A 121,896-nucleotide genomic window follows, 5' to 3' on the forward strand; every position below is an offset into this window, starting at 1 on the left:
GTGTCATTATTACAAAACAAAACAAAGTTTTTAAGTTAAATGTATCACGACTACTAAGTTTCTAAAACTTGAATTTAAATAGGTCACTGTTACTAGGACACAACAAAACAAAGTTTCTGAATTTAAACTATTACGAAGTTCTAAAATTTGAACGGAACAAAGTTTCTAATTTAAATTTTAGCATTGATAGTCTGAATTAGAGTATCTATTTAGCCCATAGGGAATTACTGATATCTCTCCATCCCACTTGGAGGGAGTAAGAAAAGCGCCATGTCCAACATAAATGAATAAATATCTAATGAATAAATAAGTAAAATTAAAATACAACAAGTATGATCTTCTTTTGGGAGGATGATGCAATAAAATGCGCTTCCTCTGGAAGGAATCATGAAAAATCCAAAGATCAAAGGTTGAAAGCACAACTGGAGAGGACAACCGAGGCTAAGTTAGCCTTTGAAAATTTGAAACGAAATTGGCAAAAGTCATCCAAAACAGCCAACACTAGTCTATGAGAAGCCATTTTTCTTATATGTCTCCAATAAAAACCATAAGATTTCAGAACTAATAAATCAGAGTAGGTATGTTGTGACTCGGACAGAATGTTTGCAGGTTGTGCATCTTTTGACACGTCCAGATGTGAATACAGAAGTGTACTACATCGGGTCCTGCGGATGTCATTTCACGTGAGTTTGAAGGAGAACCACATGAGCGTGTGTCAGAAGCTGTGAGATACATTAAACTGAGACCTGACTTAGGAGCAACTCCACTTGTTCAGGCTGATGTCACTTATGTTGTGTATGGATCATGTTGTGAGATCATTTGGGTGATCATGAGGTTTTGCAGTTGTGAAACAGGAAGGTGGAAACTTTGTGACGGTGAAAGCTGAGAAGTGTGAACGGCCATGTTCGGCACAGTTGGCTGAACTGAAGGCACTAACGGAAGCATGTTGACTGGTGGAAGGTAAGGTTACGAATGTATACACAGATTCTGCATAGACTCATGATATTTTCTCTTCGTTTGGAGCAGTGGTGAAGCAGAGAGGGTTCAGGAGGTCAGACGGAAGTCCAGTGCAACATGAGGTCCAAATGAAGGAGCGGATTGCAGTCATGAAAATTGAAAATTGGCAGTGATACAGTGTCAAATAATCGTAGAGGTAACAAAATGGTTAGTAAAGGTAATATCGCGGCTGATGAAGCAGCGAAAGTAGCATCAAAGTGCCAGCTTGCTGTTTTGGCACCAATGGTGTTACTGGAGCCAGAGGTCGCGCCATCACAAGGATATTGGTCATACATATTGGATAAATAGTCGTAAAATTTTTTTGGTAAGAGAATTGATTCATCTGTTTGTCATTCCATCAGAGATTAGCTCAAATAATGGTTAAGTGTTTGTTTATAAAAGTGCAAGAGGCATTCTGCAGCAGCTGCGAATCAAGCAGCGCTGTGGGGCCGTTTATCATCCACAGAGTCAAGGGATGGTTGAGAGAATCAATGGAACCTGGAAAGTGAAATTGAATTGAATCTGTGCTTCAACTAAACTAACTAGATGCTTTGCCGCTTGCACTAATGAGCTTTCGTATGCAGACTCATAGAGTCATGCACTAACACCGCATAAAATGCTAACGGGTCGACCCATGCCGGCACCTCAGTTCCCACTTGAGCAGGTGCGAACAGAGTGGACAGCTTACATGAGGCAACTAACTGCAGTCCACAGAACAATCTATCTACAGGAGGAGTTCAGATACTTGAGTCTCAAACAGCTGGTTGAGAGGCCAGTGGTGCCGGGCGACCAGGTGCACATCAAAGTGTTCCGGAGGAAGAGGCACGAGCCAAGACGGAAAGGACCGTACACAATGGTGCGAGCAACGTCGACAGCAGTTCAAATGGAAGGTAGCAACACATGGTACCATTTGAATCACTGCACTAAGGTTCGGACTAAAGACACAGACGGAGTTGAGTCCGAGGGAAAGGATGAACAAAAGGAAGAGGTTAAGATTTCTGACACTGTGAGCATCCAGGTGTGGGTGTTGGCCGACAGCATGGGCTCAGGAGAACGAAGCCTGGAGATGTTGGACGGGATCCCGCAGACAGGAGAGGCTGGAAGGGTCCCGTGATGAAGCCACCCCGCAGGGAAGTAGCCAGCCTGGGTCAGATGAGTATGATGCAACAATACACACCCACTCAGACCATGCCACGCCACAAACTTTGCCAGCAATACACACGAGAGCTAGTCGTGAAGAGGTATCTGCTAAGCTTGAATTTAAGGTCATGGAATAAACGATTTGAGGAGGGGTGGATCATGGGTCCGGTGGAGGAGACGACCAAAGCACCGCCTCTGGACGCCACGAAAAAGGGGCAATCTGGTAAGATCATGTCAGATCGGGTCAGAAGGAGTTGTTCACAATGGTTGTAAGAATAGAAAGATTTTTCGGGAAAGACTAGGGGGACTTGATACCATTAGCACTACAGGACAGAATAATCATGTTAATCCAAGAACAGATGGAGTGTACATGCACAGGTGGAGTCGGGAAAACAGTGTAACTGTGGAAGAGGGGTTAAGGCAGCACATGATATGTGGTATAGATGGGCATGGTACACTACGAGGGAACTGACAGCGACGGAGGGTCTCATATGCGCAGACGCTCCAGGAGCATTGCCTGTTGTTGTTCCAGAGCCACTTACCTTCAGGGACTGTGCAGTGGTCCAGCAACAGGAATGCAGGAAAGGTAGGTTCACATCGGAAGAGGATAAACGGTTATTGTTTCCTATGTGTGGTATTAAGTGCAGATTGATGTTTGGGCCAAATAAATTACATAGTTATTTTCAAAATAAGGGAGGGCCACAAATTGGAGTCTTCTTGTGCGGAATTTAATCTGAGAACATCACAGGATGGGCCTCCCACGGATTATAGAGTAGATTACGATGGTGAGTTTGGATGCTTTTGGAACTCGCGTAGGTAGTACTAATGTTAAATGAAAACAAGATTTATTGGGATTTATTTATTTGGATCAAAATGTGGAAATATAGAAATGATCATTTTAACTCTATATCTTTTTGGGGATCAGACACACCCAGTAGCTGAGAGTTACTGGATGTGTGGAGATCATGTTTTGTTAAATGTGCTACCCAACAGGTGGATAGGTCTTTGGGCACTGGTGAGGAGGAACACATCAGTTGTGGTAGTGTATGACAAGGTAAACGAGATGCGAGGTTTGGTTGTGGAAAAAGGGAGAGTTAAAAGATCTAGTGATGGCTACATCAGGGATAAGCACGTTTACTTGGATGCTATATTACAGCCGAGAGGGATTCCTATGAGCTCAAAGCACGCAGGGAGATTGCGGCTGGATTTGAGGCTGGTTTGCAGGGAATCAGATTTAACAAAATGGGGAATGGACTAATTACATATAATACAACCAACAGGGAATTCTTAGCTACACGAGTGAAGGGATTGCAGGCTTTGGAGAACAACTACATGAGACGAGTATGATGGCTTGGTAGAACAGACAAGTTTTAGAATGTATATTTGAAGGGAAAATGGTGTGTGCCAGATGGTTGGGGAAAATGTTGTACATTTATACCCGGGAACACTGCAGCTGATAGAACGTTTACAACGGCCGTGAAGGAGTTCAGAGAACGGAGAGAGGAGCTGGCGTGTGATGCTGGTGGAGGTGAACGGTGGTGGACTGGTCTGTTTGGGATTTTGGGAGAAGGGGGAGCGATGACAGTTAAGGCGGGAATAGCAATATTGTTGATAGTGAGAATGGTTTCCCTATTGGTGTGTTGCATTATACCCATTCTGAGAAGGTGTTTGCTGCAAGTGATGTTCAAACAAACAGGGGAAGGAATCAGGAGGCAGATGACCATGCGAGACCAGGTCTGAGAACCAATGCATGGGAAGAGCGGGTCAACGAATGAAGGTTATCAACGGACGGTTCACAAGTTTCTTTCTTCGAGGGTGGAACCAAGTTTAGTCTGACAGGGAGAAGAGATGCTGAAGATCTCTTTGATTGGGAGTGACGTACTGGCGACCTCTCCTCCCAGAGTTAGCTTAGCAGTTCCAGACCCAGCCGGACGGATGTTCGGCCAGAAGCAGATGACACCAGAGCACAGGAGATGGGACGGGACTGGAGGAGCTGCATTACATTGCATTTTATTACTATTGTTGTGTGATAATCCATAATTTTATGTATTGTACTTGATACAAAACGGTGATTAACTGATTTGAAGGTGGTGTATTCAGTCTATGTGTATTATCAATCAAAACTGATCACTGATATGTCCATTGCCAATTGTGTCAGTCAACTGTTCGGAGTGCGACCTTGGTAAAGTGGTCGGTCGCCAGTGGGGGGGGCCGTAGGTGAATTTTCCCAAGATAAGAACATGAGTTACGAAAGTAGCAGCCGGTGGGTTTTTCGCTCCTATGCACTAAGAAGAGTGGACAAGTGTGATGGCAATGTTAAAACTTGTAGTGTTGTTGAAATCAATATCGTGTAATTTAAGTTAATCATTTAATATGATTCGAGTAGACACATATATATATTCCTTTTCATGTATTCAAAATGGTCCCGTTGATTGATATTGTAGAATTATTAGAATAATTTAGTGTTGATTATGTTAATTAATTCTTAATTAACTATGTGGGATGATTTTCTTTCATTTTAGATTATTTCTTTATTAAATCACTGATAAGTGATTTCAGGGGGGACTATGTGGGAGAAGGATGTCATGACATGTTCATGACTTCTGGCCTAGTTACATCCTGTGCCTTGCGGACTGGTTCAGAATATTGTTGATAGTTAGAATGAGCGTGTTTATGATAAACTGCGAAAGCTAGGCGCCTCCAGAGAGGGCCACGTACACTTGTTATGATAAAACGGTATAAAAGGGGTGTCACAAGATGAAGACGGTGGACATTTTGTACACTCTGTACGCACATTTGCTGTGACGGTTTGTTCAATAAACTCCCCAATGGACGGCTGACCAACGCGGGATTCGACTCTAATTTCTCCACAACAGTACTTACAAACAACAAGCAAAATGTTTGCTTTATTCCTTCATCAGTTTTTTTAACCATGTGGCTTAGTTGGTCAAAGTGCCTGTCTTGTAAACAGGAGATCCTGGGTTCAAATCCCAGCAGTGCCTGTGGGCTTTCAGAGCTAGCTAAACATCAAAATTAACGTACAAACCATGAAATAGTCAGAGTTAGAGTAAAAGCTGAGGGCACGACGTCATTTCCTTGAAATATGTAGCAGAAAATAATACGCAAAAGCATAAAAAAGCCTTGTAAAAACACAGTGAATGACTTGGCGTGTAATAAGTACACTGCTTCATGAGATCTGGCTGTAACTGGTGAAAGTGACTTCCTCATGAACACCAGGGTCTGAGTTGAAAACCCAACAATATCTGCAAGATATGATGAAGTTTTGAACCAATTGGAGGCACTTCTACTCATGGCTTTAACTATCCTGCTTCCCTCTTCTGAAGAGTGCAGACGTGTCTCTGCTTCCTCCTGCTGCTTATCGCTTTGTTTGCTTTTAAATCATTTTACTTCTTTCCACAAGTCTGGGATATAATTTTATTGTTTTCTTTTAAGTGAACCCAGACTTTTTTAATCAATTTTATTCTTTTTAGAATTTATCTGATGATTCAGAGACTACAGTCCTTTCAACATGCCCTCTGAAAGCTGTCGGATATATCAACAAGAAATTTGTGCGCTACAAGAAAGGATTTTTGCCTTAGAAACTGAAATTGGACTTCATGAAACACTCCCAATGGAATCCAGTGGTAAGAAGTAGTGATGGGAAGTTCGGCTCTTTTCTGAGAGCCGGCTCTTTCGACTCCCCGACGGCTCTTTATTCAGGATCTTTTGTAGCCTATATTTTACCTAAACTTTGCAAAAAGTCATGGTTTGTGTGTTGGTGAAACTTTACAGTGGCAAAATAAGTACAAGTAATAAAACATTCACACTTTAATCTGTGTTCCAATTATAAATCCAAGGCAACTCTAAACAAATGGGTCATCAGTAGAGCAGGCATTGAAATTAGCTAATCAACAACCACTGTGTTCAGACAAATATTTAATAATTGCAAAACTAACATCAAGCCTGATAACATAATATTGTAATGGACTGAATATGTTTTTAATGTAATCTCTGCTCTGTCGGGTTGATGAGCTGTCAGTCGGTTGCTCCAGCAACGGGTGTGCTGTGGTGTAGAGCCGACAGAGAGTAAACAGATACGAGGGCTTTTGAGTTGTTGTTCCAGGGTGGCCGCGGGTCCTTAAAAAGTCTTAAAAAGTCGTAAATCAATTTTCCTGAAAATAAGACCTTAAAAAGTATTAAATTGTCTTAAATTCAGATTGCATGGGTCTTAAATATTCAGTGTTTCCCACATAGACTAATTTGGGGCGGTGCGCCACAGATTAAACACCGGCCGACACATATTGCGTTTCGTTATTATTATTTTTTTTTAACGCTATTTAAAGAAATACTCGTATTCGTTAAGCTGCATTTCCTTTCCCTGCTCTCCCTCCGTCTCTCTGTCAGTCACGCATCTCTCTCACATAGCCTACACACACACACACACACACACACACACACACACACACACACACACACACACACAGCCCCTCCCCTTCATTTAGAAATGGTATTAAAAGGTCATAAAAATTCTTAAATTTAACTTGTTTATACCTGTATACACCCTGTGTTCACTTGTTCTGTGTTATTTTACCTTTGTAATTTCTTAAAGTTTAATGAATGACTAAATTGGGCTAATTACCTTTTTTGTTTATGAGTATATGTCTGGACATTCACAATAAACATTGGTTATCAAATGGGGCAAAATATTTCATTAAGTATTTTTTTAACTATAGCTCCTACTGTGACAATTATGTAACATTAGGCAAGGTATCTTTATTTATATAGCGCATTTCATACCACAGGCAACTCAATGTGCTTTACATAAAGACAAGGCATTTAAAAGAACAGCATCAAGCAGCATAACAACAAGCAATTTAAAGAGAAAAAAAAATAGAATAAAAATAAAGCAATCAAAGAAGAGGGGAAAAAGAAAAATATAAACTCAACCATAAGCACACGGAAAGAGAAATGTTTTTAACCTGGATTTAAAAGTGCTACAGTTGGGGCTGATTTCAGTTCTGCTGGTAGTTTGTTCCAGTTGTGTGCAGTATAACAGCTAAAAGCTGCTTCACCATGTCTAGTTTGAACTCTGGGCTCCACTATCTGACCTGAGTCAGCAGATCTCAGAGCTCTGCTGGGTTTATACTCTACCAGCATGTCATTCATGTATTCTGGACCTAAACCATTCCGTGATTTGTAGACGAGCAGCAGAACTTTAAAATCTATTCTGTATCTGACCGGGAGCCGATGTAAAGACTTGAGAACTGGGGTGATGTGATGTGATCTCTTTGTTCTGGTTAAAACTCGGGCTGCAGCGTTCTGAATGAGCTGCAGCTGTTTGAGACTCTTTTGGGGGAGTCCAGTCAGAAGACTGTTACAGTAGTCGAGTCTGTTGGAGATGAAAGCATGAATCAGCTTCTCCTGATCTATTTGGGACATGAAACCCTCAATTCTGGATATGTTCTTAAGTTGATAAAAGGCTGTTTTGGTGACTGATTTGATATGATTGTTGATCATATCATTAAATAAATTGTCCTATGTAAATGTAAATTGATAAAAAAAAATTGTGTTCAAGGCAAGATTCCAGAGAGCACCAGAGTTTGAGAGGCGCTTTACTGGCTTTTCTTCCATCAAACCTGTTGCTAATTTGCGTTTATTGTTTAGTGGAAATATTTATGTTGATTAGACTTTCTCCAAAATGACAACCTTTTTTCAACCTGGATAGCTCCACTGTTGAAAATGAGGAGCTTACATTCACAAATGACATTGAAATCAAATTAAATTCAACATCTGGTATGAGGTTACAGCTCTGGAACCTGTTGAAGGAAAAATATTCCAACTTCAGAAGATGTGCTTTTAACTTAACAGTTCTTTTTGGATCCTCCTATTAGGCTGCATGAAAAAAATAATACTGCATAATACTTAATTCAATTAGTGAAACATTTTTTCACTTAAAAATATTGAGTTGATTTGAAAGCTTTCAAATCTGTTAAAACAAAACATGAGTAATGGGTTGTTCAGGAGGTTGACCTGAAGCAGGTACCAGGTGGCCAAAAGGGCTGCATCATCAGTAGCTGCTCAAGCTAAAATTCAGGGATGGGAAGAATTTGTCATCTGTTCCCATTTCTTTGGTTGCATCTATAAAATAACAGTTTGACATGCATGAAATGGCATTTCTGCAGAAAACAGGTGATTCCCTGAGATGCATCTGGACCTTCAGCTGTTCAATGAAGCCTCATCAGAAATGGTCTCCATGGAAGGGTGGCTGTCAAGAAGCCGTTCTTAAGGAGGGGAAACGGAGAGAAAAGGCTGAGCTGAGCCAAATGACACAAGAAGTGGACTGAAAATCAGTGGCAACAGGTCTGATGGAGGGATGAATCCTCCCCAGAGCCCGGGGAGGGTTTAAATAAATGAATAAATCCAACAACTCTAATGGATTCTGTTCATTACATCAGATTTTACAGATCAAACATCTATTTTGTTCTACATTTGGATGCAAGAAGACGAGCCAGGTGTTGGAATATATTCAGTTAAGTCGTGAGCTGTACAACCACACAGTGGACTGTGCACAAAAGCATTCACTATCCTGTCTGGAACATGAACAAACATGTCTGATTAATACTGGGCATAATGCAACATCAAATGTTCTATCTATATGTGAGAATCGGATGTCTTACCTGGTCGTCCCTACAGCAAGGACACTGCCTGTGGGGACTACTTGCATATAGTCGACATATACAGACATAATTAAAAGAAAAACGTCTGTGGACTTGTTTCCACACTTTAAGTCACTCACATTGTTAACCTGCAGGTTGCAGTTTAAATATGAACATGATAAAGTCTGGTCTTTGTTGGATTTTATGAAAGTAATTATGAGGACAGATGATGTGAACTACTGTAACAAATGTTAGTTTTCAGAATGAAAACAACCTGGGGATATAAATATTCTCATTTTCATAAATAAATATGAAGTTCAGGTGTGACAGTCAACATTTTACAGTAAAAAAAGACTTTCTCAGAAACTTAGACCCATATTAAAAAAGAGCATTATTCAAAAAGACGCATTTTCCCTTTTAAATGAGTTAAAAATGTAACTTTAACTTCAGTGTATTTTCAGTACAGTTCCACCTCACTGATGGCTGGTAAAGCCTCCACAGTACAAAGAACAGAAAACAGTCGCCTACAGACTATAAAGTGCTCAAATGTCACATTTCCCATGTTGGAAGTTTGCTGTGTCACAGGGAGTCTGTGGGAGTCTTTGGTTGTTCTCACAAGGCAACAAGTTTTCAGGAGGAATGATGGAAATCCACAGAAATCATCAAGACAAATTTGAGAAACAGTTACAGATATGAACAAAATGATGGCACAAGGTGCTTTAAACATTTAACCTCCGTTATGTCCTGTTTAATCAGGTTCATCTGAAATAAATCTAAGATCTGCTCAATATCACTTAATAAAAGAGCAGCTCTGCATCATGTTGTCTCACGTTTCTACATCTCAGCTCAGATATTAATCTGAGCTTTAAACATCTCAGAGTGCGCAGAAGGCAGTTAGCGTGACTTTAGGAAGAATACACCCTCTGCTATGTTCCAAACACATCCATGCTTCTAGATCCTCTGGATGAGAGAGCTGCAGAGCTCCTTATTCCTGCCAAGGAGTCAACATTATGTTAGAGTTATTTCCAGAACTCAGCAGGTTAACTTACTAAGACTCCAGTCTTATGTCACGCTGAGCTCACTTTTTTCCCCTTGAAACCCAACTAGCAGCTCCCACTAGTGAAGTGGACAAGTGATGCGTTGGACCCCAATTTCATGACTGTGACGTCTTTGTGACGTATTAGAACCGAGGTTATAACCTGGAGTCCTTCAGACCAAATCTCTGTCACTCCCCTCACACTCCCCAGCCAGAGATTAGGGGCCCACAGTGATCTGCAGGACTTTGGTCCAGATGTTTAACACCGTATCTGACCAAGCGTAGTTCACCTTCTTTAAAATATCCCATGTTCATTCCTCACATGTTGCAACAAACCTTTTTAAATGTCAGAAGTGTTCATTTTCAGAGCTGAATTGAATGCAGCACGATCTGACTGGGTCCCAGGTGAGGTTTATGAGTGTAATTAGAGCAGGTAGAGCACCAATATAAAGTCAGCTGCAGCCTCAGATGAGTTACAGCACAAAGCTTCTCTCAACACCACTCGTTCCTTAACATGGCATCACATCTTCCCATGTTGGTTTTCATCCTACACAAGACTTAAATATCTCCTCTGCTTTTGTTTTCCTTTTTCTACCACATGTGGAAGATGCATTCCCTCGAGTGCAAAGCTACATGATCATTTTGCAAAATATCTTTTAACTCATTCGATTCAGATCACTTGCTATTAAACTAGCAATAGTTGGGACAATCAAACTTTCAAAGTACTCTCTGATACGGCCCTCTAGAAAAGGTCTCCAAACAGTTCTAGCAGAGTCCCAGTGAATGTGTAGCGTTGACACGTTATTGATTAATATTTACCTCGAAAATAGCAGGGGCACCACCTACCTACAATCTTGATTTACGTTACAGTCAGGTAGGAAACTGTTACAATCTTAGATCCTGGTATATTAAATTATTAATTAATTAATAATCAATCTCATTCTGAGTCGTGCGTCCTATTTGGAGTGGTAATCGGCTTTAGTAACTGTCTGTGACGCTCTTAAATGGGTTAATACAAACATTTATTCAACATTGCACAGGTATATAGGTGTATAAACAATTGATAAAGAGACAGAAATTAGAATTATTGGGGACACTCAAAGGGGATAATAGGGAAGAAAGGAGCAGGCCATTAACAGGGTTACCTATCAAAAATGTGACTAAATCTGGTTCATAACACGGATATTGTGCCAACAGTCTTCTGCCCGCGGAGGTCTGTTCATTCGTCGCTTCCAGAGAAAGTTTTCACTTTATCCACGGTTTCAAAAGATCTCAAACCAGCACCTTACTTTGTCGTAGCAGCGTAAGGGATTCCGTGGTTCTTTCCTTCTGATGAGTTGGTGTCGAAGCGGTGTTCCCGTGGTAACCAGCGGGATGACGTAGAATCAACTTCTCCTTTATTCTTCGTCCTTGGATGAAGAGTGGCGGCTTGGCTGGGCTGTATGGGTTGGCACACACTCGCGTGTGTTGGACCAGACTTTTATATAAAAGAGAAGGGGAAGTCTAAAAAAATTGGGAATTAATAGTTACGGAGAAAAACAAGACAAAGGCTGAGATAAGAGGGCTGAGAGCAAGAGAAGAGATAAGCAAGCAGGGCAAGAGGTAAGACAAGCAGGGCAAGAGCCAGGATTTCCTGCGCGCCTCTCTTTTAAGCTGGAGATCACATGTCAGCTTTCGTCCAATCAGAGTTCAGCTGGCTTTTGACCCAAGGGAAAAAGGGGGGTTGACCACGCTGAATTCATGAGACAAAAAGGGGGGATTTCTGCTCCTTTCTTATACCGTATTTAACCCATATGACAGTGATTTTAGACAATATAATGTTCTTAACAGACAATAATGTTGCATACAAGCAGGCATAAACATCCATATGAGCATTGACAGTTATCAGCATACAATACTTCATATTTATCATGATAGAAATGGTATGACAACTTTGGTTGCTGTTAATTTAGAATGATCTGCAGCTGTTTGGGTAATACCTGTGGAATTAAACACTATTAGGTTATGCATTGCACATAATGAGAACATTAAACATCCGTAGTTGAAATTGTCCATGGTTGTTTAGGCTGACATAGTGAAAAGTGTCCGTTATCCATGTCCTTTGGGGGGCACTGTGGCTCCACGAGAGGGATTCCTTTTAAATCCAATTTTCATAACTTGGTAATTAATGAAGGTACAAGAATGGCGAATGTTTCAAAATGATCTGTAGATTTGTCCAGTAATGATTTTCACACTTTCAGTCTACGGAAAGTGAGGTTTATAGTGGAATTTTCACTCTCTGAAAATAGGGAAGTGTGGCATTCCTTCGGGTTGGTCCAGCAGGAGAGTTGAGCCTACATCTGCTCCCTTATCAGGAGGTGTCCTACATAATTTATTATTCGTAGCTGGTCTGGGGGAGAGAAGACTCGGAAACAAAGAACCCCATTTGGTTGGTCTCACATCTGGCTCCGTTATCTCCTTTGAGCTGATCCGTTGAGAGGGTCGTAAAGAGGGTACGTTTCTTGATGTCAAGAAAGGTTGGATCTTTATGTAAACATCTCCGTGCTCTGTCTTTCCTGAGAGCACGCTACATATCCCCCACTTGATTTGGAGGTGTCCTGGGGAGATCTCGGAATCACGGAGGAGTAATCCCAGTGGTCTCAGGTTCAGAGGTTGAGGTCTTCTCTGAGGTGGTTGTTGGCTTTTCCTATCTTGCAGTAATATTTTACTGTAAGACTTATGGAATTAGAAAAAACATATAAAAAGATATAACGAATTTAACTACGCTTTCTTAAGGGACTATAGTCGTAGCCTGAAACTAATGTCTAACCTATCTTCTAGCTAATTCTTTATAAAAGGGTAAATGGACTAAGTAACAAAGAAAAATCAAAAAGGGGCAGAGGTGACAGAAAAGTTGGCTTAGAGTTATACTTCATTCGCTAGTTCGTGGACTGCGGGGGAATATATGACTCGGGGTTCTTCCAATTCTGTCTCCTCATCAAAAGTCACTAGATCGGTGGTGTTTTTGTCCTGATCTGGCTTCTTACGTTTGTTACGTCTCGTGGTCCATTTGAGTAGGTTAATTTGGCCCTGGAGGGCGTTAGCGCGTCGAGAATATAGGTACGCGATTCCGAAGGTGAGGAGGTAGCCTAGGGCAACCATAGTCGCGGTTACTGTGTCGGGGCCTGACCATGAGTAGGATATAGTTGGTCGGGGAGGTTTGTTGCTGGAGGTTATTTCTTTCAGCACGTTCTCTATGGGACTGACGTCAATGGTTTTAAAACCTTCAAATTGGAGTTGAGTGACCGTGTCTGCCTCAAGCTCCAGGGATTGCTTTGAGTAGAAATCGGAGATTTCTATTTCCCCGTCGTATTGGTCAGGATTAAGGTGGTAAAGGGCCAGGTCTCCTATGTGAAGGATTGCGCCTTCAGGAACTGTGACCCACAATGTGCGGTTTGGTAGTTCCATTTTGGTAGACGTGTCGTGTTGATCGTAACTAATAGTGGCGGTCTTCGCTGGAGTGTTAACCAACCAGCGACTTCCCACAGTTTCTGCTTGGGTGTTAGTTACTTGGTATTTTGGTGTGAGAGTTGTTTGGCACTGGGAGTCTTCGGTGAGAAGTTTAAGTCCACAGAGGCCCCCAGTGTCGTCTCTAACGAATGGTTTGCTGGGGCAGAGATAATGAATGTCTCTGGTAAGGGTGCACATTTTTAAATTGGGCGCGAGGTAGAGATCTGGAGAACTATCGTGGTACGCTACCACTGTTGGTGTGTGCACTTTAACGTGGGTTTCACCTTTCCAGATTCCTACGTTGATGACGTCTTTTAGTCGGTAGATGTTGTCGAGGGTAACTATGGGAAGATTAATGAGGAAGGCTATTTCGCGGCCTTCGGGATTTACGTGAATGGGGACTGCGCTGCCTAGTGTATAAGCTAGATGTGCTTGCAAGGGGTTAACAATTTCTCTAGTGGCCGTGGACAGAATGTCCTGTACTACGGCTAGCGACACTAGGTACGGAGGGATTTTTCCCATAGCTAGAATATCAACGGAGGAGCTAACATCTCTTATCAGATCAGACATGAGCATAGTTACCAGCTGTGTGTGAGCATAATCAACCTTTAAAACTCCCAGCAGTGTGTCTTCTGCTGCGACTGTCTTCATCAGGGTTTCACTATGGGAGTTCAAAACCAAGACCGTGCCTTCCACAGTTTTGGTCACCGTGCTGAGCTGTCCTCTCTGCAAGTCTAGTTGCTGTTGGATGCCCGGGATTTCACCCTGCAACTCACCCATATGACGCTTTATCGCGGCAATGTTTACGGCATTCACGGCTGACGCCCCCAAACTGAATAGGGAGCCGACGGCGGATGCGGCTGCCAGTAGTCCCCCAATGAAGCGTTTCTCCCTTCTGTTCGCCCCACTCAGTTCTGATTGAGTGATGGTGAACTTCTGGAGTTGTTGCAACATATGGGTGATGTCTACCTCCGCATGAGTGATGACTTCTCTCTTCCACCGAGCGCCGGCCCACGAAGTCAGTTTGGCGGAGCTAGGCACGTTCCTCGTGCACAGCACACTAGGACTGAACCGGACATACACCTTCTGGGTGTGTAGCCGGCAGTTGGTGATCAGGAGTCCGGGTTGTTCCATTAGAACAATTCCGGAGTCTGGTCCGGGTTCAACGATCTCAGTCCAAGTGGGAATAGTTGCCAGTCCCATCGTCGCAAGTATGAGCCAGAGTGTCATCATCCTGGTGAAAAACAGTGATGGATATTAGGGCTTATTTCAAATTGATACACTTTTGGTTGGACGGAGGTTAGAGTTGGCTAGTTCACCCCCACTTGCAGTTAGTGTGTTAGTAGCTTTTATTAGACAGGCAGTCGGATCGGGAAGACGGACTTTAGTTGGAACTATTCTGGTTTTGCCTATTTTGATTTTAGTTCTTTGCTAATAATATTGTTTAGGAGGGAGCTCTGTGTTCTTTTCTTTTATCGTTTTGTTAAGGCTTTTGCTCCCCCCCTTGTGGATCTCGGTTTTATGGGTTTGCTGAGACCTGATTGTCCTCAGCGGGTCCCCTAAAGCTTTTATGTGGTCTAATTTGGTTTCTGTGGACCCATTTGGACTTGGCTTCTTTCTGTCCTTGGCTGATTTTTATCTGATACACCACTGGTGACAGTTTTTCGGTGATCAGGTGGGGTCCTGTCCATCGAGGAAGGAACTTTTTGGCCAGCTTTCCAACCTTGTGACTCGTCTGTTCACCGGTTTTGGTGAAGTTGTAGTACCAGACCTTGTCCCCCACTTGGAGTTCCTCCTGTGAGGCTTTTTGGTCATAATAGCTCTTTCTTCCCTCGACCGATTTTTCCAGGTGTTTCTGAGCGAATGCAAAGGTTACCTGTAGGTGTCTGCTGAGGTCCTTCATGTACTGGTGAGTGGTGTACGCTGTTGCTACACTGGCTTCACCTGGTTGGTAGAGCAGATGCAGTGGCATTGTCATCTGTCTGCCTGTCATCATTTCAAACGGGGAGATTCCCGTTGCTTCGTGTGGTGTTGCTCTGATGGCCATTAAGACCAACGGCAATTTTACATCCCAATCTCGTTGGTTGGATGCAACGTACTTCTTAAGTATGTTCACCACAGTTCGGTTGGCTCGCTCTACTTGACCTGAGGCTCGCGGGTGATAACTGATGTGAAAGTTTGCTTTCACACCCAGAGCTTGCCACAACTGTTGCATGACTTCTGCCGTGAAGTGTGTTCCTCTGTCTGAGTTGACACGACTCGGAAGGCCGAATCTTGAGAACACATGGTTCATGAGCAGGTAGGCGGTAGTTTCAGCTGTATCGTTTGCAGCTGGTAGGCATTCTACCCATTTGGTGAATGCACATGTAACCGTGAGGAAGTATTTGTTGCCTCTGGTTGATTTGGTGAGAGGTCCCACCCAGTCAATTTGGAGGTCTGACCATGGGAATGAGATGCCTCTCCTCTGCAACGGAGCCCGGTGTATCGGGTTTGTCGGCTGAAACTGGCAACACACAAGGCATCCTTTGATGTAGTCGGCTACATCTTTTCTCATTTTTGGCCAGTATGCCACTTGTTTTAACGCGCTGTATGTTGCTTTGACACCTTTGTGTCCAGCCGCGGGAAGGTCGTGTGCGTGCACGAGCATCACCCCCCTTTGGTTTCGAGGGACCACGAACGCAGGTGAAGAGAGTGCGTCGGAAACATGAACTAAGACACCTTTGACCAACCGCAGGGCTGATCGAGTGGCAAAGAGTTTCTTTAAATCAGGGATGTTATTGAGGTCAGACTCAGAGGGTGTGTTTGAGTCGTCAGACACGAACAACACCATTTTATTGATGGCAGGGTCGAGCGATTGAAGGGTGACCAGGTCAGTGTCGGTGAACGCTGGTTCCACTGACACTGATCCATCGTTAGATGTCTGGGCGGGAGGGTTCGTTTTGGAACGCGTCACCACACAGACCTGTGGTTCGGAGGAGTCCGCGGTGGCTGCGGTTAGCCACGAGGGATCCAGTGACCAGGGGATGCCATGCATCGCTCCCTGTTTTGCCAAGGAATCAGTTAGATCGTTCAGTTCTTTGTCTTGCCCCGGTACACGTGAGAGGCCTCTGACCTTTTTCCAGTAGATCTGCATGTCGTTGGACTCAATGGCGTGGTTACATGCCAGGAACAATTCTTTATTTTTCACAGGTTTTCTGCTGGAAGTCAGGAAACCATTGCGTTTCCACGTGGCAAGGTGGCAAGAGAAACTGAGACGAGCGTGGTTAGAATCAGTACAAATCAATAAGTCTTTCACACCTTTTTCTGCAGCGAGTTGTACCGTGATCAGGACACCTGCCACTTCTGCGTATTGGGACGACTGTGAACCAAGCTGGAAGCTTTGAGGTTCATAGGGGTTGTTCTGGAGCCAAACGACGCCTGCACCTGCTCGTGTAACCGTGTCATGATGAAAAGAGCACCCATCTACATACGCAGTAGTCATGTTTTTACACACGTTTTCATCGTAGTAGTGGTGGTGGGGGTTGGTTACAGGTGAGGGTTTATCTGTAATTGCACAGAGTGGAGGTGTATCTGCAGTGCAGTTCTGACATGCAGCAAGATCGGTGCCGAGAGGGCTCTTTTTGTTCTGCGCGTAGCGGACTTCTAAGTCGAAACTTTGCAGAGCCATTAGCCATGAGGCCACACGGGCATTTGTTACAACTCCATCCCTTATACGTTGGCTGTTAAGGAACGTGGTAGGTTGGTGTTGTGTTTCTACAATGACCTTTTGGCCTCCAAGGTAGTTGGAGAAATGTTTAACTGCCCAAACTGTGGCAAGCAGAGCTTTTTCACAGTCAGAATATTTCAGCTCGGGTATAGCTAGCGTTTTACTGGCGTACGCCACTACTCTCTTATCCTGGTCGTATTTCTGATACAGACCAGCGCTTAAACAGTGAGTTGAGAAGCCCACTTTGAGGTGGAATGGTTTGTCGCAGTTAGGGTAGTTTAAACATGGTGCTGTGCACAGTTTTTCTTTTAAGGTGGACATGGCCTTTTGTTGTGGCTCAGCCCAGATAAAAGGTGTGTCCTTTTTAAGTAGTTCAGTTAGAGGTTTTGCTATGTCGGCATAGCTCTCAATGAACTGTCGAGAGTAGTTGCAGACTCCTAAGAAGCTGCGGAGCTCAGAGACGTTTGAGGGAACTTTGATGTTACTGATGCCCTGGATGCGGTTAACTTGTGGCTCGACACCACTTGGTCCTACTAGGAGACCGACGTAGTCTACTTTGGTTTTGCACCACTGACATTTTGAGAGTGATATTTTTGCACCCGCAGTGGTGAGTTGACCCAGGACATGGTCGATTTCCTGAATGTGTGCATCCAGGTTGGGGCTACGGAGAAGGATGTCATCGACGTAGATGAGGTTACCTCGTTCGCCGGCATCAGGACATGCTTTGTTCAGAAATATGTTGAATTCAGCAGGTGAGTTGGCGTAGCCAAAAGGACACCTGGTGAATGTATATTGACGGTTAGCGAACGTGAATGCCAACTTGTGTTGGTCCTCAGCGTGTACTGGAATGGTCCAGAAACCCGACGCCACGTCTAGAGTGGAGAAGTATTTGGCATTTTTAACGCGAGGAAGTTCTTGTTCAAGCTGAGTCATTGGCCATCTCGAGAGAGGGACCTGTTGGTTGAGTTTTCGATAGTCGATCGTGAGTCTCCATTTTCCATTGGGTTTCACGACCGGCCAGAGCGGTGCCGAGTAAGTGCTGTTACAAGGCCGAATGATCCCGTTTTTCAACAGGTCGTCTATTATTTCTTGTATAGGCTCCTGTGATGCTAGAGGAATCTTATACTGACGCACAAAAGTTGGCGGTGCGTCGGGTGGAGTAGGAATGCGCATTGAGTGGATTGTGGTTAACCCACAATCCGAAGAATCAAGTGAGAAAAAGTCCTGATATTTGAGAAGGGTTTGGCGTAGCTTGTCGCGTTCCTCGTCATTAACGAGAGCGTTAGCTTGCGTTACCACTGCTTCGATTCGATCAGCAACATTAGGGGATGGCCCTGTTGTTACTTTTTCCTGTGCGTCGGGAGAGTCTGGGGTTGATGTAACCGCCAAGACGTCAACCGTGTGAAGTGTCATTTGTTCATCATGACTAAGATCAATGCGACTGACTGAGTTCTGGTCGAGAGTCACGACCGAAAAGAGTGCGATCGCCCTTGAAGGCTTTGTGTAGACAACGTGGGTTGTCTGATGTTTTGGGAAGAGTGGAGTTGGGATTTGTCCCAGTATTGGGATGCCCAGCTCAAAGTCATGGAAGTCAGTACTGATAAGCCAGCCCAGTGGCGTGCCTTTTGGGATCAGTATGGCTTCCTCGCCGATGTTGTTGATCAGCAAGAATGTGGTCCTAGAATTTAGGCCCAAAAGAGGAGTTGCTTCCAGGGACAGTCCAAGTTCGAAGAACAGTGGCGAAGGTTGAAACAGAGCTTGTGAGTGGTTAAGGCTCTGGCCTGGTTGCATGCATATCCGGAGAGGGACATTCGCCGTGCGTGCTGGTATTGTGGCATGTTGGAAGTTAGCTACTTGGCATACCTCTGGAATTGTCTGTCCTGACTTCAGGTTGTCTGCGTCAGGCAGATAAGAAGAATCACGCACGGTTGTTAGTGACCACAGAATGTTATTTACTGTGTCAATTTGGACTCCTAGTCTCACCAGTATATCGCCTCCTACGTACACTGAGTGTGGAAGGTCGGGAATAACCAGAAAAGTGTGAATCAACATTCTGTTATTCCACTTTAATGTGAGAGCACAAACACCCATGGCAGTGAGTGTTGTGGTTGGTGTAGGATCTAATGGGAAACGGAAGGTCTTCTTCACCATCCGGAGATTGGCGTTTTCTCGTGCCAGTGACTCATATAGATCTTTACTGATTGCGGATTTATCAGCCCATAAAGCTATAATCACATCATCTATCTGCGACTTTTGCAGTTCAAGACCTCCGAGCACCTGTGGACAGTACTCGTCTTGCGTGGCTGACGGTTGTAATGCACACAGGAAATTGTCTCGCTGTGTCGCGAGCTGCGTCACCAGGTTGTCAGGGTCGGCCTGAGCGGCTGGACTGCTGTGGACAACCTCATCGTGTGTTACGGTTTCGGACGGCTCGAGTGAAGTTATCTGTTGGACAGAGTTATGCTTTTCACTTTCAAGGACATAGCAGCTAAAATCTTCATTGTACGGAAAAGTAATCGTCAGAGGTTCTCGCACTTGTGCCCACACTTTCAATCGTTTGAAATCGAGTAAAGGCTCGAAACGGTTCAGAAGATCTTTTCCGACAAGCAAAGGAATGGACTCAAGCGATGACACATACACGGGATGAATCAGAGTCATTGGTCCGATTGACAGTTGTATCAGAGATACTGCTGACAGCGTAGTGTTATTAGAGGCGTACGGGCGCACCTCCAGAGAGCAAGGTTGGAGTTTTAACTCTTTATTGCCGTGGTTTGCTGCCTTACGAAGTCTGTTAAAAAGAGATAGAGACATTAAAGTTATATCCGCGGCGGTGTCGAGGAGAGCTTCATGTCTCAGCACATCTTCCAAGGTTAGTGACATGTAAAACTTGCGTGCGACTCCCTTTTCAGAGAGGTTGCACAGAAATTGGTGTACAGGTGGTTCAACTTGTATCAGAGAGGCATCCTGGTCAGAGGAGATCTCTTTTTGATCCAGCTGTACAACCAAGACTGCGCTAGGTGGGAGAGGATCTTTTGCCTCTTCTTCTGTGCTGTTCACAGGAGTTTGTGACTCTGTTTGAGCCTGTTGTGGGTCCAGCTCAGATTCTGGAGTTGGCTCGGCTACTCGTTCTGGCTGTGAAAGGGAATCAGCTGGCAGGGCCAGGTTCTGTGTCACAGTGGTTATAGACAGAAGATCAGACTTTTTGTTAATTTTCTTTTCTTTCATTTCTTGCAACAAACGTTTAATATTGTCTATCTCATCCTGGCTGAGACCAAAGGCTTCTTTTTCCTTTTCAGATCTCATGCCTGGAGAGTCTTTGTTGCTCCTTTTGTGTGAATCATTCGATTCCTGTTGGGATAATTTGGACCATTCCGTGCGTGGATGTCTGTCCCGAGGCCTATTTTTATAGTCACCCTGATTCTCCCGAGCTGGGTATTTGGGAAACCGGTTTGGGGAGAACTTTCCTCTGTGAGGGTTAAAAGGAGGTTCGTTGTGTTCTGCACGTGAGTAAGATCGCTCTTTACTGGGCCAGTGAGGTTTCGAGTAGCCGTCTTTCGGATGAGACGGTTGAGTCTGTGATGTCTTGTGACTCTCACTAGACCGCTGTGGTCGGGTGTCGTGACCAGGTGCCTTACCCCTTTGGGCTCCTTCGAGCTCCATAGGTGGGTGTTCGGCGTTCAGCGTCAGAACAGTGTTATGCTCTGGCTGTTTAGCTTGTCTGTGTTTCTGGAAACCTAAAGTGGCCCACTCACGGAGCTGCACAATTGTGGCTGTTCGCGGATTAGCCATGACCCCCAAGTGGTGACTAGTAACGGGATGGAGATTTTGGATGAAGAGCGTTTTGAAATTTATATCTTCCTCCATTCCCTTGTCGTTGCGTGAGCCAAAATAAGCTTTGAGGAGACGGTAATAGTACTGCTGAGGCAGCTCACTACGTCCCTGTTTAACCATCATGGCGGTACTTAGACCGGACTGAGACAGCTCATCTGAAAATTCCCTCTCCATCGTTTGACAGAGAAGTGCATAATCGTTTTGGATGGAATCAAGCTGACGTTCGATGAATCTACTTACTTCACGGCTGGACGTGATTTTAATCAAGTAGATTTTGTCCGTAATGGATGCGTTTGGAAATCGACGCAAATAGAAGTCAATATCATTTAAGTAAGCTCGGGTGTCGTGCGGCCCCCCAGGAGTGGGTTCGAACCTTGGCACGTTGCGAGCGATTTTGTCTAATTCTCGGTCAGAAGGTCCCAACGGTGTGTGGTTTCCCAGAGCAAGGACCGACTGATCCAGTCTGGTTGGTTCTGGGGACTCACCGTGGGCTCTGAAAGGATTTGGGGTAGCTGGCCCTGTTGGGGGAAAGAACGACTCCCCCTGGGCTCCCTTATAGCTAAAACGGCCTTCCTTTTCTGGTTGAGAGGGATCATGCATTTTCAGTTTGCGTTCAGCCTCCAAGGACTGACGTAAATCTCTTTTGGCATTTATCAACTCTGCAGTTAGGCGTTCGTTTTGCTGATACGCTTCATTGATTTTGTCTTTAGCTTCGCCGAGGTGTTCCTGCAAAAGCTGTATCTGTTTTTGTTTAGCACTGAGATGCGTCTCATAGGATGCGACTTCAGTGTTCAAATCCTGCACTGTCTGCAGGGCATCGTGGAGAGGTTGTTGCGAGTCCTTATGGGCTTTATTAACCTCTTCCAGTTTAGTTTGGTTAGCCAGCAACTCTTGTTGGCACTGCTGGAGCGATTCCCCAAGCTCCCCGTTTATCCCTTTTAGTTGATTCATATCTCTGTCTGATTGTTCAACCTGGGTTGTTAATTTCTTTATTTGGTCAGCAGCTTGGCTTGCTGTCCTTTCAGAGACTTCTAATTTATGTTGGAGGAATTTCTTTTCCTCCTGTAATTGCGTTATCGTTTGCGACCGAGTTTTGAGTTTTTCAGCGGCTTGCTCCACCACCTTATGTGCATGTTTGAATCGTGCGGAGAAGACGACAGCTAAGCTCCCCAATAACTTTGTTAAAGTTTTGTCTTTGGGCGTCTTCGCTTCCACTCCTGCAATAAGTTCTGACACTATTGCCCCGAGCTCGTTGGGGTCAGTGCCTGTTATTTTGTTGACATAACCTGGAATTAGCTCTTCAGTCAAATCCATCAGGGTGTTTTCCATTGCTTCGAATGGATCGTCCTGACTGGACGTGTCAGAAGTCATGTTGATTTGTCGAGAAAAGTTTTGTTAATCTATTTGTTTAGGCGTAACCGTGGTAAGCAGTTAGGCAAGTTATAGACTAAGTTTAGCGTGTCTGGAAGAAGGGAAGGAAAGTAAGAGAAAGAAAAAGAAAAAAAAAAAAGAAATATTCAAAAAAAAAAAAAAAATCTTTAAATTTAAAATTAATAAAATATAAAAAAATTTAAAAATAAAAAAAAATTAATTAATGATCAAAAAAATTAAAGTTTATCGCTTAAAATTATTTAATTCCAAATTGCTTTTGAAATTAAACTTAAAACAAAATTAAATAACAACAAGATGGAAATAATCAAACAAAAGAAAATTCAGAAAGAAGTATTCCTTAATAAAATTTATCTTACTTGATTAAGCCAAATTATTGATAAGTTCTTTCCTTCTTCCAAGTGTCGTTCCTTTTCTAATGATGTTAATTTTGGGGTTGCTGATTGGGGTGTCACAATTTAGGAGTTGTGGATATACTCCACCGTTTTAGGTTGACTCTCTTTTAACCTTAAAAATCAGTTACTGTTGAGTTTTCTGATTTTAAATTTCCTATTTATTTAAGAATCGTTTTTCTCTTAAACCCTTAAACAAGTTATGCAAACAGTTATTGTTAGTACAGGAATTAGTTGTGAACCACGTGATTGCTTTTCAATTCAATCACTTCACCACAATTTACAATGGCGCTGGTCAGATTTGTTAGTCAAACACCATTTCCCAGAATTCCTTCACTTTGTTGTAATTAACCAAGTTACCAGCAGATGACGCTAAGGCTCGTTCTTGTGTTATGTGCAGCGGACTTCCAGGGGAAGAGTGAGAAAGTGCTGACGTCAGATGTTGACAACTTTGGCACCTCCCACTCAGGAAGACTCGTTAGCGTGTGGCTTTCTTTGTCACAGCAATTTAGCTTAGTAGAATCAAAACCAAGCTTTTAGACATCACATTCATGTCACAAGCAAAAAGAAACACGGCGGTTTCTAACACAGCTTTTGCAGAAAAGACAGCAGCAGTTGCGAGACACGGCGGTCTCCCTCTTTTTCCACCTTAACTTTTAAGGGGGCTTCTAAGCACGTCAGCGCTTCTACTGACGTGCTGACTCAAATGGGCTTGTGAGCGTTTCTACGATCACCAAGTTAAAACAGGCTTCAACTCTTCAAAATTGACTATAACTACCCTCTCTTCGGGAAGTGATAATACACACGCCGTATAGACGTTACTTTCACCGGCCACGGGAGGTTTCGCCGTAGGCCTGTCAAATCTCCTGACTGTTTGTAAACAAACCAGCCGCAAAAACTTAGGTAGCTACTTCTAGTTTCTGCACGGAGTCCTGAGTTCAGCAGACAACACCGGAATTTCGCGGATAAATTATCTCTGTTTCTCAGAGCGGTTAGATCAAATGATGGATACTCGCACCATTAATCCCCACTTGGCCATATATTATTGAGCGTTTTTTTAACACGCTCTTGCATGCAAAATTACTTCAGGAGGAAGCAGCCCAGGCAGCGCTGGTGTGTTCCGTTTCTGTGTTTTTGTAATTCTTTCTTACTACAAAAACCATTCAAACAACAAGTTTATGCGTCCATAAAGTTCGTTATTTGGCTCTATATCTTTGCTTTCGTTAACTCTTAACTGCAGGAAACAAACAGTTTGTAGAACAATGCTCACACACACAGGCAGTTTTGCTAAGCGCGGCTACTTCACAAATAGCCTCGCACGGACGGCACCAAAAATATGTAGCGTTGACACGTTATTGATTAATATTTACCTCGAAAATAGCAGGGGCACCACCTACCTACAATCTTGATTTACGTTACAGTCAGGTAGGAAACTGTTACAATCTTAGATCCTGGTATATTAAATTATTAATTAATTAATAATCAATCTCATTCTGAGTCGTGCGTCCTATTTGGAGTGGTAATCGGCTTTAGTAACTGTCTGTGACGCTCTTAAATGGGTTAATACAAACATTTATTCAACATTGCACAGGTATATAGGTGTATAAACAATTGATAAAGAGACAGAAATTAGAATTATTGGGGACACTCAAAGAGGATAATAGGGAAGAAAGCAGCAGGCCATTAACAGGGTTACCTATCAAAAATGTGACTAAATCTGGTTCATAACACGGATATTGTGCCAACAGTCTTCTGCCCGCGGAGGTCTGTTCATTCGTCGCTTCCAGAGAAAGTTTTCACTTTATCCACGGTTTCAAAAGATCTCAAACCAGCACCTTACTTTGTCGTAGCAGCGTAAGGGATTCCGTGGTTCTTTCCTTCTGATGAGTTGGTGTCGAAGCGGTGTTCCCGTGGTAACCAGCGGGATGACGTAGAATCAACTTCTCCTTTATTCTTCGTCCTTGGATGAAGAGTGGCGGCTTGGCTGGGCTGTATGGGTTGGCACACACTCGCGTGTGTTGGACCAGACTTTTATATAAAAGAGAAGGGGAAGTCTAAAAAAATTGGGAATTAATAGTTACGGAGAAAAACAAGACAAAGGCTGAGATAAGAGGGCTGAGAGCAAGAGAAGAGATAAGCAAGCAGGGCAAGAGGTAAGACAAGCAGGGCAAGAGCCAGGATTTCCTGCGCGCCTCTCTTTTAAGCTGGAGATCACATGTCAGCTTTCGTCCAATCAGAGTTCAGCTGGCTTTTGACCCAAGGGAAAAAGGGGGGTTGACCACGCTGAATTCATGAGACAAAAAGGGGGGATTTCTGCTCCTTTCTTATACCGTATTTAACCCATATGACAGTGATTTTAGACAATATAATGTTCTTAACAGACAATAATGTTGCATACAAGCAGGCATAAACATCCATATGAGCATTGACAGTTATCAGCATACAATACTTCATATTTATCATGATAGAAATGGTATGACAACTTTGGTTGCTGTTAATTTAGAATGATCTGCAGCTGTTTGGGTAATACCTGTGGAATTAAACACTATTAGGTTATGCATTGCACATAATGAGAACATTAAACATCCGTAGTTGAAATTGTCCATGGTTGTTTAGGCTGACATAGTGAAAAGTGTCCGTTATCCATGTCCTTTGGGGGGCACTGTGGCTCCACGAGAGGGATTCCTTTTAAATCCAATTTTCATAACTTGGTAATTAATGAAGGTACAAGAATGGCGAATGTTTCAAAATGATCTGTAGATTTGTCCAGTAATGATTTTCACACTTTCAGTCTACGGAAAGTGAGGTTTATAGTGGAATTTTCACTCTCTGAAAATAGGGAAGTGTGGCATTCCTTCGGGTTGGTCCAGCAGGAGAGTTGAGCCTACATCTGCTCCCTTATCAGGAGGTGTCCTACATAATTTATTATTCGTAGCTGGTCTGGGGGAGAGAAGACTCGGAAACAAAGAACCCCATTTGGTTGGTCTCACATCTGGCTCCGTTATCTCCTTTGAGCTGATCCGTTGAGAGGGTCGTAAAGAGGGTACGTTTCTTGATGTCAAGAAAGGTTGGATCTTTATGTAAACATCTCCGTGCTCTGTCTTTCCTGAGAGCACGCTACAAATGGAAGTGTGGAAATTATGAGACCTTTTGCTAAGTGATGGACTGGAGATATACTGCACAGAATTAAGTATTTTTATTAAGGCTTAATGGTGTTTCCTAAAGGGGGCTCTGTTAAACCTGGCAACGCAGCTCGCTTAAACCACCGTCACACTTGACCGCAGTGCACGCTAGCTCCATTAGCGAGATGCAGGCACAATGGGTCGGTTTTTAATTAAAAAAGGACTAAACCATGCTCATCTTGAATGTCTCACTATGATTACAACAAACTACAAATACAACATGAAGAAAGTCAAGGACATGCATGCCAGCTTCCAGTATTGAGTATTAAGGATTCCAGTATTCAGGTAAATGCGGTCTTAATTGAAAATATATTGGCTGTGTTGTTTCTTTTTTTGTGGGATGTTTTATATGTAGAAATGCATATTTGCAAAAGGGGACTTAGTATGTTGTCATAAAAGTGGCTCTTCCCTTGATTTCGCTCTGCCAATGTGGCTCTTGTGGAAAAAAAATAGTATCACTGGGCTAAAGGCTTCCACTACCCTAAACTGGATTCATTGAGTAAAGTAAATGGATGGTAAGATAGTTCCAGTGAGGAACCTTGGAGTTATTTTTGACCAGAATTTATCATTCAATGCACATAAAACAGGTTTCTAGGACTAATATAACTGACCTGTTCATTAGATGGAAATGAATCCCTGCATACTCCTAAAAATCACTTTATTTTGAGGCTTTTTCTTCAAATTAAAACCCCACTTTCATAATTACTTGGGACTCTTTGTAAAATGCAAATAAAACCAGAAAGATATGATCTTAGAACTGTTAAAAAGTTATATCTAATTAGAAATAGTGCAAGTTCGGTGCCATCTGTTGGTTTCCTTAGCGAGGAAATAGTTTTTGAATTGCTCTGTATGAATGAATTGGATTATAATTACAATGAATTGAACTCCAATTGGCCTGAATTGGACTTTATTATTGAAGTGCCCTGAGATGACATTTCTTGTAATTGTAATAGTTTATTTTGGCAACATTTTAAACAAACTGACATTATTCTGTCTTGGGAAACACTGCTGGTGGAAAACATGATACTGGCTGCTGAAAAACTGGCAGAAGTGGACCTTCCAACGTGACAGTGACAGGAAGTAATCAGCTGAAGTCGTCCAGAGATTAACAGAGAACACAAATCAACATTCTGGAATCCGGACTTCACTTCCATCCAGAATCTGTGGTTGGAACCACAGACCAGAAGAGACAGAACAGAAGCCTTCACAAAGCTGTGATGTCTTGGGCACTGTAGTGACATCACAAGCGATGTCATCTCTGATCTTGTTTGACATCACAAAGTTTCTACAGGCCAGACATTTTCACTGCTTTTTCACAGCTGGTCAGGAGTTTATCTGAAGAAACACGTCCAGTTTTTGAAGCAGATTTGAAAGTCACAGCAAACGGTTTTCACATCGCCTAAAAAACACTTAATTACTATCTTAAATAATCATTTTAACAAGCACTTAGAAACAACGCTTACTTACTATCTTAAAAAAATGTGATTTTAAGTACTCATAAACAACAAGCAAAATGAGTCAAACCAAGAAATCATCTCCTCCACTTCAGTGGTGTGACATGGCAGACGACGATTTGCCCGAGGGTTTCTACACGCGTCCCATTACTTTTGGCAGTAAGGAAAGTTATGAGGAACCCAGCAACTGTTGGAAAAAGAACAACCCCAGGTCTCTGCTGCAGCTGGGACTCCTCACTCAGAGGATGTCCAGCTCCTGCAGGATCATCTCCAGGCCTCCGTAGTTCCTCCAGTCAAGTGGAAGTTTCCAGTTTCACAAACCGAGGGGATTCCCTCTAACGCCTCTGCTGCCGACCGAGATTATGGATCAGAGAAATGACAGAACTCTTACCGACAGAAGAATGACAAGGTCAGCTATTTATAGCATGGGATGGATATTCTGAGGACAAAGCTGCTGAAGAAACATTTCTTTCTGACAGGAGAAAAAGACAGGGCCTTCAGAGCTAGCTATGACTTAGTGTGAGAATCTGTTGTTAGCAGAGTTCTATTGAGTGCTTTGCATTGTTGGTCTTCATCAAATGATGGGACTTTCAGTGAGCATCATTGTTATTATGAGTCTGTTCTTTGGTCAGACTTCATAAAAATGTTTTTTAGAAGTCACAGTTAGTTTTAGGAGAGTCTCTGGAGCACATTTCCTGAAATTGATCCAGCTCCATGTCTTTATTCCTTCATCAGTTTTACATACCATGTGGCGCTGTGGCTTAGTTGGTCAAAGTGCCTGTCTAGTAAACAGGAGATCCTGGGTTCAAATCCCAGCAGTGCCTTTGGGCCTTCAGAGCTAGCTATGACTTAGCATATAAATCACCTTTCTATTAGATCCTTTTCACTGGTCCACTTAAAGCTTCAGTCGGCAAGTTTTAAAAATTACAAGTCTAAAGTCAGAAAATTTGAACTGACACAACTTTCAGGTCCCTCCCCAACCTCTAACAAGCTCCGAATCGCCCCCCAAACCCCTCCCCCTCTGTGGACGAGGTTGTGCACGTGAGTTCACACCAGTGTGAGCGCACACAAGCTGGGGCAGACTCACGCTCAGCAGCGTGTGCACAAGCTGTGATTGACAGGTAGGATTCCTCCACCCTAACTTGATTGGTTAAAAACAGCCGGGAGCGCTCGGTTTTTGCAAGCATGATTACAGGCTTCAGAGGGAGCTACAGATTTCGTTATTTTTCCTAAACAGCCTATTTAATATTCTACTTCCAGAATCCCATGACAGTTCAAGCTAATATGACAAAAAAAAAAGTTGCTGACCGCCGCTTTAAAGCTGTCGTCGGCAACTTTCTTTAGAATATTAAATAGGCTGTTTAGGAAAAATCCCGAATTCTGTAGCTCCCTCTGAAGCCTATAATCATGCTTGCAAAAATTGAGCGCTCCCGGCTGTTTTTAACCAACGTTAGGTTTATTATTTATCTATTATGTGAGCAGAACAGTCACCAACCACGTCTTCCATGCTGAGCGTGAGTCTACCCCCAGCTTGTGTGCGCGCACACTGGTGTGAACTCACGTTCATAACCTTGTCCACAGAGGGGGAGAGACCTGAAAGTTGTATCAGTTCGAATTTTCCGACTTTAGACTCGGAATTTTGAAAACCTGCCGACGGCAGCTTTAATGAAAGTGCGTACAAATAGCACACACCTTTTAAAGTTTCATTTATTCCTATTTTATACTTTCAGAGTGTAATTTTCCTCCGTTCACATAACACGTCAAATGGTTAGGTTACAGTACGGTGGAGGTTCTCCTCCTGTCACACTACATCACATCAAAATGAACGTACAAACCGTGAAATAGTCAGAGTTAGAGTAAAAGCTGAGGGCAGGACGTCATTTCCTTGAAATATGTAGCGGAAAATAATACGCAAAAGCATAAAAAAGCCTTGTAAAAACACAGTAAATGAGTTGCCGTGTAATAAGTACACCGCTTCATGAGATCTGGCTGTAACTGGTGAAAGTGACTTCCACATGAACACCAGGGTCTGAGTTGAAAACCCAACAATATCTGCAAAATATGATGAAGTTTTGAACCAATTGGAGGCACTTCTACTCGTGGCTTTAACTATTCTTGAGGTACAGAATCACAAAAAACAATTCCTGAGGTGGCTCCAGTTCCTGCTCTTTATTCTTTTATCAGTTTCATCAACCATGTGGTGCTGTGGCTTAGTTGGTCAAAGTGCCTGTCTAGTAAACAGGAGATGCTGGGTTCAAATCCCAGCAGTGCCTGTGGGCTTTCAGAGCTAGCTATGACTTAGCATGAGAAACTGGTTGATTGCAGGGTTCTATTGAATGCTTTGCATTGTTGGTCTTCATCAAATGATGGACCTTTAAATGAGCATCATGGATATTATGAGTCTGTTCTTCGGTCAGACTTGATAAAAAAAATTTTTGAAGTCACAGTTAGTTTTGGGAGAGTCTCAGGACCTTGTTTCCTGAAATGGATCCAGTTCCTGCTCTTTATTCTTTCATCAGTTTTATGAACCATGTGGCGCTGTGGCTTAGTTGGTCAAAGTGCCTGTCTAGTGTAAAAATTGGCTTTTTTCTTAGACGTTATGAATGAAATAGTCTCAGTACTTTTCCATGATGACCTAAAGTGATCCAGGAGTAGGGAGACAAAACAATTGGGAAAGCAAGGGCAGATTCACATGTACACATTGTTTTGGGCTGATCCAGAGAATATGACGAAGCATATTGGACCTACTCATGTCCAATCATACTCGGTCGAGTGTGAGTCCAACCTATGAGGCTATAAATACAAATGATAACCGGAAGTCGAGGTGCAGTCTGACGGACTTCCTGCGGGATATGATATGCTTTGACGTACTGGTGACCTCTCCTTCCAAGATTAGTTCCGGATCAGAATGCTGAACAGACGTTCAGCCAAGAGGAGAACCGAGCACCAAGCAGTGACAGGATTGGACCAGAAGAGACTACACGACATCATAAAAAATTGTATTTGTTCATCTGTTGTTTTTCATGTATTAATTAAGCTGATTAATCATTTTGTGGGTATAAATCAACCAATCATTAGTATGATCCTTGCCAGTGGGGTGACTCGGCTGTTTGGAGCGGGACCTTAGACTTTGAAAGGTAATGAGTTGGTCGGTCGCCAAGTGGAACTGGGGCCATAGGAGAATTTTTCCTGGTTCAACCATCGGGTTCTCGCTCCTATTTGCTGCAAACGGTGGACGAGCCTGCTGGTAATGTAATTGCCTCATGCAATGTTTGAGTGTCAGTAGGTTAGAAATTGTATGATAATTTTTGATAAATCAGTGTTGTGTGTTGTGATGGTACTTATGGGGGAGCAAGGCCTTGTGAACCACATAGAGTCTTAGGCCATTATGAACAAAGAGTCCACACAGAGGATGGGTTCGGGGCCACATACACACAATACATATAGCAAAATATTATTTTCTACGTATAATCTATTAAGAAATGTGCTCATTTGAGGAGTTATTATCAGTTGAGTGAGGAAGGTTTTAAACTTACTAGAAAAGAGTCTCTATTTCTAGAATCTTGATCAATACTCCTGATATAGAAGGTTTTTTGCTAACGCATTAGAATTGTTTTCTACTATTTCCATATGCCTGTGCAATGAAGACTTGCTTGCTGCTGTAATTGCTACAGCGGCACCAACATGGAGATGAATGAATATTGTAGTGGTTTGGAGCCGGCATATTGGGAAAGGTATTTGGCGTTAGTTGAGAAATACATTGGGCGTGACCCATACTTAATGAAAATGTCCGAATTTTCGCAACACCGGAACGATTTGCCGAATATAGAGGCTGTGGACATAACGAGCTACCTGGTTCTCCAGACTTCTTACTACACCAAGCAACAGATGAAGACCCACAAAAGTTTGGAGGCATGCAACTATTACCACAGCGGATGGATCAGCAAACTCGGAGTAAAACGTCTACAGAATGATTGTGTTTTGGTGTTCGCCAGGGTAAGTTTGTTTTCTGTGTTGTTTACGGTGCATTATCCCAATGGAAAATGCAGTGTGTAGTGCAGGGCTGGGCAGTAAAGCAGAACTTAACATGTTGAATGCCGAGCTGTGAATGTTGGCACTCAAATAACAATCAAAAATGTTTATGTTTTAATAAAATGCCGAGATCCAAACATCCAAATGCTGACAATGGCCCTCATTTATCAAACATGCGTAAGACGAAAAACATGCGTAGGTCGTGTTTACGTTCTTTTCTGCTGAAAGGTTGGCATTTATCAAATACATCGTGAGCGTGGGAAAGATGAAATCGCCACGACAGGTCTGAGGCAGTGTACGCACTTTTCCATTTTGACTTGCGGTGACTGCAATAGCATACATAAACAGCAGCGTCACTAGTGCATGCCTCATGAGTCACAACAAATCCCTAGGTTAAAATTACAGACTTATCACTTCAAAGAAGGCCCATGTTTTATTTCTTTATTACTTCAACATTAATATAAACATAAACGCAAATTAAATAAATGAAAAAATTAAACAAGTACAACTCCGTAATTGGAAGAGTGATGGCTCATTATTCAACCGCCTATTTAAGAGGTGATTCTAGCGGCGCGGTAATGGCGAAACGATGGCAGATCTGGCTTTGTTAGAGGACCTGAACGCGCGCATCAGGCGCGAGAGAGTGTTCCGGGACTGGCAGGATTTCTTTCGGGAAAATGATGAGTGGCTTATGAGCCAAACAGGAGACGCAATTTAACACTGCGCATAGTACGCTTGCCACTGTGGAGAGGTGTATAGGGCTCCTAAAGGGCAGGTGAATCTGTCTCTCGGCTGCGGGGGGAACCCTTCTATATACGCCCGAAAAGGTATGCAATATTATTATTGCATGCAGAGTGCCATTTCCAGAAATACATCCAGAGCCCCGTACCCAGAGATCCCACCAGCCTGCACAGCCAAGAGCGCTCAGGAGGAGAGAGGAACTTATTCAGCGATTCTGACTTTTGGTAAGCATTCTGTTATTCAAGGAAAAAAGACGTAGCTCCGATCAGGCCAGCCACCCTCTCCTCCAAGGCACTGGAGAGCTGCGACCTTCTTTGGTGGCAAATTTCATATCGGACCACTTCTTCCTGATCTTATTGGAGAAAAAGTAAAACATTGTTCAATTCTAGATTTCATTTAATCTGGAGCTTATCACATTTTATTGACCATCACAGTAGGGGAAAATACATAACTCGTCCGGTCTGCGATTTACATCGCCGTCCCAGCTGTCAACAGCGTTGGCAGCGTTTCTTTGCCGCCTTTCGTCTATCCATGTCGCAAATTCTAGAGGTGCGGCCTATTGTAGAAGGCGTGGTTAGGATCATTAGGATGGATTTCAGCCGCCGGATTTATCAACAGCCGCTCGGTCTTACGATGGGATTGGTGTGGTACGCATGTTCTGTAAATCTCACTTGAGCCTCTGCGTACGACGAGTTCTCCGCTCATATCAACGATGCTTTCTACGACGGCTTGATAAATGAGGGCCAATGTGTCCTTGTTAGCCTAATGCACAAGGCAGAGAGAGAGAGAGAGAGAGAGAGTGATTATGTTGTAAAGAACTTGGGAGCTAATGTGCCCTGTTAGCACTTAAGCAGAATTTCTTAGCAGACACGAGCATTTGCAGATTCAGCCCCTCCAGTCTGTAAACGTAGGTTAGCTATCCACTTTTTGCGGCGTTGTTTTATTAGTTTTTTCCATTTCTCACCTCTATGGGCGATAACCTTAGGTACTCGATAGTAACCCTTTCCCTTCTCTCGGTTAGACCGATTGCTACATCCAAAAACGGCACAAAACTGAGGTATTTTGGGCAAAAAAGTGGCAGACAAAACACAGTGTTTTCAGTGGGATCCAGCTTCAGTTGCCCACCACTTAGGTTCGCGCGCTTAGAAAATACAGAAGTGAAGTCAAGTGAAACCCTCCTATAAACACTTCATTTTCACTTGAATTACTCCGGTCCATTCTTGAACTTCCAATTAAAGAACCGAATCTAACAATAGATAAAAAATGTATTTACAAGGAATTTCTATTTAATTTCTACCTAATTTGAGCATTTACATGGCTTTGGAGTGAAAGAGTGCGACACTCTGGGACAGACCACATCCACTGGGTAAATGTGAAGCCTCATTTTTGGGGGCAAATCACTCTCAGATCACCTCAAAGGAGTCACTCCTGATTCTTGTGCTCAAAAGTGCTTCTCTTTGGGGTTGTCTTGGTAGTGAAAATGTACAAGATCTGAACCTTTGAGACAAACAGGATTACTTCCAGGGATGACATGTACTTTTCCAAGTCAAATAGAAGACCAATATTGTGGTCACGATTAGATTGACACTTATTTTCTATCAGAAGCGAGACTTTGTCATGATAAGTGCCCTAATAGAAACACTGAGCTGTTCCTCATTATAGTAAGTGCTTCTTGTTGGGGTAGTTTCATGACCTGCAGATCTTCCTCGTGTGAGCTGAACGGCAAGCTCACCGTTATCCACTTTTTTTTGAGAACATGGTGGAAAGTCCTGTTAAGTTTGGGTGAGATTCTGAACAGACTCCTTCAGCGATTGAAGACATTTCCTGGACTGTCTTCCAAATAATAAGAAATGATCTCAAATAGTCGTGTGGATACCTCAGTAGGACATGCACTTCAACTTTATGCACATTCTTTGGCAAAAATGGTGGAAAGTCCTTTGAAGTTGGGGTGTGATTCTTAACTGACTGCTTCAATTATTGGACAAGTTTCCAGGACTGTCAACCAAATAGTAGGAAACTCTTGAAAATTCATGTAGATTCCTCAGTAGGACATGCACTTCAACTTTATGCACATTCTTTGGCGAAAATGGTGGAAAGTGCTTTTAAGTTGGGGTGGGATTCTTGCCTCACTGTATGATGAATCCAGACTCTTAAATCTTTCCACAGTGTGGGGAGCCAATTTACAATCCACCCACTTTTTCTGTCTCTTACACTTGATACCAGACTATACATTTGGTTTTGTCTTGTTTTGAAGTACGTGTGATGGAAGGCCAACTGGAGGCTTCCTTTGTCAAACAAGTTTCATGGAGCAAACCTGCAGAAAGCTGATTGATCACTCATCAACACCTAACTGCCCTCATGTCTGCATTCATTCCAAAACGATTCTTCTTTGAATGGTTGTTTAATGGCCCAATGTCTGGACCATAGAAACCTTGTGGAAAAGGAAGGTGGAGTTTGTTGGAACCACAAACACTGAGCATATAAACTGGGCAACTCTGTTCAACACACTCACCCAGTTGGAAACGCAATGTGGAGGACACAAGAAAGCATCAACTGGAGCGAGGAGAAATTCATGTAAGAAAAAAATCTGATTCATTGTCTGTGCTGACTTGTGTTTGAGTTCAGGAAGTGCTTCTGGTTGGGGCGATTGTACACGACAAATGCTATTGACTGTAACTGAAGCTAGCAGATGAGTGTATCACATGGAGACCACCTCAAACAGACACACTGATGGTTCTTGATTTCATAAGTGCTTCTCTTTTGGGGTTGTTTCGCTTGTGAGATTTTCTTCAATAAGACATGACTGTTCTTTCCTGAATTTGTCCCCAACATTACCTTAACACAGGCACTGACTACATTTCTTTAAAAAGTAAGTGCTACTTGTTGGGGTAATCTTGGAGACGGCTCTCATTCAAAGATCCTCCTACAAAATATGAACTATAGATAAAAATGTATTTGCAAGGAATTTCTATTTAATTTCTACCTATTTTGAGCATTTACATGGCTTTGAAGTGAAAGAGTGCGACACTCTGGAACAGACCACATCCACTGCGTAAATGTGAAGCCTCATTTTTGGGGGCAAATCACTCTCAGATCACCTCAAAGGAGTCACTCCTGATTCTTGTGCTCAAAAGTGCTTCTCTTTGGGGTTGTCTTGGTAGTGAAAATGTACAAGATCTGAACCTTTGAAACAAATAGGGATTACTTCCAGGGATGACATGTGATTTTCCAAGTCAAATAGAAGATCAATATTGTGGTCACGATTAGAATGACACTTATTTTCTATCAGAAGTGAGACTTTGTCATGATAAGTGCCCTAATAGAAACACCGAGCTGTTCCTCATTATAGTAAGTGCTTCTTGTTGGGGTAGTTTCATGACCTGCAGATCTTCCTCGTGTGAGCTGAACGGCAAGCTCACCGTTATCCACTTTTTTTTGAGAACATGGTGGAAAGTCTTGTTAAGTTTGGGTGTGATTCTGAACAGACTCCTTCAGCGATTGAAGACATTTCCTGGACTGTCTTCCAAAGAATAAGAAATGATCTGAAATAGTCGTGTGGATACTTCAGTAGGACATGCACTTCAACTTTATGCACATTCTTTGGCGAAAATGGTGGAAAGTGCTTTGAAGTTGGGGTGTGATTCTTAACTGACTGCTTCAATTATTGGACAAGTTTCCAGGACTGTCAACCAAATAGTAGGAAACTCTTGAAAATTAATGTGGATTCCTCAGTAGGACATGCACTTCAACTTTATGCACATTCTTTGGAGAAAATGGTGGAAAGTGCATGAGGTTGGGGTGGGATTCTTGCCTCACTGTATGATGAATCCAGACTCTTAAATCTTTCCACAGTGTGGGGAGCCAATTTACAATCCACCCACTTTTTCTGTCTCTTACACTTGATTCCAGACTGTACGTTTGGTTTTGTCTTGTTTTGAAGTACGTGTGATGGAACTCCAACTGGAAGCTTCCTTTGTCAAACAAGTTTCATGGAGCAAACCTGCAGAAAGCTGATTGATCACTCATCAACACCTAACTGCCCTCATGTCTGCATTCATTCCAAAACGATTCTTCTTTGAATGGTTGTTTAATGGCCCATTGCCTGGACCATAGAAAACTTGTGGAAAAGGAAGGTGGAGTTTGTTGGAACCACAAACACTGAGCATATAAACTGAGCAACTCTGTTAAACACACTCACCCAGTTGGAAACGCAACGTGGAGGACACAAGAAAGCATCAACTGGAGCGAGGAGAAATTCATGTAAGAAAAAAATCTGATTCATTGTCTGTGCTGACTTGTGTTTGAGTTCAGGAAGTGCTTCTGGTTGGGGCGATTGTACACGACAAATGCTATTGACTGTAACTGAAGCTAGCAGATGAGTGTATCACATGGAGACCACCTCAAACAGACACACTGATGGTTCTTGATTTCATAAGTGCTTCTCTTTTGGGGTTGTTTCGCTTGTGAGATTTTCTTCAATAAGACATGACTGTTCTTTCCTGAATTTGTCCCCAACATTACCTTAACACAGGCACTGACTACATTTCTTCAAAAAGTAAGTGCTACTTGTTGGGGTAATCTTGCAGACGGCTCTCATTTAAAGATCCTACTACAAAATATGAACTATAGCTAAAAATGTATTTGCAAGGAATTTCTATTTAATTTCTACCTAATTTGAGCATTTACATGGCTTTGAAGTGAAAGAGTGCGACACTCTGGGACAGACCATATCCACTGCGTAAATGTGAAGCCTCATTTTTGTGGGCAAATCACTCTCAGATCACCTCAAAGGAGTCACTCCTGATTCTTGTGCTCAAAAGTGCTTCTCTTTGGGGTTGTCTTGGTAGTGAAAATGTACAAGATCTGAACCTTTGAAACAAACTGGATTACTTCTAGGGATGACATGTGATTTTCCAAGTCAAGTAGAAGATCAATATTGTGGCCACGATTAGAATGACACTTATTTTCTATCAGAAGCGAGACTTTGTCATGATAAGTGCCCTAATAGAAACACTGAGCTGTTCCTCATTATAGTAAGTGCTTCTTGTTGGGGTAGTTTCATGACCTGCAGATCTTCCTCGTGTGAGCTGAACGGCAAGCTCCCCGTTATCCACTTTTTTTTGAGAACGTGGTGGATAGTCGTGTTAAGTTTGGGTGTGATTCTGAACTGACTCCTTCGGCGATTGAAGACATTTCCTGGACTGTCTTCCAAAGAATAAGAAATGATCTCAAATAGTGGTGTGGATACCTCAGTAGGACATGCACTTCAACTTTATGCACATTCTTTGGCGAAAATGGTGGAAAGTGCTTTGAAGTTGGGGTGTGATTCTTAACTGACTGCTTCAGCGATTGAAGAAATTTCCTGGACTGTCTTCTTAATAGTAGGAAACTCTTGAAGATTCATGTGGATTCCTCAGTAGGACATGCACTTCAACTTTATGCACATTCTTTGGAGAAAATGGTGGAAAGTGCATGAGGTTGGGGTGGGATTCTTGCCTCACTGTATGATGAATCCAGACTCTTAAATCTTTCCACAGTGTGGGGAGCCAATTTACAATCCACCCACTTTTTCTGTCTCTTACACTTGATTCCAGACTGTACGTTTGGTTTTGTCTTGTTTTGAAGTACGTGTGATGGAACTCCAACTGGAAGCTTCCTTTGTCAAACAAGTTTCATGGAGCAAACCTGCAGAAAGCTGATTGATCCCTCATCAACACCTAACTGCCCTCATGTCTGCATTCATTCCAAAACGATTCTTCTTTGAATGGCTGTTTAATGGCCCATTGCCTGGACCATAGAAAACTTGTGGAAAAGGAAGGTGGAGTTAGTTGGAACCACAAACACTGAGCATATAAACTGGGCAACTCTGTTCAACACACTCACCCAGTGGGAAACGCAACGTGGAGGACACAAGAAAGCATCAACTGGAGCGAGGAGAAATTCATGTCAGAAAAAAATCTGATTCATTGTCTGTGCTGACTTGTGTTTGAGTTCAGGAAGTGCTTCTGGTTGGGGCGATTGTACACGACAAATGCTATTGACTGTAACTGAAGCTAGCAGATGAGTGTATCACATGGAGACCACCTCAAACAGACACACTGATGGTTCTTGATTTCATAAGTGCTTCTCTTTTGGGGTTGTTTCGCTTGTGAGATTTTCTTCAATAAGACATGACTGTTCTTTCCTGAAATTGTCCCCAACATTACCTTAACACAGGCACTGACTACATTTCTTCAAAAAGTAAGTGCTACTTGTTGGGGTAATCTTGCAGACGGCTCTCATTCAAAGATCCTACTACAAAATATGAACTATAGCTAAAAATGTATTTGCAAGGAATTTCTATTTAATTTCTACCTAATTTGAGCATTTACATGGCTTTGAAGTGAAAGAGTGCGACACTCTGGGACAGACCACATCCACTGCGTAAATGTGAAGCCTCATTTTTGTGGGCAAATCACTCTCAGATCACCTCAAAGGAGTCACTCCTGATTCTTGTGCTCAAAAGTGCTTCTCTTTGGGGTTGTCTTGGTAGTGAAAATGTACAAGATCTGAACCTTTGAAACAAACTGGATTACTTCTAGGGATGACATGTGATTTTCCAAGTCAAGTAGAAGATCAATATTGTGGCCACGATTAGAATGACACTTATTTTCTATCAGAAGCGAGACTTTGTCATGATAAGTGCCCTAATAGAAACACTGAGCTGTTCCTCATTATAGTAAGTGCTTCTTGTTGGGGTAGTTTCATGACCTGCAGATCTTCCTCGTGTGAGCTGAACGGCAAGCTCACCGTTATCCACTTTTTTTTGAGAACATGGTGGAAAGTCCTGTTAAGTTTGGGTGTGATTCTGAACTGACTCCTTCGGCGATTGAAGACATTTCCTGGACTGTCTTCCAAAGAATAAGAAATGATCTCAAATAGTGGTGTGGATACCTCAGTAGGACATGCACTTCAACTTTATGCACATTCTTTGGCGAAAATGGTGGAAAGTGCTTTGAAGTTGGGGTGTGATTCTTAACTGACTGCTTCAGCGATTGAAGAAATTTCCTGGACTGTCTTCTTAATAGTAGGAAACTCTTGAAGATTCATGTGGATTCCTCAGTAGGACATGCACTTCAACTTTATGCACATTCTTTGGAGAAAATGGTGGAAAGTGCATGAGGTTGGGGTGGGATTCTTGCCTCACTGTATGATGAATCCAGACTCTTAAATCTTTCCACAGTGTGGGGAGCCAATTTACAATCCACCCACTTTTTCTGTCTCTTACACTTGATTCCAGACTGTACGTTTGGTTTTGTCTTGTTTTGAAGTACGTGTGATGGAACTCCAACTGGAAGCTTCCTTTGTCAAACAAGTTTCATGGAGCAAACCTGCAGAAAGCTGATTGATCACTCATCAACACCTAACTGCCCTCATGTCTGCATTCATTCCAAAACGATTCTTCTTTGAATGGCTGTTTAATGGCCCATTGCCTGGACCATAGAAAACTTGTGGAAAAGGAAGGTGGAGTTAGTTGGAACCACAAACACTGAGCATATAAACTGGGCAACTCTGTTCAACACACTCACCCAGTGGGAAACGCAACGTGGAGGACACAAGAAAGCATCAACTGGAGCGAGGAGAAATTCATGTAAGAAAAAAATCTGATTCATTGTCTGTGCTGACTTGTGTTTGAGTTCAGGAAGTGCTTCTGGTTGGGGCGATTGTACACGACAAATGCTATTGACTGTAACTGAAGCTAGCAGATGAGTGTATCACATGGAGACCACCTCAAACAGACACACTGATGGTTCTTGATTTCATAAGTTCTTCTCTTTTGGGGTTGTTTCGCTTGTGAGATTTTCTTCAATAAGACATGACTGTTCTTTCCTGAATTTGTCCCCAACATTACCTTAACACAGGCACTGACTACATTTCTTCAAAAAGTAAGTGCTACTTGTTGGGGTAATCTTGCAGACGGCTCTCATTCAAAGATCCTACTACAAAATATGAACTATAGCTAAAAATGTATTTGCAAGGAATTTCTATCTAATTTGAGCATTTACATGGCTTTGGAGTGAAAGAGTGCGACACTCTGGGACAGACCACATCCACTGCGTAAATGTGAAGCCTCATTTTTGAGGGCAAATCACTCTCAGATCACCTCAAAGGAGTCACTCCTGATTCTTGTGCTCAAAAGTGCTTCTTTTTGGGGTTGTCTTGGTAGTGAAAATGTACAAGATCTGAACCTTTGAAACAAACTGTGTATTACATCTAGGGATGACATGTGATTTTCCAAGTCAAATAGAAGATCAATATTGTGGTCACGATTAGAATGACACTTATTTTCTATCAGAAGCGAGACTTTGTCATGATAAGTGCCCTAATAGAAACACTGAGCTGTTCCTCATTATAGTAAGTGCTTCTTGTTGGGGTAGTTTCATGACCTGCAGATCTTCCTCGTGTGAGCTGAACGGCAAGCTCACCGTTATCCACTTTTTTTTGAGAACATGGTGGAAAGTCCTGTTAAGTTTGGGTGAGATTCTGAACAGACTCCTTCGGCGATTGAAGACATTTCCTGGACTGTCTTCCAAAGAATAAGAAATGATCTGAAATAGTCGTGTGGATACTTCAGTAGGACATGCACTTCAACTTTATGCACATTCTTTGGCGAAAATGGTGGAAAGTGCTTTGAAGTTGGGGTGTGATTCTTAACTGACTGCTTCAATTATTGGACAAGTTTCCAGGACTGTCAACCAAATAGTAGGAAACTCTTGAAAATTCATGTGGATTCCTCAGTAGGACATGCACTTCAACTTTATGCACATTCTTTGGAGAAAATGGTGGAAAGTGCATGAGGTTGGGGTGGGATTCTTGCCTCACTGTATGATGAATCCAGACTCTTAAATCTTTCCACAGTGTGGGGAGCCAATTTACAATCCTCCCACTTTTTCTGTCTCTTACACTTGATACCAGACTATACATTTGGTTTTGTCTTGTTTAAAGTACGTGTGATGGAAGGCCAACTGGAGGCTTCCTTTGTCAAACAAGTTTCATGGAGCAAACAAGGAAATTTGTCCTCACTGAAGCCGCTTTCATATCCATGTGGAGGAGATGGAGTGGTGAAAACTATCTGCCTCATCCCCTCCCCCGGCAGCTGTTGGTACCAGTACATCAGGAAGTAAGCAGCGCCCTTAGTGTGGCTTCATCGTGGCAGACTGACCCTCGTTCTTCCACAGCAGAAGAGTCTGGCTCACATCACTCCCGTCAGTTAGACCTGCAGGAGTCAAAGTCACATTGTGTTACAGAAGCTCCAACAACTCTTCTGTGTGCAAATGAAAAAGAACAAGATGAAATTCTGATTATGAATTAAAAGAGAAGAGAACTTCTTCTCCTTTCAGTCCTCAGCATCATCTTGTGCATAAAGTACCTGCAATACAGAGCAGAGCTGCAGAGAGTTTGATCAGAGCAGCTGGGATCATTATTGTGTTGGGAGAAGACTGAACTTGGAGACCACAGTCACTGTCAGTGTGTGTGATGGCAGCTCTGACATCACAGCACAGATATGAAGACTTGCATATGGGAGTGTCACATGACTGTGAGACATTGTCAGCTTGTACTTGAGCGCCCCCTACAGGAGAGCAGATAAATACAGATGGGAACAGGGTGCAGAGGTTTTTGTTCAGTGTTCACATGTGTTTGGATCACTGTGTTGACTCACAGCACAGAAATACCAGCCTTTATCTTCTGGCTGCAGATTCTTTACTGTGAATGTTCCTCTCTCAGCTTCAGTCTTGGTGGCTGAGAATTTGTCTTTGCTGAATTCTCCAAAGTCGTGATCTGTTTTACCTGTAGCTGTGAACACGATAAGTTTCATAGTTTCTCCAGGCAGCTGTCTGTACCAGTGCATCTGGTGATAGCCTCCACCCTTTGTGTGGTTACAGTGTATTGTTGCATTTTCACCCTGCTGCTCCCACAGTATGGGAGTCTGGTAGACATCACTTCCATCAACATGACCTGTGAGTACAACAGAGAAAGTTACCACAAATGAGCATTTTACCAGTTAACGGTTTCAGCGGTGCAGACACCATCTAACTGCTGAAATGAATCTGCTGATAACATACTACTTTACCTTTGATCCAGTGAGCAAGCACCAATAAGCTGAGGAGCCGATGTCTGATAGAGGTCATGCTGTAAAACTCAGGCTCTCAGTTACAGTATCTCACTGTGTAGTCCCAGATATGAAGAGATGCAGGGAGGTGTGTCACTGCAAGGTGTGACCTTCTCTGATCCTGTGAACCAACAGGAGGCCACGTTTGTTATGTGGGAGGAGCTTAACTGAAGTGAACACAGCTGTGAAACCAGGAAGATTACACTGTGTGAAGTATGAATCAGCTGATGGAGAAGTTCCACCATGTGATCCGTTCTGATATTGACGTGCACACTTGTAACACTTTGAAATATTGGAATGAACATTTTTCTGTCCTTCACAAATATTCAAACACGTTAAACGGAGGCGGGTTTGTGTGTGGTCGGTACAGGAGTTCGTCAGTGTCTTTGGACATGTTGACGGAGCTGATGGTGCTTTAAAGACAGAGGCAGATGTACTATCTGATATACTACAGATATAGATATACTATTTGGGGTTTGTCACAGAACGTCTGAGCTTTTTGTCTATTTTGTTTGTTTCACTGTCTGCACATTCACCAGTTTTCTTCACCGTGAAGTTAAGTTTGTGAATGACTCACCGTTGGTGTAGAAGACATCTTAATTCACAATGAAACAATCGCTACCTGTGAGGAAATGATAAATAAGAAACATGATGATCCTGTAGAAGTCTGACATGAGTGCAGTCACTCTGACGTCAGCAATGAAACACAGGAGTGAAATCATGACAGGGTTTCTCCTTTTAACTGAACTGAGAGGGATTTTATGAGCCAACCGATGTGATGTCAAGAGAGGAGTGGCTTCCTGTGGCTGTAAAGCAGACTGATGGCTCCCATTGTTGCTGCAGTTATCCATCATTTACCTGCATTCTTAAACTTTTGCTTTTTCAGAAAACATGAAAAAGGCTCATTACACTTTTTTAAAACCCAAAGTGCTGCCTTGTGTAGTGAGATCTTCAGCAGGTGTCCCAGAGCAGTTTTTTTCATTTTCATTCAAAACCACTGAAGTTGATAAGTCGTGTTCAGTTTTTGTAGAGTTCAGAGGGGATTTGTGTCATTGTGCATCTCGTGCAGCACAGATGATTTGTTTAAAAGCCTTGAAAAAAAAAACTTATAAAACTATGTTTCACAGAGTTTTGCAGATGTTGATACAGTCAGAAAAGTCTCAGCATCTATACTTGTGTTAAGGCTCAAATGAGATGAGTGAGGTTTAAAGAGGAATGAAGAGGATGCAGAAACACCATCACTGTAACTGATGAAGTGGAAGGAGGGAGTGGCTTCACATATTCTTGCTGCTGTAGATCGCCTTCCTGGATGTATAAATCGTGCTAAAGTGAGACACCAAGTTAAAGTGTACAGAAACAGAGTTACTGAAGTGTGCTGCGAATGCATCAAACTGAAAGGCAACCACATAGCAGCTGCTTTGGGAGCCTGCAGAAAAAAACTTGTGTGCAGTTTTTGTAGAGTTCAGAGGGGATTTGTGTCATTGTGCTTCTGGTGCTGCACAGTAGTAAACTGCACTGTAATTCACTCCTGCATCTGGGATGTGCACAGATCCATTCTTTGCTGCGTCTCCACCCAAATCTCCAGCGAGACTGAAACCATCTTTATATTTGTCTTCCATTGTGACAGCTTTGTAGTTCAAATATCCAATGAGTTTCATTGCTGTGTCTCCAGGTGACTGCTGGTAGCAGAGCATCACTCTGTAGTCACTTTTACTGTGGCTGCAGAAAATCTGCATTTTGGCACCAGGATTTCTGATGAGATCAGAGGGAGACTGACGGACCTCAAGACCCAGACTAACAGCTGGAAACAGAAAGACAATAGAACATTTTAGATAATGAGAAATGGTAAATGTCATGAATTTAGTGATTTCAGACAAATTATTGTAATGTACTTTAACCGGGCCGACAGTTGTCCATTACTGCAGTGATACATTTCTGTGGCTTATCTGTCATCAATGCCCACCCAAAAGAATGATTCTTTTTTTATTGACATTCAGAAACAAACATTCACATCCGGTACATGTGCATACATCTTACATCTCTTGTCTGTCCTAAATGCCAAAGTGATATTTTTATTTTATGTCTAAACAATGACAAAAAAAAAAGAATCAAACAACAACAAAAACACACAAGAATGTGTACAAAGTGGGGAGTGATCCTTTTTATATGGCATAGTTATTGATTTGTAAAAATAAAATCAGGCCTATGGGGCGTGACATAGTTGACCCAGTTTTCCCAGTATGAGGTGAATTTCTCCAGTTTAAAATGAACAAATGCTGTTATTCTCTCCATTTTATATATGTCCTTTGTGATATCCATCCAGATGTTTACAGTTGGGCTCTCTTGTGATAGCCATTTCCTGGTGATATTCTTTTTGCAAGCCATTAGCAGGATATTTATGAGGTGCTTATCTCTTTTCAGCCATCCCTCAGGTGTGTGTCCGAAAAACATGGTCTTAATGTCGAGGGGTATTTCACATTTGAAGATGTCCTGTAGGGCGTTGTGTATCTTTTTCCAATAGTCCTTCATGACCGGGCAGTCCCAGAAAATGTGATAATGGTTTGCATTTTGATTTCCACAGTTCCTCCAGCAGACTGAGGAGTTATTGTCATAGTGAGATTTCTGGGAGGGTGTAATAAAGCACCTAATCAGGCTTTTCCAGCCAAACTCCCTCCACTTCTGTGAGCTGGTACACATCCATTGATACCTCCATATTGTTGTCCATTCTTCTTCAGGTATAATTATTCCTCCTTCCTTCTCCCATTTTGTTTTAATATATGAAGTTGAATGTGATTTCAAATTCGACAGACTCTTATGTAAGCAGAAAACAGTTCTATCAATAGTTTCTGAATTATAGGCTTTTGTAAACAGTTCAATCAAACATGTGCCAGTCTTTGTTACATTTTTCATCTTCGTATCAACGTAGTGCCGCAGCTGCAGATATCCATAGAAGTCTTGTTTTTCTACTAAATGTGTCCTTTTAAGCGTTTCAAAACTGAGCATTTTTCCATCTTTCATTACCCTGCATAAGGCTGTTATACCCTTAGCTATCCAACCTTTGAATCTAGAGTCCAACTTATTAGGTGTAAACTCTGTCATAGGCGCACCATTTAAGAACTGTAATATCACTCTCGAGTTTATGTTCCTTTATGATAGACCCAAAAGAATTTTAAGACCCAAAGAGACAATTTACAGCATCGAGCAGTTGGTTGTACTCACGTTATGTCATCATCACTGAAGGGCATCATCTTCATTCAACACTGAGAGATGCAATGGCTGTCTGCAAGCTGTATATCAACAGTGTTGAAGTTAGTTAAAGGCTTTCACAAACTACTGAAACAGGTGATACTCTGCACCGGTCTGGTAAGGATCCGACTGCCACGGGTTCCGTATTCTGTACATTAAGGGGGGTTCTGTGTGATGTCACAGGGGGCTCAGCGAATAAATTAGAACATTCTGGGGTTCTAATTCTGCACTAAGAGAAAGGGTCATGGAGTAAAGAGGTTTTTAAATCAAAGCAAACATTTCTGTCCAGGCTTCTCATGTGGGAAGCTGAAAATCTGCTATACTTGTACACACTCGTTCAGGTTCATAGTTCACACCAGTGAGCAGCTAACAACTACGTGAAAACAGCGTTATATAGTGGCCATCCCCCTCTATATTCTCACCATTATCTGTTGGACAACCCATAATAAAAGTGGTGGTTCTTTTGATTCCAGGGATTCATTTGATGTTGATCCAAAACCTTCTAAGTACATCATTCGGGCAGAGACCTTGAAACTGTTGATGAACTTGCTTCGAGACAACAGCTGAAACATCCAGTTTGAAACGTTCTACGTCTTCAAGGTTTGCATCTAAATGTTTGATGTTCAACCACGTTGTCAACATTCAATACGGACGACTGGAATGTTTATTTAAAAAGGGAAACTGGGCCGCGAGAGGCCACCCAGCCTTGTGCAACAAAGTTGTTAAATACTGATCTCTTAAATCAGTACCGGTCCGCGAGACATTCCAAACCGGGAAAATAAAAAAAAGTTTTAAAATTAAATTTTTTTTTTTCTTTAAATTTAAAAAAAGATATGGAAATCGGGAATTCTTTCATTTCACTCGCTCCTACACTCGATTCTATACTTGGAAATTGCATAGATTGCATTATAGGAGGCCGATTGTGCACGTTTATTTTTTTCAATGATGACTGTCTGTCATCATATCCTAATTATCCTAATTTGTAAATGCGTCTGCTAAATGTAATATAAAAGAAGTGAATGCATGTAGAAATACCCCCACCCTCAGTGTCTGTTGAACGTAAAGTACAAAAAAAGTAGCTCATTTCGACTGTTTGCTTCTCTTCTTTGTACAGATCAGGTGGAGTCTGGCTGACTGTCACTGAGAGAGGAACCTGTGGCTTTTAAGATTAAGATTAAGAGTCTCATGCTCTACCGACTGAGCTAGCCGGGCTAATCACATGTTATAAAACATGCCTTCCAATAAAAAAGATGAGATAAAACAAGCCTAAGTCAACTTTCAGAGATTTAGAATGACATCAGAACACATTCCTCCTTTTCAACCTCTACCTACTCCACTCGACTGGATCCCACTCAGCTGTTAGGGTTTTCCATGAGGTAATACCTCCTGGCACCAGGTGGTACATTTTTAGCACCTACTCGGTCGGGGTCAAGTTGACTTGAGCCGAAAATGTGACATCTACAGACTGCAGGCCACTGATTGGCCAGGGAGTGATGTCACTGGATGAGTCATGAAAGCCACTCCTTAACAATAACCGGCAACAGCAACAGTTGGATTTGATGTATTCTGTGATCGTCAACGAGGTGGATTGCTAGACGCAAAGACATAGACCAAGCAGCAGGTAAACCTTTGCCTCCATGTCCTAAATTGTTGTGTTATGTTTGTGTCACATAAGACTGACATCACAGGACTTTTGGACCTCCTTGCTATAACGACCCCACCCACATTGAGGTGGTTGTGAGTAAGTACTGGTGGAAAAGAGCTTAATGTTGCAGGAGAACTGCCTCATCGCACATCAGAATTAATAATAATAATAATACATTTTATTTATAGGCACCTTTCATAGGCACTCAAGGGGGGTATTCCTAGAAAGTAGCTAAAGAAAGCCAGGCTGTAGCCGGAAAGCGTCGCTTTAACTGACACCATCTTCCAATTAAGCCTCAAGTCGTTCCATGAAGCCAGCTCAGCTGCATCTCAGTGAGGCTAATCCAAGCGAGGCTTACATAGCCTGGCTAAGTGCGAGTGTACGAGGAACGTAAGAAGCCCTGACGAGTGGATGGTGGAAAAACAGAGATGGCAGAAAAGGAGAGCAAGACAAGAGCTTTTATTTTTTCGGCAGCTGAACAAATAATGCTCATGGAGCTGCATGAGGATTTTAAAAGTTCATCACCAGAAATGGTAATTCAGCTTTGATCAATAAAGCGAAGAAACGGCATGGCAAACAACTGCAGACAGACTAAATAAGTTATGAAAGTTTCATACCATTGTCAATTGTTAGACATTTATTTTACTGTCCTCATGTATTTATGCTCTCCTCTTTGTGTTATAATGTGTTTACATAAAGCATGCTGAATTGTCTCTGTATGAGATGTACAGCACACATATACTGGCCCTGCTCACTTTATTAATAACCCAATAATCGACATGCATCATCATACTTTGTGACCATATTATCCTGTGTGTGTGACCCAGATATTAATTTTTCACTTTTACATCTCAACAGGAGCAATCTTAGCAGCCAAAAGCGTACCTGGCAGCAAGTGAAGGTAAAGTACAGGAAAATATTTCAGAGTGGTAAGTAGCCTTTGAAGAAATGTGTTTGTCCAATAAAGAGAGCACCAAACTAGATACAAGAAACTGAAAATAAAAAAGATCAAGCTAGAGATTATGAAACTGGAGAGGGACGTGTATAAATTCAGATAAAGGAGAATTTCATGTTGTGAACTGTATTTAATTGTGGTTTCTCTCCACAGCTTGAGAAACATGTAATAATAATTAAACAATTCAACACAACTTGAACTCAAACTTGTCATTATTGTACGGTTCATGCAACGTGTTAGAAATGTGTTTTTTACATTTATATTCACAGTGGGGTGCCATGACCTAAACGTGTGGAAAGTTATAAATCATCTCTGTCCATTTAGCCTTCTTACACTTGCTCTGACTTAAACTGCTACTGTGTCAATGCTAAATTATGAAAATAAGTTCTAACTCATAGGTCCCAACAATAAGGATCAAAGGAAATATGTGTCCCTGTACAGGTCCCTCACTGTGTCAGGAGAAACTGAGTCCTTTCAGGCACTAGAACCTGCAGGGACTCAACGAAGAAAAGACTTCAGCCTGAAAAGTTGTCCACAAGACAAAATGTACAAAATATGAAGTATACTATTAATTTAAGATGGCTCTGTCAGAAGTCAGCCATGGTGCCTGAGAACTTTAAGCAATGAACCTGTATTTAATTTCGCCAAAGGTAATTTCTATCTGTGCCCTTGTTTTAGCACGTGCATGTGCATGTGCATGCTTCTTTCTGAACACAACACCCAGTGTGGACACATCATGGCTGGGACAGCAGCAGCAGCCACAGACACGTCCAAACTTTCTGTATTCAGCAGATGTGGAATATAGCTGATGGAATATAGCTGATGGATCACTTTTTAAAGAAAGTCCACCAAAACTTTGGACACTTTCTGAGTCTCCACAAAAGAAGAAGATATGTTGTTGAAAAGTCAGTTTGTCATTTTATCGAGGTCTCTCTGCTCTTTGTGTAACTTAGATATTCTACATCTGAAATGATTCTTTATAAAGTATTTCATTCAAATAAAACGATAACCTCTGATCTGAAGACAGCTGATTTAGTGCCGGTCCCATGATCACATCATTTACAGGATTAAAAACATGTTAGATTTGTACAAAAGAGCCTCAGATTACCAACACTGATTATTTTAGATCTAAAGGAATGAATGATCACTTTTCTTTGTGCGACACGTTTCCATCAAAGTGTGAGACGATATGAATGAATGAATGAATGAATTAATGAATGAATGAATGAATGAATGAATGAATGAATGAGTTCAGAGATGGTTCAAACAGCTCTTCAACATGTTGAACTCATCAGTTACAGAGGAGACGGAGAGTTCATTTAAGGGCTGTAAATCATCTTTAATGGTGCCACATGTGTCCAGTTTGTCTTTGTTACCATAACTGGACAAACACTGATGATCAGGACTGAATAAATGTTACTGATCCATGTTCAGTTCAGCTCTAATGTAACTCATATCTGCTGGAACTGGGACGGAAGGGGACTTTTTTGCCCTCTTGTGGTGTAAAGATAAACTGCATGATGTCAGTTTCATGATGCAGAAACTCCGTGAAGAAAATAAATGTGGAAATATAAAGACTTTTCTCATCTTCTTGTTGAAGCTCCAACCTCCATCATATCATAAAGATCTCATCCATCCTTTCCCTGTTCCTGTATGGCGTGATCTTTGTGCCACCAGGTTGAGCGCGCAGTGACACTGATTTGAGGGCACAGATCTATCTGAAGGAACAATAATTTTAAGCGTGTGCGTATGAATCTCACACACGCTCGCTCATAGGTGCTCGGACACGCGCTCAACTCTGACAAACTGCTCGCTCAAACGGCTCACTCTGCTCGCGCTCGGCTCTATCTCTCTGCTCGCTCGCGGCTCTGTCTCTGCGCTCGCAACTCTGTTAGTTGTATGTAAATGAATGTAAATCACAGACTGGTAGTTCTCACAGACTGGTATTTGTGTGATGGATACTAAAAAAATAAGGAGGAAGAATTGTAGTAATCATGTTAAAACTGGTGTAGTTGGGTGCTAGCTAGTTAGCCTACTGATTACTGTTGTAGGGTGTCACAAATATTTTAGAGAAAGAAACCTAACATCAACTTTTTTTATTTGTTTCTCTTTATATTCTTTCATGTATTTTTAATGTTTCTTCCACTCCCTGCTGCAATGCTTTTATTTTATGTAAAGAATTGTTTTGTACATGAAATGTGCTACAAATAAATTTGATTTGATCAAAATCTAAAACGGTAGAAAAATAAAACTACACCAGCTTAGGAAATTATTATTAAATGTTTGAAGTATTGAAGTGGTTGTTTTTACCTAGTAAGTTATGAACTATAGCAGCTGACCCACAGTGGGTTTTTTAAACTTTAAACTGATCAATTGTGTTATTGGTTTAATCTGTAATGGTTACTGGTTTGACAAAAAAATATAACATCTAGTTTAATTCCTTTAGGGTGATGGTAGAAGTTCAATTGAGTCTGCAGACTCTGCACTGATTGGCTGGTGGTGTGGCTCATTTACATACAACTAAAAGAGTTGCGAGCGCAGAGACAGAGCCGCGAGCGAGCAGAGAGATAGAGCCGAGCGCGAGCAGAGTGAGCCTTTCTAGCGAGCAGTTTGTCAGAGTTGAGCGCGTGTCCGAGCACCTATGAGCGAGCGTGTGTGAGATTCATACGCACACGCTTAAAATTATTGTTCCTTCAGATAGATCTGTGCCCTCAAATCAGTGTCACTGCGCGCTCAACCTGGTGGCACAAAGATCACGCCATACAAGGACAGCTTATTTGGATTCAAATGTTTATCTGATGGAGAGAGGTGGGATTTGATCTGGAACGACGCTTTATTTTGGAGGTATTTATTCAGCAAGTGCGAATCTGTCAATATGTGTCAAACTTTACCGAACCCTGTTGCTGTTGTTCTACCGCTGCCTCCATCTTTTAGTGTCAGCGTTAAAGCAATACAATGTAACTTCTCAAAAAGCCCATTATGGAGCTCCCCCTACAGGCTTGGAGGTAATGTACGGTTACACTGTCGTAAATACAACACCCTTTCACTTTCACTTTTCACGTTTGTTGACGAACCGGCGAGGAGTCAGAAGGTGCAAGCTATGTCGACCGAGAAGGTAAGAGTAATCAAATGTACTCGGGAGCGTGAGAGGGGTCTATTTGTTTTTGCGGTAGGTGTGCCAGAAAGCAAGTCGAAGTACTTCCGCTCAGCTCCCGGGCCGCTCCAGCAAAGTTACATAGCGCAGTTATTCCAACTCAGACCCCCGAAGGGCATAGGAGACAGGCCAATCGTAATATTAAAACTCATTCTAGCCGAACAATTTTTTTCAAGCTGCTATTTTAAGGTAGAAATGTTACATAGTATTGCTTTAATGTGTGGCTTTGATGTTTTAACTAACATGTTAAACACCAGAGTCACACAGAGAAAACAGACCAACAGCTGCGGTGTCCAGGGAGCCTAAATGAGGAATGAGGGCTTTTCTCTGAGAGCGAAGGTGTCAGTACAGCAGAGGAAACATCCCAAATGTAGCGGACACTTGAGTTTCAATATGTTGTCTTTTTAGGCGTGTTGAATCAGTTTTTTGGGGTTCACTCCTCAGCTGCTGGACTCCTATCTGCTCCTCCAAACGGCTGATAACTTTCTACTGTATACACTTAAAAACATGGAGCCTCTTGTGTTTGTTGTTGTGGACAACTTTCCTGTTAGCTGAAACATTTCAGAGTTCTCCTCAGACTGTATTCAGTGGGCATAAAGGTGTCTTTAACAGAGGGAACGAGGATTTATCTCTGTGCTTCACCCCGGCAGAAGCAGCCAGCGAGGGGGCGGGGCTTGTTCCAAACGCTCAGCTGCTCTCCCATTGGTTATTACTTATGACGTCAGAGACGGACAAAGTTCCTACTGGCTCCTGAAGCCGGTGTAGCGGAAGTGGTTCTGGAGGCAGCAGCGACACTTGTAATGTTCACAGCTTCTGTTTGACACCTCAGAGTTTATAAAACTCATACAACACTATCAGAACACATGGTCACCATGGGAACCTTTATAAGTTCAGGCTTTCTAAAGTAACGGGACACACACACACATCAGTCCAATCCAGATGTTTTTCTCATCTTTTCATAGTTTCCTGTTTTGCCTTCATAACTCAGATGGAATCAGTCAGTGAAAAACACAGCAGGCTGTGAGAGAAAGTAAAGGTGTTCACCAGACCAACCAAGCCTGAACCTGAGGGATGTATCACTGAAATTACTGAGCACATCATCAGACAGGAGAAGAAGAAGCCCATTTTCACTGATATCAGCATCAGATAGCAGATCTGGAGGTGCTTTTCTTTCTACAGCTGGCCTTCACTCCTCTGTGTCTTCTCTCCAACCATCTTTGTCCCAACCATTGCATCTGTGGTGTTCAGCACATCTGCAGCATCAGGCCCGCTGGCTCCGTTCTGCTCGTCTTCTGCAGACGGTGCTTTTTCATGGCAGGAAACCATCCAGTGAGTCAGGATTCTGCAGGAACCACTGGAAGACTTTCACTTCCTCCTTTAGTTGAACGCTTCTGTGTTCATCAAACTGACACCATGCAGTTCCTCTATTCGCCACCAGAGACATCTCCATCAATGCAGAGTCCCGCTCAGTATTACTGACAGTACTTCACAGCCACTGAGAGGACACATTTAAATCAGTAACATACAAAGAAATGATTTCTATATTTGAGCCAGGCTTCCACCTCCATATAAGACACACACTGTGTCCTCATACAACAAGCAGCTCTCCTGTCTGAGCTTCACATCTTTACAGTTAGCATCAGCACACACAGCATGTTGATGAAGATTCTCACTCATCCAGGTCATAGTAATCCTAAGAGCTCACATCCTCTGGCCTAAAAGGCCTCTAGCAAAGAGCCAGATAAGACCAGAGCCACCCACTCTCCAGATAAAGTGCCTTATGAGCTGCTGAAGTTCTTCAGGTAAATAAGTTTATATTAGTTTCTCTTTTGGTCAGAGGCTCTGGTGCTCTGGAGTTACACCAAGTGTTTCTGAATGTTAGCTGCAACACCTTTAAAACCTGTTTTATCTCCATGCAAACAACAGATAATCCTAACTGTCCTGTAGTTCGTAATGTGTCAGATCTCCATTTATTCCATCTCTTTCGCTGCAGTTTTAAAACTTCATTACATTTGTTTTGGTGTTGAACCACCAAACCAGCTCAGAAGACACAGAATTTAATGGCTATCAGGTTGAGTGGAGGATGTAAATGAACAAGTGGTTCACTTCAAGGCAAGTAAGAACATTCATCTTCAAAATCAACAGATATCAGCTTGCTGCACTTTTGCATGAAAGGATAACAAATCCAAGCCTGCAATTGTTATTAAGTTTTAAACAAGAGGCACAAGCCTGAAGCGTTGGAACAGACAATTATAGCAGATAATAAAACACTTGTGATCTGTGGTGATTTCAACATGGACCTCTTAAAGGTACATACTCCTAAACAAACTTGTGATTTCTTGGCTGCGTTATACGGTAGAGGCTTGTATCCACTGATCACAAAGCCGAGCAGAGGAGCCACAGATAGTGCAACATTAACTGACAACATTTTTACACATTCCTTGGACACTGGTATAAATAGTGGTTTGGTAATAAGTGATGTAATTGATCATTTAGCTGTATTTGCAACATTTAATGATCAACTACAGAGGAAGAAAACAGAAAAGCGTAGATATGAAAGGGTAAGGACTGTTAAAGCAATTAATGCTTCAGAAATGAGCTTTAAAACAAGAGTGGAATGAGTTTCATACAGATGAAGTAAACACTGCAGACAATTCATTCTTCAGCTGTTATTTATCTCTCTGTGATAAACACTGTCCAACAGTTTTATGTTCACATAAGCATAGTTATGCTGAGAAACCTCGGATAACAAAGGCATTAAAAAATGCATGTAAGAAGAAAAATAAACTTTATGGAGACTTCATCAAAACTAGAACAGAGGTTGCTGAAAAACGCTAAGATGTACAAAAACAGGCTGACCAACATGTTGAGGCAAGCAAAGAAGCAACATTATGATAAAATGTTACAAATAAATCAAAATAATATGAAGCGCACATGGAACATCCTAAATAATGTAATGGTGAATAAGCCTTGATCACCAGATCAACCTAAGTGTTTCATAAAGGACAATAAGGTGTTTGGCAGTCTGACTGAAGCGGCTGATGAATGGAACTCAGTACAGCGGCTCGTGAATCCTCTGGTGCACGTTGAGCATCGTCATGCTCTTGAATTCCTTCCCGCAGTCGTCACATTTCATGAGGTCCCTCATTTCCACGAGGTTCTCCTGGTGCTCCTTCAGGGCGGACGCGTACTGGACGCGTAAAGTGATGTCCTGAAGAAAGAGGAAAAAATCCAGCAAAGACCTGACACAGGAGCTGAGAGATGCATCTGGACCTTCAGCTGATCCATCGGCTGTTGGCTCGAGCCTCATCAGAGATGGGCTCCATGGAAGGGTGGCTGTCAGGAAGCCGTTCTTAAGGAAGGGAAACAGTAAGCGTTGTTTCTAAGTGCTTGTTAAAATGACTTTTTAAGATAGTAATTAAGTGTTTTTTAGGCGATGTGAAAACCGTTTGCTGTGACTTTCAAATCTGCTTCAGAAACTGGACGTGTTTCTTCAGATAAACTCCTGACCAGCTGTGAAAAAGCAGTGAAAATGTCTGGCCTGTATAAACTTTGTGATGTCATACAAGATCAGAGATGACATCGCTTGTGATGTCACCACAGTGATGACATCACAGCTTTGTGAAGGCTTCTGTTCTGTCTCTTCTGGTCTGTGGTTCCAACCACAGATTCTGGATGGAAGTGAAGTCCGGATTCCAGAATGTTGATTTGTGTTCTCTGTTAATCTCTGGACGACTTCAGCTGATTACTTCCTGTCACTGTCACGTTGGAAGGTCCACTTCTGCCAGCTTTTCAGCAGCCAGTATCATGTTTTCCACCAGCAGTGTTTTCCAAGACAGAATAATGTCAGTTTGTTTAAAATGTTGCCAAAATAAACTATTACAATTACAACAAATGTCATCTCAGGGCACTTCAGTAATAAAGTCCAATTCAGGCCAATTGGAGTTCAATTCATTGTAATTATAATCCAATTCATTCAATTCAGAATGAATCCAATTCATTCATACAGAGCAATTCAAAAACTATTTCCTCGCTAAGGAAACCAACAGATGGCACCGAACTTGCACTATTTCTAATTAGATAGAACTTTTTAACAGTTCTAAGATCATATCTTTCTGGCTTTATTTGCATTTTACAAAGAGTCCCGAGTAATTATGAAAGTTGGGTTTTAATTTGAAGAAAAAGCCTGAAAATAAAGTGATTTTTAGGAGTATGCAGGGATTCATTTCCATCTAATGAACAGCTCAGTTATATTAAACAGTGGGCCGTGTGAGCAGCAATCAGGGGAGTAAGGAGTTCACAGATCATAGACAGAGGCAACCGTCCAACTATTCAAAGCTTTTAAAATGAGTAATAAAATCTGACAGGTAACCAGGGAAGGAAGGACAAGAGGCAGGGAGGTGGTCAACCACTTTGTGGCCTGGTGTGGGAATAATCACCTCAGCTGCTGATTTTAGGAGGAGCACCAATAAGCCAAACAGCGTCTCCATCCCAGGAGAAGAGGTGGCTGAGGAACACCTGGGAGTTTACCTGTTGCATATCTCTTATAAGTCTGTGGTGCAGAGTGCCATCTTTCTTCAGCACCATCTGCTGTGGCAGCAGCATCAGAGCCAGCGACTCAAAGAAACTGAGCAAACTGCTAAAGAAGGCTGGCTCTGACCTGGGGACTGCTTTGGAGCTGTGTTTGATGAGCACTCACTTCTTTTTTTTTTTTTTTTTTTCCTTGTCCTGTCCAGCATTATGGCAGCAGAATTGTAATTTGAATACCGTTTATGCCAAACACATTTGCTATACCAAGGGAAGCTTTATGAATGTAACGCTCCCCTTGATGCCCATCAGCTCCTTATTTTTATTGATTTATTTTTGTTACAATACTTAACATGATGTGATAGTGTGATAGTGCCGAACTGGACCGGGGGACAGAGAGAGAGGGAGAGTGAAGAAGGGAAGAAAAGGAACAGAAATATGAAGAGACAAACATAGACAACAATGAAAAATCAGACAACCAGCTGCTTCACCTGTAAAAACAAAACTGAAGACAATCCAAGGCTTTTGTGGGAATCCAGCCTTAGAGGCACCAGGAGCACCTGTAAGTAAGTAAGTAATTTTTATTTGTACAGCGCCTTTCACAGACCAGGGTCACAAAGCGCTTTACAGGTACAATAGAAAAAAAACACAGTTTAAGAAGTACATAAAAGTATAAGTTTAAAAAGGCCAAAGCAACTCAGTGACAATCATAGCAGCCCAAGACAATTAAGATAATTAAGAAAATTAAGAAAGTTAAGAAAATTAAGAAAAAACCTGAACAAATAAAAAGGTCTTAAGTTGCCTTTTGAAGGCGTCAACAGACTCCATCGAGCGCAGAGAGAGCGGAAGATCGTTCCAAAGCCTGGGAGCAACAGCCTGGAAGGATCGGTCTCCTCTGGTCCGGAAACGCGTGCGTGGCACCATCAGAAGATTCTGATCCACAGACCTCAGAACCCTAGCTGGGGTGTAAGGCTGGATCAGATCTCTGATGTAGGGTGGAGCCTGACCATGCAATGCTTGGAAAGTTAAAACCAAAATTTTAAAATTGATCCTAGAGGAAACTGGTAGCCAATGAAGAGCTTTAAGAACAGGAGTTATGTGAGTCCTCCTATTTGAGCGGGTCAGAATTCTCGCAGCAGAGTTTTGCACCAACTGCAGGCGAGAAAGCTCCTTCTTGTTCAGACATGAAAACAGACTATTACAATAGTCCAAACGCGAAGACACAAATGCATGCATAATCAGCTCCAAATCATCCCGTGACACCATTTTCCTAAGTTAAAAAAAGCAGCTTTTGGTCAAGCAGACAAGCAGAGAACAAACATACAAACAAAAAAGCACAAGCAGCAGCAATCACATGGCAACCTTCCATCAAGGAATCGAATCCTGTTCCTCCGCTTGACAGGCGAATTCTAACCTTTGACCAGCGAATTGTCAAGCATTTGCATGACTGAGAGGGTAAATTGACTGTGGAAGGGGTTCCATGGTGTAAAGGTCAGCACTCTGGACTTTGAATCCAGTGATCCGAGTTCAAATCTCGGTGGAACCTTCAGGTGTGTGCTGTCATGGTTGTGTTCTGGAAAGAAGATGAGTTGAGTAGGCTAGTCAGATGATCAATTCCAGCTGGGAAGGTCTGTGGTATGTGACGTCACACCTCTGGGTTGCTAGTTGAATCTTTTTTGGTTTCTTCTCTCATATTCATTTACGATGCTTCCATTTATCCATGCTCTCCCACAGGAGTGTGTTACAATCCCACTTCTGACTCAATTTGTTGCGACTCCACAAACTCTTTCCGCTGGCAACAAAATTTGGGAAAACTTACCTCATTCTTTGGCTTCCGGAACACTAGTGAATAGGCATAGAGCCAGTTTCCGTAGTGTAGTGGTTATCACGTTTGCCTAACACGCAAAAGGTCCTCAGTTCGAAACTGGGCGGAAACATTACTTGCTCCTCCTTTATTTATTTCATCCTTGTGTGAAGATGTATGACTGCACGTTAATGATAGCAACATCAACATATTCATAATTATGGATAGGAGGGGAGCCTCATCTGCTATTCTTGACATGTAAAGTCAATTTTTGCAGGTTTTTAAAAAGATTTTCTGATGCTATGGTGTGAAACAGACTTTGGCGAATCCCTAGCTGCTGAGCAAAAATGGCAACCTTCCGTCAAGGAATCGAACCCTGTTCCTCCGCTTGACAGGCGGATTCTAACCTTTGACCATTGAAGAAGATACAGAATGTGTTGCTTGACTGTCGTGCCAATTCTGAGAATACAAGCTGTAAGAGTATCACTGAAAAATTGACAAAAAAAATCACGTCGCTAAAACCATTTCATGGTCAAGCATTTGCATGACTGAGAGCGTAAATTGACTGTGGAAGGGGTTCCATGGTGTAAAGGTCAGCACTCTGGACTCTGAATCCAGTGATCCGAGTTCAAATCTCGGTGGAACCTTCAGGTGTTTGCTGTCATGGTTGTGTTCTGGAAAGAAGATGAGTTGAGTAGGCTAGTCAGTTGTGAAATAACATCAGATTGCACGATTGATCAATTCCAGCTGAGAGGATCTGTGGTATGTGACGTCACACCTCTGTGTTGCTAGTTGAATCTTTTTTGGTGTCCTCTTGCATATTCATTTACGATGCTTCTATTTATCCATGCTCTCCCACAGGAGTGTGTTACAATCCCACTTCTGACTCAATTTGTTGCGACTCCACAATCTCTTTCCGCGAGCAACAAAATTTGGGAAAACTTACCTCATTCTTTGGCTTCCGGAACACTAGTGAATAGGCATGGCTTCAGTTTCCGTAGTGTAGTGGTTATCACATTCGCCTCACACGCGAAAGGTTCTCAGTTCGAAACTGGGCGGAAACATTACTTGCTCCTCCATTATTTATTTCATCCTTGTGTGAAGATGTATGACTGCACGTTAATGATAGCAACATCAACATATTCATAATTATGGATAGGAGGGGAGCCTCATCTGCTATTCTTGACATGTAAAGTCAATTTTTGCAAGTTTTCAAAAGATTTTCTGATGCTATGGTGTGAAACGGACTTTGGCGAATCCCTAGCTGCTGAGCGAAAATGGAAGCCTTCGGTCAAGGAATCAAACCCTGTTCCTCCGCTTGACAGGCGTATTCTAACCTTTGACCATTGAAGAAGATACAGAATGTGTTGCTTGACTGTCGTGCCAATTGTGAGAATACAAGCTGTAAGAGTATCACTGAAAAATTGACAAAAAAACACGTTGCTAAAACCCTTTCATTGTCAAGAATTTGCATGACTGAGAGCGTAAATTAACTGTGGAAGGGGTTCCATGGTGTAAAGGTCAGCACTCTGGACTCTGAATCCAGTGATCCGAGTTCAAATCTCGGTGGAACCTTCAGGTGCGTGCTGTCATGGTTGTGTTCTGGAAAGAAGATGAGTTGAGTAGGCTAGTCAGTTGTGAAATTACACCAGAGTGCATGATTGATCAATTCCAGCTGAGAGGATCTGTGGTATGTGACATCATACCTCTGTGTTGCTAGTTGAATCTTTTTTGGTTTCTTCTTGCATATTCATTTACGATGCTTCTATTTATCCATGCTCTCCCACAGGAGTGTGTTACAATCCCACTTCTGACTCAATTTGTTGCGACTCCAAAATCTCTTTCCGCTAGCAACAAAATTTGGGAAAACTTACCTCATTCTTTGGCTTCCGGAACACTAGTGAGTAGGCATGGCTTCAGTTTCCGTAGTGTAGTGGTTATCACGTTTGATTCACACGCGAAAGGTCCTCAGTTCGAAACTGGGCGGAAACATTACTTGCTCCTCCTTTATTTATTTCATCCTTGTGTGAAGATGTATGACTGCACGTTAATGATAGCAACATCAACATATTCATAATTATGGATAGGAGGGGAGCCTCATCTGCTATTCTTGACATGTAAAGTACATTTTTGCAAGTTTTCAAAAGATTTTCCAATGCTGTGGTTTGAAACGGACTTTGGCGAATCCCAAGCTGCTGAGCGAAAATGGCAGCCTTCGGTCAAGGAATCGAACCCTGTTCCTCCGCTTGACAGGCGGATTCTAACCTTTGACCATTGAAGAAGATACAGAATGTGTTGCTTGACTGTAAAGGTCAGCACTCTGGACTTTGAATCCAGTGATCCGAGTTCAGATCTCGGTGGAACCTTCAGGTGTGTGCTGTCATGGTTGAGTTCTGGAAAGAAGATGAGTTGAGTAGGCTAGTCACTTGTGAAATGACACCAGAATGCTCAATTCCACTTACCTGTGCATGCAAGTGTTCTGAATGTCCTGATCAAGATAAAAATATGTAACATACAGAACAAAAAGCATCCATCTCCAGCTGAAAACATGAAACCTGCAGACTACAAATAAAATGTTCCACTGGGGTGACCGACCCAAGGTGGTTATTAGGAGGAAATTTCATAAATATCCTCAAAACCAGTTTTTCTCAGTGTGCAGACTTCAGGTTTTTGTTTTAAGTTTTGTACAAAGAAAATAGACTCAAATGTAACCTCTCTTCAATGCATATTCAGAACTTATTTAAATCTCTTCCAGAAAAACTCTTGTTTTGATCGTTTTCTTTAAAAGAAAGATTTTTAAAAAGCTAATTGACCACGTGCTCTGTTTTACATATAACATCAGTTATAGAGGTAAACACACAAAGTTAGCATATTGACAGGTTTCAAATATATGTTTCAGTGGCGGCCGTGCTTTGGCTCACTGGGCCTTCAGTGCGGGTTTACCGTCCATTCAGAGTCGCTATTTAAATCCGTCCTGAGTGCCCACATGGATCTGGATCTCACTAACCGTGCTGTATGCCAATAAACACAGAGAGACAGCTGTTAGAAGACTTTCTTCTGCAGGTTTCCTTCTGATTTATTTATTTTTAAACACATATTCAGCAGCAGGATGTTTATTTATCAATTAGCCTACTAATAATGAACTATGAGAGGCATTTCACGTATTGAGAGCAGCTTCCATTGTTATTGTTATTATTATCACGTATATCAGCAGTTCAGAATATTTGATCATTTATTTTTATAATTTAATATTTCTACATGTTAATAAAATACATAATACTCACAAGAGTTCCTGATTATTATCTATTTATTGACATAACACTGAGATGCTCCATATGTTAGTCCATTGTTGCCAGTTAACTGCAGCCTTGCACCTTTCAGCAGCAGCTGTTACCGCTGAGCAATCAGTTCCCTCTGCACTGAGGATCATATGAAAGCAGCTCCTGCAGCTTCAGGTTAGTGTCACAGGGCTCTGAACTTTGTGTTAGTGCAGTTTGGCAGCAGCAGGTCCCAGACAAGCTGTAATTATATTGCACCAGAATGAGGTGAGTAACTGCTAGTCTGTCCCAGTGCTTCTAAGTGGTGGCACTGAACCTCTGCTGCCTTAAATGTCTGAGGCAAGCAGAACCTCATTTGGTCGCAGCATTACACTATGAATATGCAGTTAAGCTCAACAGGACTGGGCATGTTAAGGGGAGGTGGTGGTTGGACCCCACTGGTCTCTAAATGTACTCAGAACTTCATATGAGATGTCCCTGTTTCTGCAGGGTTTTGTGGATTTCTTGTGTGCTGATTGGAAGCATTCCTGCACAAAGCGGTAAGCTGATCCCAATCAAATCTCAGCAACTAAAGCAGTTTAAATTGACTCGGGTGTAAATAGAAGGCTGATCTTAATTCTGTTTCCTCACCCATGTATTCAGTTTATGGACAAGCTCTATCTAAGCCAACGTATCAGAAAGCAGCTGGAACCAGTGGTTCTGCAGCACAGCAGCATGGTGCTCAGGGAGGTCAGTCTGGAGCTCCTGGCAGCAATTACCAGTTTGAAGATGGGAGCTGGAGCCTTTCATCTGACACCAGCGGCGAGGACGAGCCAGTCTTCACTCCTGTGACCGACGAGGATCAAGTCTACGCTTACAAATCTCGGTCCCGCTACAACAAGAAGCGTGTGCTGTTCAGCCAGTTCCGCTACAGCCCAACAGAATCTGAGCCAGACCACGGCAAAACATCTCAGCACAAGGTTCAAGTTCAGAGCGGCTTCTGAGGATCTTTCTGGTGAGGCTCATTTTACTCTGCATGTGTGCTCTCTGTAGCTGCTGGTAGGTGACTGACTTTCTTTGTCTTGCAGATCTGCATATTCTAGAGGCATCGCTGCTGCTACCGCTTGAATAAATGGCTTTAACTTGAATACCTTGTTGCTCCATCAAATGGCTCCTAGCTGTCTCTGGGTCATCCAGTTGTGGGTTGGAGGGGATAATTGAGGGCCTGATGGGTTGACATGACTTAATCCTATAAATAAGGTGTTGGCATTAACTTAAAGGCCTACAGAAAGCTGACACTACACCCAATACATAATGATAATACATACACAGAGGAACAATAATGATCATTGGACTCTACACCAAAACATTTCATAAATGCATGAAATTTGCTATTTTGAATTTGCCGCTAGGAAACCTTCCTGGAATTCCAGACTGGGGGCGGGGCTTCCGTGCGACGTCACAAGTGCCATGGTTTTTCCTGGCTGCCTCAGTGTTGCCAATTTAGCGACTTTTGGCCATCTCTGGCGACAAAAAAAAATAATCTAGCGACTTTCGGGCTCAATCAAAAGCAAGCAAATAAATCAAAGAAGCACTGCAGGACGGCGGCAACCCGGCATACCGTCATTTCCTGCCAAAACGTCAGTTTCAAGCTAGCTACAACGAGGGTAGGTTCACTTTCTGTTTTCAAAACAACAGCACGTAATGGCTTTCCCTATGATAAAAGGCAACGGGTATTTTATTTTGTTAAAATAACCGGAAGTGCGTTACTCACTGCGGCTAGCTTTAGCAGCGCCGAATTCGTCGGAACAAAATGGTAAACAGTCGGTATTTTGTCAAGTTTTCAACACGTTGGGGATCTAAACGACTACTTTCTCACCTGAAAAGTTTCAAATGTTGCGGGGACAGAGGAAGCAGAGAGACCTGCGGTCTTGTGTCTGTGTCTCCCTGTCCGCCTGCCTCCTCTCTGGTGAAATCAGCCGGAGCCATCCCGCCGTGTTCAGCTCCCTGCGGTGCGGACACTCAGGCGGAATTCACCTGGTGGAGAGCGGACACACCGCGGGATGGTTGCCCTGAAATCAGCCGACAGAGCGATCATCAAGAGCCCCGACGTGGACATGATCGCTCTGCCGGCTGATTTCCACTCTCCACCTGGCAGAGTGTGTCCGCTCTCCGCCAGGTGGATTCCTGTCCGACCGCAGGTCTCTCTGCTTCCTCTGCCCCCGGTGGTGTGAGCTGCTGGTGCTGAGGGCAACACACACACTTCTACTCGCAATAAAAACTGCACTGAACCCAACGTTTTATATTTCCAAGCGACGTCCCGCGGCACACATCGAAATTTACTGTGAAGAAGCTGTCCAGGTCTGGCAAACTGCTGGCTTCGCTACTAGAACTACTGGGGGTTGTTCCAGCAGCTGGCACTCGTGACGTCACGCACCTGTCGTTCCAGTTTGCCAAATTCGAGTCAAATTTGGTGATAGTTTATTGGGCCTAATCAGGACTATCCAGGGGCCTAAAATTATTTTAAAATCATAAAAAAATTCCATGGTATATAAGGAATCGATCTGCTATTTCAGTTTTGTGCAAAAAATCACCTTTCTGTAGGCCTTTAAGGACAGTTTCTGCTCAAAGGTGAGCTTGTGAAGGTCTCAATGGCTTCAGCTTGGAATGCATTCCCAACTAAAAATGGCTGAAAAGCCAACTGCAGCTCTCTGACAGCAGTGGGTAAAGATGTGGCCTTCAGGTCTATCAGAATATTCCACTGCTGCATATTGTGCTGAGGGGGAAACCTTTACACTCTGTAGCAATCCTCACCCTACAGCTCTGGGTAAGGGCAGACCCATCAGATGCTGGGGCCATGTGAAACCTGGACAGTAGTTTCTGCAAGTCCATGACCGAGGATGGCTTCATAACTATCTTCTGTGGTTTCAAAGGTCTTGTCCTTTGAATACTTGTAATGAAGCTTGTGCTGCACAAATCAATAGATGTGGCAGCTACTTGCATTTAGTGACTTGGAAACAAAATTTATAGGCTCAATGTTGTCAACTACTCACTACCTGGAAGTTGGATCAGGTGGTGGGGGCAAACATCAATTTTGTTCTACATTTGCATGCAAGAAGACGAGCCAGGTGTTGGAATATATTCAGTTAAGTCGTGAGCTGTACTGATTAATACTGGGCATAATGCAACATCAAATGTTCCATCTATATGTGAGAATCGGATGTCTTACCTGGACATATACTTGCACATAGTCGACATATATTGACATAATTAAAAGAAACTTCTCTGGACTTGTTCCCACACTTTAAGTCACTCACATTGTTAACCTGCAGGTTGCAGTTTAAATATGAACATGATAAAGTCTGGTCTTTGTTGGATTTTATTAAAGTAATTATGAGGACAGATGATGTGAACTACTGTAACAAATGTTAGTTTTCAGAATTAAAACAACCTGGGGATATAAATATTCTCATTTTCATATATAAATATGAAGTTCAGGTGTGACAGTCAACATTTTACAGTAAAAAAAAACTTTCTCAGAAACTTAGACCCATATTAAAAAAGATCATTATTCAAATAGACATATTTTCCCTTTTAAATGAGTTAAAAATGTAGCTTTAACTTCAGAGTATTTTCAGTACAGTTCCACCTCACTGATGGCTGGTAAAGCCTCCACAGTACAAAGAACAGAAAACAGTCGCCTACAGACTATAAAGTGCTCAAATGTCACATTTCCCATGTTGGAAGTTTGCTGTGTCACAGGGAGTCTGTGGGAGTCTTTGGTTGTTCTCACAAGGCAACAAGTTTTCAGGAGGAATGATGGAAATCCACAGAAATCATCAAGACAAATTTGAGAAACACTTCCAGATATGAACAAAATGATGGCACAAGGTGCTTTAAAGGCATGGTTGGTAATCCTGTTCAGAAACACATTTTGTAATACTGGGTGAAATGGTCCGTCTGTCCTGAGAGAAATCTATACAAGATGTATTTAGAAAAAGGGACGAAAATAATCAGACCTCTGTGGCAGCTGCAGGACTGAGAAAAAGCTGACCAATCCGAGATCAGCGTCCCGCTGATCTCGGATTGGAGCGCCTACAAAAACCAATCAGATGCCTCTGCTTTCTGCCTACGCCCCCCTCTGCCGGCTCCCTGCTCCGTGTGCGCATGCGGTTCTACCGGCTTTGGATGACGCACTGACGGAATGGGGAGGGGGGGGTGGAGCTTAGAGGAGGGGACACTTTCGAATCTTGCTAGCTCTCTTGCTAGCTCTCTAGGATTACCTACCATAGCTTTAAACATTTAACCTCCGTTATGTCCTGTTTAATCAAGTTCATCTGAAATAAATCTAAGATCTCCTCCATATCACTTAATAAAAGAGCAGCTCTGCATCATGTTGTCTCACGTTTCTACATCTCAGCTCAGATATTAATCTGAGCTTTAAACATCTCAGAGTGCGCAGAAGGCAGTTAGCGTGACTTTAGTAAGAATACACCCGCTGCTATGTTCCAAACACATCCATGCTTCTAGATCCTCTGGATGAGAGAGCTGCAGAGCTCCTTATTCCTGCCAAGGAGTCAACATTATTTTAGAGTTATTTCCAGAACTCAGCAGGTTAACTTACTAAGACTCCAGTCTTATGTCACGCTGAGCTCACTTTTTTCCCCTTGAAACCCAACTAGCAGCTCCCACTAGTGAAGTGGACAAGTGATGTGTTGGACCCCAATTTCATGACTGTGACGTCTTTGTGACGTATTAGAACCGAGGTTATGACCTGGAGTCCTTCAGACCAAATCTCTGTCACTCCCCTCACACTCCCCAGCCAGAGATTAGGGGCCCACAGTGATCTGCAGGACTTTGGTCCAGATGTTTAACACCGTATCTGACCAAGCGTATTTCACCTTCTTTAAAACATCCCATGTTCATTCCTCACATGTTGCAACAAACCTTTTTAAATGTCAGAAGTGTTCATTTTCAGAGCTGAATTGAATGCAGCACGATCTGACTGGGTCCCAGGTGAGGTTTATGAGTGTAATTAGAGCAGGTAGAGCGCCAATATAAAGTCAGCTGCAGCCTCAGATGAGTTACAGCACAAAGCTTCTCTCAACAGCAGTCACTAGATGCTGTTTTTGGCCAGTTTTATCTGAGTTGTGTTGCTTCTGTTTTGTCTTGTTCAACATGTTGTTTAAGGTTTTCTTCAGGTGAGTCTTCATGTTTAATGGTTTAGGTTTTTGTTCTCCTATATACTAAAGTTTCTTTCTTTTCTATTGAAATCCAAACAGGATTTCCTGGCTTTGTGTCCTGCTCTTCAGCATTGGAACATGTTATCCCCCCCAGAAAAGCAAGTATATCAACATTTAGGTGCAGTTTATATAAAGGCAGCCAACATGGGAAGTTGTTTAGTCTGGACATGCTCAACCCATGATGTTGGTAGGAATGAGAGGGAAGAGGGTCTGCAACTATATTAATCATGCAGCACCAAAGCTTACAATATATTAGACTTCAGGTTTAATGACCCACTTGAAATTCAAATACTCCTTTAGCTTTGTTTTTTTGTTACTAAACACATTGGCAGTGATTACAGAGGCTACTGAAAGCACGACTAACCATGCTGTCATACTTTGCTTCAACTAATTTCTGGGCTCAGGTCAAAACAGTGGCTCCTCTGGCTCTGGTAGTAGCACGTCTGGCTACGGCAGCATCTCCTCTGGGTCTGGCTACGGCGGCGTCTCCTCTGGGTCTGGCTACGGCGGCGGCTCCTCTGGGTCTGGCTACGGCGGCGGCTCCTCTGGGTCTGGCTACGGCGGCGGCTCCTCTGGCTCTGGCTACGGCAGCGGCTCCTCTGGCTCTGGCTACGGCAGCGGCTCCTCTGGCTCTGGCTACGGCAGCGGCTCCTCTGGGTCTAATGCTGGCTTTACTGCGCAGGACGCAGACTTTGCTCGTTTCCTTGCTGCCTTAATGAACTTGAAGATCGACAGTTCTTTCCCACAGTCTGTCTGGACCTCCGACCAGGTCCCTAAGGACACATCTGAGATGCGCACTGTATACCCTTCATCCCACATCGTCCAGTCCAGCAATGGCTACCAACGAGCCCGCGACTCCAGTTCGTACGCCAAATACTCCCAGGATGCTTTTGACCACGCTGATGCCAAGACTGGGTCTAAAGGGCAGAAGTTGTACTAAGGTAAAGCTGGACTAGTGTCTGAAGTATTGAGTCTCCTGTATCAATACTGACCCCTTCTGTTTTCTGCAGGTGACTCTCATGGACACTTCCATGGAGATTCCAACATGTGGCTGAACTCTGGCAAAATAAACTTGACCAATAAAATGAGGTCTGTGTATTGAATACTTTAACTCGAGGTTTGTTTTCACTTCATAGCTTTAAGTCTTCACCACACCCACTGAGGCTGACTCTGCTTTTGAAGCACAAACTGAATACTTCTGCTTTAAATTCCACCACTACATGTTTCCTTCTCCTCATGGTTGAATTGCATTACACAAACCCAGACCAAAATAACTTGAAGCTCAGTACAGTGGCCCTGCTTGACCTTGCACCATGAAGGTGTTTCAGTTAAATCTGCACTCGCTGGCCTTTTCCAAGCTTTAATTGCATGTGACTCGTTAGCCTATGCTACGTAGCCTTGCCCCTCTGCTTGGCACCACTTGGTGTCTTCTGTGTGCCTCATCAGAGCCATACATCCCTCTTAACCAACTGTCTCGACTTGCCCTCTGTGTGTGCGGCCTTTGTTCATCTCACCTGGGACACCAGCTGGAGGGCTATGACACTGCTTCACACAGACTCGGTCCTTAACATGGCATCACATCTTCCCATGTTGGTTTTCATCCTACACAAGACTTAAATATCTCCTCTGCTTTTGTTTTCCTGATCTACCACATGTGGAAGATGCCTTTTCAAATTCCCTCGAGTGCAAAGCTACATGATCAATTTGCAAAATATTTTTTAACTCCTTCGATTCAGATCACTTGCTATTAAACTAGCAATAGTTGGCACAATCAAACTTTCAAAGTACTCACCCACAGTAGGCTCTCCGATACGGCCCTCTAGAAAAGGTCTCCAAACAGTTCTAGCAGAGTCTCAGTGAATGGCAGTGTGGAAATTATTAGACCTTTTGCAGAGTGGACTGGAGAGCTGTCCAGGGTGTACCCTGACTCTTTCAATTGGCAGCAGGGATAGGCTAAAGCAGAGATACTCATTATGCGGCTCCTCAAGCTTTAATTGGTGGCTCGCACTCGCACAGTAGCTTATAACAATATGGTAACAATAACAAATTTGGTCAAATAACATACAGCGAATATTGCACAGTATGAAGTATTTTTATTAAGGCTTAATGGTGTTTCCTAAAGGGGGCTCTGTTAAACCTGGCAACGCAGCCCGTTTAAACCACCATCACACTTGACCGCAGTGCACGCTAGCTCCATTAGCGAGATGCAGGCACAATGGGTCGGTTTTTAATTAAAAAAGGACTAAACCATGCTCATCTTGAATGTCTCACTATGATTGCAACAAACTACAAATGCAACATGAAGAAAGTCAAGGACATGCATGCCAGCTTCCAGTATTAAGGATTCCAGTATTCAGGTAAATGCGGTCTTAATTGAAAATGTATTGGCTGTGTTGTTTCTTTTTGTGGGATGTTTTATATGTAGAAATGCATATTTGCAAAAGGGGACTTAGTATGTTGTCATAAAAGTGGCTCTTCCCTTGATTTTGCTCTGCCAATGTGGCTCTTGTGGAAAAAAAATAGTATCACTGGGCTAAAGGCTTCCACTACCCTAAACTGGATACATTGAGTAAAGTAAATGGATGGTAAGATAGTTCCAGTGAGGAACCTTGGAGTTATTTTTACCAGAATTTAATCATTCAATGCACATAAAACAGGTTTCTAGGACTGCCTTCTTTCACCTTTGTAATATTGTTAAAATCAGGAACATCCTGTCTCAGTGATGCAGTAAAACTGCTCCATGCATTTGTTACTTCAGGATTTGCCTCCTGTAATTCTTTATTATTGCATTCAGAGGATGCAACATCAATAGGCATGTTCTGGCACAACTGCAGAACCTGCCATTACAGAGTGGAAAGGCAACAAGTTGCCTATTAAAGCACAATAGTAGAGTGGTACAGGGTAGGGTTGTCAAAGAATATTCTAAATTTAAATAGGTTTTTAAAAAAAAAAAAAAAAAAAAAAAGTGAAAATTAATATTCAAATGTTGAAAAACATCTGCCTTGAGTCGGCACACTCCATGACGGGGTCAGGGACAGGTCACAGGAGTCACACTGTCTGGTAAAGCGTCACTGCTGAAAGTTGATTCACTTGATGGCAGAAAGTTCAGGGCCCAACTTGACTGCAGGCACAAAGAAAGTGATTTTAACCCCCAATAATATATATATAAAGCCCCACCTGGAAATACTTCAGATTTTGGTCAGTTGATGGAAATAATTTTAGAAGCCTTGACATTTGTATACGAGCTACAGTTAGCGTATCAGTCGACCACCAGCAACATGAGGTTACATCTTGAAAATAGACTTTGCATAACATGAAACAAAAATTGTTAAGTTTCAACTTGAATAAGCCACCTATACAAGTAGTTAAGTCTGTTAACTTTAGCAAAAAAAAAAAAAACCTAGGCAAGGTCATCATTTGACAAGACTGCTGAAGACAGCACTGGTTGTGGCTCAACTGTAGAAGAATATTTAAGGAGTATCCAGCCAAGTATTTCAAGCACAACGTTTGTTTGGCAAGCCTTCAGGTTGGCTACCGTGCACTCAGCAACCTATAGAAGGGGTTGTGTCTGGCTGCCATGTACAGGTGTAGAGAAATGGCTGTAAAGGATGCTGTAGCTGATCGCTATAGTCAATTGAGCAACTATTTAACACCTTCATTCAATTCCTCTCAAGATGCAGAGCTTTGAGAAGCCATGTTTGAAACTGAAAGCAGAACGTCCGAGTCAATTATGACAGGTGATGCCTGCCATTTGCCTTGAACCCAGATGGTGTACACAGGCCATCGTTTCCCTTAGTCAATCATTCTGAAGCAAGATCATTTGACAAGATTTTAATTCAAAGACTAAAAATAATCTTGTGCCGTTGGGATTCAGCTTTCCAATCTGAAACAGAACCAGATTAGTTAGAGCATTGAGATAAAGACATTTGCAGGTACCACTCAACATACCCTCTGCACATCATGTTCAGCTCTAGCGGGCACTTGGGAAGAACTTTTTCTGCTGCCCAGAACCATGGCTGTCAGTAATATGCTCCTTCAAGTAGTGGACGTCCTGAAAGTAGTCTTTGCCCTTCTCATGCTGCTGGCTGAAGGTGCTGTAGGTTCCAGAGGGGTACAAGCCATACAAAAGCCTGTAGTCAAAGTTAGGAGATCCACCCACACCAAAGCGTGGCACCAGTACGGTTGCAGATCCCGGTCCAGACCCTTGGCGGTCATCCGGGTAGCCGAATTCCTCCGTTTGCTGCTGGTAATTCCCGAGTTCAGCTTCCTTGATGACACTGGAGGTCTCCCCTGACTGGAGGACAGGGCCAGGTGGTGACAGAAGGGCTGCAGGGAGAACGTCAGTGAGGCTGAGGGCTTGGGCTGACGCATCCTCAAAGACTGAGGGAGCAATAGCCCACTGGGTTTCTGTGTGGAGACATTTCACAATTAGTCCTTTTCACAGCAGAAGTTCTGAAACCACAGAGTCTTAACATATTCTTAACTAAGCAAGATTTGCTAGTGACTACATGAAAACACACAGACACCTTTAGGCTTCCAAACATATTTTGGGCCATCTACACTCCAAGCAGAAGATTTACCTTGTGGTCCAGATTGGGCAGCTCCAGGTTGCAGAGCGCCAGCGTCAGATCCTACGTCAACAGGCACATAAGTGACAGTAGAGTATCCTGTTGCAGGCAGGCCAGAGCTCACGCTGCTCAATGCTGGACCCGTCTGAACAGCCTGTGGGACACCAGAAGCTTGCACAGCCATTTGCACGGGCACAACGGAGCCAGAGCTGCTGAATCTTGGGTCTGCCTGAAGAGCACCTTGGACAAGGCCAGGAGCTTGGACAAGGCCGGGAGCTTGGGCGACCAGTTGCGTTGGCACAAATGAGCCATAGCCACTGAGTCTTGGGTCTGCCTGAAGAACAGGTTGACTTTGACCAGAGACCAGCACAGGTGTCGCCATATAAAGGTCACTGGAAGCAGTGTAGGGCACGGTCACCGGGCGGCCAGCGGCTGCTCCCTGGTAAGAGCCAAAATTACCTGCAGCTCTTGTGCCGCTGCTGCTCTGGCCTGCTGATTTTGAACCTGGGTGCATGAGAACAAGTTTAGCAGAAGCTGATTCAAGCAAGCATGTAATGTTTTATCACAACAGATGATAGCACACCTTTAGTGGGAAAACCCCATGTAGCAGCAGTCAACAAGGCAAAGAGGGAAACCCTGAAATTATGTACAACAAAGAGTAAGAATGCAATATTAACTAATGTTTCCAATCAAGCAAAAACTGTAAAAGGCAGCTTGTGCTTATACCTCAGGAAGAATCCAGCAGCTGTCATGGTGAAAACAAGCTATGAGAGGAAACAGCAAGGGTGAAGGGTTATAAATAATGCCACAGACCAGCCCAGACCAATCAAAGCTTAACGTGCTAACAACAGACAGCTGCTTGTGAGGGACTATCAGGACAGGTGGACGCTGGAGGCTCATCTGGTTGCTCTGGTATCAGCCTCATTGTCTCCTCTCGCCTCCACCCTCCTGTCTGTGCTAAAGGCACTTAGTCACTGCCAAATATTTTACTGTCGTAAAATAGCTCTACCCAAATTGTCGTAATTCTCAGATTTTCTATTTCAGTTAAACGTAGAAGCTGGAAATAACATCCTCGATGTTGAGTTTTCACACCGACCCACTGACACATTTAACAAGTTAACTGAGGCCTGCAGAGTCTGAGATGTAGCTCTTATTGGTCCTTTAAAGGAGACATGTTTTGCCCTTTTTTGTACAATTTCCCGAGGTCTTACTGAAATGTGTGAGACAGGTCAGGAGCTCCTGGTCTTATTGGCCAAGTTTTTCCCCCAAAAGTGTATTTTATTTCCTAAACATGATGCTTTTCTAACTTTAACCCAGTACTTTTAATGTTTTACACCTTTCGACCAAGTAGTTTTGGAAAAAAAGGTGAAAAACGAATGAAGGAAACAACGGTCTCACAGCAGTTCAAAGACTGGTGTCAAACACAAGTCCCGTGTTTAGGAGATGGTTGACTGTCCTCTGCATCCTTTTTAATCTCCTGACTTGGTCAGTGTTACTTGTTGATAATCCAGCGGTGCAGGATGATGTTTCCTGTTAGTTTTGGCAGAACTGGTGCTCAGCTGCTGGCACAGAGGAATAACTGGCCCAGCAAAGAGCCTCCAACAAATAACCAACCGGATGATCCAGAACTTCCTGCAGCTAAACAAAGAGAAAACAGAGGTCATTGTCAGCTGTTAAAAATCTGAGCTCAGCTTCAGGCTGTGATGTTAAAAAGCACAAACCAAGCAGGAATCTGGGTGTTATTATGGACTCAGAGCTGAACTTCAGCAGCCAGATCAGCTCAGTTAGGAAGTCAGCCGACTATCACCTGGAGAATATTTCCAGGATTAAAGGACTTCCTTCCCTGGTTACCTGTCAGATTTTATTACTCATTTTAAAAGCTTTGAATAGTTGGACGGTTGCCTCTGTCTATGATCTGTGAACTCCTTACTCCCCTGATTGCTGCTCACACGGCCCACTGTTTAATATAACTGACCTGTTCATTAGATGGAAATGAATCCCTGCATACTCCTAAAAATCACTTTATTTTGAGGCTTTTTCTTCAAATTAAAACCCCACTTTCATAATTACTCGGGACTCTTTGTAAAATGCAAATAAAACCAGAAAGATATGATCTTAGAACTATTAAAAGGTTATATCTAATTAGAAATAGTGCAAGTTCGGTGCCATCCTCTGTATGAATGAATTGGATTCATTCTGAATTCATTATGAACAGTATTATAATTACAATGAATTTAACTCCAATTGGCCTGAATTGGACTTTATTACTGAAGTGCCCTGAGATGACATTTGTTGTAATTGTAATAGTTTATTTTGGCAACATTTTAAACAAACTGACATTATTCTGTCTTGGGAAACACTGCTGGTGGAAAACATGATACTGGCTGCTGAAAAACTGGCAGAAGTGGACCTTCCAACGTGACAGTGACAGGAAGTAATCAGCTGAAGTCGTCCAGAGATTAACAGAGAACACAAATCAACATTCTGGAATCCGGACTTCACTTCCATCCAGAATCTGTGGTTGGAACCACAGACCAGAAGAGACAGAACAGAAGCCTTCACAAAGCTGTGATGTCATCACTGTGGTGACATCACAATCGATGTCATCTCTGATCTTGTTTGACATCACAAAGTTTATACAGGCCAGACATTTTCACTGCTTTTTCACAGCTGGTCAGGAGTTTATCTGAAGAAACACGTCCAGTTTTTGAAGCAGATTTGAAAGTCACAGCAAACGGTTTTCACATCGCCTAAAAAACACTTAATTACTATCTTAAATAATCATTTTAACAAGCACTTAGAAACAATGCTTACTTACTATCTTAAATTTTTTTGATTTTAAGTACTTAAAAACAACAAGCAAAATGAGTCAAACTAAGAAACCATCTCCTCCACTTCAGTGGTGTGACATGGCAGACGACGATTTGCCCGAGGGTTTCTACACGTGTCCCATTACTTTTGGCAGTAAGGAAAGTTATGAGGAACCCAGCAACTGTTGGAAAAAGAACAACCCCAGGTCTCTGCTGCAGCTGGGACTCCTCACTCAGAGGATGTCCAGCTCCTGCAGGATCATCTCCAGGCCTCCGTAGTTCCTCCAGTCAAGTGGAAGTTTCCAGTTTCACAAACCGAGGGGATTCCCTCTAACGCCTCTGCTGCCGACCGAGATTATGGATCAGAGAAATGACAGAACTCTGACCGACAGAAGAATGACAGGATCAGCTATTTATAGCATGGGATGGATATTCTGAGGACAAAGCTGCTGAAGAAACATTTCTTTCTGACAGGAGAAAAAGACAGAAGAGTGGCAGCAGAGAGCGGCTGCTCCATGACTGAGGAAAAACTAAAGAAGGTGGAAAACTGTTTGACGCGTGAGCGTCATCTCCGTCAAAAGTGTGAGCAGGAGCTCAAGCAGTGCAACCGAGTCACTGCAGGATTGTGTGAAACTCTGAAAGCAGCAGCAGCAGAAAGTGAATATCAGTCAGTTCTGAAAGAGGCAGAGAGCTGGAAAGAGCAACTGAAAGAAAAGAGCCACGTTGGTGGAGCGGAACTCTCTCTTAGATTAGCCAGAACTATCGAGAAAAGCCAGGCTTTCTGCGAATCCAGCTTCGTGGAACACCCCTCAGGACTTCCAAAACTTCCAGACTTCTGAACTGGGTTTCAGTTCCTGCTCTTTATTCTTTCATCAGTTTTATGAACCATGTGGCGCTGTGGCTTAGTTGGTCAAAGTGCCTGTCTAGTAAACAGGAGATCCTGGGTTCAAATCCCAGCAGTGCCTGTAGGATTTATTATCAGCTTTCTACTAAATGCTTCTCACTGGTCCACTTAATGAAAGTGCGTATAAATAGCATACAGCTTTTAAAGTCTCATTTATGCCTATTTTATGCTTTCAGAGTGTAATTTTCCTCTGTTCACATAACACGTCAAATGGTTAGGGTACGGTACGGTGGAGGTTCTCCTCCTGTCACACTACATAACATCAAAATGAACGTACAAACCGTGAAATAGTCAGAGTTAGAGTAAAAGCTGAGGGCAGGACGTCATTTCCACGAAATACGTAGCAGAAAATAATACGCAAAAGCATAAAAAAGCCTTGTAAAAACACAGTAAATGAGTTGGCGTGTAATAAGTACACCGCTTCATGAGATCTGGCTGTAACTGGTGAAAGTGACTTCCTCATGAACACCAGGGTCTGAGTTGAAAACCCAACAATATCTGCAAAATATGATGAAGTTTTGAACCAATTGGAGGCACTTCTACTCATGGCTTTAACTATTCTTGAGGTACAGAATTACAAACAACTTCTGAAATGGATCCAGTTCCTGCTCTTTATTCTTTCATCAGTTTTGTGAACCATGTGGCGCTGTGGCTTAGTTGGTCAAAGTGCCTGTCTTGTAAACAGGAGATCCTGGGTTCAAATCCTAGCAGTGCCTTAAGATGTTATTATGTACGTCAACATGGGGCCATAACTGTTTTCAGGAATGCTGGGCTTCCAAAACAGTCTGTACTTGGAGGGACTTCATCTCATGGCTTTAATCAGTGCTTCTCAAAGTGTGGGGCCTAGCTGTTCACCTGGGGCCCGTTGCACAAAAGTAGGATAAGGGATTAAGCCGGGATATGTTGGCTATCCTGGATCAACTTATCCGTGATCCGGTTGCAGAAAAGTAGGATAAGGGAAGTGGGATATGTTCAGACCTAAGTTACCATGGAGATTTATTCTGTGAAGCTAGCCTGCTCCAGACCAGGCTAAGTTCCAGGATCTATTTAATCTCATTCCTTATCTCAGTCAGCGGTCGGCACAAATGGAAACCAATATTTATTCCACTGCCTAGAACATATTGTTAAAACATTTAACTATACCCACTATCATTATTGAAACATTTGTGATCATTAATTACAATCATTTTAGATAACTGATGATTTTAGATGAACCACTAGATAATTTAGTTTCCCACAGACTACACATAAAGTACATCACCATATAAATATAAATACACATTAGAGAGTACCATGATGTTCCTTTATTGAACAAGGATGAATCAAAGCAAGTAAACCATCAACTCCTTTCAAAACTGAAGTCACACAGTGCTCTACAAGACAAAAAGCACAGAATCAAAGCATGCAGTTTGAGACAAACTGTTTGTAAAAATGGTAATACAAATAAAATTGCCTTGCCTATACAGCACAAAAATCTTCTGCCATTGCAGGCCCAACTTAAATAAACATGCAATATTAATTAAAATAATTTAACACATAATGGTCTCTGACCAGCCGACCACAGTCGTCATCCGGGAAGATGGCAGGAATGTCCCGGTCTATGAGAGCTGGCACTCTGGGGGCCCTCTCCTTTCTCAGGCAGGCCACATTGTGGAGGACAGCACAGGCCACAATGATATCACATGCCCTGTCTGGGCTGACTCTCAGGTGGGTCAGACACTGAAAGCGTGCCTTCAGTAGGCCAAATGTCATTTCTATCCGGGCCCTTGTTCTGGCATGGGCATGGTTGTATGCCAGTTGTGCCTCCAGAGGGTCTGCAAATGGAGTGAGCAGAAAAGGCTGGCAGGCATACCCTTTGTCACCCAGCAATACACCCAGGAATTCACCTGTGAATACAAAATGTTACCATCACAACCTCATAAGTGGTGACAGTCTTAACACAGCCATGATGTTAAAAGTGGTTATCAATAGAGGTTCTGTGGCTCACCTTGTGATAGGCGCCGATAGATCTCTGAGTTCCGAAACACTCGGGAGTCGTGGACCGAGCCGGGCCACTTTGCCACAACATTACTGATCAAATAGTCAGCATTGCAGACCATCTGAAATGATAAGATGTTAAACCAATTAATGCACATCACAGGCAATGTACAGTGTTCATTAATTAACTTTATCAAAAGTCATGTTCACCTGTACATTGATGCTGTGGAAGTTGTGTGTGCAGTCCACTGCATCAATGACATTGGGGAAACCTGTAATACGATGCAATGAGTATCTTACTCTGAATGTTAACATTGTAATTGTAACTGTAATTTAAAAAAAAAAAAAATTCTTACCTGCAATCCTATAGAACTTGATGTCACAGAGTCTTCTATGCCCAGGGAAGGAGATGAAGATGCTTGCAAGTCCTTTAATTGCGTTTTTTATTTCACTGCTAAAACAGTACAGGCAATGTGTGGGCAGGCACATTCTTAATAAAAAGTTGCTGCCATGTCCATTTTGGTTGCTTGCTTGTGCGGATCTCGAAAACACATGAGAAGCTATACAGAATCATACGCGGCGGACAGCACAGCTTTATGCCAATTACGCACACAGGCTCCACACCTCCACACGCATCGCGTCTGCAATCATAACTCATCAGGGGAAATCACATTTTGCCAATATTTTAGAGACCCCCCAACATTTCCCAAATCATGTTTTCAGGGGGGTCTCTTGTCAGTTTCAGGGGGTCTCGGATCCCCCGAGTCCCCCGTAGTTCGAACACTGCCTAATTGTGATAATTTCAGTGGAGTGGTGAGTGTGATTTGTGCACTACTTACGCATTCAGGAGGTCAGCAATGGTTTGCCACGCTTGCTCCCTTTGTTTTTTAACTGTGGCAGTATTTCCTTTTTGTTTTATTTTCTCCGTCACCTCTTCATATACTTCCATTAATAATTATTGCTCCGCTGGGGAGAAATACGCCGCCCTTGTTGCCATGGTGAATCAGTGAATCTATGATCGATCGTGGGGTCTGTTTAAGAAAGCCGTGTGCAGCACTTATCCAGGATCGCTTTCAGCTGGCTTAATGAATCCGTGTCTGCTCATCCTGGATTGGCCTTTGTGCAACCAACTAAGCCTGGGCGCCCATGTTTTGGATTCCTTGAACCTGGCTAAGTAATTCATCCTGGATATCTAAATCCTACTTTTGTGCAACGGGCCCCTGCACAGATTGATCTCTGAAGACACAACTCCTTCCTCTCACATATTTCGAAGACTGACCATTTCTAACAAACAAACAAAAAAGCTTTTTCTTGATCGTCATATCTTAGGTCTCTCTCAGGAGTTGAAGTCCTTCATGAAAATGATGATTTGTAACCGTTGAATGTCAAAGATGAACATACATGTATGTAGTTGTCGTGGCCGAGAGGGTAAGGCGATGGATTAGAAATCCATTGGGGTCTCCCCGCGCAGGTTCGAGTCCTGTGGACAACGATAACATTATTGACTCAGGGTTGCGAAAAGTTAACCTGGAAAGAAGCACAAGTTCCTTGGACCATTTGATTAAACAAAACATAGGGCAGACGTGTCGTTGATCACATGAACTCTTGCACAGATTGATCTCTGAAGAGACAGCTCCTTCCTCTGACCCATTTTGAAAGATTGACCATTTCTAACAAACAAACAAAAAAGCTTTTTCTTGATCGCCATAACTTAGGTCTGTCTTAGGAGTTGAAGTCCTTCATGAAAATGATGAGTTTTAACCGTTGAATGTCAAAGGTGAACACGAGTGTATGTAGTTGTCGTGTCCGAGAGGTTAAGGCGATGGATTTGAAATCCATTGGGGTCTCCCCGCGCAGGTTCAAATCCTGCCGACAACAATAACATTATTGACTCAGGGTTGCTTAAAGTTAACCTGGAAAGAAGCACAAGTTCCTTGGACCATTTGACTCAGGGTTGCGAAAAGTTAACCTGGAAAGAAGCACAAGTTCCTCGGACCATTTGATTAAACAAAACATAGGGCAGACGTGTCGTTGATCACATGAACTCTTGCACAGATTGATCTCTGAAGAGACAGCTCCTTCCTCTGACCCATTTTGAAAGATTGACCATTTCTAACAAACAAACAAAAAAGCTTTTTCTTGATCGCCATAACTTAGGTCTGTCTTAGGAGTTGAAGTCCTTCATGAAAATGATGAGTTTTAACCGTTGAATGTCAAAGGTGAACACAAGTGTATGTCGTTGTCGTGGCCGAGAGGTTAAGGCGATGGATTTGAAATCCATTGGGGTCTCCCCGCGTAGGTTCAGGTCCTGCCGACAACGATAACTTTACTGACTCAGGGTTGCGAAAAGTTAACCTGGAAAGAAGCACAAGTTCATTAGACTATTTGATGAAACAAAACAGAGGGCAGACGTGTCGTTGATCACATGAACTCTTGCACAGATTGATCTCTGAAGACACAGCTCCTTCCTCTGACCCATTTTGAAAGATTGACCATTTCTAACAAACAAACAAAAAAGCTTTTTCTTGATCGCCATATCTTAGGTCTGTCTCAGGAGTTGAATTCCTTCATGAAAATGATGATTTGTAACCGTTGCATGTCAAAGATGAACACGAGTGTATGTAGTTGTCGTGGCCGAGAGGTTAAGGCGATGGATTTGAAATCCATTGGGGTCTCCCCGCGCAGGTTCAAATCCTGCCGACAACGATAACATTATTGACTCACGGTTGCGAAAAGTTAACCTGGAAAGAAGTACAAGTTCCTTGGACCATTTGATTAAACAAAACAAAGACCAGATAACATGTTGATCACATGAACTCTTGCACAGATTGATCTCTGAAGACACAGCTCCTTCCTCTGACCCATTTTGAAAGATTGACCATTTCTAACAAACAAACAAAAAAGCTTTTTCTTGATCGCCATAACTTAGGTCTGTCTCAGGAGTTGAAGTCCTTCATGAAAATAATGATTTGTAACCGATGAATGTCAAAGGTGAACACGAGTGTATGTCGTTGTCGTGGCCGAGAGGTTAAGGCGATGGATTTGAAATCCATTGGCGTCTCCCCGCGTAGGTTCAAATCCTGCCGACAACGTTAACATTATTGACTCAGGGTTGCGAAAAGTTTACCTGGAAAGAAGCACAAGTTCCTTGGACCATTTGATTAAACAAAACATAGGGCAGACGTGTCGTTGATCACATGAACTCTTGCACAGATTGATCTCTGAAGACACAGCTCCTTCCTCTGACCCATTTTGAAAGATTGACCATTTCTAACAAACAAACAAAAAAGCTTTTTCTTGATCGCCATAACTTAGGTCTGTCTTAGGAGTTGAAGTCCTTCATGAAAATGATGAGTTTTAACCGTTGAATGTCAAAGGTGAACACAAGTGTATGTCGTTGTCGTGGCCGAGAGGTTAAGGCGATGGATTTGAAATCCATTGGTGTCTCCCCGCGTAGGTTCAAATCCTGCCGACAACGTTAACATTATTGACTCAGGGTTGCGAAAAGTTAACCTGGAAAGAAGTACAAGTTCCTTGGACCATTTGATTAAACAAAACAAAGACCAGATAACATGTTGATCACATGAACTCTTGCACAGATTGATCTCTGAAGACACAGCTCCTTCCTCTGACCCATTTTGAAAGATTGACCATTTCTAACAAACAAACAAAAAAGCTTTTTCTTGATCGCCATAACTTAGGTCTGTCTTAGGAGTTGAAGTCCTTCATGAAAATGATGAGTTTTAACCGTTGAATGTCAAAGGTGAACACAAGTGTATGTCGTTGTCGTGGCCGAGAGGTTAAGGCGATGGATTTGAAATCCATTGGTGTCTCCCCGCGTAGGTTCAAATCCTGCCGACAACGTAAACATTATTGACTCAGGGTTGCGAAAAGTTAACCTGGAAAGAAGCACAAGTTCCTTGGACCATTTGATTAAACAAAACATAGGGCAGACGTGTCGTTGATCACATGAACTCTTGCACAGATTGATCTCTGAAGACACAGCTTCTTCCTCTGACCCATTTTGAAAGATTGACCATTTCTAACAAACAAACAAAAAAGCTTTTTCTTGATCGCCATAACTTAGGTCTGTCTTAGGAGTTGAAGTCCTTCATGAAAATGATGAGTTTTAACCGTTGAATGTCAAAGGTGAACACAAGTGTATGTCGTTGTCGTGGCCGAGAGGTTAAGGCGATGGATTTGAAATCCATTGGGGTCTCCCCGCGCAGGTTCAAATCCTGCCGACAACAATAACATTATTGACTCAGGGTTGCTTAAAGTTAACCTGGAAAGAAGCACAAGTTCCTTGGACCATTTGACTCAGGGTTGCGAAAAGTTAACCTGGAAAGAAGCACAAGTTCCTCGGACCATTTGATTAAACAAAACATAGGGCAGACGTGTCGTTGATCACATGAACTCTTGCACAGATTGATCTCTGAAGAGACAGCTCCTTCCTCTGACCCATTTTGAAAGATTGACCATTTCTAACAAACAAACAAAAAAGCTTTTTCTTGATCGCCATAACTTAGGTCTGTCTTAGGAGTTGAAGTCCTTCATGAAAATGATGAGTTTTAACCGTTGAATGTCAAAGGTGAACACAAGTGTATGTCGTTGTCGTGGCCGAGAGGTTAAGGCGATGGATTTGAAATCCATTGGGGTCTCCCCGCGTAGGTTCAGGTCCTGCCGACAACGATAACTTTACTGACTCAGGGTTGCGAAAAGTTAACCTGGAAAGAAGCACAAGTTCATTAGACTATTTGATGAAACAAAACAGAGGGCAGACGTGTCGTTGATAACATGAACTCTTGCACAGATTGATCTCTGAAGACACAGCTTCTTCCTCTGACCCATTTTGAAAGAGTGACCATTTCTAACAAACAAACAAAAAAGCTTTTTCTTGATCGCCATAACTTAGGTCTGTCTCAGGAGTTGAAGTCCTTCATGAAAATGATGATTTGTAACCGTTGCATGTCAAAGATGAACACGATTGTATGTAGTTGTCGTGGCCGAGAGGTTAAGGCGATGGATTTGAAATCCATTGGGGTCTCCCCGCGCAGGTTCAAATCCTGCCGACAACGATAACATTATTGACTCACGGTTGCGAAAAGTTAACCTGGAAAGAAGTACAAGTTCCTTGGACCATTTGATTAAACAAAACAAAGACCAGATAACATGTTGATCACATGAACTCTTGCACAGATTGATCTCTGAAGAGACAGCTCCTTCCTCTGACCCATTTTGAAAGATTGACCATTTCTAACAAACAAACAAAAAAGCTTTTTCTTGATCGCCATAACTTATGTCTGTCTCAGGAGTTGAATTCCTTCATGAAAATGATGATTTGTAACCGTTGAATGTCAAAGGTGAACACGAGTGTATGTAGTTGTCGTGGCCGAGAGGTTAAGGCGATGGATTAGAAATCCATTGGGGTCTCCCCGCGCAGGTTCAAATCCTGCTGACAACGATAACATTATTGACTCAGGGTTGCTTAAAGTTAACCTGGAAAGAAGCACAAGTTCCTTGGACCATTTGATTAAACAAAACAAATGCCAGATCACATGTTGATCACATGAACTTCTGCACAGATTGATCTCTGAAGACACAGCTCCTTCCTCTGACCCATTTTGAAAGATTGACCATTTCTAACAAACAAACAAAAAAGCTTTTTCTTGATCGCCATAACTTATGTCTTTCTCAGGAGTTGAATTCCTTCATGAAAATGATGATTTGTAACCGTTGAATGTCAAAGGTGAACACGAGTGTATGAAGTTGTCGTGGCCGAGAGGTTAAGGCGATGGATTTGAAATCCATTGGGGTCTCCCCGCGCAGTTTCAAATCCTGCCGACAACGATAACATTATTGACTCAGGGTTGCTTAAAGTTAACCTGGAAAGAAGCACAAGTTCCTTGGACCATTTGACTCAGGGTTGCGAAAAGTTAACCTGGAAAGAAGCACAAGTTCCTTGGACCATTTGACTCAGGGTTGCGAAAAGTTAACCTGGAAAGAAGCACAAGTTCCTTGGACCATTTGATTAAACAAAACATAGGGCAGACGTGTCGTTGATCACATGAACTCTTGCACAGATTGATCTCTGAAGACACAGCTCCTTCCTCTGACCCATTTTGAAAGATTGACCATTTCTAACAAACAAACAAAAAAGCTTTTTCTTGATCGCCATAACTTAGGTCTGTCTTAGGAGTTGAAGTCCTTCATGAAAATGATGAGTTTTAACCGTTGAATGTCAAAGGTGAACACAAGTGTATGTCGTTGTCGTGGCCGAGAGGTTAAGGCGATGGATTTGAAATCCATTGGGGTCTCCCCGCGTAGGTTCAGGTCCTGCCGACAACGATAACTTTACTGACTCAGGGTTGCGAAAAGTTAACCTGGAAAGAAGCACAAGTTCATTAGACTATTTGATGAAACAAAATAGAGGGCAGACATGTCGTTGATTACATGAACTCTTGCACAGATTGATCTCTGAAGACACAGCTTCTTCCTCTGACCCATTTTGAAAGATTGACCATTTCTAACAAACAAACAAAAAAGCTTTTTCTTGATCGCCATAACTTAGGTCTGTCTCAGGAGTTGAAGTCCTTCATGAAAATGATGATTTGTAACCGTTGAATGTCAAAGATGAACATACATGTATGTAGTTGTCGTGGCCGAGAGGTTAAGGCGATGGATTAGAAATCCATTGGGGTCTCCCCGCGTAGGTTCGAGTCCTGCCGACAACGATATCATTATTGACTCAGGGTTGCGAAAAGTTAACCTGGAAAGAAGCACAAGTTCCTTGGACCATTTGACTCAGGGTTGCGAAAAGTTAACCTGGAAAGAAGCACAAGTTCCTTGGACCATTTGATTAAACAAAACATAGGGCAGACGTGTCGTTGATCACATGAACTCTTGCACAGATTGATCTCTGAAGACACAGCTCCTTCCTCTGACCCATTTTGAAAGATTGACCATTTCTAACAAACAAACAAAAAAGCTTTTTCTTGATCGCCATAACTTAGGTCTGTCTTAGGAGTTGAAGTCCTTCATGAAAATGATGAGTTTTAACCGTTGAATGTCAAAGGTGAACACAAGTGTATGTCGTTGTCGTGGCCGAGAGGTTAAGGCGATGGATTTGAAATCCATTGGGGTCTCCCCGCGTAGGTTCAGGTCCTGCCGACAACAATAACTTTACTGACTCAGGGTTGCGAAAAGTTAACCTGGAAAGAAGCACAAGTTCATTAGACTATTTGATGAAACAAAACAGAGGGCAGACGTGTCGTTGATTACATGAACTCTTGCACAGATTGATCTCTGAAGACACAGCTCCTTCCTCTGACCCATTTTGAAAGATTGACCATTTCTAACAAACAAACAAAAAAGCTTTTTCTTGATCGCCATAACTTAGGTCTGTCTCAGGAGTTGAAGTCCTTCATGAAAATGATGATTTGTAACCGTTGAATGTCAAAGATGAACATACATGTATGTCGTTGTCGTGGCCGAGAGGTTAAGGCGATGGATTAGAAATCCATTGGGGTCTCCCCGCGCAGGTTCAAATCCTGCTGACAACGATAACATTATTGACTCAGGGTTGCTTAAAGTTAACCTGGAAAGAAGCACAAGTTCCTTGGACCATTTGATTAAACAAAACAAATGCCAGATCACATGCTGATCACATGAACTTCTGCACAGATTGATCTCTGAAGACACAGCTCCTTCCTCTGACCCATTTTGAAAGATTGACCATTTCTAACAAACAAACAAAAAAGCTTTTTCTTGATCGCCATAACTTATGTCTTTCTCAGGAGTTGAATTCCTTCATGAAAATGATGATTTGTAACTGTTGAATGTCAAAGGTGAACACGAGTGTATGAAGTTGTCGTGGCCGAGAGGTTAAGGCGATGGATTTGAAATCCATTGGGGTCTCCCCGCGCAGTTTCAAATCCTGCCGACAACGATAACATTATTGACTCAGGGTTGCTTAAAGTTAACCTGGAAAGAAGCACAAGTTCCTTGGACCATTTGACTCAGGGTTGCGAAAAGTTAACCTGGAAAGAAGCACAAGTTCCTTGGACCATTTGATTAAACAAAACATAGGGCAGACGTGTCGTTGATCACATGAACTCTTGCACAGATTGATCTCTGAAGACACAGCTCCTTCCTCTGACCCATTTTGAAAGATTGACCATTTCTAACAAACAAACAAAAAAGCTTTTTCTTGATCGCCATAACTTAGGTCTGTCTTAGGAGTTGAAGTCCTTCATGAAAATGATGAGTTTTAACCGTTGAATGTCAAAGGTGAACACAAGTGTATGTCGTTGTCGTGGCCGAGAGGTTAAGGCGATGGATTTGAAATCCATTGGGGTCTCCCCACGTAGGTTCAGGTCCTGCCGACAACGATAACTTTACTGACTCAGGGTTGCGAAAAGTTAACCTGGAAAGAAGCACAAGTTCATTAGACTATTTGATGAAACAAAACAGAGGGCAGACGTGTCGTTGATTACATGAACTCTTGCACAGATTGATCTCTGAAGACACAGCTCCTTCCTCTGACCCATTTTGAAAGATTGACCATTTCTAACAAACAAACAAAAAAGCTTTTTCTTGATCGCCATAACTTAGGTCTGTCTCAGGAGTTGAAGTCCTTCATGAAAATGATGATTTGTAACCGTTGAATGTCAAAGATGAACATACATGTATGTAGTTGTCGTGGCCGAGAGGTTAAGGCGATGGATTAGAAATCCATTGGGGTCTCCCCGCGCAGGTTCGAGTCCTGCCGACAACGATATCATTATTGACTCAGGGTTGCGAAAAGTTAACCTGGAAAGAAGCACAAGTTCCTTGGACTATTTGACTCAGTGTTGTGAAAAGTTAACCTGGAAAGAAGCACAAGTTCCTTGGACCATTTGATTAAACAAAACATAGGGCAGACGTGTCGTTGATCACATGAACTCTTGCACAGATTGATCTCTGAAGACACAGCTCCTTCCTCTGACCCATTTTGAAAGATTGACCATTTCTAACAAACAAACAAAAAAGCTTTTTCTTGATCGCCATAACTTAGGTCTGTCTTAGGAGTTGAAGTCCTTCATGAAAATGATGAGTTTTAACCGTTGAATGTCAAAGGTGAACACAAGTGTATGTCGTTGTCGTGGCCGAGAGGTTAAGGCGATGGATCTGAAATCCATTGGGGTCTCCCCGCGTAGGTTCAGGTCCTGCCGACAACGATAACTTTACTGACTCAGGGTTGCGAAAAGTTAACCTGGAAAGAAGCACAAGTTCATTAGACTATTTGATGAAACAAAACAGAGGGCAGACGTGTCGTTGATTACATGAACTCTTGCACAGATTGATCTCTGAAGACACAGCTTCTTCCTCTGACCCATTTTGAAAGATTGACCATTTCTAACAAACAAACAAAAAAGCTTTTTCTTGATCGCCATAACTTAGGTCTGTCTCAGGAGTTGAAGTCCTTCATGAAAATGATGATTTGTGACCGTTGAATGTCAAAGATGAACATACATGTATGTCGTTGTCGTGGCCGAGAGGTTAAGGCGATGGATTAGAAATCCATTGGGGTCTCCCCGCGTAGGTTCGAGTCCTGCCGACAACGATATCATTATTGATTCAGGGTTGCTAAAAGTTAACCTGGAAAGAAGCACAAGTTCTTTGACCATTTGATGAAACAAAACATAGGGCAGATGTGTCTTTGATCACATGAACTTCTGCACAGATTGATCTCTGAAGACACAGCTCCTTCCTCTGACCCATTTTGAAAGATTGACCATTTCTAACAAACAAACAAAAAAGCTTTTTCTTGATCGCCATAACTTAGGTCTGTCTCAGGAGTTGAAGTCCTTCATGAAAATGATGATTTGTAACCGTTGAATGTCAAAGATGAACATACATGTATGTCGTTGTCGTGGCCGAGAGGTTAAGGTGATGGTTTAGAAATCCATTAGGGTCTCCCTGCGTAGGTTCAAATCCTGCCAACAACGATAACACTATTGACTCAGGGTTGCGAAAAGTTAACTTCAGACTTTTGCTGCACAACGCCTCTTGGTGTAAAATGCAGTGAAAGTTCCAGAATACCTGGTCTGGGTTAGCCTCTCGTACCTTTTTTCTCAACTTGACAACCACTCCGGCCTTTCTTCTTACCATGGAAGGTGCGCCATCCGTAGCCACACTGATAGCGCGACTCCAGTCCACCTCCAGATTGTCAAGGGCCCCGACAAGGCTAACAAACACGTCGTTAGCTGTAATCGTGTCTGTCATGGGTACCACGGAAACAAACTCCTCCGTGACATTCAAGGCAGCATCCACTCCGCGAATAAATATCGCCAACTGAGCCGTATCAGTCACATCAGTGCTCTCGTCAAGAGCAATGGAGAATGTGACGAAGGATTTAATCTTTTCTTTAAGTTGGCTATGCAAGTCGCTGGAGAGCTCTTCCACTCTCTCGGTCACTGTAGGTCGGGATAAGCTGATGTTCGCGAGAGCTTGTCGATTTTCTGGACACACTAGCTCGGCTGCCTTTATCATGCACGTCCTCACGAATTCGCCCTCAGAGAAAGGCTTGGAAGCTTTGGCTATCTCCCATGCGATGACATAGCTCGCCTTCACTGCCCATAAACATGAAATAAAATGTTAAGTTAGTATTGAGAATGAGGAGTCACGGTCGGCCATGTTGGCAGGAGACGCTATTGGTTGCCAGGGGCAATGCCATCAGAACTTAACGGAGGCGCGCCGAGACAGAAATCCCCGTTCGAAAACAGCTGCAGTTAACGTAAAAATAAGAATTTGAAAAAGATATAAAATTAAAACGAACCTTCATATGTCTCTCGGCATTTCGAGAAAGCCGCTTGCTGTTTTTGGAGGGATGAGGCTAGCTCGTTTAGCTTTTGTGTCCTACGTTGCCCTGTGTAGTCGTTGTACTTCTCCTGATGGGTCTCGTAATGTCGTCTGATGTTGTACTCCTTTGGCACAGCCACTTGTTGCGAACAAATTAAACACACTGGTTTGCCCCTCACTTCCCAAAAGAAATACTTTTCTTTCCATCTCTCCTGAAAGATTCTACATTCAGAGTCAACCTTCCGCTTTTTAGACAACATCCTTCCTGACTGATGTCGCGCGACTCGTCAGTTAGTACCTTGGACAGTGCACGCGCTGCCGGTCTCTGTTGCAGCGCGTGCACTGGTCTCTGTCCAAGGTACTGAGACCGGCACGAGCGAGGGACAAACTGTTGGATTACGTGGAAATGAATTAAATGAATATTATACTTAAAACCATTAACACTCTGGGGTCTAATGCCCACCGGTGGGCATTTTTGACACATCTCCAAAAACACATCTGTAACTCTGTGAGTTTTTGTCATTCTAACATATAAGTGACACCATTAAAAACCTTGAAACTTCTAGTTTTCAAATATATATATTTTAAAAATAAATTATATAGCTGGCCCTTTTTAAAGAGAGTGAACAGAAATCTTTGGATTTTCTGTAGTCGCAGACTGCAGCAGCTTCCTCTGCCACACCTATTGCTATTCACATGTAAAGTACCAGGTGATTGAGTGGCTATTCACAGGTGAGAACACGCCCCATTCAGCCAGCATGTGGGGGAAGGCAGCAATGTCCTGCCAGTGACAGACAATTATCACATGGAGAGTGGCAGGGGGGTGGGGGGAATCAGGGGTGTTACACACCCATCTAATTAGTATTCAACTCTCAGAGACACTGCCTGGAGTTACAAAAACTTTTTTAGAGTTTGTGTGAAAACAACAAAACACATCTGACTGCACTTTTTACTTTTATGCAGCCAACACTTTTGTTTACAAGGTTCAACCTTCAAAAGTCTTGGCTAGATACATTTATAGTGTGTTTTCTTGCACTGTTTGAAGACCTCTAAAACTTGTTTTTTTGTACAGTTGTGTTTCCCCTCAATTTAAATAAAACTTGTTTGTATTACATTCACTTCACTCTCATATTGTTTTTTGTTAGGCTTTTCCGAATACAACCATATGTGTCACTTTTGCATAGATGTTTACAGTTAGTTGAAATACTTGAAAATGTCAAGGTGGTGACAACTGCCTCAAAGTCTCTGAAAAGGCCTTGGACACAAGGGGGTTAAGGATCAAAAAACAAAAGTAGATTTAAATTTGTTGATAATAGTATTATTTATTTAAAAAAAAACAAACTTCTCAACCACTGATGTAACCGGGCCGGTTGTGATGTCCATTCGGGCCGGTTCCAGCCCGCGGGCCGTTACCATGGCTTCAGTGCCATAGACCAATTCTAACTTGTTTAAAGAGGTAAAATATGTCTCCTTTAATACTCATAAAAGCTGCCATTTTCGCTCAGCAGCTAGGGATTCGCCAAAGTCCGTTTCACACCATAGCATCAGAAAATCTTTTCAAAACCTGCAAAAATTGACTTTACATGTCAAGAATAGTAGATGAGGCTCCCCTCCTATCCATAATTATGAATATGTTGATGTTGCTATCATTAACGTGCAGTCATACATCTTCAGACAAGGATGAAATACATAAAGGAGGAGCAATAATGTTTCCGCCCAGTTTCGAACTGAGGACCTTTTGCGTGTTAGGCGAATGTGATAACCACTACACTACGGAAACTGGAACCATGCCTATTCACTAGTGTTCGGGAAGCCAAAGAATGAGGTAAGTTTTCCCAAATTTTGTTTCAACAAATTGAGTCAGAAGTGGGATTGTAACACACTCCTCTGGGAGAGCATGGATAAATAGAAGCATCGTAAATGAATATGCAAGAGGAAACCAAAAAAGATTCAACTAGCACCACAGATCCTCTCAACTGGAATCGTGCACTCTGGTGTCATTTCACAACTGACTAACCTACTCAACTCATCTTCTTTCCAGAATGCAACCATGACAGCACACACCTGAAGGTTCCACTGAGATTTGAACTCATATCACTGGATTCAAAGTCCATAGTGCTGACCTTTACACCATGGAACCCCTTCCACAGTCAATTTACTCTCTCAGTCATGCAAATGCTTGACAATTCGCTGGTCAAAGGTTAGAATCCGCCTGTGAAGCGGAGGAACAGGGTTTGATTCCTTGATGGAAGGTTGCCATGTGATTGCTGCTGCTTGTGCTTTTTTGTTTGTGTGTTTGTTCTCTGCTTGTCTGCTTACAGGTGCTCCTGGTTCCTCTAAGGCTGGATTCCCCACAAAAGCCTTGGATTGTCTTCAGTTTTGTTTTTACAGGTGAAGCAGCTGGTTGTCTGATTTTGCATTGTTTTCTATGTTTGTCTCTTCATATTTCTGTTCCTTTTTTTCCCTTCTTCGCTCTCCCTCTCTCTCTGTCCCCCGGTCCGGTTCGGCACTATCACACTATCACATCATGTTAAGTATTGTAACAAAAATAAATAAATAAATAAGGAGTTGATGGGCATCAAGGGGAGCTTTACATTCATAAAGCTTCCCTTGGTATAGCAAATGCGTTTGGCATAAACGGTATTCAGATTACAATTCTGCTGCCATAATGCTGGACAGGACAAGGGGTTTAAAAAAAAAAAAAGAAGTGAGTGCTCCTCAAACACAGCTCCAAAGCAGTCCCCAGGTCAGAGCCAGCCTTCTTTAGCAGTTTGCTCAGTTTCTTTGAGTCGCTGGCTCTGATGCTGCTGCCACAGCAGATGCTGCTGAAGAAAGATGCACTCTGCACCACAGACTTATAAGAGATATGCAACAGGTAAACTCCCAGGTGTTCCTCAGCCACCTCTTCTCCTGGGATGGAGACGCTGTTTGGCTTATTGGTGCTCCTCCTAAAATCAGCAGCTGAGGTGATTATTCCCACACTAGGCCACACAGTGGCTGCCCACCTCCTTGCCTCTTGTCCTTCCTTCCCTGGTTACCTCTCAGATTTTATTACTCATTTTAAAAGCTTTGAATAGTTGGACGGTTGCCTCTGTCTATGATCTGTGAACTCCTCACTCCCCTGATTGCTGCTCACACGGCCCACTGTTTAATAACTGTTTTTCTTCAAATTAAAACCCCACTTTCATAATTACTCGGGACTCTTTGTAAAATGCAAATAAAGCCAGAAAGATATGATCTTAGAACTATTAAAAAGTTCTATCTAATTAGAAATAGTGCAAGTTCTGTGCCATCTGTTGGTTTTCTTAGCGAGGAAATAGTTTTTGAATTGCTCTGTATGAATGAATTGGATTCATTCTGATTATAATTACAATGAATTGAACTCCAATTGGCCTGAATTGGACTTTATTATTGAAGTGCCCTGAGATGACATTTGTTGTAATTGTAATAGTTTATTTTGGCAACATTTTAAACAAACTGACATTATTCTGTCTTGGAAAACACTGCTGGTGGAAAACATGATACTGGCTGCTGAAAAACTGGCAGAAGTGGACCTTCCAACGTGACAGTGACAGGAAGTAATCAGCTGAAGTCGTCCAGAGATTAACAGAGAACACAAATCAACATTCTGGAATCCGGACTTCACTTCCATCCAGAATCTGTGGTTGGAACCACAGACCAGAAGAGACAGAACAGAAGCCTTCACAAAGCTGTGATGTCATCACTGTAGTGACATCACAAGCAATGTCATCTCTGATCTTGTTTGACATCACAAAGTTTATACAGGCCAGACATTTTCACTGCTTTTTCACAGCTGGTCAGGAGTTAATCTGAAGAAACACGTCCAGTTTTTGAAGCATATTTGAAAGTCACAGCAAACGGTTTTCACATCGCCTAAAAAACAATAATTACTATCTAAAATAATCATTTTAACAAGCACTTAGAAACAATGCTTACTGTTTCCCTTCCTTAAGAACGGCTTCCTGACAGCCACCCTTCCATGGAGCCCATCTCTGATGAGGCTCGGGCCAGCAGCCGATGGATCAGCTGAAGGTCCAGATGCATCTCTCAGCTCCTGTGTCAGGTCTTTGCTGGATTTTTTCCTCTTTCTTAAGGACATCACTTTCAGATATTGTTCATCTTCTGTAGATAGTTTTTTAGGTCTGACACTTCTTCTTTTGTCCTCCACTTGTCCAGTTTCCTCAGATGTTTTAAGGACACACTGCAGAGCAAGACGCTGGAGCAGATTCTGGCAGGCGCTGACGCTCAGAACTGTGACAGCGACACAAAGGAAGCTCATTTAGAAACACCTGCTGGGACGTCTGAGGAGAGCCCATCTGCACCTGTTCAAAACGTGGCAAAGAAAGCCCTCAAAGTGTGTCCCGTAAAGCATTTGAGAGTGTCAGAACACTGAACAGACACATACAGTGCCACACGGACGATCGGCCCTATCACTGCATCCACTGCAACAAGCATTTTAAACACATGCACGGGCTGAAAAGACACCAGATTTACGCCATTTGCCAGAAGAAGAGCACCCGTTTCTTTTGGAGAAAAGAGTCAAGAGCAGAAGTGAGCGGCACCGACCACCAACAGGGGTCGTCGCTGAAGATACCCGTGTGGTGCTCAAACTACGGCAAACACTTCCAGTACGCGTCCGCCCTGAAGGAGCACCAGGAGAACCTCGTGGAAATGAGGGACCTCATGAAATGTGACGACTGCAGGAAGGAATTCAAGACCATGACGATGCTCAACGTGCACCAGAGGATTCACGAGCCGCTGTACTGAGTTACATTCATCAGCCGCTTCAGTCAGATTGCCAAACACCTTATTGTCCTTTATGAAACACTTAGGTTGATCTGGTGATCAAGGCTTATTCACCATTACATTATTTAGGATGTTCCATGTGCGCTTCATATTATTTTGATTTATTTGTAACATTTTATCATAATGTTGCTTCTTTGCTTGCCTCAACATGTTGGTCAGCCTGTTTTTGTACATCTCAGCGTTTTTCAGCAACCTCTGTTCTAGTTTTGATGAAGTCTCCATAAAGTTTATTTTTCTTCTTACATGCATTTTTTAATGCCTTTGTTATCCGAAGTTTCTCAGCATAACTATGCTTATGTGAACATAAAACTGTTGGACAGTGTTTATCATGGAGAGATAAATAACAGTTGAAGAATGAATTGTCTGCAGTGTTTACTTCATCTGTATGAAACTCATTCCACTCTTGTTTTAAAGCTCATTTCTGAAGCATTAATTGCTTTAACAGTCCTTACCCTTTCATATCTACGCTTTTCTGTTTTCTTCCTCTGTAGTTGATCATTAAATGTTGCAAATACAGCTAAATGATCACTTACATCACTTATTACCAAACCACTATTTATACCAGTGTCCAAGGAATGTGTAAAAATGTTGTCAGTTAATGTTGCACTATTTGTGGATCCTCTGCTCGGCTTTGTGATCAGTGGATACAAGCCTCTACCGTATAACGCAGCCAAGAAATCACAAGTTTGTTTAGGATTATGTACCTTTAAGAGGTCAATGTTGAAATCACCACAGATCACAAGTGTTTTATTATCTGCTATAATTGTCTGTTCCAACGCTTCAGTCTTGTGCCTCTTGTTTAAAACTTAATAACAATTGCAGGCTTGGATTTGTTATCCTTTCATGCAAAAGTGCAGCAAGCTGATATCTGTTGATTTTCAAGATGAATGTTCTTACTTGCTTGAAGGGAACCACTTGTTCATTTACATCCTCCACTCAACCTGATAGCCATTAAATACTGTGTCTTCTGAGCTGGTTTGGTGGTTCAACAACAAAACAAATGTAATGAAGTTTTAAAACTGCAGCGAAAGAGATGGAATAAATGGAGATCTGACACATTACGAACTACAGGACAGTTAGGATTATCTGTTGTTTGCATGGAGATAAAACAGGTTTTAAAGGTGTTGCAGCTAACGTTCAGAAACACTTGGTGTAACTCCAGAGCACCAGAGCCTCTGACCAAAAGAGAAACTAATATAAACTTATTTACCTGAAGAACTTCAGCAGCTCATAAGGCCCTTTATCTGGAGAGTGGGTGGCTGGTTTTATCTGGCTCTTTGCTAGAGGCCTTTTAGGCCAGAGGATGTGAGCTCTTAGGATTACCATGACCTGGATGAGTGAGAATCTTCATCAACATGCTGTGTGTGCTGATGCTAACTGTAAAGATGTGAAGCTCAGACAGGAGAGCTGCTTGTTGTATGAGGACACAGTGTGTGTCTTATATGGAGGTGGAAGCCTGGCTCAAATATAGAAATCATTTCTTTGTATGTTACTGATTTAAATGTGTCCTCTCAGTGGCTGTGAAGTACTGTCAGTAATACTGAGCTGGACTCTGCATTGATGGAGATGTGTCTCCCTCTGGTGGCGAATAGAGGAACTGCATTATGTCAGTTTGATGAAGCGTTCAACTAAAGGAGGAAGTGAAAGTCTTCCAGTGGTTCCTGCAGAATCCTGACTCTCTGGATGGTTTCCTGCCATGAAAAAGCTCCGTCTGCCGAAGACGAGCAGAACGGAGCCAGCGGGCCTGATGCTGCAGATGTGCTGAACACCACAGATGCAATGGTTGGGACAAAGATGGTTGGAGAGAAGACACAGAGGAGTGAAGGCCAGCTGTAGAAAGAAAAGCACCTCCAGGTCTGCTATCTGATGCTGATATCAGTGAAAATGGGCTTCTTCTTCTCCTGTCTGATGATGTGCTCAGTAATTTAAGTGATACATCCCTCAGGTTCAGGCTTGGTTGGTCTGGTGAACACCTTTACTTTCTCTCACAGCCTGCTGTGTTTTTCACTGACTGATTCCATCTGAGTTATGAAGGCAAAACAGGAAACTATGAAAAGATGAGAAAAACATCTGGATTGGACTGATGTGTGTGTGTCCCGTTACTTTAGAAAGCCTGAACTTATAAAGGTTCCTATGGTGACCATGTGTTCTGATAGTGTTGTATGAGTTTTATAAACTCTGAGGTGTCAAACAGAAGCTGTGAACATTACAAGTGTTGCTGCTGCCTCCAGAACCACTTCCGCTACACCGGCTTTAGGAGCCAGTAGGAACTTTGTCCGTCTCTGACGTCATAAGTAATAACCAATGGGAGAGCAGCTGAGCGTTTGGAACAAGCCCCGCCCCCTCGCTGGCTGCTTCTGCCGGGGTGAAGCACAGAGATAAATCCTCGTTCCCTCTGTTAAAGACACCTTTATGCCCACTGAATACAGTCTGAGGAGAACTCTGAAATGTTTCAGCTAACAGGAAAGTTGTCCACAAGAACAAACACATGAGGCCCCATGTTTTTAAGTGTATACAGTAGAAAGTTTTCAGCTGTTTGGTTTGATTACTCTTACCTTCTCGGTCGACATAGCTTGCACCTTCTGACTCCTCGCCGGTTCGTCAACAAACGTGAAACGTGAAAGCGAAAGGGTGTTGTATTTACGACAGTGTAACCGTACATTACCTCCAAGCCTGTAGGGGGAGCTCCATAATGGGCTTTTTGAGAAGTTACATTGTATTGCTTTAACGCGGACACTAAAAGATGGAGGCGGCGGTAGAACAACAGCAACAGGGTTCGGTAAAGTTTGACACATATTGACAGATTCGCACTTGCTGAATAAATACCTCCAAAATAAAGCGTCGTTCCAGATCAAATCACACCTCTCTCCATCAGATAAACATTTGAATCCAAATAAGCTGTCCTTGGAGCAGGAAAATAACATTAGTCTCCATGTGCAGCCGGCTGCAACACCTGCTACAGAAATATTCAATAACTCCGCTCTAATGAGTCTTAATGCCACTAAAATCACTGCAGACATCAACGGCCTCCTGTTGGTTCCACAAACACAGCTTGTGCTTAATTTGGTGCATGTGTGAGTGTGAGTATGTTGTTCTGAACAATTTACCAACATCTGTATTCCAGACTGTGGTGTCACCTCAGGAGACTCTGATACCCTGCTGCTTATACTACAACAGGTGTGTGCAGCAGGAACAGGGAAAGGATGGATGAGATCTTTATGATATGATGGAGGTTGGAGCTTCAACAAGAAGATGAGAAAAGTCTTTATAATTCTACATTTATTTTCTTCATCTTTGACAGATCTGTCCTTTTTGTGGCAGTTCAGTAAAAATATGGAGTTTCTGCAGTCCGAGAGGCCAAACTGACATCATGCAGTTTATATTTACACCACAAGAGGGCGATATCACCATAAATGAAAAGTCCCCTTCCGTCACAGTTCCAGCAGATATGAGTTACATTAGAGCTGAACTGAACATGGATCAGTAACATTTATTCAGTCCTGATCATCAGAGTTTGTCCAGTTATGGTAACAAAGACAAACTGGACACATGTGGCACCATTAAAGATGATTTACAGCCCTTAAATGACCTCTCCCTCTCCTCTGTAACTGATGAGTTCAACATGTTGAAGAGCTGTTTGAACCAACTCTGAACTCATTCATTCATTCATTCATTCATTCATTCATTCATTCATTCATTCATTCATATCGTCTCACACTTTGATGGAAACGTGTCCCACAAAGAAAAGTGATCATTCATTTCTTTAGATCTAAAATAATCAGTGTTGATAATCTGAGGCTCTTTTGTACAAATCTAACATGTTTTTAATCCTATAAATGATGTGATCATGTGACCGGCACTAAATCAGCTGTCTTCAGATCAGAGGTTATCGTTTTATTTGAATAAAATACTTTATAAAGAATCATTTCAGATGTAGAATATCTAAGTTACACAAAGAGCAGAGAGACCTCGATAAAATGACAAACTGACTTTTCAACAACATTTCTTCTTCTTTTGTGGAGACTCAGAATGTGTCCAAAGTTTTGCTGGACTTTCTTTAAAAAGTGATCCATCAGCTATATTCCACATCTGCTGAATACAGAAAGTTTGGACGTGTTTGTGGCTGCTGCTGTCCCAGCCATGATGTGTCCACACTGTGTGTTGTGTTCAGAAAGAAGCATGCACATGCACATGCGCATGCACATGCACATGCACATGCACATGCACATGCACATGCACATGCACATGCACATGCACATGCACATGCACATTCACATGCACATTCACATGCACATGCACATGCACATGCACATGCACATTCACATGCACATTCACATGCTAAAACAAGGGCACGGATAGAAATGACCTTTGGCCAAATTAAATACAGGTTCATTGCTTAAACTTCTCAGGCACCATGGCTGACTTCTGACAGAGCCATCTTAAATTAATAGTATACTTCATATTTTATACATTTTGTCTTGTGGACAACTTTTCAGGCTCAAGTCTTTTCTTCGTTGAGTCCCTGCAGGTTCTAGTGCCTGAAAGGACTCAGTTTCTCCTGACACAGTGAGGGACCTATACAGGGACACATATTTCCTTTGATCCTTATTGTTGTGACCTTTGAGTTAGAACTTCTTTTCATAATTTAGCATTGACACAGTAGCAGTTTAAGTCAGAGCAAGTGTAAGAAGGCTAAATGGACAGAGATGATTTATAACTTTCCACACGTTTAGGTCATGGCACCCCACTGTGAATATAAATGTAAAAAACACATTTCTAACACGTTGCATGAACCGTACAATAATGACAAGTTTGAGTTCAAGTTGTGTTGAATTGTTTAATTATTATTACATGTTTCTCAAGCTGTGGAGAGAAACCAGAATTAAATACAGTTCACAACACGAAATTCTCCTTTTTCTGAATTTATACACGTCCCTCTCCAGTTTCATAATCTCTAGCTTGATCTTTTTTATTTTCAGTTTCTTGTATTCCATATCTAGTTTGGCGCTCTCTTTATTGGACAAACACATTTCTTCAAAGGCTACTTACCACTCTGAAATATTTTCCTGTACTTTACCTTCACTTGCTGCCAGGTACGCTTTTGGCTGTTAAGATTGCTCCTGGTGAGATGTAACAGTGAAAAATTAATATCTGGGTCACACACACGGGATAATATAGTCACAAAGTATGATGATGCGTGTCGATTATTGGGTTATTAATAAAGTGAGCAGGGCCAGTATATTTGTGCTGTACATCTCATACAGAGACAATTCAGCATGCTTTATGTATACAAATTATAACACAAAGAGGAGAGCATAAATACATGAGGACAGTAAAATAAATGTCTAACAATTGACAATGGTATGAAACTTTCATAATTTATTTAGTCTGTCTGCAGTTGTTAGCCATGCCGTTTCTTCGCTTTATTGATCACAGTTGTATTACCATTTCTGATGATGAACTTTTAAAATCCTCATGCAGCTCCATAAGCATTATTTGTTCAGCTGCTGAAAAAATAAAAGCTCTTGTCTTGCTCTCCTTTTCTGCCATCTCTGTTTTTCCACCATCCACTCGTCAGGGCTTCTTACGTTCCTCGTACACTCGCACTTAGCCAGGCTATGTAAGCCTCGCTTGGATTAGCCTCACTGAGATGCAGCTGAGCTGGCTTCATGGAACGACTTGAGGCTTAATTGGGAGATGGTGTTAGTTAAAGCGACGCTTTCCGGCTACAGCCTGGCTTTCTTTAGCTACTTTCTAGGAATACCCCCCTTGAGTGCCTATGAAAGGTGCCTATATATAAAATGTATTATTATTATTATTCATTCTGATGTGCGATGAGGCAGTTCTCCTGCAACATTAAGCTCTTTTCCACCAGTACTTACTCACAACCACCTCAATGTGGGTGGGGTCGTTATAGCAAGGAGGTCCAAAAGTCCTGTGATGTCAGTCTTATGTGACACAAACATGACACAACAATTTAGGACATCGAGGCAAAGGTTTACCTGCTGCTTGGTCTATGTCTTTGCGTCTAGCAATCCACCTCGTTGACGATCACAGAATACATCAAATCCAACTGTTGCTGTTGCCTGTTCTTGTTAAGGAGTGGCTTTCATGACTCATCCAGTGACATCACTCCCTGGCCAATCAGTGGCCTGCAGTCTGTAGATGTCACATTTTGGGCTCAACTCAACTCGACCCCGACCGAGTAGGTGCTAAAAATGTACCACCTGGTGCCAGGTGGTATTACCTCATGGAAAACCCTAACAGCTGAGTGGGATCCAGTCGAGTGGAGTAGGTAGAGGTTGAAAAGGGAGGAATGTGTTCTGATGTCATTCTAAATCTCTGAAAGTTGACTTAGGCTTGTTTTATCTCGTCTTTTTTTTCGGAAGGCATGTTTTATAACATGTGATTAGCCCGGCTAGCTCAGTCGGTAGAGCATGAGACTCTTAATCTCAGGGTCGTGGGTTCGAGCCCCACGTTGGGCGTAGCAGTTTTAGTAATCAACAGATGTTTGATCCAGCACTTAAAGTCATCCATCACAGCGTCCTAAGTGGTGCCTCTTTGAATGATCACAAACCTCCTGAAATGCACAATATGAATCAAAAACATTCAAACTTGCGCAAGAGCCTTATGTTTACCTTTCTTTGGGCTCATGTCATTTCTGTATTCCCTTTTTGCTCAAGTATGATCATTCACTTTAAAACCAAATAAGAAAAATCTGAATAACGACCCATGGCCTCTGGCCCTCTCTTGCCTTCATTACTCATCCAGTGACATCACTCCCTGGCCAATCAGTGGCCTGCAGTCTGTAGACGTCACATTTTCGGCTCGACTCAACTCGAATCCCTGCCGTGTAGGTGCTAAAAATGTACCTGCTACCAGCTGTTACTCCCTCGTGAAAAACCCTAAAACCTGAGTCGAATATAGTCAAGTGGAGTAGCGTTTTGAATTTTGGTTCAAGTTTGTCGTATTTTACACAGTAAGGGAAGTAATGGTGTCAGGATGGCCGAGAGGTCTAAGGTGCCAGACTCAAGGCTTCATTCCTTCCTTAGCACAGGGACTTCTGGTCTCCCAAAGGAGACGTGGGTTCAAATCCCACTCCTGACATTAATTTCATGCTTAAATCTTACTTGCATATTAGAACACCATGAAGAAAGCCATGTCAGGCCATGGTGAAAAAGGGCATTTATCTCTGAAGACGGGCCTTCAGTTCCTCCCATTAACATACACAATTCTGATGTGCGATGAGGCAGTTCTCCTGCAACATTAAGCTCTTTTCCACTAGTACTTACTCACAACCACCTCAATGTGGGTGGGGTCGTTATAGCAAGGAGGTCCAAAAGTCCTGTGATGTCAGTCTTATGTGACACAAACATGACACAACAATTTAGGACATCGAGGCAAAGGTATACCTGCTGCTTGGTCTATGTCTTTGCGTCTAGCAATCCACCTCGTTGACGATCACAGAATACATCAAATCCAACTGTTGCTGTTGCCGGTTCTTGTTAAGGAGTGGCTTTCATTACTCATCCAGTGACATCACTCCCTGGCCAATCAGTGGCCTGCAGTCTGTAGATGTCACATTTTCGGCTCAACTCAACTCGACCCCGACCGAGTAGGTGCTAAAATTGTACCACCTGGTGCCAGGTGGTATTACCTCATGGAAAACCCTAACAGCTGAGTGGGATCCAGTCGAGTGGAGTAGGTAGAGGTTGAAAAGGGAGGAATGTGTTCTGATGTCATTCTAAATCTCTGAAAGTTGACTTAGGCTTGTTTTATCTCGTCTTTTTTTTTTCGGAAGGCATATTTTATAACATGCGATTAGCCCGGCTAGCTTAATCGGTAGAGCATGAGACTCTTAATCTCAGGGTCGTGGGTTCGAGCCCCACGTTGGGCGTAGCAGTTTTAGTAATCAATAGATGTTTGATCCAGCACTTAAAGTCAAAGTTCAGCTCTGTTACCACCATCACAGCGTCCTCAGTGGTGCCTCTTTGAATGATCACAAACCTCCTGAAATGCACAATATGAATCAAAAACATTCAAACTTGCGCAAGAGCATTATGTTTACCTTTCTTTGGGCTCATGTCATTTCTGTATTCCCTTTTTGCTCAAGTATGATCATTCACTTTAAAACCAAATAAGAAAAATCTGAATAACGACCCATGGCCTCTGGCCCTCTCTTGCCTTCATTACTCATCCAGTGACATCACTCCCTGGCCAATCAGTGGCCTGCAGTCTGTAGACGTCACATTTTTGGCTCGACTCAACTCGAATCCCTGCCGTGTAGGTGCTAAAAATGTACCTGCTACCAGCTGTTACTCCCTCGTAAAAAATCCTAAAACCTGAGTCCAATATAGTCAAGTGGAGTAGCGTTTTGAATTTTGGTTCACGTTTGTCGTATTTTACACAGTCAGGGAAGTAATGGTGTCAGGATGGCCGAGCGGTCTAAGGCACCAGACTCAAGGCTTCATTCCTTCCTTAGCACAGGGACTTCTGGTCTCCCAAAGGAGACGTGGGTTCAAATCCCACTCCTGACATTAATTTCATGCTTAAATCTTACTTGCATATTAGAAAGCCATGTCAGGCCATGGTGAAAAAGGTTATTTATCTCTGAAGACGGGCCTTCAGTTCCTCCAATTAACATACACAATTCTGATGTGCGATGAGGCAGTTCTCCTGCAACATTAAGCTCTTTTCCACTAGTACTTACTCACAACCACCTCAATGTGGGTGGGGTCGTTATAGCAAGGAGGTCCAAAAGTCCTGTGATGTCAGTCTTATGTGACACAAACATGACACAACAATTTAGGACATCGAGGCAAAGGTATACCTGCTGCTTGGTCTATGTCTTTGCGTCTAGCAATCCACCTCGTTGACGATCACAGAATACATCAAATCCAACTGTTGCTGTTGCCGGTTCTTGTTAAGGAGTGGCTTTCATGACTCATCCAGTGACATCACTCCCTGGCCAATCAGTGGCCTGCAGTCTGTAGATGTCACATTTTCGGCTCAACTCAACTCGACCCCGACCGAGTAGGTGCTAAAACTGTACCACCTGGTGCCAGGTGGTATTACCTCATGGAAAACCCTAACAGCTGAGTGGGATCCAGTCGAGTGGAGTAGGTAGAGGTTGAAAAGGGAGGAATGTGTTCTGATGTCATTCTAAATCTCTGAAAGTTGACTTAGGCTTGTTTTATCTCGTCTTTTTTTTTTCGGAAGGCATATTTTATAACATGCGATTAGCCCGGCTAGCTCAGTCGGTAGAGCATGAGACTCTTAATCTCAGGGTCGTGGGTTCGAGCCCCACGTTGGGCGTAGCAGTTTTAGTAATCAATAGATGTTTGATCCAGCACTTAAAGTCAAAGTTCAGCTCTGTTACCACCATCACAGCGTCCTCAGTGGTGCCTCTTTGAATGATCACAAACCTCCTGAAATGCACAATATGAATCAAAAACATTCAAACTTGCGCAAGAGCATTATGTTTACCTTTCTTTGGGCTTACGTCATTTCTGTATTCCCTTTTTGCTCAAGTATGATCATTCACTTTAAAACAAAATAAGAAAAATCTGAATAACGACCCATGGCCTCTGGCCCTCTCTTGCCTTCATTACTCATCCAGTGACATCACTCCCTGGCCAATCAGTGGCCTGCAGTCTGTAGACGTCACATTTTCGGCTCGACTCAACTCGAATCCCTGCCGTGTAGGTGCTAAAAATGTACCTGCTACCAGCTGTTACTCCCTCATGAAAAACCCTAAAACCTGAGTCCAATATAGTCAAGTGGAGTAGCGTTTTGAATTTTGGTTCACGTTTGTCGTATTTTACACAGTCAGGGAAGTAATGGTGTCAGGATGGCCGAGCGGTCTAAGGCGCCAGACTCAAGGCTTCATTCCTTCCTTAGCACAGGGACTTCTGGTCTCCCAAAGGAGACGTGGGTTCAAATCCCACTCCTGACATTAATTTCATGCTTAAATCTTACTTGCATATTAGAAGACCATGAAGAAAGCCATGTCAGGCCATGGTGAAAAAGGGCATTTATCTCTGAAGACGGGCCTTCAGTTCCTCGCATTAACATACACAATTCTGATGTGCGATGAGGCAGTTCTCCTGCAACATTAAGCTCTTTTTCACCAGTACTTACTCACAACCACCTCAATGTGGGTGGGATTGTTATAGCAAGGAGGTCCAAAAGTCCTGTGATGTCAGTCTTATGTGACACAAACATGACACAACAATTTAGGACATCGAGGCAAAGGTTTACCTGCTGCTTGGTCTATGTCTTTGCGTCTAGCAATCCACCTCGTTGACGATCACAGAATACATCAAATCCAACTGTTGCTGTTGCCGGTTCTTGTTAAGGAGTGGCTTTCATGACTCATCCAGTGACATCGCTCCCTGGCCAATCAGTGGCCTGCAGTCTGTAGATGTCACATTTTCGGCTCAACTCAACTCGACCCCGACCGAGTAGGTGATAAAACTGTACCACCTGGTGCCAGGTGGTATTACCTCATGGAAAACCCTAACAGCTGAGTGGGATCCAGTCGAGTGGAGTAGGTAGAGGTTGAAAAGGAGGAATGTGTTCTGATGTCATTCTAAATCTCTGAAAGTTGACTTAGGCTTGTATTATCTCGTCTTTTTTTTTCTGAAGGCATATTTTATAACATGCGATTAGCCCGGCTAGCTCAGTCGGTAGAGCATGAGACTCTTAATCTCAGGGTCGTGGGTTCGAGCCCCACGTTGGGCGTAGCAGTTTTAATAATCAACAGATGTTTGATCCAGCACTTAAAGTCAAAGTTCAGCTCTGTTACCACCATCACAGCGTCCTCAGTGGTGCCTCTTTGAATGATCACAAACCTCCTGAAATGCACAATATGAATCAAAAACATTCAAACTTGCGCAAGAGCATTATGTTTACCTTTCTTTGGGCTTACGTCATTTCTGTATTCCCTTTTTGCTCAAGTATGATCATTCACTTTAAAACAAAATAAGAAAAATCTGAATAACGACCCATGGCCTCTGGCCCTCTCTTGCCTTCATTACTCATCCAGTGACATCACTCCCTGGCCTATCAGTGGCCTGCAGTCTGTAGACATCACATTTTCGGCTCGACTCAACTCGAATCCCTGCCTTGTATGTGCTAAAAATGTACCTGCTACCAGCTGTTACTCCCTCATGAAAAACCCTAAAACCTGAGTCGAATATAGTCAAGTGGAGTAGCGTTTTGAATTTTGGTTCACGTTTGTCGTATTTTACACAGTCAGGGAAGTAATGGTGTCAGGATGGCCGAGCGGTCTAAGGCGCCAGACTCAAGGCTTCATTCCTTCCTTAGCACAGGGACTTCTGGTCTCCCAAAGGAGACGTGGGTTCAAATCCCACTCCTGACATTAATTTCATGCTTAAATCTTACTTGCATATTAGAAGACCATGAAGAAAGCCATGTCAGGCCATGGTGAAAAAGGGCATTTATCTCTGAAGACGGGCCTTCAGTTCCTCCCATTAACATACACAATTCTGATGTGCGATGAGGCAGTTCTCCTGCAACATTACGCTCTTTTCCACCAGTACTTACTCACAACCACCTCAATGTGGGTGGAGTCGTTATAGCAAGGAGGTCAAAAAGTCCTGTGATGTCAGTCTTATGTGACACAAACATGACACAACAATTTAGGACATCGAGGCAAAGGTATACCTGCTGCTTGGTCTATGTCTTTGCGTCTAGTGTGGGAGAAGGATGTCATGACATGCTCATGACTTCTGGCCTAGTTACATCCTGGGCCTTGTTGACTGGTTCATATGAATATGGGTAAAAGGTAGTATGGGCTGTTTACATTTAGGGCAGACGCTCGGCGTCGCAGAAAGAGATTGAGTCCGGATGACGCATGCATGTTATGATTAAACCAGTATAAAGTTGGTTCACAGTATGACGGTGGACATTTTGTACATTCTGTATGCACATTTGCTGTGACGGTTTGTTCAATAAACTCCCCAATGGACGGCTGACCAACGCGGGATTCGACTCTAATTTCTCCACAACATAATGGTGACCCCAAATTCGTGAGAGTTTGCATCTGGATCCCGGCGGAGCGTGTCCTCTGTGCCCCGACAACCGACATCAGCTGTGAGAGCCGGCTGGTTGGATTTCCCACCATTACAACTGGCGTCTGTTAGTGGAGCACAGATCACAGGTTTCTTCCGGCTTCCCCAAATTTAAAAGAACACAGGAGAGAGACGGATCCTGCATTCGGTAAGCATTTCATTGTTACCTCTGCGCAGGGGGGCTGCTGAAATTGTAATTGTTGAAATTTTGGGCCAAGAGGTGCCATATGTGTGAATTGGGATAAAAATTGGGTAAACAGCAGCTGATGTGAGTTGTAAAGCAGACAGCTGTGGTCAGTTGGTCTGGCTTGTGTTGTTGTATTTTTTGTAATTAAGGAAGACTAGTCGCTAATGCTCGGGCAGGGAATAAATCGATGAGTTTAAACTGGAATAGTGGATACGCTTTTAGAGCGGGCAGAGTGGTTATCACTCGTTCATAGTGATGTCATAGAGCCAACGGCCGACCTTTTATGCATGGGGGGTTCGGGCTACCGTGGGACTATGGTTCGCATTAGTCATTAATATATGTGAAAATTATTTTCACTAGTCAAGGAGTAGACGAATGCTGGTAATTGATTGACTTGCGAACATAAAAGTTTGAAGGTGGAATCAAAAGAGCAGTTCAAGAAAACTCCGAAAAAGTCAATTCCAGTTCTATACGGGCACATTTTAAGTATATATGTTTATATCATTTTATATATCTGCGTAGAACTCTTTGGAGTTATCCGAGACCTCAGTATAAAGACATTTTGAGAAGAAAATTCAAATTCGTTTATGAAATTGGCCACAGGAGATTATTATTAAGAGGTCACAGCGAAGCTGGTAAAGTACACGTCAGCATCTGTTGCTTTGGTCAGAGACCATATCACAAGGCTTGTAGGGAAAACACATTTTGTATTCCATATATTGCCGACACCAACATCTCCTGAAAAATTAAAAGTCTAAATGGAAGAAATTGATAATTTAAAAATGTGAAGATTTGAACGGTGACTGACAAAACTTTGATCGACTGACTTGAGTGTGTGGGACCGGTCTCTGTTGTCTGTCAATGTGTGTGTCAAGGTGTCTGTCAATGTGTGTGGAGTCCTGCTGGTTTGTGTGAATCAAGAAAGAGAAGAAAAGAAAAAAGGTTCTGACTCATATCATCCCTTGACTTTTGAGTATTCGTAGCATTTTAAGTTAAACTCAGATTTGCTTCATTGTTATAATTTGCTTCATTGTTATAATTTGCTTAATTGTTATAGTTGCCACATTAATAACTTGGGGAGATAAGAAGTTGTTGCAGTAATGTGCTGTGAGTTTTAAACGCTGAGTGTTTATTTCTTTAAGATTCTGTATTTTCGTTGCATGCATCTTGTTATTATTGAATTATTGAGTACTGCTGTGATTGGTGTTAAATTTCTAAAGTTCTATTCTCAACAGGCGAGTGAAGGTGTTTTGGCTTTCAGGGGGACAGAGGGTGCTGCGCGGGCACGCGGCTGGTGTGAAGGAGCGTGCTCTGGCCTTGAGAGTTTTCTGCTGCTGCAAATGTTCGTGTGTGATCACACTTTCTTTCCTTTTGTCTTCCAGGGGCACTTTATGGTTGAACTGTAATAATTATTAGGTTTCTTTAGGTAATGTGCTAATTGCAGAGTTGTTATCAGTCGAGTAAATGTTGGTTTCGCAATTCCTAAGGGAGAGTTTCTGTCCTTAGGCCATCGATTCATCACGTCGTTCGACGTGAATGTGACATTCCTGATAAAGAAAGTTTTTCGCGTATGCATTGTTTCTGTATCTTTTGATTTGTAGTTTCCCTGTCCACAGCGTGTTAAATTGTATTTCTTCTCTGTCCAGCGGAAAGTTTGTATTTCCTCCTTTTTCTCAACTTGTAACAAAAAGTGTGACAAACGCCATTTTGAGTTGGGGTGTGGTTCAATTGTTATGTCTGGTTCAATTGTTATGCTTGGGAGGAGTTAATAACAGTCTAGGAAGTAGATGTAATGGTGTGTTCATATTTGGTTGGTTAGAAATTCACGTGGTTCATTGGAGGCAGGTTTAGAGGTGTGTTCATATTTTATTGGTTAGAAGTTACGTGTCTCAGACGTGTTTCATTGGAGATAGATTTAGAGGTGTGTTCAGGTTTCATTGGTCAAAAAAAATATTTTTATTTCATTGGTCAGAATTGACGTAGCTGTGACGTACATTGGATCATCTGGATTGGTGGAGGACATTGTGTGTGGATTGGATCGGTAACATCCGGATGTGAGCAAAAGTTGGGGCAACGCCTTTAGCCTGAGTCACTTCAAACAGAGTAAGCATTAACTGAGCTTTCGATTAGCAATAAATTAACATTGGGTAGCATTAGTAATATAGCAAGTATTGATTAGCAATAATTAGTATTGATTAGCAATAACTAGCATTGATTAGCAATCACTAGCGTTGAATAGCATAATTAGCATTCAATTAGCATTGGTCAACAAGGAAGCTAGTATTGATTAGCAATAAGTAGCATTGATTAGCAATAGTTAGCATTGGTTAGCATTAGTAGCATTTGTTAGCATTTCGTTAGCCATAATTAGCATTGATCAGAAATACAATTAGTATTGATTAGCAATAAGTAGCATTGGTTAGCATTAGTAGCATTTGTTAGCATTTCGTTAGCCATAATTAGCATTGATCAGAAATACAATTAGCATTGATTAGCAATAGTTAGCATTGGTTAGCATTAGTAGCATTTGTTAGCATTTCGTTAGCCATAATTAGCATTGATCAGAAAGACAATTAGCATTGATTAGCAATAGCAATAAGGCAAATATTGGTTTAAATCTTAATTAGCAATAGGTTAGCATTTATTAGCAACAGCTAGGAAGCTAACATCAATTGGCATTGGTCAGAAGTCAAAAAGCTAAATTAGCCTAACATTGAATTAACATTGGTTTAATTTAAAAAAACAACCTAGAGCATAAGCTTTCAAAGCTAACGTAGGCTAACATTAACATTAGCATTGACAACATCCAATCCAATAATTAGCTGCATCTAAGCTAAATTTAGCCGAGCATTAAATTAGCATTGATTAGAGTTAAATAATTAGTTAATTTAAATTGACTTTCAAAAAAAAAAGAAAAAAAAAAAAAAAAAAAGAGGGGGAATACGAATAATAAATAAGGAAAATTTAGAAAATAGATAAGTAAATAAAAAGAAAAAGTCAAAAGTCAATAGAAGGGAACTAACTAGTTGAAACAATGGATGTAACACCAACAATAATCATCAGCGCCAAACATCCTGAACATTCCAAAGATATTAAAAAGATATCTCTAAAATGGGAAAAACGAACAAAAAATAACGTCTCACCCTGGCCAAAAGGTGGCACTTTCAATGTAACTACCTGTAAGATTATGGAACAAAGGATTAAAGCTTACAAACCAAAGGACAAAAGCAAAAAGAGACAGGAAAAGAGAGAGCTTGAATTAAAAGTTTTACATTTCTTTGAAAATGCAGAGCTATATCCAACACTGCCAGGAGCAGTAAACATACAAGGAGATTCTGAATTAAAATATCACAAAATATCTCATGAACGTCCAGAACCACAAATAGCTACATCAAGCAGTCATGGAGCTCCTGAGCCAGACGCCGTCTGTAATTCAGATCAGGCAAGGGGACAGCTCCCACAATACCAAAGATCACCCGAACTGGCATCTCCAGTTCAAAAGGCATCTTCTGAAGAACAAAAGAGTCCAACAGCTTCAGCACCGAGTTTGATAGAAATGACGCAGGGACAGTATGTGCCGTGGCAGACGCTCGACCTGGCGGGGCTGGTTGCTCGATTGCCGGACATTCACACAGGTGCAAGCAAATGGATAAGAGCTTTTGAACAAGAGACTGTGCATAAACTGTTGTCTGTGGGACACATCAAGGCAGTGTGGGCACTGTGTTTTGGAACTTCTACCATGGAGGGCATTTTGAGACACAGTGAGAATGACTGGATGTTGAGCCACCGAGCTGATGGAACTGGTTTTAATGCATATCGAGCTGCACTCTGGAGAGCGTTACGAGCTGAGTTTCCTGTGGGAGTGGACCTCGAAGCATTAAAGGGGGAGCCACTGTCAGGAACAGAGAGTCCAGCTGTGTACATTGCACAACAATTGAAGAAATGGAGACAAGAGTCTGAGGGAGAAATCGAGAAGAGCCCAGCTTGGGTGACATTGTTCAGAGTTTCCATCACAGAGGCTCTGCCTGCCCCAGTTCAGGGGCGGCTGGAGGATGTGGTGGGGTTGAATTCAATGCCACATGGACAATTCCGAGACCACGTGGTGCATGCAGTAAACAAATACAGAAAAGAACTGAAACGGAATGAGCAGGAGAAGGATATGCAAAGGGAACTTGCACGGTTGCAGTTAGAAGAACTGCAAGCGAAGCAAGAAGTACGAAATGGGGCCATAACAGCGGGGGCCGCTGAACAGCCATTACAGGGGCAAGTCCATCGTCGACCCTGTCAAAGGTCAAGAAGAGGTGTACCTGGAGGACGAAGGTCCTCAGGGGCATGTTGGGCCTGTGGCGAGAGGGGACACTTTGTTTACAGCTGTCCGAGAGCACCGAGAATCCCGAGTGTTCGGCAGGACCGTGACCAGTCCCTGCGGGGTGGAGCAAGTGACCCGGCAGGTCCAAGGCGTTCCTCTGGCAGAGGAATCCCAGTATTGGTTTACATTGACATATAGAGGTAAGAAGTACACTTACACCAGACGTACTCAAAAGGGTTTAAAAACCGCCCTCAGGTGTGTCATCATTACAAAACAAAACAAAGTTTTTAAGTTAAATGTGTCACGACTATTAAGTTTCTAAAACTTGAATTTAAATAGGTCACTGTTACTAGGACACAACAAAACAAAGTTTCTGAATTTAAAATTTAAATGTGCCACTATTACGAAGTTCTAAAATTTGAACGGAACAAAGTTTCTAATTTAAATTTTAGCATTGATAGTCTGAATTAGAGTATCTATTTAGCCCATAGGGAATTACTGATATCTCTCCATCCCACTTGGAGGGAGTAAGAAAAGCGCCATGTCCAAAATAAATAAATTAATATCTAATGAATAAATAAGCAAAATTAAAATACAACAAGTAGGATCTTCTTTTGGGAGGATTATGCAATAAAATGCGCTTCCTCTGGAAGGAATCATGAAAGGGCCAAAGATCAAAGGTTGAAAGCACAACTGGAGAGGACAACCGAGGCTAAGTTAGCCTTTGAAAATTTGAAACGAAATTAGCAAAAGTTATCCAAAACGGCCAACACTAGTCTATGAGAAGCCATTTTTCTTATATGTCTCCAATAAAAACCATAAGATTTCAGAACTAATAAATCAGAGTAGGTATGTTGTGACTCGGACAGGATGTTTGCAGGTTGTGCATCTTTTGACACATCCAGATGTGAATACAGAAGTGTACTACATCGGGTCCTGCAGATGTCATTCCACGTGAGTTGGAAGGAGAACCACATGAGCGTGTGTCAGAAGCTGTGAGATACATTAAACTGAGACCTGACTTAGAAGCAACTCCACTTGTTCAGGCTGATGTCACTTATGTTGTGCATGGTTCATGTTGTGAGATCATTTGGGTGATCATGAGGTTTTGCAGTTGTGAAACAGGAAGGTGGAAAACTTTGTGACGGTGAAAGCTGAGAAGTGTGAACGGACATGTTCGGCACAGTTGGCTGAACTGAAGGCATTAACGGAAGCATGTTGACTGGTGAAAGGTAAGGTTACGAATGTGTACACAGATTCTGCATATGCTCATGATATTTGCTATTTGTTTGAAGCAGTTTGGAAGCAGAGAGGGTTCAGGAGGTCAGACGGAAGTCCAGTGCGACAGGAGGTCCAAATGAAGGAGCAGATTGCAGTCGTGAAAATTGAAAATTGGCAGTAATACAGTGTCAAATAATCGTAAAGGTAACAAAATGGTTGGTAAAGGTAATATCGCGGCTGATGAAGCAGCGAAAGTAGCATCAAGGTGCCAGCTTGCTGTTTTGGCACCAATGGTGTTACTGGAGCCAGAGGTCGCGCCACCACAAGGATATTGGTCATACATATTGGATAAATAGTCGTAAATTTTTTTTTGGTAAGAGAATTGATTCATCTGTTTGTCATTCCATCAGAGATTAGTTCAAATAATGGTTAAGTGTTTGTGTATAAAAGTGCAAGAGGCATTCTGCAGCAGCTGCGAATCAAGCAGCGCTGTGGGGCCGTTTATCATCCACAGAGTCAAGGGATGGTTGAGAGGATCAAAGGAACCTGGAAAGTGAAATTGAATTGAATCTATGCTTCAACTAAACTAACTAGATGCTTTGCCGCTTGCACTAATGAGATGTCCTATGCAGACTCATAGAGTCACGCACTAACACCGCATAAAATGCTAACGGGTCGACCCATGCCAGCACCTCAGTTCCCACTTGAGCAGTTGCGAACAGAGAGGAGAGCTTACATGAAGCAACTAACTGCAATCCACAGAACAATCTATCTACAGGAGGAGTCCAGAGACTTGAGTTTCGAACAGCTGGTTGAGAGGCCAGTGGTGCCAGGCGACCAGGTGCACATCGAAGTGTTCCGGAGGAAGTGGCTTGAGCCAAGACGGAAAGGACCGTACACAATGGGGCGAGCAACGCCAACGGCAGTTCAAGTGGAAGGTAGCAACACATGGTACCATTTGAATCACTGCACTAAGGTTCGGACTAAAGACACAGACGGAGTTAAGTCCGAGGGAAAGGATGAACAAAAGGAAGAGGTTAAGATTTCTGACACTGTCAGCATCCAGGTGTGGGTGTTGGCCGACAGCATGGGCTCAGGAGAACGAAGCCTGGAGATGTTGGACGGGATCCCGCAAACAGGAGAGGCTGGAAGGGTCCCGTGATGAAGCCACCCTGCAAGGGAAGTAGCCAGCCTGGGTCAGATGAGTATGATGCAACAATACACACCCACTCAGACCATGCCACGCCACAAACTTTGCCAGCAATACACACTAGAGCTAGTCGTGAAGAGGTATCTGCTAAGCTTGAATTTAAGTTCATGGAAGAAATGATTTGAGGAAGTGTGGATCATGGGTCCGGTGGAGGAGACGACCAAATCACCGCCTCTGGACGCCACGACAAAGGGGCAATCTGGTAAGATCATGTCAGATTGGGTCAGAAGGAGTTGTTCACAATGGTTGTAAGAATAGAAAGATTTTTCGGGAAAGGCTAGGGGGATTTGATACCATTAGCACTACAGGACAGAATAATCATGTTAATCAAAGAACAGACGGAGTGTACATGCACAGGTGAAGTCGGGAAAACAGTGTAACTGTGGAAAATGGTTTAAGGCAGCACAGTGGTATAGATGGGCATGGTACACTACGAGAGAACTGACAGCGACAGAGTGTCTCATATGCGCAGACGCTCCAGGAGCATTGCCTGTTGTTGTTCCAGAGCCACTTACCTTCAGGGACTGTGCAGTGGTCCAGCAACGGGAATGCAGGAAAGGTAGGTTCACATCGGCAGAGGATAAATGGTTATTGTTTCCTATGTGTGGTATTAAGTGCAGATTGATGTTTGGGCCAAATAAAGTACATAGTTATTTTCAAAATAAGGGAGGGCCACAAATTGGAGTCTTCTTGTGCTGAATTTAATCATAGTACATCACAGGATGGGCCTCCCACTGATTATAGAGTAGATTACGATGGTGAGTTTGAATGCTTTTGGAAGTCACGTAAGTAGTACTACGGTTAAATGGAACCAATATTTATTAGGATTTATTTATTTGGATCAAAATGTGAAAATATAGAAATGATCATTTTAACTCTATATCTTTTTGGGGATCAGACACACCTGATAGCTGAGAGTTACTGGATGTGTGGAGATCATGTTTTGTTAAATGTGTTACCCAACAGGGAGATAGGTTTTTGGGCACTGGTGAGGAGGAACACATCAGTTGTGGTAGTGTATGACAAGGTAAACGAGATGCGAGGTTTGGATGTGGAAGAAGGGAGAGTTAAAAGATCTAGTGATGACTACATCAGGGATAAGCACGTTTACTTGGATGCAATATGACAGCCAAGAGGGATTCCTTTGAGCTCAAAGCACGCAGGGAGGTTGCAGCTGGATTTGACGCTGGTTTGCAGTGGATCACAATTAACAAAATGGGAAGTGGACTAATTACATATAACACAACCAACAGAGAATTCTCAGCTACACGAGTGAAGGGCCTGCAGGCTTTGGAGAACAACTACATGAGACGAGTATGATGGCTTGGTAGAACAGACAAGTTTTAGAATGCATATTAGAAGGGAAAATTGGTGTTTGCCAGATGGTTGGGGAAAATGTTGTACATTTATACCTGCAGCTGATAGAACGTTTACAACGGCCGTGAAGAAGATCAGAGAACGGAGAGAGGAGCTGACGTGTGATGCTGGTGGAGGTGAACGGTGGTGGACTGGTCTGTTTGGGATTTTGGGAGAAGGGGGAGCGATGACAGTTAAGGTGGGAATAGCAATATTGTTGATAGTGAGAATGGTTTCCCTATTGGTGTGTTGCATTATACCCATTCTGAGAAGGTGTTTGCTGCAAGTGATGTTCAAACAAACAGGGGAAGGTATCTGGAGGCAGATGACCATGCGAGACCAGGTCTGAGGACCAACGCATGGGAAGAGCAGGTCAACGAATGAAGGTTATCAACGGACGGTTCACAAGTTTCTTTCCTCGAGGGTGGAACCACGGTTAGTAGGATAGGGAGAAGAGATGCTGAAGATCTCTTTGATTGGGAGTGACGTACTGGCGACCTCTCCTCCCAGAGTTAGCTTAGCCGTTCCAGACCCAGCCGGACGGATGTTCGGCCAGAAGCAGACGACACCAGAGTACGGGAGATGGGACGGGACTGGAAGAGCTGCATTACATTGCATTTTATTACTATTGTTGTGTGATAATCCATAATTTTATGTATTGTACTTGATACAAAACGGTGATTAACTGATTTGAAGGTGATGTATTCAGTCTATGTGTATTATCAATCAAAACTGATCACTGATATGTCCATTGCCAATTGTGTCAGTCAACTGTTCGGAGTGCGACCTTGGTAAAGTGGTCGGTCGCCAGTGGGGGGGGCCGTAGGTGAATTTTCCCAAGATAAGAACATGAGTTACGAAAGTTACAGAAGTAGCAGCCGGTGGGTTTTTCGCACCTATGCACTGCGAACAGTGGACAAGTGTGATGGCAATGTAAAATTTGTAGTGTTGTTGAATTCAATATCGTTTCATTTAATTTAATCATTTAATATGATTCGAGTACACATATATATATTCCTTTTCATTTATTCAAAATGGTCCCGTTGATTGATATTGTAGAATTATTAGAATAATTTAGTGTTGATTATGTTAATTAATTCTTAATTAACTATGTGGGATGATTTTCTTTCATTTTAGATTATTTCTTTATTAAATCACTGATAAGTGATTTCAGGGGGGACTATGTGGGAGAAGTATGTCATGACATGCTCATGACTTCTGGCCTAGTTACATCCTGGGCCTTGTTGACTGGTTCATATGAATATGGGTAAAAGGTAGTATGGGCTGTTTACATTTAGGGCAGACGCTCGGCGTCGCAGAAAGAGATTGAGTCCGGATGACGCATGCATGTTATGATTAAACCAGTATAAAGTTGGTTCACAGTATGAAGACGGTGGACATTTTGTACATTCTGTATGCACATTTGCTGTGACGGTTTGTTCAATAAACTCCCCAATGGACGGCTGACCAACGCGGGATTCGACTCTAATTTCTCCACAACACTAGCAATCCACCTCGTTGACGATCACAGAATACATAAAATCCAACTGTTGCTGTTGCCGGTTCTTGTTAAGGAGTGGCTTTCATGGCTCATCCAGTGACATCACTCCCTGGCCAATCAGTGGCCTGCAGTCTGTAGAGGTCACATTTTCGGCTCAACTCAACTCGACCCCGACCGAGTAGGTGCTAAAAATGTACCACCTGGTGCCACGTGGTATTACCTCATGGAAAACCCTAACAGTTGAGTGGGACCCAGTCGAGTGGAGTAGGTAGAGGTTGAAAAGGGAGGAATGTGTTCTGATGTCATTCTAAATCTCTGAAAGTTGACTTAGGCTTGTTTTATCTCGTCTTTTTTTTCGGAAGGCATGTTTCATAACATGTGATTAGCCCGGCTAGCTCAGTCGGTAGAGCATGAGACTCTTAATCTCAGGGTCGTGGGTTCGAGCCCCACGTTGGGCATAGCAGTTTTAGTAATCAACAGATGTTTGATCCACCACTTAAAGTCAAAGTTCAGCTCTGTTACCACCATCACAGCGTCCTCAGTGGTGCCTCTTTGAATGATCACAAACCTCCTGAAATGCACAATATGAATCAAAAACATTCAAACTTGAGCAAGAGCATTATGTTTACCTTTCTTTGGGCTCATGTCATTTCTGTATTCCCTTTTTGCTCAAGTATGATCATTCACTTTAAAACAAAATAAGAAAAATCTGAATAACGACCCATGGCCTCTGGCCCTCTCTTGCCTTCATTACTCATCCAGTGACATCACTCCCTGGCCAATCAGTGGCCTGCGGTCTGTAGATGTCACATTTTCGGCTCGACTCAACTCGAATCCCTGCCGTGGAGGTGCTAAAAATGTACCTGCTACCAGCTGTTAATCCCTCATGGAAAACCCTAAAACCTGAGTCGAATATAGTCAAGTGGAGTAGCGTTTTGCATTTTGGTTCACGTTTGTCGTATTTTACACAGTCAGTGAAGTAATGGTGTCAGGATGGCCGAGCGGTCTAAGGCGCCAGACTCAAGGCTTCATTCCTTCCTTAGCACAGGGACTTCTGGTCTCCCAAAGGAGACGTGGGTTCAAATCCCACTCCTGACATTAATTTCATGCTTAAATCTTACTTGCATATTAGAAGACCATGAAGAAAGCCATGTCAGGCCATGGTGAAAAAGGGCATTTATCTCTGAAGACGGGCCTTCAGTTCCTCCCATTAACATACACAATTCTGATGTGCGATGAGGCAGTTCTCCTGCAACATTAAGCTCTTTTCCACTAGTACTTACTCACAACCACCTCAATGTGTGTGGGGTCGTTATAGCAAGGAGGTCCAAAAGTCCTGTGATGTCAGTCTTATGTGACACAAACATGACACAACAATTTAGGACATCGAGGCAAAGGTATACCTGCTGCTTGGTCTATGTCTTTGCGTCTAGCAATCCACCTCGTTGACGATCACAGAATACATAAAATCCAACTGTTGCTGTTTCCTGTTCTTGTTAAGGAGTGGCTTTCATTACTCATCCAGTGACATCACTCCCTGGCCAATCAGTGGCCTGCAGTCTGTAGATGTCACATTTTCGGCTCAACTCAACTCGACCCCGACCGAGTAGGTGCTAAAAATGTACCACCTGGTGCCAGGAGGTATTACCTCATGGAAAACCCTAACAGCTGAGTGGGATCCAGTCGAGTGGAGTAGGTAGAGGTTGAAAAGGAGGAATGTGTTCTGATGTCATTCTAAATCTCAGAAAGTTGACTTAGGCTTGTTTTATCTCGTCTTTCCTTTCGGAAGGCATATTTTATAACATGCGATTAGCCCGGCTAGCTCAGTCGGTAGAGCATGAGACTCTTAATCTTAATCTTAAAAGCCACAGGTTCCTCTCTCAGTGACAGTCAGCCAGACTCCACCTGATCTGTACAAAGAAGAGAAGCAAACAGTCGAAATGAGCTACTTTTTTTGTACTTTACGTTCAACAGACACTGAGGGTGGGAGTATTTCTACATGCATTCACTTCTTTTATATTACATTTAGCAGACGCATTTACAAATTAGGATAATTAGGATATGATGACAGACAGTCATCATTGAAAAAAATAAACGTGCACAATCGGCCTCCTATAATGCAATCTATGCAATTTCCAAGTATAGAATCGAGTGTAGGAGCGAGTGAAATGAAAGAATTCCCGATTTCCATGTCTTTTTTTAAAATTTTAAAGAAAAAAAAATTAAATTTTAAAACTTTTTTTATTTTTTTTATTTTCCCGGTTTGGAATGTCTCGCGGACCGGTACTGATTTAAGAGATCAGTATTTAACAACTTTGTTGCACAAGGCTGGGTGGCCTCTCGCGGCCCAGTTTCCCTTTTTAAATAAACATTCCAGTCATTCGTATTGAATGTTTACAACGTGGTTGAACATCAAACATTTAGATGCAAACCTTGAAGACGTAGAACGTTTCAAACTGGATGTTTCAGCTGTTGTCTCGAAGCAAGTTCATCAACAGTTTCAAGTTCTCTGCCCGACTGATGTACTTTGGGTTGTCCAACAGATAATGGTGAGAATATAGAGGGGGATGGTCACTATAACGCTGTTTTCACGTAGTTGTTAGCTGCTCACTGGTGTGAACTGTGAACCTGAACGAGTGTGTACAAGTATAGCAGATTTTCAGCTTCCCACATGAGAAGCCTGGACAGAAATTTTTGTTTTGATTTAAAAACCTCTTTACTCCATGACCCTTTCTCTTAGTGCAGAATTAGAACCCCAGAATGTTCTAATTTATTCGCTGAGCCCCCTGTGACATCACACAGAACCCCCCTTAATGTACAGAATACGGAACCCGTGGCAGTCGGATCCTTACCAGACCGGTGCAGAGTAACACCTGTTTCAGTAGTTTGTGAAAGCCTTTAACTAACTTCCACACTGCTGATATACAGCTTGCAGACATCCATTGCATCTCTCAGTTTTGAATGAAGATGATGCCCTTCAGTGATGATGACATAACGTGAGTACAACCAACTGCTTGATGCTGTAAATTGTCTCTTTGGGTCTTAAAATTCTTTTGGGTCTATCATAAAGGAACATAAACTCGAGAGTGATATTACAGTTCTTAAATGGTGCGCCTATGACTCAGAGTTTACACCTAATAAGTTGGACTCTAGATTCAAAGATTGGATAGCTAAGGGTATAACAGCCTTATGCAGGGTAATGAAAGATGGAAAAATGCTCAGTTTTGAAACGCTTAAAAGGACACATTTATTAGAAAAACAAGACTTCTATCAATATCTGCAGCTGCGGCACTACGTTGATACGAAGATGAAAAATGTAACAAAGACTGGCACATGTTTGATTGAACTGTTTACAAAAGCCTATAATTCAGAAACTATTGATAGAACTGTTTCATGCTTACATAAGAGTCTGTCGAATAGAAATCACATTCAACTTCATATATTAAAACAAAATGGGAGAAGGAAGGAGGAATAATTATACCTGAAGAAGAATGGACAACAAGTGGAGTGGAGGGAGTTTGGCTGGAAAAGCCTGATTAGGTGCTTTATTACACCCTCCCAGAAATCTCACTATGACAATAACTCCTCAGTCTGCTGGAGGAAGTGTGGAAATCAAAATGCAAACCATTATCACATTTTCTGGGACTGCCCGCTCATGAAGGACTATTGGAAAAAGGCCTGATTTTATTTTTACAGATCAATAACTATGCCATATAAAAAGGATCACTCCCCACTTTGTACATATTCTTGTGTGTTTTTGTTGTTGTTTGGTTCGTTTTTTTTTTGTTATCGTTTAGACATAAAATAAAAATATCACTTTGGCATTTAGGACAGACAAGAGATGTAAGATGTATGCACATGTACCGGATGTGAATGTTTGTTTCTGAATGTCAATAAAAAAAAAAATCATTCTTTTGGGTGGGCATTGATGACAGATAAGCCACAGAAATGTATCACTGCAGTAATGGACAACTGTCGGCCCAGTTAAAGTACATTACAATAATTTGTCTGAAATCACTAAATTCATGACATTTACCATTTCTCATTATCTAAAATGTTCTATTGTCTTTCTGTTTCCAGCTGTTAGTCTGGGTCTTGAGGTCCGTCAGTCTCCCTCTGATCTCATCAGAAATCCTGGTGCCAAAATGCAGATTTTCTGCAGCCACAGTAAAAGTGACTACAGAGTGATGCTCTGGTACCAGCAGTCACCTGGAGACACAGCCATGAAACTCATTGGATATTTGAACTACAAAGCTGTCACAAGGGAAGACAAATATAAAGATGGTTTCAGTCTCGCTGGAGATTTGGGTGGAGACGCAGCAAAGAATGGATCTGTGCACATCCCAGATGCAGGAGTGAATTACCGTGCAGTTTACTACTGTGCAGCACCAGAAGCACAATGACACAAATCCCCTCTGAACTCTACAAAAACTGCACACAAGTTTTTTTCTGCAGGCTCCCAAAGCAGCTGCTATGTGGTTGCCTTTCAGTTTGATGCATTCGCAGCACACTTCTGTAACACTGTTTCTGTACACTTTAACTTGGTGTCTCACTTTAGCACGATTTATACATCCAGGAAGGCAATCTACAGCAGCAAGAATATGTGAAGCCACTCCCTCCTTCCACTTCATCAGTTACAGTGATGGTGTTTCTTCATCCTCTTCATTCCTCTTTAAACCTCACTCATCTCATTTCAGCCTTAACACAAGTATAGATGCTGAGACTTTTCTGACTGTATCAACATCTGCAAAACTCTGTGAAACATAGTTTTATGTGGGGTTTTTTTCAAGGCTTTTAAACAAATCATCTGTGCTGTTAAAGGAGAAAATGTTCTGCCTTCTCACTTTTTGCTGCATGCCAGGTAATCATTTGAAAAAGTATTCCTTCTTTATCATGTGGATGTTTTTCTGATGCATTATCCTGATCTAAAGTTCTCTTTTGCTCTTGCTCCAGCTGTTAGTCTGGGTCTTGAGGTCCGTCAGTCTTCTTCTGATGTCATCGCAAATCCTGGTGATACAGTGCAGATTTTCTGCAGCCACAATAAAAGTGACTACTGGATAATGCTCTGGTGCCAGCAGTCACCTGGAAACACAGCTATGAAACATTTGTATTTAAAAGATAAAACAATGGAAGATCCATATAAAGAGGACTTCAACATCTATGAAGATTTGAGCGGGGATACAGTGAAGAATAGTTCTCTTACAAACAAAGCAGCCCAACAAAAGCACAGTGCAGTTTACTACTGTGCTGCACCAGATGCACAATGACACAAATCCCCTCTGAACTCTACGAAAACTGCACACGACTTATCAACTTCAGTGGTTTTGAATTTTAAAAAATGAAAAAAAAACTGCTCTGGGACACCTGCTGAAGTGGTTTTATTATAATGGGGTGTGAGGGTATAAATGCTAGATCCTTTAGACAAACAGAATTTCTAATGTAATGAAGTTTGCCAAGAAAAAAGAAAAGGGAATTAAATCTTAGGTTTCATGTCATTTCCTTCATGGAAATAGTTATTAAACAGAAGTCTCCTTGTTGGTACCCTATGGCATCCAGAATCTGCAGATGAGCTGCCCCTCACCTCTGGAACGCTCCCACCAGACACACATCACATGTCTCACACTGTTGATTGTTGAAGTTGATTTACTGTTTGTTGGCCGCTCCGTTTGGAAATGTGATGTCACGTGTTTTTGACACGTTGCCATAAATCAAATGACTTCTTTCTTCTTCCTCTCCTCATCTTCCAGTTTGGAAGATCTCACTACACAAGGCAGCACTTTGGGTTTTAAAAAAGTGTAATGAGCCTTTTTCATGTTTTCTGAAAAAGCAAAAGTTTAAGAATGCAGGTAAATGATGGATAACTGCAGCAACAATGGGAGCCATCAGTCTGCTTTACAGCCACAGGAAGCCACTCCTCTCTTGACATCACATTGGTTGGCTCATAAAATCACTCTCAGTTCAGTTAAAAGGAGAAACCCTGTCATGATTTCACTCCTGTGTTTCATTGCTGACGTCAGAGTGAAGGCACTCATGTCAGACTTCTACAGGATCATCATATTTCTTATTTATCATTTCCTCACAGGTAGCGATTGTTTCATTGTGAATTAAGATGTCTTCTACACCAACGGTGAGTCATTCACAAACTTAACTTCACGGTGAAGAAAACTGGTGAATGTGCAGACAGTGAAACAAACAAAATAGACAAAAAGCTCAGAAGTTCTGTGACAAACCCCAAATAGTATATCTATATCTGTAGTATATCAGATAGTATATCTGCCTCTGTCTTTAAAGCACCATCAGCTCCGTCAACATGTCCAAAGACACTGACGAACTCCTGTATCGACCACACACAAACCCGCCTCCGTTTAACGTGTTTAAATATTTGTTAAGGACAGAAAAATGTTCATTCCAATATTTCAAAGTGTTACAAGTGTGCACGTCAATATCAGAACGGATCACATGGTGGAACTTCTCCATCAGCTGATTCATACTTCACACAGTGTAATCTTCCTGGTTTCACAGCTGTGTTCACTTCAGTTAAGCTCCTCCCACATAACAAGCGTGGCCTCCTGTTGGTTCACAGGATCAGAGAAGGTCACACCTTGCAGTGACACACCTCCCTGCATCTCTTCATATCTGGGACTACACAGTGAGATACTGTAACTGAGAGCCTGAGTTTTACAGCATGACCTCTATCAGACATCGGCTCCTCAGCTTATTGGTGCTTGCTCACTGGATCAAAGGTAAAGTAGTATGTTATTAGCAGATTCATTTCAGCAGTTAGATGGTGTCTGCACCGCTGAAACCGTTAACTGGTAAAATGCTCATTTGTGGTAACTTTCTCTGTTGTACTCACAGGTCATGTTGATGGAAGTGATGTCTACCAGACTCCCATACTGTGGGAGCAGCAGGGTGAAAATGCAACAATACACTGTAACCACACAAAGGGTGGAGGCTATCACCAGATGTACTGGTACAGACAGCTGCCTGGAGAAACTATGAAACTTATCGTGCTCACAGCTACAGGTAAAACAGATCACGACTTTGGAGAATTCAGCAAAGACAAATTCTCAGCCACCAAGACTGAAGCTGAGAGAGGAACATTCACAGTAAAGAATCTGCAGCCAGAAGATAAAGGCTGGTATTTCTGTGCTGTGAGTCAACACAGTGATCCAAACACATGTGAACACTGAACAGAAACCTCTGCACCCTGTTCCCATCTGTATTTATCTGCTCTCCTGTAGGGGGCGCTCAAGTACAAGCTCACATTGGGCCTCATGCAAGAACCGTTCGTACGCACAGATTTGTTCTTAAATCGTCCGTATAAGGGATTTAAGAGAATTTGCGCATTCAGCAATCTTTTCGTATTTTACGTTTTCTTTCAGGTACGAACAGAATTTATGAGTGATCCAGAGCTGTCGTAGGAGTTTCGTAAAGTCCGCTGTTATTCCAATCAAGTTTGCTTGACTAATGGATTGTATATTTAATAACTTTGAAGAAAACATAAATAAATGTACATTATACCCCATAGTGATGCTGACATTATTCTGTTTAACTTAAATTGTGCACTAATTAAAGGTTCATTTGAATCTGTATATAACGGGAAGTGTAACCAGCGGCTGACTTGCTACTTTTGGATGCCTTAGCGCGTCAGGCTCTAGGAAGAGACCGTGTGGAGACCGACGAATGGCTGACATCGCGATTAAGATTCCCAAGGACTGTGCTGCTGCTAATATGCAGCTTGCTAGAGCCACAACTCAAGAGAAAAACACGCCGATCAAACCCAATTCCACCACACGCCCAGGTCCTCACCACCCTTGGATTTGTGGCCACTGGAACCTTTCAGAGGGAGACTGGAGACAGATCGGGGGTGTCCCAGTCCTCTGTGAGCCGTGCACTCCCATTGGTCATCAAAGCTCTCATCAGTTTATCACCCATGGTACATCAGATTCCCAGACACCGCTGTCCAACAAGTACAAATTAAGAGGGACTTTCATGCCGTGACTGGACTGCCAATCATAATTGGAGCATGAGACACATATACGCATCAAAGCCCCAGTGCTG

General features: G+C 42.5%; 41 non-coding genes across 41 annotated transcripts; 40 read left to right on the forward strand and 1 right to left on the reverse strand.

Moving 5' to 3' along the window:
- The first annotated feature begins 28,021 nt into the window (after positions 1–28,021).
- trnat-agu (transfer RNA threonine (anticodon AGU)) lies at positions 28,022–28,095 on the forward strand. Its single transcript has one exon. It is a non-coding gene; the product is annotated as a tRNA-Thr (tRNA).
- Positions 28,096–29,470: 1,375 nt separating this feature from the next.
- trnat-agu (transfer RNA threonine (anticodon AGU)) lies at positions 29,471–29,544 on the forward strand. Its single transcript has one exon. It is a non-coding gene; the product is annotated as a tRNA-Thr (tRNA).
- A 27,651-nt stretch (positions 29,545–57,195) lies between these two features.
- trnaq-uug (transfer RNA glutamine (anticodon UUG)) lies at positions 57,196–57,267 on the forward strand. The gene has a single exon. It is a non-coding gene; the product is annotated as a tRNA-Gln (tRNA).
- Positions 57,268–57,585: 318 nt separating this feature from the next.
- On the forward strand, positions 57,586–57,658 carry trnav-aac (transfer RNA valine (anticodon AAC)). Its single transcript has one exon. It is a non-coding gene; the product is annotated as a tRNA-Val (tRNA).
- A 442-nt stretch (positions 57,659–58,100) lies between these two features.
- On the forward strand, positions 58,101–58,172 carry trnaq-cug (transfer RNA glutamine (anticodon CUG)). Its single transcript has one exon. It is a non-coding gene; the product is annotated as a tRNA-Gln (tRNA).
- Positions 58,173–58,516: 344 nt separating this feature from the next.
- Positions 58,517–58,589, forward strand: trnav-cac (transfer RNA valine (anticodon CAC)). Its single transcript has one exon. It is a non-coding gene; the product is annotated as a tRNA-Val (tRNA).
- Positions 58,590–59,028: 439 nt separating this feature from the next.
- Positions 59,029–59,100, forward strand: trnaq-cug (transfer RNA glutamine (anticodon CUG)). The gene has a single exon. It is a non-coding gene; the product is annotated as a tRNA-Gln (tRNA).
- Positions 59,101–74,294: 15,194 nt separating this feature from the next.
- trnat-agu (transfer RNA threonine (anticodon AGU)) lies at positions 74,295–74,368 on the forward strand. The gene has a single exon. It is a non-coding gene; the product is annotated as a tRNA-Thr (tRNA).
- Positions 74,369–74,949: 581 nt separating this feature from the next.
- On the forward strand, positions 74,950–75,023 carry trnat-ugu (transfer RNA threonine (anticodon UGU)). The gene has a single exon. It is a non-coding gene; the product is annotated as a tRNA-Thr (tRNA).
- Positions 75,024–77,694: 2,671 nt separating this feature from the next.
- Positions 77,695–77,776, forward strand: trnas-aga (transfer RNA serine (anticodon AGA)). Its single transcript has one exon. It is a non-coding gene; the product is annotated as a tRNA-Ser (tRNA).
- Positions 77,777–78,080: 304 nt separating this feature from the next.
- trnas-uga (transfer RNA serine (anticodon UGA)) lies at positions 78,081–78,162 on the forward strand. Its single transcript has one exon. It is a non-coding gene; the product is annotated as a tRNA-Ser (tRNA).
- Positions 78,163–78,522: 360 nt separating this feature from the next.
- Positions 78,523–78,604, forward strand: trnas-uga (transfer RNA serine (anticodon UGA)). Its single transcript has one exon. It is a non-coding gene; the product is annotated as a tRNA-Ser (tRNA).
- A 304-nt stretch (positions 78,605–78,908) lies between these two features.
- trnas-uga (transfer RNA serine (anticodon UGA)) lies at positions 78,909–78,990 on the forward strand. Its single transcript has one exon. It is a non-coding gene; the product is annotated as a tRNA-Ser (tRNA).
- Positions 78,991–79,294: 304 nt separating this feature from the next.
- trnas-uga (transfer RNA serine (anticodon UGA)) lies at positions 79,295–79,376 on the forward strand. The gene has a single exon. It is a non-coding gene; the product is annotated as a tRNA-Ser (tRNA).
- A 304-nt stretch (positions 79,377–79,680) lies between these two features.
- Positions 79,681–79,762, forward strand: trnas-uga (transfer RNA serine (anticodon UGA)). The gene has a single exon. It is a non-coding gene; the product is annotated as a tRNA-Ser (tRNA).
- Positions 79,763–80,066: 304 nt separating this feature from the next.
- trnas-uga (transfer RNA serine (anticodon UGA)) lies at positions 80,067–80,148 on the forward strand. The gene has a single exon. It is a non-coding gene; the product is annotated as a tRNA-Ser (tRNA).
- Positions 80,149–80,452: 304 nt separating this feature from the next.
- On the forward strand, positions 80,453–80,534 carry trnas-uga (transfer RNA serine (anticodon UGA)). Its single transcript has one exon. It is a non-coding gene; the product is annotated as a tRNA-Ser (tRNA).
- Positions 80,535–80,894: 360 nt separating this feature from the next.
- trnas-uga (transfer RNA serine (anticodon UGA)) lies at positions 80,895–80,976 on the forward strand. The gene has a single exon. It is a non-coding gene; the product is annotated as a tRNA-Ser (tRNA).
- A 304-nt stretch (positions 80,977–81,280) lies between these two features.
- trnas-uga (transfer RNA serine (anticodon UGA)) lies at positions 81,281–81,362 on the forward strand. The gene has a single exon. It is a non-coding gene; the product is annotated as a tRNA-Ser (tRNA).
- A 304-nt stretch (positions 81,363–81,666) lies between these two features.
- Positions 81,667–81,748, forward strand: trnas-aga (transfer RNA serine (anticodon AGA)). The gene has a single exon. It is a non-coding gene; the product is annotated as a tRNA-Ser (tRNA).
- A 304-nt stretch (positions 81,749–82,052) lies between these two features.
- On the forward strand, positions 82,053–82,134 carry trnas-uga (transfer RNA serine (anticodon UGA)). Its single transcript has one exon. It is a non-coding gene; the product is annotated as a tRNA-Ser (tRNA).
- Positions 82,135–82,550: 416 nt separating this feature from the next.
- trnas-uga (transfer RNA serine (anticodon UGA)) lies at positions 82,551–82,632 on the forward strand. The gene has a single exon. It is a non-coding gene; the product is annotated as a tRNA-Ser (tRNA).
- A 304-nt stretch (positions 82,633–82,936) lies between these two features.
- trnas-aga (transfer RNA serine (anticodon AGA)) lies at positions 82,937–83,018 on the forward strand. Its single transcript has one exon. It is a non-coding gene; the product is annotated as a tRNA-Ser (tRNA).
- Positions 83,019–83,378: 360 nt separating this feature from the next.
- trnas-uga (transfer RNA serine (anticodon UGA)) lies at positions 83,379–83,460 on the forward strand. Its single transcript has one exon. It is a non-coding gene; the product is annotated as a tRNA-Ser (tRNA).
- Positions 83,461–83,764: 304 nt separating this feature from the next.
- trnas-aga (transfer RNA serine (anticodon AGA)) lies at positions 83,765–83,846 on the forward strand. Its single transcript has one exon. It is a non-coding gene; the product is annotated as a tRNA-Ser (tRNA).
- Positions 83,847–84,150: 304 nt separating this feature from the next.
- trnas-uga (transfer RNA serine (anticodon UGA)) lies at positions 84,151–84,232 on the forward strand. The gene has a single exon. It is a non-coding gene; the product is annotated as a tRNA-Ser (tRNA).
- A 360-nt stretch (positions 84,233–84,592) lies between these two features.
- Positions 84,593–84,674, forward strand: trnas-uga (transfer RNA serine (anticodon UGA)). Its single transcript has one exon. It is a non-coding gene; the product is annotated as a tRNA-Ser (tRNA).
- Positions 84,675–84,978: 304 nt separating this feature from the next.
- trnas-aga (transfer RNA serine (anticodon AGA)) lies at positions 84,979–85,060 on the forward strand. The gene has a single exon. It is a non-coding gene; the product is annotated as a tRNA-Ser (tRNA).
- Positions 85,061–85,420: 360 nt separating this feature from the next.
- On the forward strand, positions 85,421–85,502 carry trnas-uga (transfer RNA serine (anticodon UGA)). The gene has a single exon. It is a non-coding gene; the product is annotated as a tRNA-Ser (tRNA).
- Positions 85,503–85,806: 304 nt separating this feature from the next.
- On the forward strand, positions 85,807–85,888 carry trnas-aga (transfer RNA serine (anticodon AGA)). Its single transcript has one exon. It is a non-coding gene; the product is annotated as a tRNA-Ser (tRNA).
- Positions 85,889–88,833: 2,945 nt separating this feature from the next.
- Positions 88,834–88,906, reverse strand: trnav-aac (transfer RNA valine (anticodon AAC)). The gene has a single exon. It is a non-coding gene; the product is annotated as a tRNA-Val (tRNA).
- Positions 88,907–98,365: 9,459 nt separating this feature from the next.
- trnak-cuu (transfer RNA lysine (anticodon CUU)) lies at positions 98,366–98,438 on the forward strand. The gene has a single exon. It is a non-coding gene; the product is annotated as a tRNA-Lys (tRNA).
- A 511-nt stretch (positions 98,439–98,949) lies between these two features.
- Positions 98,950–99,060, forward strand: trnal-caa (transfer RNA leucine (anticodon CAA)). The gene is made up of 2 exons: positions 98,950–98,987; positions 99,015–99,060. It is a non-coding gene; the product is annotated as a tRNA-Leu (tRNA).
- A 717-nt stretch (positions 99,061–99,777) lies between these two features.
- trnak-cuu (transfer RNA lysine (anticodon CUU)) lies at positions 99,778–99,850 on the forward strand. The gene has a single exon. It is a non-coding gene; the product is annotated as a tRNA-Lys (tRNA).
- Positions 99,851–100,379: 529 nt separating this feature from the next.
- Positions 100,380–100,490, forward strand: trnal-caa (transfer RNA leucine (anticodon CAA)). Its single transcript has 2 exons — positions 100,380–100,417; positions 100,445–100,490. It is a non-coding gene; the product is annotated as a tRNA-Leu (tRNA).
- Positions 100,491–101,195: 705 nt separating this feature from the next.
- On the forward strand, positions 101,196–101,268 carry trnak-cuu (transfer RNA lysine (anticodon CUU)). Its single transcript has one exon. It is a non-coding gene; the product is annotated as a tRNA-Lys (tRNA).
- A 529-nt stretch (positions 101,269–101,797) lies between these two features.
- Positions 101,798–101,908, forward strand: trnal-caa (transfer RNA leucine (anticodon CAA)). Its single transcript has 2 exons — positions 101,798–101,835; positions 101,863–101,908. It is a non-coding gene; the product is annotated as a tRNA-Leu (tRNA).
- A 715-nt stretch (positions 101,909–102,623) lies between these two features.
- On the forward strand, positions 102,624–102,696 carry trnak-cuu (transfer RNA lysine (anticodon CUU)). Its single transcript has one exon. It is a non-coding gene; the product is annotated as a tRNA-Lys (tRNA).
- Positions 102,697–103,225: 529 nt separating this feature from the next.
- Positions 103,226–103,336, forward strand: trnal-caa (transfer RNA leucine (anticodon CAA)). The gene is made up of 2 exons: positions 103,226–103,263; positions 103,291–103,336. It is a non-coding gene; the product is annotated as a tRNA-Leu (tRNA).
- Positions 103,337–114,217: 10,881 nt separating this feature from the next.
- trnak-cuu (transfer RNA lysine (anticodon CUU)) lies at positions 114,218–114,290 on the forward strand. Its single transcript has one exon. It is a non-coding gene; the product is annotated as a tRNA-Lys (tRNA).
- A 529-nt stretch (positions 114,291–114,819) lies between these two features.
- trnal-caa (transfer RNA leucine (anticodon CAA)) lies at positions 114,820–114,930 on the forward strand. Its single transcript has 2 exons — positions 114,820–114,857; positions 114,885–114,930. It is a non-coding gene; the product is annotated as a tRNA-Leu (tRNA).
- The last annotated feature ends 6,966 nt before the right edge of the window (positions 114,931–121,896 follow it).

Source organism: Odontesthes bonariensis, chromosome 11 (genome assembly GCF_027942865.1).
Source record: "Odontesthes bonariensis isolate fOdoBon6 chromosome 11, fOdoBon6.hap1, whole genome shotgun sequence".
Taxonomy (NCBI): Eukaryota; Metazoa; Chordata; class Actinopteri; order Atheriniformes; family Atherinopsidae; genus Odontesthes; species Odontesthes bonariensis.